Source organism: Xiphophorus maculatus, chromosome 6, assembly GCF_002775205.1.
Source record: "Xiphophorus maculatus strain JP 163 A chromosome 6, X_maculatus-5.0-male, whole genome shotgun sequence".
NCBI lineage: Eukaryota > Metazoa > Chordata > Actinopteri > Cyprinodontiformes > Poeciliidae > Xiphophorus > Xiphophorus maculatus.
The window spans coordinates 13871395-13978076 of NC_036448.1; the positions used below are offsets into that span (position 1 = coordinate 13871395).

The window sequence follows — 106682 nt, forward strand, 5'->3', positions numbered from 1 at the left end:
ACTTGGCTGAAGTGCAGACAAGTGAAATGCGTGTGGAATTAAACTGCCAGTCAAGTGTTTTTCTCACCTTGGTTTGTCTGTTTCTGTATTAGTTTTGAAGTGTCAGGTTAGGTGCTTTGTCTTCTTTTCAGTGACAATAATGTCTTGCAATGCTAGCTGGCGTCCCAATTTTACACTGAAAAGTAATGCAAAGTTGTGCATCTAATGTCAAATCTCCTGCAGGAGAGGGATGGCGCATGGTGTCTTTGAACCTGGCAACGTTTGAAAGAGAGATACGGTAAAAACAAGATTAATGTGACGCATCAATAACTCACTGAATCAATCACTCAGAGGGTAATTTTTTGATAACATAATCTTTATTCTTAAACAATCACTAACTTCATTCTGAATTTTATAATCAATGCATATTTTTTTTAATCTCACAATTCATAATGCATACATGAGTGTGTTTGAATGCAGTGAAATTATCTGCAAACAGAAAAATATTAAATCATATTCAATATTTCAAACTATTTCAATGCTTTTGTCCCCCTATCATACATCAATAAACCCACAAAAAAAGTGCTTTGCTGTTTCTAACCGCCTTACTCACTCCATTCTTTTACCAAATCGGCCCATTCTGCTGTCGGCTGACAATGTACATATCCAGTTTCATGCAGTACTTTAACTCCACACATATCTCATATACACAATATAAACGTCTGTAAAAAGATACTTATATGCTGGTCTTGCCTTTTGACTTCCAGTGTCACATTTATTATAATGTACGATTCACAGTAATGCAGTATTGCAGGAGGTGAAGTGGAAGTTGAACTAATCTACCATTAGCTCTTGTTGGTGTCAGATGTGGGCCTGGATTTCAAGTGGAAGACCCTCCAAGATCCATGATGATAATATGCCCACCACCGCTTGCTCTGTGCAGCTGAATGTGTGCTATTAACTTTACAAACCACCGACATGGCAGCCAACAGCTTCCTCGCAGATGTACAGTAGCATATATATATATATATATATATATATATATATATATATATATATATATATATATATATATATGCATATATATATAAACCCTCACTAAAATACTGAAACAAGTGTTGCATATAAGATGTTTATTTAGACATGTACTCCCCAAAGTCAAAATATATAGATATGTATTTTTAAATCTCATCTGAAACTTAAAGAAACGTTTACAGTCATGTGATGGTCATGCTTTGTATTTGTCTGTTTCTTCTTCCAGCGTTCCTAACATGACTACGTTCAGCTGTGCATCATCCACCTCCATGCCAAATCGCCCGGCTTTGTGCAATTAGAGCTGAACCTTAAGCGGCCATTGTTTTTTTTATTTTTTTTTAAGTCAGGCTCCATCACCGAAACAACTGCGAGACTTCCTGAGATAGATAAACTAAAAAAGGAGGCTAGGAATGAGCGTAGCAGCGTACACAGTATGAGGTGTACCAGTCAGATCACAGCCCTCTAAGTGTGTAGATGTATGAAAAATAAACTCTTTGTCATAATGCAACAAATGGCTCATTTCGTGTTCGGTTGCTCAATCAAACCTTCAGTTTTCACTGTGATTGAAAAGCAGTAACATAATTCTGTTAAAATATTTGCATGACAAATTGGCAATTTATTAAACAGTCAGGCACCCGTCCATCTGTATTAAAAGATCTCTAATGATTTCACAATAGACATAAAGGGAGTTCTGGAACTTAAAATTCTTGAAAGATAAGAAATTCACCACTAAGCCTGCTAAACAAAATGTTGCTTTTCTGTCACCCTAAGCAAACAAGATAAAATCTTCAGTCAGAGAAAACGTCTTGATTTGTCCAATAGCTCTTAAGCAGTATATGAAGTTATATTTTTGTGATTTGTTATAGCTAACAGCATCTCTTGATAACTGATAAGGTTTGTTACTGACCTTTCAACTTATGGATGGAGAGAAATCTAACCATTTCTCCATTTGTCCATTATGTAACACGATCATCTTTGTATGGTCGCTAGGGGTGCTGGGGCCTATTGCCAGCGGTCAATGGGCGAGAGGCGGGGTACACCCTGGACAATTAGCCAGTCCGTTGCAGGAGAAATCTACTTTGTTTAATGTTGTAAAGTTCGCACATGACTTTGCACAAACACTACCCGTCTTTCTTATCATGTTATAACTGTATAGTAAATCCCTATTCTTACATTTACCACCTTATGCAACTTTCTTTGTCAGTCACTTGTACAGACTAGTACACCAGCCACAGCAATGTGTTGTCAGTTTGCTATTACAGTCCTTTAAAAACATTCTAGATTGCCCTTTATGATATTGCTTGATGTCGTTCTGTCCTGCTACAGCAGGAAAACAGGGGAGTTCATTCCCCATGAGTCACATTGGTCTAACTTACAGTACACACCTGAGTAAATTACATCCCTCCATTTGTAACTTTCAGCCTTGACCTTTGACCTTGCATTCAAGATGCTCTAGTAAGAAAGAAAATACTCATGAATAACTGAAAAAGGTCAAGAGAACTGAACCACTATTACCCTCATAGTAACTGGGATCCCACTCAATAAAATAGTAGTGATGGTTATAATGATAATGGCTTGGGATATCGTTCACAACAACAACGCAATAAAGGATAAAAGTGCAACAATGTTTAGGAAAAAAGAATGAAAAATGAACATGTCTTAAAGCTTGTTTTTCACAACATAAAATAAAAATAACAGATATTTGAATATATGTAGAGACCACAAATCCTTTGTTTTCACAGCCTTTTTCTCAGTTTTGCATAAAATGTTGGTCAAGAATATATATATTTAAATATATATATATATATATATATATAGATATCTAAAACATTTTCACAGGCAAGAGTTCAGTTTTGTTTTTGTTGTCTTAGTTGTACAGTAATAGCTCCTTGCAGATGTCCCACGCCCTCTTTTGTTTAAAAAGAGTATGGAGGTCCAGATCTCTCAGGGGGAGCGGTGAGGTTTATTTTTTCAACTTGGCCCCTTCGCCCTGAGTCAGGATGAGGCCGACCCTCCCCTACCCCCGTCTGGAAGTCCCTGTAACTGATGCTATGTGGAGTCTTGATTGACAGCTTTCCCTCCATTCATGGTGGGAGTCCCTGAGCTCTTCCTGGAGCGGTGCTTGTCCTCTATCTCATGCAGCGACGGCTCCCGGTACATACAAACTGTGGCAGAAATGCAAACAAAAGGGAGGAAAGAAGAGGACAAAGATAGGAGGTGATCAAAAGGGGACGGCGGAGAGCAGATGGAAAAGATGGGCGTGCAGACATGGACAAGGTCAGGTGTGAGGTTGGGACAATTATACCAGGCTGAGAGGGAAAAGACAAGGGAATGAGGACACACTGTCAGCACTTTTTTTTTATCACACAGCTTGACAGGTTCTCTTGATAAGACTGATCTCCTGAGAAACACATGCAGCTGACACCACTTAGCCAAACTATGTCAAAACAGGTAACATGACCATTCTGTCTTAAAGTGATTCTTAAATTTGTTTTTATGTTTGTTTGTTTTCAGTAAAATGTTTACATGTAATATTAAGGCTACATTCTAAGATTTTTAAACTAGTAAAATTTGTTGCATTTTAAATAAGCAATGGAATAGGAGTTATAACATAATATAAACTCAGACACGTAAACATTTTTGAAACAGAAATAAGAAAAATATGATTATGCCTTATTCCTTGGTGTAACAACTCCCAGGCTCATATTGTGTTACTCTAGTATCCTGTTTGCAGTGTGAATGCAAATAGAGAAATTACCCATGAAGCTATTTTAATATTCAGGGAGAACCAATTCTCCTATAATCCCCCAAAAACCTTTAGAATAGTTCAGTCAAAAAGATGTCGTAGTTTAAGACTGAGCAAAAAAGGAGAACAAGCTAGATATTTAGAAGCTTGATTTAAACACTTCCATACCTTCAATAGGCCTGGGCACAAAGTGAGATGAGGGCTTAGTTTTCTTGACCCGATTGCCTTTCATGACTTGTCCCTCCTTTGTGAGGCCGAGGAACCATGCCCTGCCCGACTCTTGCTGCCGGTACACAGTGGACGAGTAGATCACATAGTAGTTTTCAAAAACTGACTCCTTAAACCTGCACTCTGGTGTGAACACCTCCTGCAGAATAAAAATGAATCACAAGCAAGGATGCAAAGATCAGCAATAGCACAGGAATGAAATAATTGTACATCAGCTCACTCAAAAATCTGTTTGAATCCACATCAGCATCAAGATTAAGTGCAAAAATAATTATCAGCATTTGAGATGGAATACACTTATTGAGAAATGTGTTGTTTATTTAGATCCTCTCTCACACACACATATACACACACACACCACAGAGATATATACAGAATTATGCTATTATTGGAGTGTTAGAAATGAGAAGATTTTTATCTTAAGATTTTTTTTTCTCAGCCACAAGTCAAGGGGATAGAGAAAAGGACAAAATAATGAGAGGCAACGGTGAAAATAGAAAGGACCTGATACTGGAGAAAGTGTCAGAGTGGAGCAGAACAACAGAGCAGAACACTAGATCACAATCATGACAGTGAAAGAGTGAAAGAAACAATAAATTTGACCCTCCAATCCATCAATGCTACAAGATACTGTAAACTGGGTCATTTATAAAAATTTAATTAGGGTAATGGTACCATTTCATTTAAAGTTTGCATCTAAAACTAATCCCAAACAAAATCTATATTAACTGGGCTAAGTGTTCTGATTAATGAATGCTGATGAAGTGGATCTTATGTTCTTCATCTTTAGTCTTCGTCCCTGCTCGTCCATCCCTATCAGTGCCTTCGGAACAAGCGAACGGGGCTGAATCATAAACTAACTCCAATCGGTTTTAAAGGAGGCGAAATGTGTTTGTCCATTATAGGGCGGCTGATGCACATCAGCTAGTTTAGAGGATGTTGGACCGTCTGAGTTTTGGCAGACTTTGTGCTCTGTGTGTGTGCGTGTCGGCGTGTGTGTGAGAATGTGTTTAGCCCTGAGCTGTATTTTATTTATTAATATATCCTTCAGGGCTGTGTGCCCTTTCACAGTTGTCTGTTTGACTGACAGCCCAATTCTGCTTCCTGCTGGAGGTGACTGTGCATCTGTGATCCAACTCAGGCTGGGGACAGATAAATCTGTTTACTGTCATATTATTGGGTCCAAATACAAGCCTGCACCTTTTATTCTCAAATTTAGACCAAGTTACCCTCAAAGAGATAAAAATTATTATCATTTTATATATATATATATATATATATATATATATATATATATATATATATATATATTTTTTTTTTTTTTTTTTTTTTTTTTTTAAGAATAAAAAAAACACAACCTAGGTTACAAATTCTAATCCTGTACCCTATTCTACTCAGAAAGCCCAATCAACACCGAAACCTCAGGTTAGCATTCTATAATATTATTCTGAACTAACATGACAAACTGGCTTGATACGGTAAGTGTGTTACTGCACATTAACTTTCATTTACGTACACTAGTTTCATGCTATGTTGTGTACAGTTCCTTACTCGGTGCTCAGATTGGATTTTTGATGCAATAAACCAACACAGAGCAGAAAACGATTATTAAGTGAGAAGGAAGTAATAAATGGTTTTCACATTTTGTCAATACAAATCTTAAAACCGTTGCATTCATTTATGTTTACCCTCCTGCATTATGTTTTTGTGCAACATTGGCTCCAATTAGAGCTGCAGGTTTTTTTTGTCTGTGTGTCTGCCAGCTTTTTTGTATTTGCCCATTTTTCTAGTTCAGTCAGATTGGAAGACAGCGTTTGTGAACGCACCGTCCCCCAACAAATTCTTAATTGGATTTGAGCCAGAAGACAAACGTCTATCCTATTCTAAAGTATTCTGCAACCCACATCAGGTTTACTAATACAGTATTGACCTTTATGCATATAACTCCATCGAGCTTACCATCTTCAAGTTTCTCTTCTCAAGCAGTAGGATTTGTGGAATACATAAAAGTTGCTTAATGGACAGACATCCCTACCTGAACTATAGATATCTACACCTATGCTTTAAATGTTAACTTATTTTATTCAAGGCAGTGTTTGGAACATGAACATGATGTGAAAATGTTCAAGGGGTATAAACACTTTTTCAAGGCACTGCGCTGAGAAGTGCAGTGCAAAAATGATAACCAAAGAGTTATTTGCAAATTGGCTCGCCTGGACCAAATAGTTCAAACAGCAGCAGAAGTATAAGGTTACAGCTGAAACTGCCACATAGGTGATAAATGAATCCTGCCAGAGACACGTAATTAGAAAACAAAGGTTGTATTTTTTTTTATGAAATCTCAATTTCTGCTCAGTCACACTGTTGTAAGTTCAAAATAAACCTCAGTCAGCAGATTATATCTACAAGTCTTATTTTTCAATGCGCAATGTTTTTAAAGATGAGCCAGTGTGGTCTCGTTGGCGAAAAACAGCAAAGGTGAAGATCTCAATCACATGGTTGCAAGTGTCTAAATGTCTCACTGGTCAGCAGGAGGGAGGACAAGCTCTGCAAAGACCTGGCGGTTCAGTTAATCTGGACCTGCTGCGAAATGTCGGCTGTCAACCAGCAGACATTTCGCACACCAGTGGAGCTTCAGAGGTCACATTGCGCCTGTCTGACCACACGAGTTGGAGCGTGAACATATGTGTTGAGGCTGGTAGAGGTTTGGCAGTGATGCATTACATGGCAGCAAGCTGTTGTTTCTTCTTCAGCACACACACTCATGATTAATACTACTGTAACCTTCATGATCAATCATTTGGCTTCGCAGGCAAGCTTCAGAATCACCAATAAAATGTATCCACAAGGACAACGATGATGACTGCTCATTACAGAGATAGATAGACCTATTTACTCATGGACTTAGATTGGGAATAACTAAATCAAAATATGAAGTAAAGACTCATGGCTAGATTGACAAGAAAAAGCAGAGAAGTTGAAATCATTACATGTATTTTTAATAATATATACTGTACATGCATTCTTGTTTGATCCTTTTGAGCTTGTTTTGAAATATTTGTAATCTCATGTTTAACTGTGGAGCTTTGTAACACCAACTAGTCTTACTAGCACAAACCACTAGCTATGTTTCTAACACAAATATTTACTGATTACAGAAAAGCTTACGGTTTCATATAAACCTACAATACATGTATCGTGTGAAGTATTTAACATCTAAAATGTAACAACAAATCAAAGGTGTTTTTTCTCTCAATTATGAATTTGGATGGTGGACTTATTTATTTTTCATACTGTAGACATTTTTATTGTCTTGTGACACAAGGCCGTTACACCTTGTGTCACAGGAGGGTGTCATGGTAACATTAATAAGAATAAAATCAAGATACCCTCATTATCTGAGTCTGGGTCATTGGAAATACTCTACTGACTACATACAGAATCCAGATTTGCTACTTGCTCCTTCTACTGAGTGAAGCAGCTTTCTGATTTGATATGAAGGAAATAAGCTCCAAAAGTATCTTCAGATAAAGGTTTAGAAGAGAAGGTGACTACCTCCATTTTAATATGGCACTAAATCCTTGTTATCTTTGAGGGATATAGCCCCTCTGACAATCCCAGACCTCACATTGAACTCCTGGGAATTTTATTATTTTCCTTGGCAAGATTCAGTTCAGTTTTGTGAAGACATCACTTAAACTTTATACACTAGAAACGTTATAGTTCACTTAAATCCTTCACCAACACCTTTCATTTCCATACTTAAATCTTTTGTCAATTGTGTTGTAAGTTTAAAAGTGTTTCCTTGAAAAAGAAAGAGACAAACTACGGCTACAAACCAGTCACAAAAACATAATGTAAACGGAAGGCTAGAGCGAGGGTGAGAAATACACACTAAACCAGGCATTTGGGTTCAATGACTCGATTCGGTATAGGGGACAAAAGATTGCGACTTCTGTAGCTTTCCCAATTATATTTGTTTTGAAGACAAAACTATTAAGCAGTACAGGATATAAATCACAGCTGCAGTCAAAACAACAGGCACAAACATCCGCCAGACATTTTTCTCCTACAAACAGAAGAAGGAAAAAGTGACAAGCCACGGAAAAATACAGATTACCATTCGTCACTCATGCCACATTCCCTTAATTTCCTCACTTAGTTCTGACATTATCAATTTTACTATGATTTTTTATTGAAATGTATTAGTTTATGTCAAGAAGATAGATAGATAGATAGATAGATAGATAGATAGATAGATAGATAGATAGATAGATAGATAGATAGATAGATAGATAGATAGATAGATAGATAGATAGATAGATAGATAGATAGATAGATAGATAGATAGATAGATAGATAGATAGATAGATAGATAGATAGATAGATAGATAGATAGATAGATAGATAGATAGATAGATAGATAGATAGATAGATAGATAGCAGAGGGAAATTGAGATGGAACAGTGGTTACTGCTGTGCAGTAAAGTAGGTCATATTGTGTGTTATAAATAATGGAAGCAAACTCTTTATTGTAGATGCTCAGCCCCCACGCACTTCATTGCTAAACACTCCACATAAGCATTCTCACCCAACGCAATGAGCAACAGCCCCGACATCGAGCTTTAAACTCCAAATACAGAGAAGCAAGCCACCCACTAGTTTTACTGTGTGCAACCCATTTAACTGATCAACACCAATCGCCAACTGAACTTGAAGAATCAACCACATACAAAACACTTAAAAGGACTACAACGTTGCTTGCAGTTGCAACTTAACAGCAAGCATGGACGCAATATGGGCTTTTAACATTCTCTCAATAGGAACAAACTGCAAAGAAGCAGAGAAAGCTAAATTAAAAGACAGGAGTGTGGGGAAGGGAAGGTTTCTCTTTATAATTATTTCCCTGAGGGCAAGAGAGAGTGAGGACAGCTACACATCATGGGTTTACAATAAGATAATGTGACAGTATCTATCTATCTATCTATCTATCTATCTATCTATCTATCTATCTATCTATCTATCTATCTATCTATAGATATGTAGATACAGTATATAGATATAAATATAAAACAGTGAGAAAGAAACTTTTCAAGTTTAGAAAGACAAAACAGAGGTCTTGTAATCTTAAAGAAGAGAAAGTTAACCAGAAAGTTTAAATAAGAACATATCAATATTAGGGAAAAACAGTCAAGACAGGAGCAAACATTATAGGTGGGAAATTATGATAGGTAAATTAAAGTGAATGGTGCTCATAATGTGTGAACATGGAGCGGAAAAGCTCCTCTTTACTGTGGTTTATAAGCCTTTCGGTAGTCGTTCCAAGTAACACGTTGAAATATTTCATCATTAAATAACTTAGAAACAGACAGCTTTTCACTCTAGCCTTGCATTTTAATTTAGCTTGTTTATGAGTATCCTGCGCCAGTATATGTTTTAAAAGCCCCTAAATGATCCAACCTAACTCCCACATATGCATATTCAAGCATATTTTCCCCTGCTTTGCATTTTTCAGCACTGCTCTGCATGTGCTTGGCCAGAAAGTGGATCACATGGAACTGTTACTGCAGAAATGCCCTTCCTTTTCAAAGGTCAGAAGTGTGCTCCTCTGCATAAAATATTATCAATCAGAATGTTTTTCTGAAAGCTGCTGTTTGACAATATGGTCCTTATCTGCTTCTAATTAATAATAACCTCATGACTCTGATGTGAATAATGATTTTATAAAGAAATGAACTGTTGGGGGTCATACAGCATCTCTTAGAATCAATTTGAGAAATGAAAAATCTCTCCATCTAGTTGTGATTAAACTTTCATTAGGTTATATGGGTGGGTGTTGGGGTTTTATTGTAGACACTATATTGAGGCTGTGAATTGTGGGGTTTTTTTATGAGCTTGTAGGTGTAAATGAGCTCGTCCACCTGGGTGAGTCTTTACGGCACTGGCTAAACGACCTTCTTTGTGCTTGCAACTGGCTCATACACCTGTCATGTTGTGCTGGAGTTGTGAAAGTCAAGAAATTTTGCTGTGAATAAATTACTGTACATTTATGAGACTTTGCGGTTTGAAAGATTTAAACAAAACGTGCTCTACTTCTTTCCCTTACTTTTGACTTTGAGTCTCAATAAAGCTTTTCTTGGTCAATAAATTCAGGGAGGCAACAAGATGGAAAAGAGATTTACTGTGTCCTTCAACTATTTATGAGTGGAAAAGGTTTGATGGACAGTTTGTGAATTTCGACTTTCATTCTTCATGGCTGAAAGGCATTCAGAAAACCATGACCAAGCTCCTCGGCTGAGGTCTTCAAGCAAGGCAGCCCTTTGGTCTTCTTTGCTATTGAGAAATACTTCCTTTATTTGGATAAAAAAAAAACAACACATTACAGGTTTCATTTATGTGAGCTCTGATTTTTTTCTATCCTTATAACTCTCTGCTTGCGCAGTTTATTTCTCCTCTTTCTCTACGACCAGGTCTACTCCAACTTGTTCTAATGCTACCCACACTGTTCCATATGGGCTTTATATATATTAAGCTACAATTTCAAATTTCACCTAATAATATAATACCTAACTTGGCATAGCCAATAAGAAAGATGCCAGAGAAAGCAAAGCATGTATGCTCCTCCCAGTGCTTTAAACTTGACTATCGTGCATTCCTCGCTTTAAACTTAGCGATGCAAGCTGAGGCCTCATGCCAAAACCATTAAAACTACCAGAATAAATGAAGTTGGGATTTTTTTTGCACACAGATTCTGTCATTACTGTGTTACTGTGAAGCCGAGACAAGAACAAGACTAAAGCTGCTGCTTAATGAATTCTGACATGTCTAACTTCTTTCGAAGGATGTGAAGTAGCAGAAATAATAGTACATATATTTTGCTTTAAGTTACATAAATGATGATTTTTGTCAGCTAAAAAGATTAAACAGAAATGTTTTTATTTTGTGTAGCCTAAATTTCACAATGCAATCTTGTGGACTACTGCATTTTTCAGTGACAATTTGGCTCTAGTTCCTTTCTGATGATGAGAGCAATGCATTCTGCCAACAAGTGCAGCTGTTCCAGGAAAATTGCCATAATAAAACAAAGTTTATGTAAGCAAAAAGAAAGATAAAAATTAAACAGAATGTGGTGAACGATTTTATGACTTCTATATATTATTCAGGGAACATAATTTAAAGAATAATGAGTTTTTGGAGCTGTGAACTTGGTGGTGAACTATGGATTTCATATGAACATTAATTAAATAATCTTAACCTGACGGGACTGAATTTAGACCAGTTAGCCACAAATGAGATGGAAAGGAGGACATTTGGCACCCCAGATAGTGTAAAGCTGCTAAAATGAAATAATAATTTTAATAATATTAAAAATATAATTAAGTTGTATGTACAGATGTAAAAGCACCAGTGATTTTTATGTCTTGGGATCTTTCTACTAATAAAATAAATCTATTCAAATTGGATTCCTCTGTCCTCTCACTGTAATATTTTTTTACTGTAGTAAAATATGAATTTTACACATAATTTCCAGGGGGCATCAATAAATATGGACGACGCCGTGTTTAATAATGATTGTGCAGTGTCAGAGGAATTTTGAATAGAAATGAAAGTTGAGCAATTCAATAAAGTTTGTGTTTATAGCTGCCAGTTTAGCAGCCAGTACAAGAGAAGAGAATCCTGTATAGAAAAGAAGCACAAAACGCAGCAGTAAATTAATGCAAAACATTTGCTGTACTTCTTCAAAGACAGTGGGGGAGTAGGTGTTGCAGAGTAACACAAAACCACATCTGAAAGGAGCCACTGAACTGAGCAGAGATAAAAGGCTTTGAATAAGCTCAGTATTTACAGTAATGGAATATTAAAACAGACAACGACCAGAAAACATGTGTAAGTGAATAATTACGTGTGACAGAGACAGAGAAATTTGCACAATCCAACAACCCAACTGGAGCTTACCGAGCTGTAGAGCATGCCCTCGCCATTCATGGCGATGTAAAAGCCGCTCTTCACCCCTTGGATGGCCACCACTCTCAGACCCACGGGAATAAGATTAAACAGGGCTGCAGAGCGGAGCAGATTGAAGCAGGGAGGCACAAAGAGGCAGAGACAAAGGAGACACATCAAATACAAAAGGATATAACAGAACAATTGAGTTTGAACTTAACTCTTGACTGTACAAGCCTTGATCTGTGTTTTTTGGCAATCCGTCAGCAGTGGAGAGAACAGGACACAGATAATAGGAACACCATTACACTTTGCGGTGAAGTGTTGGTGGTAAATCAGAAATCTGAAGGTATATGGTGACAGCAATGAATAGAAGGACATATACCGCACTACTGCATCTCCATCGCATTATATCTGGCTGGCTCATTTAAACACTAGAGAGAGGTTTGGATTTTAAGAGCAGTAGCCATCTCATACATGAGGTGGAACAATGTGTAAAGTAAATTATTTTCATATGAAAATTCTGTCCATATGCATCTGCATATTAAGCATTGGGTATAAATGAGCCTTCACTGGAACTGCGTCTTAACTGATTGTGTCAGTTGAGACAGATATTGAGATTTACAGCAGTGACTCAACAAAGGAAGACCAATTGCTGTCTGGTTATACAATGCATTTGCTCACAAATTAAAGGTTTAGTTTTCTTGTATTTCTCGGTGTGTGAGATAATGCCCCTGCAATGATGGACTACTTCATTTTAACCATTTTTACACAACTTTACAACATGTTTCACCAACTTTGGCAGCATCTGTTTTAACTAATTAATTTTTCTTTCATCACTGTATAGGTTGGGTTTCTATTAGGTTATTCTGACTGAGGAGCGTCACTCTGTTTCTACTTCGCACATAGTAAAAATATAGGTAGTCTATAGGAGCAGGACGATGATTGTCATTCTTTGCCTCTGTTTGTTCTCCTGACTGAGCTATGACTTTGACAGACATTGGCCTGGTGAAGGTGTGAGGCACTCTTTACCTACAGGGAACTCCATGCATAGCTGAAATGATTGCTCTGCAAGTGCCGATGGGGACTATCAGGTAAAACTGGCAGGGAAAAGCAGAGACGTGCCAACACAGGTCAGTCCTCTGAGCTGATTCAATTTCACTCAATAAATATCGACATGCTGCTTTTGCCTGCCAATGGTTTAAACCTGCCCTCGGGCCACTGCAGATCGGCCATTCATAAAAGCCTATAAATGAGTGGAGTTCAACTTTCAATTCACTTTGTCGGGCTCAAGATTTTTCCTATTTCCTCTCCTTGTAATTTCCGTAACCATTAGTTCTTCTCACAACTGACAGAGCCTGTAAAAGGTGCCATTCACAACTTATCCTGGCTTGAAAACACATAAAATATAGCATGCTGCAGAACTATTGTACTTTAGTTCTGGTCCATTGTTCTTGCACTAATTTGTCATCTAAAAACATTTATTGAATTGACAGGAGTCGGCAGTCGGCTATTGTTTAAACGTCCGGCTTTTCTATTTTCAGCCACTGATTGATTTCATTATTACAGCAGCACTGACTCCTGTAAAGAGTATCTGATGACTATCCTGAAGGTGATTCTTCTTCTTTAATACCCCCTCAGACAAAAGAGAGAGGTCTGAATGGCACGGGGAGCATTTAAGAGATTTCTCGGAATATTCTTTTATTAAAAAAAACAGGAGATAAAGCAGGTTGAAAAGCATCAGTAAAGTAAAAATCCTTGAAAACGGCAAATCTTCCCGCAGAACGGTAATCTTCTTGAAGTAAATCCTGCAGTTGGGCTGAAGAAATTTTATTTAATGTGAAGACTGCCAGCATAGCAGGAATCACTCATGAAAGGTTTAAAAGGACATCCGTCCAAATGTGAAACATGAAAAGCATTTGCTCACACCCAAAAATAAACTCCAAATCCAGATGTAGCTGCTAAATTGTTTATATTGTAGTAGTCCTGTTGCACCTGTGATTATTATATTCTATTTAATTTGACCGAGGAAAACATTTTGGATTGTGATCAATATAACAAAATTGGTTATTTTATTAAACTACACAGGGAAATGTAAGGGTCAATATAACAATGTAAATTTAACACAATATAAATACCTATTCTACGTAAAAAGCTTTTATCAATTTTAATCTGCACAAAAGCCCGAGTTCTCATTAATATCCCAACCATTAATTTCAACATCAGTTTCCCCAAAGAGAACTGTCGGAGACCAGTCCAGGACACTAATAGGTGCTGAGCTAAATTTCCAGTAGGGAGCCTGATTTTCAGCTAACAGGGGATGAAATCTTCTATTCGGTTTACAAGTAACCTTGGTGACGCCTCGAAACTTTGAGATATTAACCAAACTTAGATGTATATATAAGCAGAAGAATATATAAGAATATACTGTATAAGACGTATGTAAGCAGAAGAAATGGTGAAATTAGCCTGGACGTATGATGATTCTCATAATTTTTAAATTATGATGGTTTTTGTTATTATGTATGCAATTGATGCACTTATGAAACTGTGATGTATGAATTTAGTTGTGGTTACAGTGTTAATAATTCACAAAGTTTCCAATGCGTAGGGCTTTCTTGGCATCAATACTGACCAAGGTTAAATTATTGGTCAAGGAGTAACAGTAGGGAAATAACTTAAGGTTATACAACACATTATTTAGGGTTTTGATTTACAGCTGAACTGAGATTTGATGTTAAAAGGCTCCTGGGTGTGTTATCTTAAGAAAAAGTTTATGGCCATCAGTGCTACATGAGAGTTAAAGACTAAGACTGCAGTTATCTCATTATCAGTATCAGTATCTTTCTAGAGTCTCAGAGTGTGCAGTTAATTACTGAGCCTGATCAACTGATTAATCACTGTTCAAATTTAAACAGGGCAGTTCGTTTAATTAATCATGTTTCATTTCAGTCATTTTGGTGTACACTTTGCATGTTAGTCAGACTTCCACTAAAGCATGTAAATTTACTTTACTTATTCCAGAGTTCAAAACAAAGCAAAACACTATCAAATGAGTCACTTTTCATCATGTTTGTGCTGAGCTTCTGCCTCACAGAGCAGCCACCATGCTAGCCGCAGCAGCAATTAGCAAACACCTGGTGGAACTGCAGAGCTTTTCATACAAACTATTTCTCAGTACAACCTTCCTAAGAACATTGCTAAAAGCTTAAGGAAAAGCATTGTTGATAACGTGCTGAAGGCGGAGTGTCCAAAAGAGTAGGAGCTCGTAAAAGAGACAGAGGCCCAATTTCAAAGTGTCAAATTGTGTAGTCATATTTGTTTTAAGCTACATATATATACACCATTTTTATAACAACAGAAGGAAACAGTTACTTGATTGTGCAATAAAATGGCACTATGTGCATGTAAAGTACATAATATCGCCCCTTTAACCTAACACTACTTTAACTGCTCCATTACTTAATCTTCACTTGCAATGGATTTGATTGAGGGGTATCAGAGTAAACATGAATATTGTACCAATTATTTTCCACTACACATCTATGGGTAACTTCGTGTGGCTCCATCATATAAAAGCCCAATAAAAACCCATTAAAAACACATAGTTTGTGACTTTAATACAAAAAAACTTCCAAGAGGTATGAGTACATTTTGAAGGCTCTCTAGTCAATACATTACAAATACTTTTTGTTGGGCAAACTGGTGTAATGGCTAACAGTTTAACATCATTCTGGTGGCTAAAAAAACAAATGCACAAAAAATAGGTTATGTATAATTGGGTATCAGCTTTAGAATACAAAACTGCATTGAAAATAGTATCAATTTAAATGTACATGTCTATGTGACATGTACACTTGGAAAAAAAAAAAACAAAAAAAAAACTATCCTCCATGCACCACCAGTCGCACTCATAGTGTAAGTGAGTGAAATTGGTTGGGGGTTTATTTGTCACAACAAACGGTTTTGTGCTATTCTCAGCACAACCATCCGTTGCGGGAATACAGCAAATAATCAAAAAGTAAATTGGGTTCAGTCTGAGCTCATGTTGTGCAAAGCATGCGGACAGCACGTGCTGCCTGGAAATAAATTACCGTATTCCATCTGCCAGTGCTGAGGATGCGGCAGGTCAGAAGGTGATGTGGTTCAAGGGTAGGTGTAATCTATTATTCTAATAATCCACCCCGGCAATCAATGTTACACTGCAAAGAGCTGCATATTAAATATCCCTGCTCCATTTTCAGTATTTTTCGGTTGTGCTTTGGATTTCTCTTGCACAACCTATGACTCTCTGCTGCTCCTTCCGTGTCTTCCTTCGGACTGTGTACAAGCTCGAGGCATCTCAAATGGAGAATTATTCATTGGGCACAAATGGAGGTGGTATTTTTAGTTTGCTATGGCTGAATTATTCACCGCATTCCTCCAGCCAGGGGGCCAGTGGGACTGCTTAACTAGAGGATCGCCACGAGGTGGGGAAACCCTAAAAAATACAATAAAATCCTGCACTCCAGAACACAATACCTAAAATACCAATAAAAAAGTGCTTCACTTGCACAGACAAAATGCAATATGTCAATTTTCCTCCCTTCTTATGCTGTAATCTACTTTGTCCTGAAGACCTTCATTTGTTGTAAATAGCTTTAACTCAACCAGCATCCTCATTGTAAAATATAAGGTGACATTTGGCGGGGAAAGGTTGTTTTTTTTTTCCACTACATGACTGCTGCTATCCCACAGCTCTGGCTCCAGCTTCTTTCAAGATTGGCAGGATGTTTTAGAGAAGAAAGGTCATGATTAGTTTCCTGACTGGCTTCCGTCCAGAGTGGTAGTGTCATCATTATTGCTCTGATGACCGTTCTGTAACATCCCTGTAGCATCAGGGAATAAACATATTCCCTGATGCTACAGGGGAAAGTCTTTTCAAAGAAGCAACCAGCAGTTTGAGGTAGAAGCGTAGATGATTTCTTCTTTCTCTGTTAATTTATTTATTGCTCTGAAAAGGCATTTTCTTACATGGATCATTATGGAAATGCTTTTGCAAGACTTGGATAGAAATTCAAGGGAAAAGGAAAATGGTTTCCAAATTCTCATTTGACCATCTTAAATTATTTTCTTAAGCAACAACAGAATGTGATACTAACGCAGAACAATATTAATGTAAAATCAGAAGAAATATTTGGATTCATCTGAATGAGAATTTTGAAAAATCTCTACTTTCACGCTGTGGAAAGCATAACGTTGTCAAGAGAAAGTGAGAGTTCTTAAACCATTGAATAACCATTTGACACATTTTCTTTCCCTGTGATTGCATAACCAGATGCAGGAATGAGGGCATGCTGCGCTGTGAAGATGACTGAACAATTCCCTTCAAAACTGTCAATTTCAGAGGAGAAAATTCATTTTAGGAAGGCCCTAAACTAATTTTGGAGCACGTTAAGCTGCCTCCCATGTACCAGTTGCATAAGAGTGATGGTTAAGTGTATATAATGTGGCAAAATGTTATATAACCAGCTGACTCACGAACCGGTAAAACATTTGGAAGCAGCAGCCTCTGTAATGCTCCACTCACTGTTGTCGCTGTTCTCGTCCTTGCTGCCGTCGATGGTCCCATCCGGCTGCATCTGCAGGTAGAAGCCCTGCTGGCTGAACAGTCGCGTCACGATGCCTTTCAGCTGTGGCTCTGAAATGCACAAATTCACGCACGCACACGGGCAACACACACCGCACGCATACACAACCGCCAGAGGCAGAGCCACGGCAGCATCCCCAACAAGAACATGTCAGAACAAGAGTCGCATGATAATGGAAAACATATTACTTACAGCACTTTCACACACAAATGATAATTCTGAGCTAATTGAAATGCCAAAATCACCACAAACAAATCACAGAGGGAAATAACAGTATCATTATCTACAACGGAGTGCACAAGCTGTGGAAGACGGAGTGTTCAGATAATAGTGATTAAATCACATTTAATTTATTAACAGTTTTTTTTATTATCTCTAGACAGCACAAGCACTATCACTAGGATCCCTGGTGAAGATGTAGCCTTAAAATATGTTGTTTATGAGACTTGCTGATCCCAAGATGTCGAGCTCAAACAGCAAGATGTGCTTAGACATCCTGACCACAACACTCAATGAGCATGGCCACTAAAAAAACCTGCAGATTTGGACAGCCTTGTATATTATGGATTAAAATGTTTAAATGTCACTCTGGGTAACTATTTCCATTTTTTATTTAAAGCATAAAGTACAAATATTATTGAGTTGTGTTGATTTCATTTTATTTCCCACATTAAATAAATGTGCCTAAGTTAAAGGTTAGGTTTTACTTTCTTTCAGTGTGGAATTATATAAAAGAGGCATTTCATTATTTCAAGGCTTTTCTGCACCAGGAGTTGAAGTATTTTATTGTTTAACCTATGAAAACAAATGCATTTTCTTCTGTGAATATATCTTATAAAAATCATATTCAGTTTTGTAAAAAGACAGAGAAAGACAGGCAATCACTCCAGAATCAATCTCACCTTGACTGAATAAATTACTTAACCTCACAATCCAACCTCCACAGCTTTCACAATTGAAAAATAACTAACAGCACTAAACATTTCAGCACATACATTTCAGTCTTACCAGCTGTTGAAAGGTTTATGTCATCTGCCGCATCACTTTATGAAAATATAAATGGTTGCACAACTGGTACACTTTAACAGTAGGAGAAAATCAATGAAAATGAACTTATTTTTTTTGTAATTTATTGCAGCTAATGCAGGAAAATGGATATTTTAGACCACTTGGAGGTGTTTTCAAAATTAAATCTTGAGTAACTGTGGTTACGGAGTGAATGTCACTGATATCTAAACTTAATCCTCTAATTTTATAGGTAGATTGTTTGAAGTGAATGGACACACTGGTATTTCTTGATGTTATAAAAGCTGTTGCAGCATCTTTTTTAACATTGCAATAACCCCAAAACGACCTCTATCTTTGAGATGTAGGACTTCTGGCAAGTTGTCAGATTGCTACTCAGAGTTCTTTACACTCTTGAAGTGAGCAGGTGGAAACAAAAATTAGCTCAGGGCAACAAAAGCGTCAAGGCCCCTAGCAATGCCAGAAAAGAAACTATACAGTACAGGTGTAGAAAACGATGTTTATCCCAGAGATTCCAAGCTTGCAGTCTGTCCCCTGTTAGAAAAGCTTTTGATTTTTGTGTAAAGGTAAAACACAACCATTGTTATAAAGCAGAGATTTTAGCTCCTCACAGGGCAGTGGTGGAAAACTGTGTAGGTATTGTTGTTGTTTGTTAAAACTAATTGTCTGGAGAGTTTTTGACTTGGTTTTAAATAACAATATCCTTAAAAAATGGACAGTGATTATATACTTTGCTAATGGACATTATTAACTTTCATGAACATTATTAGCACTTTCAACTGTCTTTAGCATCATATCTTTGTGGTTAGTAAGGACCACCATCAAACTGCTCTTCCACAAAATGGTTTTCACTGGCAGGGAAGATTGGGCAACATTTTTTATGAGCACAACATAGACATTGAACTCTGCTGCTCTACCAACCAGTGAATTTTTCTTTTTGATATTTTAAATTGAAATGTCAGTTTTTTAAAAAAAATAAGCTAACGTTTAGACATTACCCACATTTGGTTTTGTCCTCCTTTTGCATCAGTTACTGCACCTGTATCGAATGGACGTGATCTGCCTGTGGTTCTGCTGAGGGGTAATAGAAGCCCAGGTTGCTTCATTAGCAGCCATATTGTTGAAAAATAACTGGGTTAGTGTCTCTCAATCTTGACAATACCCATAGATACTTTCCAAGGTTCAGGCAAGGGTGACTTTGCAGGCAAGTAAAGCACAGCAGCAGTATTGTCACTGAACCAAACATATTCCTGCTGGAAAATGAAATCAGTGTCTCCATGAAACATTTCCATAAAGCAAGCATGCAGTGCTCTAAAATTTTCTGAGAGATGGCTGTGTCTGCTGTGGACTTCAAAAATGTTGGTGACATGGCACCTCAAATCATCACTGACTGGAAACCTCACTGGACTTCAAGCAACATGGATTCTGATTAATTAAGTATTTTTTAATGAATAATATTGAACATCTTCTCACATCGATGTATTTTTTTTTTTTTTTGCAGTATCCAGACAAAAACTGTTTTGATTTGACTGCTAAAACAACATTTAAGCATACAACTGTTATCTTGCAAGTTATACATATATATTTCCCACTAGAGTTTAGTGGGCCAAAAGTCATGGTGGGCCATGCCTTGCGTTTGACATGTTATTTAGAGACTCAACCTTTGCTTTTTGAGTTAATTATGTGATTAGGGTATGACACTATAAATTCCCAATACTTAAATTTTCACAATATTTTAATTTTGGCATATTTCATTGTCTGTAAGCCATTATCATCCAGATACATGGTATAAATGCTTGAAATGTTTTAGTCCCTGTGTAATAAATGTATGTAATATATATGCTTAACTTTCTAAAATGAGTGATCAAAAAAAATTACTTTATCTTATTGAATATTAAAACGTTTTTTGATGTACCTGAAAAAGTGACGTTAGGATTGGACCAAGGAGTGCTTTAATCAAAATCTTTTTATTTTTTTATTTCTGACTGGTCTATTACTGGTTAGAGGTGACTGAGCTAAAAATCACCAGACTTCAGTTACCGGTGCATCACTGTGTAGAGTTATATTTATTTAAGGGTTGCTGAAAAGTGTGACGAGGAATCATACTTTACGTTCACATGCATCTGACGCAATGTCACAAAGTCCCTCAATGTTTGCAGTATGTGTGTATTTGCTCTAGATAGAAAATGAAGAATATAGTACGAATTACCCAGACTGTCCTCCAAGGTCACAAGAGTTGGAGGACATGCAATTAATTTCAGTCTGGTCAGACACAAAGCATCCTAAATGATTTAGCAAAAAGGAAACATTCAGAGACTTGCTTTCTTGAGAAAGAAAGATGGTTTTAGCCCTATCCTAATTCAACAGCAATAACAGATGGGATCTGCTCCAAAGCTGATTGCTCCAATAATTACAAGTGTGTGAGATTTATTCACATTGTAAAAAAAGAGGCACAAGTGAATGGAAAGGGGGAGCAAGCCGAAAGAGTTAGCCAAGTAGTGACCCAGAGCGAGAGTGAGTTCACGTCTGCTCAACTGTACATCATCCCTGACCATCAATTCCCAACTCACCTACCCCTGGGTTAGTGCCATCAATTCCTAGGACAGGCCCTTCATCATCCATCACGGGCAGGTTGAGGAGAATGAGGGTGTGTGTGTTTATGCGTGTGTGAAAGCACATGGGAGTGTGCACATCAGTAAATCACGTGTGATAACTACGCTTCCATAAATTACGGCAACAGTGCAGCCCAGAGCAATGGCTGACGGCTCATCAGTTCCAGTCATTTAGCAGAGAGCGAGTGTACTGTACACATGTGTATTGGTGTGTGTGAAGGTGTAAACAGATTCCTGAAGCTTGCGATTGTGCATGAAAAATGACTTTCAATGACAACAAAAATTTGAGATCATTGTATGAGCGTAGGGACCATTAGAACGACAATAGATTTACTTCATATCAATACAGAAAGACAAAAACATTCAGGTACACTGACAAATGGCATCATGATCATGGGATGGTGAATGATCACCTGCTCTGACATTGTATTCCACAAGAAAGAAACACATCATAGTAATGTACACCAATATACACACAATATCAACCTGTACTCCACTTACACAGTTGTAAGCAACACAAATTTACAGACACACAACGAGGGACGAGAATAAAAACGGAGTCAACACTGATTGGCGGAGAAAATGAGACTGGAAATGAAAAGAGGCAGAAAGAGAAAGAGCAACAGACAACCTGCTGGAGGATAGCTTGAGCTTGGTACAGGTGTGGGGGAAAAATGTACAAAATTAAGCTTAATTTTTTTTAAGAAAATAGCCACACAGAGGGGAAAATGAAGAAAAAGAAGAAGATAAAGAAGGCGAAAATCAGCGAGGGAGTGGGTCGTCGGCTGTCAGACAGGTGTTGAGGCCCCCAGCCCTTCCATTCCCCATTTGTTTCCTCTCACAAACACCCAATCCCTAACCACCCACCACCCCTCCCTGGCCGAGGAGGTTGTCGACATGGGCGCGAGATGGAGTGGAGACGAGGAAAACACAGCAAACACGGATGGAGGCTGAGCTACTGACCTAGCCTGCAGCCCTTATGGGACACCTGTGGAGGTTTCAAGGGTGCATCTTACGAAGGGGGGAGGGGGAATAAGAGGAAAAACAACAGTCTTTTAAACAGGCAGAATTCATCAGTTCTCCAGTGTATCTGCTATTTATGGCAATGCATCAGTGCAAATGTAAGGATAATCAAACATAAGACACACAGCATCTTTGCCTTTCCTGCCTCCCTAATCAGATCTGAGGAATTACCTACCAACAAAATGATACTGAGAAGCTTGACTAATTTGCTCTCTATGAAGTTACTAAGATTTAGGAAATTCGTGGCTCTAAAGGCACAGATATTGTTTGCTGAGGCTCCCCGGACGACATCGTATTAGTCTGTCTGGCTTTAAGCTGAGGAAGACGGGTTGACTGCATCTGTTGTCCTCTCATTCTGCCTTAAAAATTGATGTCTGTCCGCCTCATCCCTCATCAGTCTGTCTGTGGGATTCTGAGTGGACCGGGCTGTCGTTCATCACACAACAGAACTATCTGGATGAAAGGGGAGGTGGGGGGGGGACTAGGGAGCAGGAGGGAATGGGAAGAGGAGGTGTCGGTGACTTGCAAGACTAGGCTGTTATTTGTGCACCATGCAGGGTAGAACCAGAGGAATCAGACAGGGAGAAGGCTGGACCTCGAAGTTTGGTAGGGGAACAGAGGCAACGAGTACGTCGATACGGCTCTCGGAGGCAGAGGGCTATTCCTCCCTTCGCTGCAGTAAAGCTCCCTGTCTGCAATAAACATTTACCATTAAAAACATTTAATCTCAAAAGAGCCTTGGTGCACTGCGGTGCGGCTTATCTCCCCTCTGTTCCCCCAATCTGCATTAATATTGAATTAGGTCATTTAAAGCAGCTTCATCCCCCCTGTATATTCATTTTCCCTTTGTATTTGGGTTTGGAATGGGGGGGTGAGGGTGGGGTACAAGAGAGTGAGTGGGAGCCTATTAGTCTACATGTGTGAGACAACAAAACCTCAGTTTTTATTTGAAATCTATTGTGTTTAAAAGCAATTTTATTTCAAGGTAACTAATTATTCTTAATGGAGTACAGTGAATAACTAGAGGAATAACGTCACTGGAGGCAGTGGTTGCTTTACATTCAGACAGCTCCTGTGCTTCATGTACAGGACCCACAGATAACAAGAGGACCTGCAGTAAAGAAACAGGTGGATTTTTCTAACGAAAAATCAACCGTCTCAGATTAAAGCCCCTGACTGCAGTATAATGTTTCTGCTACTCAAAGAGGGGCGGGTTGCGCAGGGGGTCTGGATGGGTAGGAGGGTGGGGGGTGTTTCCCTACACACACACACACAACACACATCTGTAATAAAAAGAATTAAAAAAATAAATAAATAAATAAATTGTCCCCACTGACCTGGTCGCCGCCGAACGGGTCTTTTCTTGCCGCTACAGAAACGGACTTTGCTGAAGACCCCCAAGAAATGCCTCTCGCAGAGAGAGCGGGGGTCTTTGCTGGGGCTGGGGCGACGTTTCGAAGTGGAGACGCGGTCGCTGTTGGATTCCCTCGCCTGGCGTTTCTGCCGGATCAGGGAGCTGGCGATAGCAGCCATCTGCCCGAACCCGATCAGCAAAGAAAGAGTCTATAGTCGCCGCCCGCAGAGGTCGGGTCTGAATGCGCTCCCCTTTGCGTGGTACACGAGCACACGGGACAGAATATAGAACGTCGCTTCTGGGTCTCGGTCCGCCGAGAGTTTTTAACTAAATGTCATCCTGATCAGAGAATCCTGTGAGTCCCGCGCATCGTTTGCTTGCATGCCATGCACCGTCTTCGAGGAGACAGTTGCATGTAACTGTTCTGAGTTTCGGTCGCACCCGGGGGTGGGGGGGAAGCGTGAAATCAGCACTTACCGATCCAGGGACATAAACCATAAACCTACGGGCAGGGCCGCTGGGGGCCGAAATATGAGGCGTGAAAACATGCAACAGTGTTCGGAGGTCGGTGCAGCTGCGTTGTCATTGGAGAACCTCAGGTATTCCAGGTGAACGGCGCCGCGTCAAACGAGCGCAAATCCTCCTCTGCACAGCAGGTCCGTCCCTGACGCCTCTTTAATTATGGGTGTCCACCTAAAGCCAAGTAATGCGCGCCTCTGCGTGCGAAAAGGAGAAACAAGGTTGTCCGAACTTCCTTTGGTTGTTGTTTCACATCGTCACCTCCGCGCACATTGAACAATGAGACCGTCCGCCGCCGGTTCAGACAGGAGCCCATATGAGCCCAGTTCTCTGTTCCGTCGATGGTACCTCTAAACGCAGTCTGGAAAAAAAAAAAAAAGGAATCGGCAGCAGAGGCTTTACTCTGCAAGGATGCTGCAGCGCTGGAAATGAAGCCAGCGGGGAGCGATTTGTGTCTGAGGAGCAACAATTAGTTGAAACAAAAGTGATTTTTGTTGTAGCACACAAATAATAAAGGAGGTTGTTTTTTTTTCTCTTCCAAACGCAGTCGGTGAGTTACATCGCCGACGAGGGCTGAATGGTCCACAGTCTCCCCCTTTTCTGCCTCCCTTTCTCTCTCTCCCCCCTTTCTCTCTCTCCTCTCCCTCGCAAACTCTTTTAACGCAATCATACGTGATTGAGGTTCGTATTAGGAATGCACAGGGATTGTTTAGGGATAGATTGATTATTTCTCGATGGAAATATAGAACTAAAAAGCAGATCAAGTAGAACAAAAAGAGAAGGGTTAAATGCTGTGTGCCTTTTGCGTTAGACAAAAATGGGTTCCTCATGGAGAACATTTTTTATCTTTTATTTACAGTCTGTTAGTATAGAATTTCTGATGATGCCAGCTGCAAATCAGTTTACTAAGAGTGACACAATTACATCTAACTGTTAGGAAAGCAATTTTTGGGCTTTCACCCACATCTTCACCCCAGATCTTTTTTTATATATATATAAGAGAAAACATACATAACATACTAGTTTGGTTATAAAACTCCATGCAACAGGTTTGGGCAAACAAAAGGCATGAATGGCTAACAATGCAAAGACAAAACACATGAATGGATATGATTAAATAATAAATGACATGTATAAATGAAATGTATAAATCCAACGTATTGACATATTTAAAGATCAAAACGTTACAAACTTCGTCATGCACATTTAAACACCTCTTGGTTCAAGACCACACCACTCCTAATTGTTTCAGATATATAACAGGGTTCCTTTCAAAAGTATTCATAGCCCATATTTTCAAGTTTAGATTTACAAACATCAATGTATTTTATTTGGATCTGATAGGATTGATCAGAACACATCAGTGCAAAGTTGTGATATGGAAAGGAAAGGCTACATGGTTTTAATTTGCTCTTTTTAAATTAAAAAGATGTTTTAATTAGCGTGTTGCATAGGTACATACAATATATCCCTATAAGAAATCCAAATGTCTACAGCAGCAGCTAAGTATTAATCGGAGTCAACTTGTGCATTCTGCTCTGTTCTCCTGTGGTTACGCCTGCAGCTTCTTTCTCCTGGTATTTGCCCAGTACACTCACCCTGAAGGAGACCGGCCACAATAAATCACGGTCATAATTTTACTGTTGTAAAAACGTAGCAAGGCATCATTTTACATGCAGTTATTAATTGCAACAACAGCATACAGCTTTAAACAAATGAAAACCATCCAAAAATGAATACAAAAGCAACAAAGACTTGCTAAATGATGCCTACTTCAAGAGTGATTTACTCTAACCAACAGTTTGTCTGCTAATCTAAAATAACTATTTGATGAGAAAAACTTCTGCAGACTTTGAGGATTGTCTGTTTTTTAGTCATCTCCTCCTCGTCAATCTTCTCAATAAAACAAAACCTGTCGTGATTATAAGGTTCAGTTTCCTTTGAAAAGTCAGACCTTTGTTTTTAGGTGTCTTCATCAAGCACATAAAAGCAGCATCTTATGCTGACAGCAGTTTATGTGATGATAATAGCTCTCTATTAGACTCCCCATTGTCACATTTAATTCATTGCACTTGAATTGTGTCCTTGTGTCAATCCCACTTGAAATCTACTCTTTAGCCTTAACCGTCCTCCACCAAATACAGAGAAATACAATGAAAGTTAGAGAATTGGTCGTTCCCGTTTGCTGGGGACGCCACAAAGAATTGTGTTCATGGCACCGAAATGGTCCTGGACCCACAAAACACCTGGACTGGGCTGCTCTCATCATCTGGGACGTTGAAATGCCCACCGGATATTCCACTATGTCCTCTGAAGGGAAAACTCTTGCAAAAATACAAAAGTGAGTGGGAAGACACACATTCCCTGAACAGCTTCTGTGAGCATTAATAGTATGCACGTTTTTCAAATTGTGTCAGTGAGTGAATTTAGTGGCGCATGGTGGGCTGCCTGATATCAGACAGAATGGATCAGGAGAGCATCACAGAAGACAAGTAAGAATGCAGAAAACTCAGCTTTCAGTGTTATTCCTCAATCAACTACTGAGACAGATATGGTGGAACATTATGTTATGATTGATTCAGTTTAATATTGTAATTTTAGAAGAATACTGTGAATCAAATCAGCCAAGAAAGCAATAAAGGTGAGGTGTAGGGGTGGGTTGTAAAGCTATATTCTAATCTACAAACATCTTAGAGAGCACTTCTTCAATCCGAGATCCAAACATGAAAAAAAAAGTATGGCACAATTGCAAACCTAACCAGATATGGCACTCCATTTAAACTAGCAGGCTGGGCAAGTAAAGCTTTAATCAGGAAAAAGGCCAATAGACTAAAAGTGACTCATGAGGAGTTGCAGAGGTCTAAAGCTCAGGTGCTGCGCTACGAAAAAATGCCATGTATGGAATAGTGAAAAAAAACAATAAGAAGTCCTGCTCTAGTTGGAAAAAATGTTCTCTATAACAGAATTGAAATATTTGTGTTCAAAATGCTTTGTGTTATAGAAAAGAAACATTGAAAGTTATCCTTTGCAAGACATGGTGGTGGTGGTATGATGCAGTGAGGATTATTTATCAAGGCTTTGGAAGTTAGATGAAGCTAAATATAGGCTGATTCTGAGTGAAAATCTTCGATGGACTACATAGACATGAGACAGAGGTGAACTTTCCACTTCCAGCAGGACTACCACCTGACCAACACAGCTACAAAGGAAAAGTTTATAGCAAAACAAATTTTCATCAGAGTGTTCAGGTTAAAGTATGGAATGAAATCCAATTCAGAATTTTTGGCAAGTCTTCCAAAGTAACCTTAGGGAATAATGCATGATTTCCTGTCTGCAAACATTGTTAAGAAGCCTGCAAACATGTGCTTGAAAATAGGTTTGTATTCAAGATAGATTAAAAGCTAAACTGTCAGAGGCCATTGTTTGTTTATGAACAGACGCAAAAATTGCAGGACAAAAACGCAAGAGGTCATCAAACTTCCTGCATTCCTATGATGAAACAGCATAAAACATTTAAAGGCTTTCTCTGTGACTTTGCTTGACATTCTCTACCTAAACCAAATCTGTTCCGACAGCAAGATCAGGGAAAAAATATTTTAGATTGCTCTACATAATATTTAAAAGCCATGGGATAAGAATATGGCACTGGTTAGTCTTTTGGCTGATGTTTAGTGTGAGTGACAGGAAGGCAGTCAGATATAGACAAAGACAGACAAAGACAATGGAAAGATAAGCTCTTTCCATTCCATGACTAAAATAAATGGTCAAAATGTTTAATTAGAAACGAGCAATTGACTCAATAAGATTCAGAACAAATACTCATCATTAGGCATTGTACTATGCCTAATGATGAGAGGTAGAAATCATTATGCCACTGCGGTATTCAGAAATATATCAACACACAATATTCAGTATACAGACAGGCTGTGGTGTGACACACAAAGGGAACATCTCAGAAATGAGAGGGGTCTTGTAGAACCTGAGCGCTACAGAAGTGGACATATATCTTTGTCAGAAAAAGATAAAGTATACCCTTTCAAGAATCTGCTTAGCTTCCTCATTCCACTGCCGACAACTAGTGTTCACTTCCTGGAGAGATTTACACAACAGCAGTGAAACAGTTCTGCACACGGTTAATACATAAGGAGACATATTTTTTAAATTGGTACACTGTTTGTTTGTTTTTTACATTTAAGCTTCTGTTTCATAAGTGTGACATATAAAATTGTTAAGGTTTTGTTATTAACTAATAATTTAATCACTCCAAATCTTCTCTGTGAACATATAGACGCTACACTGCAGCACATGACTGACTGAAGTAAAACAAAGCTAAGCCTCAGCTGCGGTCCTGTCATTTAGAACCCAAATCACTTGTTTCTGTCTGCTGCCATCTTGTGGTTAAAAAAACGAACCACAGCATGATAAGAGGAGAGAAAAAAAAAGTCTACGTCCAACTTTCAAGTTTCTCACTTCTGAGTGTCCTTGAAATACCTCGCAGATTTGTTGACTCACAACAGCCGGAGCAAAATTTCATAGCGTAATGTCTACTCAACTTTCTCGCTGAGTCTGTAGGAGGCTGAAGAGCCGAAATGTGAGAGAATGAAAGCAATCCCACTGCTCAGACTGCTTGTTCAACACACTTCTAGTATCGACAAAAATCATCACATAAATGTGAGAAGTTTGTGCTATTAAAGCGTTACCCCACTGTAAAGGTGAATCAAACATTTAAACTACTGTCTGTGCAATAAACAATGAGGCAAATCATTAAAATCAGCATTTGTCCTGTGTTTAAGCATAGTTACCCAATTTAAAACCACATTAGGAGTCACCAAAGCCTGGAAACTAACCATGCAGCTACCAATCAATTCAGTCAGAAACCACTCACAAACAGTCCTATTTGTGGTGTCCACCAGAAAACTTTCTCTTTCTGCAGGGACCTTCTTGATTTTAATTTTTGAGATATTACCACCACAAAAGTCACTGTTTTTTATTGGGGTTTAATGTAAAAGACAGGCAAAAAACGTCTTATAATTGTGCCACACATTCACCCCACTTTACTTTGACAACCCTAAATAAAACCCAGAGTAAACAACTTCCTTCCTCTAGTTGGTAATAAGAGTCCACTTGTATGCAATTTCATCTCATAGAGGTCTTGTGAAAGAACACACCAGCCATATCAGGGATAAAGCTGGTCAGAAGTTTAGAGCAGGGTCAGGTTATAAAACTATATCTAAAGCCTTGAGCATCTAACAGAGCGCTGTTCCATCTGGCATCTAAAAATGAAAAGCGCATGAGGAAACTAAAAGCCTACCAAGACACAGTTGTCTACATAAACTCTAGCAAAGAGGCCAATGATAAGATAAGAGGAGCTGCAAAGATTCACAGTCCAGTTGGGAGAATATTTTTATTGAGGAAAATATTAGTTATGCACATCCTAAATATTCCTTTTGTGAAAGGCTGGTAAGAAAATGGCATTTTTAAAAGAAAGTTTAAAAAAAAAAAGAAGTCCAATTAGCAGGTCGGATTAGCTGCGGTCTTGTTTGATGAGACCACAATTAAACATTCTTTGGCCTGCACACAAAATTAATACTGCATATCATTGTAAACTCATCATCAACATGGTAAACATGGTGGCAACTGTATCATGCAGTGGGGATGATTTACTTCAGCAGGAACAGAGTTGATAGGAAGATGAAAAAACTGTGCCAACTTGAGAAGAAAACATGCTAAGTGCTACAAAAGGCTTGACCAAAGGCAGAATGACAGCAATCCTAATAATACAGCCGGAGCTTGAATGAAGTGGTCTAAATCAAAGCATATTCATGTGCATGACACAATGGTGGAGTACAGACCTGAGCCCAATAAAGAATAAATGGCAAAACTTGAAGGTTAAGGTTTATAGACAGCCTATATCCAATCTCAATGAGTTTTAGTCATTGTTACATTTATTTTTTGTTGATCTATCACATAAACCCCCAATCAAATACATTAGCATTTGTGTTTGTAACATGACAAAACATGAACAAGTCTTATGTTGATCAGCTAATAAGACAAACAGAAAAATAAATACATATCTGAATAGTAGCTACTGCATTGAAATTCTTCTAAATAGGCTACAGTCAGCAAAGTGAGATCCTCAGGTTAATGTTTGCAGAAAACAACCCAGGTGCTTGACTCGCACAATAAGGGAAAGCAGGTGCAAACATGTATGCCAACTCCAAAAGCTCATTCACAAAACCATCTTGAGGTCAGTTTTTTTTATCCTGACTGAACACATTGATGAAAAAAAAGTTTTCTCTCTTCCTTCTGCTTATTATCTACCGAAAAGGTATGCAGGGAAAGTAAATAAAGCATTGCAGAGAACAATGTATGTTAAGAGATCTTCTTCCAAACAAGCACAGCCCAACTTTACTGTTCCAATTATTTACTCAGCAGTTTCAAAATTGCTTAATAATCAAACATTTCCCCAATTATCATGACACACAGTGGGGTCAGCGGTTGAACTAGTACCAGAACAACTCCCAAGTTCAACTTCAAAAAAGAAAAGAAAAATATTTTGCTACAGTTTGCTATATCTGACTCCTTCGTGGCTATACTGGTACATCCCTCTACAAGCTATCAAAATTAAGAAATTCAGCAATATTTTAACTTCAACTCGAGACAACTGCTTTAGGAAAGCTCGTGGATTTAAGTATTGCATCCATTTCTGTCAACACCTTTGAGCTGACTGCTGAAGTTTTGATTGAGGTCACCCGGTTCAGGTAACAGTGAGCTGAGATGCAGGAGAAGGACTGCCAGGGCTTTCAGTTGGAGCCCTGCAGATCCCAGTGTGCGCGCTGCTTTTGGTCCAAACTACCTCGAAGGAATCAGCTGTGCTTAATGGAGTTTCTAATTGTCTGCCCTGAATTTCACGAATTGAGAGGTGACAAAAGGAGGCACTAGGCGAAACAATGCAGAGTTTTCCTTGTGTAAACACTGGGCCATGTTTTTTAATGCCTTTGAAAACAGGAACAGTTATGTCACAAGTGAACAACCGTAGCAATGCAGTCAGCTGCCTCTGAGATGACTAAAGGACATAAGAGTGATCTCAGGCTTTTTGCCAAACAGGTAAGCGGTGGTTGTGTACAGATATGTGTGTGTGTGCGTGTGCATGATTGCATGGCAGTTAGTGTTGATATTACTCGATGCAGTGTAGCATATTGTGTGCATTTGAAAAGTAAGTCTGGTTCAATAAGAATGTGTCATATCCAAGTTAGACCTATTATGACATGGGTTGTTTTGTTGTTTTAAGAGTCTGAATAGTAGTTACACAAAACAGATTTTCAAAGATTTTCTTTCAACTAAATGACCGATTTTTAAGTTTGGTTGATCAGTTGATCAGTTGTGACTTGTGCTCTTTAAAACCAATTCTGACGTGAAAAGTTTGAATCACTGCCCTGGAGTGCGTCTGCTATGGCGCTATCCACGGTGCTGAACCAGGCTGCTAGTTTTGGGGCCCTCTAAGGAGCGCTTTCTGGGCCCCTGAAGTTTAATAACTTGATCCCTGCATTGCCCCTTTTTTTGTTGGCTCGCTTCAGACGGAGCACTGTAAATGTACAGCCCGGCTGGGACGAAGTATCTGGAGCTCTCTGTGTCCTCTTGGTGCCGACTGGCAGAAGCCGTCTGCGGCGGGCTGCAGACTGCACACAAAACTCGGGACAAACGCGAGGAGCGCAAGGAGAAGGGAGAAGAAACGGCTCTCTCTGCTGCAGACTCGGAGGATGTTAAACACTCGAGTGTTTAATGAAATCTATCCAACCCCCCCTCCTCCTTTCCTCATTCGCATCCTCTTTCCTTTTTTTTATATCATTGTTTCTTTCTTTTTTCTTCTGCCCCCCTCTCACTCCCTTCTGCCACTCAAGAGAGAAAGCATGCAAAGCAAAGGCAGCTGTTGAAGCTATATGTTTGTCTCTCACCGTCGGTGATAGTGGTCGACTTCGATCGTTGTCCACAGAAACACTGCAGCATATGCGCTCCTTTCTGAAGGAATGGCCTCAGAATCCTCATTGATTTGGGTTGGTGGGAGCCTTTCCTCAATCCAAACAATCGGACAGCGCTATCACAACACAGAAGGGTCAGGCAGCATAGCGTTGCCAGCCAGCCAGCCTCTCTCTGTAGGCTTCGCGGCAGCCCCTCAAAACGCCAGAAGGGCACAGTCTGCGGGACAAATTACGCTAAAACGAGGCATCTTGAGTGATCCCCCCCGGCCCCCCCAACCACCACCACCCGTCTCTCTCTCTCTCTCTCTTCCCTTTCTAGTGCTAGCTCACTCTCCCACAAGTCTATCCACGGTCATTCGCGTCCTCAAACTCCTCTTCCGCCACGGCAAGGCAACGCAAGGACGTTACAATGTGCTCTCTTTTAATTGCAGCTACATCCTCTGCCTCCGCGTCTTTCCCAGCAGCGGACGTAAAAAGCAGGAACGCGAGAGGAGAAGGGAGAGACTGCGTGGAGGAGGGAGGGACGGAGGGAGGAGAGGGAGAGAGGGAGGAAAGGGAGCACACACGCCAAAGTTAAACTGCAGGGGTAAAGTGGCAGGCCGGACACCAGTGAGGTAATGCGGAGCTAAGAGTTTAGAAGAGCCGCACAGATGTTGGAACCAGTGATCCAATAGGGTTTTTTCTCTCTCTCGCTCTGTCTTTTTTTTTTTTTTCACAAATCCACTGGGAGCAAAACGCAGAGGCTACGTCAGCCGCAGTCAGATACCTTAAAGTCATCCTCATTGTTTGATAGTAGCAGAAAGTTTCTGGCTCTGTCGCTGCGTTATGAAAACGCTACCTCACTTACCTCATTACTGCCCTTCAGATTCAGTTAATCTTCACACATCACTGAATAAGTTGTGGGCCACAAAACAATAAAATCCAATCATGTATTTTGTATTAACTTTCCCCCCATGTACAAATATGATTAACAACTAACCACTTATTCAAACTAATCAGTATTTTTTTTTTCCTTCCTTCCTTCCATCAAAACAGTGTTCCCAATACTCAACCTGGTCACTCAGCTCGATATGATGCAGTCCATCCAATATATTATTAGCAAACAATCACAGAATTAATATGTGCAGAACTGCAACACTAAACTAGTAATTGGGTGTAATATTTTCCAGGCTTTATGTTTGTTGTGTATAAATACCAAAACAATTCATACTATCCAGGTATTTTAGAAAAGGCTTAATTGTTTATTAGAAAAAGAGAGTGCCGAGGTCAAGGGGAAGTTGGGACAAAACAAGAGTTTAACAGAAACATAAATTTTCTCTTTACATGTCAGAAGGCAGACTTATCCAGTATTATCACTCTTAACAAAAAGTAATAATAATGGCAATGATTATGAATGGCCTCCCATTGTGTGTTCTGCAAAATCTATTAGAAAGTGCTAAAAGTAATTAAGAGCAATGACCTAAGGCTAAAAGCTCAAGCTCTAGGATCTAGATGTGCATTTTGACCCATGATGACAAGCACTATCCTGGGTTGCATTGGTAAAATGAAGTCAATAAGCAAATTTTACCACTAGAGGGAGATGCAACATAAAATAGTTACTTCTCAGAGGCAAACGAAGGGTCTAAAATTAGACGCCAACATAAGAAATGGACACCAAAAGCAAACCCAAAACAAAACGCTGTTTCTGGACACGGGTAAGTGTCAGAGCTCAATTTCCGCAGTGTTTGTTCTAAAACTGCTGCAAATTATAGAAGTTTTCTACACTGCCTTCCTCTTGGTGGTTGTCGGGCAACACTGCACCAGGCACAAGGACAAGAAATTGCTACACAAAATACCTTTGGAAAATGCTGTAGTTGTTCATAATAAATAATGTACACTAAAGAATACGTCAGATCTGCAGTAAGCTTTAACAACAGCAGCCATGCAAATAAGAGGTCAGAGAGGAATAACGAGAAGCTGGGTGCAGCAGTGGGTAGGGAGGGGGATGTGGGGACTGGTCTGACACCCTTTGTTCAGATCCCAAACCTGTCCCACTGCAAAGCCACCACTTGCAGGCTTTAGCAGAGAACACCTCACATAGTCCAGATGCATTAAAATACAGAATCAGTTCTAAATTAGGGATCAAATATCTATTTAACTTAAGACTTTAGAGTAATCTAAACCTTTAAAGTTGTTTGAAAAATATAAAAATTTGATCTGTGGAATATTTGAAGAAAAGTTGCCATATCAGGGTTGTCTTTCTTTTTACATCCCAAATACCTAATCAGTAATGCCTAAAGTCAAGCAATGTAAGCCTAAACCTACATATAAGGGAATGATAAGAGAAAAAGATATGTTGTACAAGGACCAATTCCTCTTCTTCAGGAGCAACCTCAAATTAAGTGTACAGTGGTCAGAAAATGAGCATTGCCTTTCTCAGTATGTATTGTCATAGTTTATCTTTCTTTGTGTAAAAAGTGATGTTTTAACTGTACCTCTGCCATAAATTCCAATATATCCATTTAAAATCATATAACTGCATACAGGACAATGCATAAAAAGGCACACAACTCATTTGTCTGACCACATTTATTTCTATTTTCTAAGTGTTTTACTATTGTCTAAGTGCTAGAAAATGAGGAAGATTTAATGTTCTTAGGTCTTTCTTAGGTCAGTTAATTGTGGCCACCTTGCTAAAACACAGCTCTTTAGCATTGCCCTCTGTTTGTCTAGGGAATTGGCTCAGGGTTTTATGAGGGTTTGTCAAAAATATTGACTTTTTTGTTCTTAAGCCCCTTTGTAATTAATCTGGTGGTTTGTTTAGGGTCAATGTCCGTTTGGAAGACCCATTTGTGTAAGTTGTTTGATGTCTTGAGATTTTGCCTTAATATTTCCATATATTGTTTTTCTTCATGATGTTATTTTGTAAAGTACACCAATGTCTACTGCAATCAAACACCCAAACACCATGACGCTGCCAACTTCTGTACTTCACAGTTGGGAAGTACATTGCAATTTTTCTCATAATGGAAAAACAGTCAAGCTTAGTCATATCAGACTATAAGACAAGTCTCTGATAATGAAAGTCTCTCCACTTACAAACTGTAATCTGACACCAAATGATTTTTCAACGTATGTTAGTACCGAGTTCGTTTCAGAGCAAATAATGACAAGCTTTTCTCAGTTTCAGCAAGAATCTTCACAAGTTATTTTGCTTTGGTTCGAGGGTCGATCCACCCATTTCACATCAAAACACATAGATTTTTGGGAACTGAAATCATACATTGTATCAATATTTAACCATTAACATATTCATCTGGGCTTTCCCAAATAGTAAAAAGGCATAATAACCTTACTGTACATAAACATCGTCACTGTCGTTGTTCTGACGTTTAGCAAACAAACAATATTAGTCATCGTAAATGGCTTAAAACACAAAAACCTGCTTTAATGTCAGGCAGTGAGAAAAAAATTATTTGACTTACTATCCAGCATATGTATAAAATATCTGGTTTCAGCAATATATAACCTGTCTGCATTTGAGCAAACTCAGGTCTGTGTTAAATGACACTATGGAAAGATGCTAAACAAGCCATTAGTCATTTCACCTTCCTAAATATGTCAGCAACAAGGAGGTTAAAATGTTCACCTTGAAAGGCGACACTACCTTTGTTTGAAGCGTAATCAAAATGAATTTTGTATTGTACTGTAAAAAAAAAAGGAGAAAAAAGTAAACACCAATATAAAAGATTTATTCTGGAGCTCCAGTCCCAAGTGGTATCTATTTAGGAATGATCTTTTTTAATGATAAAATAGATGTAGTTTTCCATTGGTATGTTTTGATGCATAAATAGGGACAAGATTGTAAGCTCTTCATTTTTACTTATAGATTCCAAGCTGCTAGCTCTATCATGGACCGTGCAGCAATTTTTTTCATCTTCTGATGTCATTCATTGAAATCAAACAAAATATGCACAAGTGAGTTCATAAATGAGATATCATAGTCCAAGTAATAAACTAATAAAGTCAATAAAGAACACAGCTTACACATCTGAAGATAAAGCCCCCCTCACAATTATGGTCATATCCTCAAAACCGTTCACAATCCAGAGCAGTTGAGGTTTTTCGTTTAAAACTAAAACAATAATAAATAATATCAAACAATTTATGAGGCGTTCCAAAACCAAAATGTATGCAATTGAAACAATTAAAAAGCAAATTAAGCCTTTTTCTCACAGAGTTATAGTCCTAAATTAAAATGACAGCATATGGTGCTACCTGTAAAAAGTAATAATAATAATAATTACAAGTGTACGGATGACTCAGTTATTTGTAAGTGTTAAGAGCAAAGCTGCCTACAGTGGGGCATGCAGGATGAGAAAAACAAATCAACAGTTTCACCTAATATATAGTGCATAAGAGTACTAGAGAACACCGGCTGGATGTGCAAGCATGATTACAATGTATCCATTCAGACCACTGCACTGCAAAACAGAGACAGATGTATTCAACGCTTATTTTTTAAATTTAAGGATAAGCATATCTAACAACAATATCTTTCCCAGTATGCTGAAACATTTCACAATATCTTGCAAATGTATTCACTCCTTCACACTAGATGCAACTTTTTTTCCACATTTTGTTCTGCTCCAACCACAAACATTAATGAATGTAATCATTAATGAATTTGATCAATAAGGACAAAGCATCACATAATTGTGAAGGAAGAATTAGAAACTAAAATGATTTATGGTTTTTTGCACTGATGATTACAAATAGAAATCTGAAAAGTATGGAAAGTAAATGTCTTCATCTCCCCTCTCTCCAAGTCAATGTTTTGACTTTCTCTACGATTAAACGTGAAAGTCTTTTGGGATTTGTCTCTACCAACGTTGCACATCTAAAGAGAGATTTCTGTCTATTCTTTATTGCAAAAAAACTTAAGTTCAGTCAAATTGGATGGAGAGCTTCAGTGAAGACAAACTCTTACAATAAATACTCAATTGGATTTAGGATTTTTTTTTCTTCTTCTGCTTTTAGAATTTCCTATTTTAGAAATAAACACTATATTAACGTGAAAAAGACTGATTGCGTTTTGATACAAGTCACTGATAAACCAGCCTCGCTGTTTCCTTTGAAATTCCAATTAATCATGGCTGTACAAAGCTTTCAGAAAGGATAGTTCATAAATTAAGGATTTAGTTTTTTACTTTGTAATTATTCATGATTAGTGGTATGGCAGCATACTGTACAGCACTCAGGTCTGTCCCACACAGCTGTTGGTGGAGCATCACCTAAATGTGGCCTAAAAATAACGTATGGAGCGGATCCAGGTTGCCTTTCTATTTTTCCAGATCCAGCCTGGATTTTGAGAATTGCCGAACCAAATGTGATTGTGGATCTAATAGTCTGGCTGGAACTCTAAAATCTTTTCAGAGCTTTTAAAAGGTTTTGGTCTTTGTTTCTACCTCTGACCAGCTTCCCTCACCTGCTGAAGAAAAGCATCTTCAAGACATGATCCTGACACATCATGGGGGTGGATTCTGGGTTCATGCACAGTGCTGTTTTTCTTGTACACATAATGTTTCATGTTGATCAAAATGTCTAATTTTTGTCTCATCTGACAAAAGCACTTTCTTTCCCACGTCTTCTGTGTCCTTCGCTTGTTTTGTGTGAATTTCAAACCGGACTTCTTATGATTTTCTTTTAGCAATGGCTATCTTCTTGTCAGTTTTCCATAAAAGCCAGATTTTTGGCATGCATGACGAAGGTTTTCCTGTTATTGACTGGTATTTTCCAGTCCCTCCAGTTGGTTCTCTGAATAATCAGCCTTTGCACAGCTTGTCAGTTGACATGTCTTGGTAGGTCTACATCTGTAATGCACCCATTCAATTTTCAGATGATTGAATGTTTTATGACCTAACCCTGCTTTAAACTTGTCCACACTATTATACCAAATAATAAATGTGCACTATTATCCGAGCTGCTCAGTTTGTTCCTTGGTATTTCAAATGTTATTTAGATCAATAAGCTGCTTGTTCACTAACGGTTTCTACCAAACCTTGGAAGCCTTTATAGAGCTTCTGTATAAATACTAAAAATTACACACAAGTTTGATACCAAATTTCTTTTTTTTGCACAGCCAACAGCCCATCTTCACAGCAGTTTGAATGCTTTGTTCTTGTGACATTTACAGTAAATGAGCATGCATTTGAATTTGAATTAAAACAATGCTGATGCAACATCTCTCTTTCTCAAGTGAATGTAGAGAAAGGTAGATTAAAGAGTGAACAGGGATGCATTTGTATATAATTCCTGGACAGGCTAATCTCATTTTCTCTAGTAAATTTGTTTTTCACCCAAACTGCCCATGATATATGTTTGAATATATGGAAAATGTCATATAAAAGCCTTTTTTTTTTTTTTTACATCAAAAGGAGGTATACACTTTTGAGAACCGCTGCACTTACAAAGCGTATTTGCAGTTTTTTCCAAGTTAACATGAGATCTGTAATTCTATTTTTTAATTAATGATGCATTTTGGATGTTGAAAGTTAATTGCCTCATTGCCCCATCTAGTACTTGCTGTTCCAGAGGGATGTGTATTTATGGTAGTGTTCTCTGACTGTTCAAACTTTTGACCTGACAAAGATTCAAGCTGGATCATAACACTGTCCGTTCAATTATTTCAGCAGGATTAACTGTGCAAACTGTTCTAAGTTTCTGTTCGCAGACAGACTTTGAGGCCGTGCTTTTCATTTTTGTTTAACCTTTTCCCTTCTGACACAGGGAAAAGGTTCTCATGGGTATTTAACCTCCATTCTCAATACAAAACCTCATAACGGAAAAAAAAATCATTTAAACACAGTTATCATCACACGAAATACATACGTATTGAATTAGTAACTGGACATTCTAACCTTCCAACACAGCAGAACATTAAAAACATTATATCAGTATAAATACAGTGGCTCTGTGAAGGCCTCAGAGGTGAACAAAAGAATAATGATGACGAAGGAACAGGTCAGGGATAAAGTTGTGAAGATCTTTGAAGCAGGGTTAGTTCATAAAACAATTTCCAAAGCTTTGAACATCTTACAGATATCTGTTCAATCCATCATCTGAAAATGGAAGAAGAGTGGCACAGCCGCAAGGATACCGAGACATGGTCATCAAACTAAGCTGACAGGGACGGCGAGGAGAACGTTAATTAGAGAAGCAGCTGAGTCTTAAATTGTAATTCTGAAGGAGTTCGAGTTTTAAAAAAATCTCCTAAAGAGACAATAATTTGTTGTGAACTCCTCAAATCTCTCTTTCTGACAACAGAAATATATTGTTGAATGGTTGGTTTGGATTCATTGAAGTGTGTTTTTGTAAAGTCATTTTCAGTCAGTGTTCTTGCAGCTGTATTAAAAATATACTCAGTCTTCAAAAAAGTTAATAGAGCATTGAAGGTGTTGAAAGGTGACAAGCTAGTCAGCAATATGCCACATTAGCATTTGGAATCACTTTCAAACAATTACAAAACATGGGAGCAGAGGAACCCATAGTCCTTGAATACCTCATAGGTCAGGGGTGTCAAACTCCAGTCCTCGAGGGCCGCTGTCCTGCAACTTTTAGATGTGCCTCTGCTGCACTACACCTGAATGGAATAATTAGGTCATTAGCAAGGCTCTGGAGAACTGATCTACACAAGGAGGAGGCAATTAAGTCATTTCATTCCAGTGTTTTGTACCTGTGGCACATCTAAAAACTGCAGGACACCGGCCCTTGAGGACTGGAGTTTGACACCCCTGTCATAGGTAGTCCTTGAATACCTCAAGGACTGGAGGTTTTCAACTCCAGTCCTTGAGGGCCATTGTCCTGAAACTTTTAGATGTCTCTCTGCTTCAGCACACCTGAGTCAAATTATTGCATCATTAGCAGGACTCTGGACAACTTGACTGCCAACTGAGGAAGTAATTTAGTCATTTGATTCAGGTGTGTTGGGCCAGGGGCACAGCTGAACACGTCAGGACACTGAAGTTGAATACCGTTGTTGTAGGCTGTTGATACTTTTGTATCCTACTGACATGGATGTTTTCATTTTGACTTGATTTCACTTGCTAATTAGTTAATTAAAACAGGTTGTTTGACTTGCTGCTGGCTTCCACATGTTTGGGGACTTTTTTTGCTTACATTCTAAACTAACTAGTGACAGAAAACTAATGCCCCACTACACCTTGAACACCCCACAGTTCAACATCATCCTGTAGAAATGTTTTTCCTCAACACAAACATTGGATCTAGTCAAGGTAAGTGGAAATATTAAGGGACCTAAATACAGAGTACTGCAAGAAAGTCTGTCAAAGGGTCCTTTGAAATTAAGAACGTCACAGATGCTCTCTGACCAATATCTTTGTTTGTAAAGAAGAATTGGGTGGAAAATAACCCTTTATCCATCAAAGATAATCACAGAGCAACTTGCTGCAATAAGTAAAGCAAAAAGTGGTTCAAGCATTGGCTCAGATGGAATGAATAAAAATGCTCAGCACATCTCTCAGGCTTCAATTTGTAAAATATGTTGAATGGTGTTTGCTTGTTCTCCTCATGCATGTGTGGGTTCTCTCCTGGTACTCAGGTTTTCTCACACAGTGTAAATACATGGCTGTCAAGTCAATTGATTACTGAGTGTTCATGCATGGGTGTTTGTCCTGTGTGTCTCTGTTTATTCCGCCTCTTGCAAAATGACCACTGTAGCTGCCAGCAAATGTATAATTTTCCCTCCACTTTCCACTTATACCATATTTTGTGCTAGTCTACCACGCTGTAATACGACAATAGGTGACAAAGTTAACAGGCTACAACTATCCATGAGAAGCATTTAATATGCTATAAAGTATTGGCACATACCTGCATGACAATGCTGAACAGAGCTTAACTAAAAAGGTCACACTGTTTTGCCACACATGAATCATAACCCCACAGTCCACTCATCTAAAATGATGCAAACACTGAGAAGGAACACAAATTCTGGTTGGAGTAAGGGCTTTGTATCCCTTTGGGAATGAGACCATGAGAATAAAGTCCCAAGGTGGGTTTAAAGAAGCCTGATTACCTGTGATATAGCAATGTAAGGGGACTGGAAAGTGTACGCAAGACAAAAACACAAAGTCACCTTATCTCCAACGACGAGGTTTCACTGCAACTTTACAGAAAATCAGGGGCAAAAACAGGACAGAACAACCATAACAGATTAGCCTATTTAAACAAGGGCACTCTGCCCGTTATCTAAATATACTGTGCTGTTAATGTGTCTGATCTGTGTTTGGACCCCCATCTATTAACCGTGTAACACAACAAGGCAAATCGTTGCCGTTGTGTATGCTGTGTGACTCTACTGCAGCATCTAGATTTTTGTGTTGTTGTTTTTTTTTTCTAATGCAGCAAACTTTTAGTAGCTGCAAAACACCGTTCCTTTAGTCATTACTGGCAGAGTTGGAAAGCTTTGTCAACATCACGCGTGCTGATTGCTGAGGCCACAGAGCTGCTCTGCTCTGGGAGCAGCATACATACACACACACACACACACATCGCAGCAGTGAAAGTGGAGAGGCAGCACTTTTCACTAGATCGGCTGACAGCACTGACAGAGTATAAGAAAAAGCATGGAGACCGAGTCGTTTACAACCCAAAGCACTCTGTGGGAGGGGAAAGCAGGGATCCTCAGATTCGTGCAAAATGGTCATTTGAAAGCGGGAATGACTTCTAGCGTGCCGCGTACAACACGGGCGTTAATATGACACGGACCCGGGTAAGTGCTTCTGAGTGGACAAGGCAGTGAGCAGCAGACACCCAGCTGCAGCAGCAGCAGCAGCAGCACCGCGCTGCAGCATTCTGCTCTAACTGCCTTTGGTCTGCTCACATACATCACAGGTATTTTTTTTTTTAAATATCAATTACTGTTTAATGAATGCACCTTGTATTTTTCTGCGGGTCACTAAATAAAGTGAAACGCGAGTCCGGATTTCAAACTGAGAGCCAGCTGCTCCTGCAACCAAGACATCCAAACAAAATTTACTTTAATCATAAAAGAAAAGCTCTTTCATTCTTACCGGCGTTTTTATCACTCATGTTCCCGCGCTTTGCAGAAGTTAAACACCGCTGGCTCTCTTCTTGCTCTTCAGTCAGGGCCGCTGACGCAGGTTGGCTTGTTTCATGCGATGTTCGGCCGAACTGGACTCCTCCGGGACCCTCTGCTTGTTTCGCTGGAGTGTCACTTGATGCAGAGCGGCTCTGTGTGAACTCCTGCTTCCTTCACTGCTGCTGTTTCTGAGAGTTTCTGAGTGAGGTGGACTGAGGGCTCAGGTAAAAATGATGTAGAGGGGAGGGACTGCGTGCGTGTGTGTGAGTGTGTGTGTGTGTGTGTGTGTGATTCGTAGGTTTGCAGCGCATGCAACGTGTGCATGTTGTTACACAACAAATGGAGAGTGAAAAGTAAGAATGTATGCTATTGTATATGCATAATAATAACAAGTACTGAGAATGTTAACTTTTCCTGAACTTTTTTTTTTTTAAGCAGGGGCGCCTCTAGAAAGTTTTCAAACGGGTGGCCAGCAGGGGCCTTTCAGGGATGACAAGTTAAAAGCTTCCACACAAAGTTTTTGGAACAGCAAAAATTTGTGTTCTGATTGCTTTCATCAAAATCGCAAAAACAGCAAATATTCAGATTGATTCATTTGTACAGTTGTGTTAATATACACCGTAAAACATCTAAAGGTGCTTTAATATAAAATGAAAGTTCACTTGAGCTGAACAAGAAATTGGTCTTTGTTTAAATTCAGAAGTTAAATAAATTAATAAAACTTCCTACTGTAAAATTACCTTTCACACACTAACACATTTAGGTTGAAAATATAAAAAGTGCCATATTATGTAGAGTTTAAGAGCAGAAGTTAGTAAACATAACTGAATATGTGTGTAATTTTTTACAGAGTAATATAATAATATAATACAGTTATCAATAACATTTATTAAAAATTTTTTATATATACAAAGCCTTAATCAAAACATCACACGCCACACAATGAGTGTACATATTTTTAAATCACAAAGATATGACAATAACGGTGATGGAGAGCCACTTTTTTGTTTTGCAAGCCATGTGTGTTTTTTTTTTTTTTTTTTTTTTTTTGGGGTGACTAAATACATGTCTAAAGAGGAGCATTTTGTGGCAGTAGCCAGTTAGACAGCTGACCAGCAGTATGCAGCAACGGGTGGAGGATGGGCAGCTCTGCATTATATGTAATTTACACTCACTGTTGCCGGGGTGCAAAACAAGGGTGTAGACTCTACCTGTCAACTGCGTGTTGCCACATTTTGAATAGCAAATCCACACTTTTGAAACTTTTTCTGGATAGCTCAAATGGCATTCACCGAGTAGAAAGAACAGGACAGTGTAGTCTGAAAACATTCATTTTCACTGCCACAGCCACCTGGTGCACATCCCAAATTCTTGATGCGTTTAAAAAACTCAAGAATTGTTTTCTTGACTTCAGGAGCAGTCTAAGCTGACCTAAAGCCTTGCTTCACAACTTTACCTTTCAGTATCTTTATTACCTACTAGGCTACCAAAACAACAATGTACCAGATACCCCAGTGAGTGCAGTGAAAAGTCCCCACACTTGCTGACAACATAATTTATCAAGCATTTCTTTCTTTTTCTTTTTTTTTTATAGGAAAGACATATAATATTTTGCTGAGGGACATCAATATTTAATATGTGGATCAGATCAATAGTGTGTTCTGGGCATTTGATGCTGTATTGTTCCTGTTATTTGATTATGCTGCAGTGGAACTCAGATACATATTGTGCACTATACACACAGTGAGTGTACATTGAAAATAATTGTTCGGCACCTGTGTGATCGGTTTGTTCAAAAAGCTCTCGGGACTTGCTTGTGTTGCATAATCAAATTGTCACAGCACAGGCATACAGGATTTCTATGAGTGTGCTTTTTTTTCACATTAATTTCAAGTGCTCCTCTTGTTACACAATTACTCTTTCTTTTTCATTTGAAATTAAAAATGATGAAACTAGAAAAGTGTTGTTTTTCCCCCCGTGTTTATGTTTATAACAATCATCAAGATTGACATCTCCCTTTGACATCTGTCCAAAGAAAATCACAATCATGCACTGATCCACAAGATGTATGCAAGGTAAAACAGAAAGCAAGCGTGGTATTATCTCACAGGCCCATTGATCACTGTCTTGGAAACTGCCCCGTCAGCACACTTATGGGACGCTATGACAACAGCTAGAGTTTCCTCTGAAGGTATAAAAAGAGCGTGCTGCTGGTATAAGATGTTTCTAGACTTTGTGCTGAAATAGAAGCCTCAAGGCCAAACGGCCTTTAGCCTCACAAGTCTGTGGATGTAAGTCTTAGAACAAATGCAAGAGAGTGCTTGAGCCGGCTTTTTTATTTAATCTGCAGGGATACGATTGCATTAGGGTGAACAGATGTCTAACACGACTGACAAGTTGTTCTTATTGCAGGCATCGTGCTTCCTGTCACATGGGCAATGACGTGCCTCCCCCCTGTCTTGTTCTGAGCACAAGCTGGCGTCAGTTCGCCAGTGAATCAATGACGGGACCTGAAAGAAGACACCTCTGCGGGGTAAAATGTGAACTGCATTGATTGAAAAACAGCAAAAATAAATAAATAAAAAAAATGAAAAGGATGCTTAAAGGTCCTCCAGAGTCTGACAAAGATTAATCAGTGTCTTCTTTTCAGCTACAATATCTCTTTGATATGCATCCATGCATCCCTACTTATCTGTTCCTGTGGCCTTCCCACCTCAACCTCTCCCATGTTCGCTGTTCTCACTCCTTCTGCTCTGTTCATCCATCCAGCCTTTCCTCTCCCACATATCTGTGTCCTCCCCTTGCCCCAGACCTGCACCCACAGGATATCATCTGACTTCGCAACATGTCCTTGGTCTATACAGTGGCAAAGGCATACTGCTCTCCTTTCTTTGTACTCTGGATCTTTGCCCTGAAACTGTAACCCCCTCCTCCTCGTACCACCACCGCCTTTTTTGTGGGTTTGACTGTATAATGCTCTGTTTAGCTATGGAAATTAGATTGTATTCAAATTTGTGAGCGGGATGTGCTGTCTAATTCTGTTAAGATGAATTGCTCCTACTGGTAAATTCTTCCCCCTCCTCTGTCACTGCAGTTCTCTAAACAATTCTGTGTGGAGCGATACAGCTATGCAGATTTTGCATTGGAGTTGAGCCCTGCTCTGCAGACACTGCAGTGCAGCTTACTCACTGCAAATGCTACCTTTTTTCTTACCTATTTCTGGAGGCAGTGGGCAAGTAAGCAAGAAGTTTGTGGAAGTTGTCCAAATGCCAATAGGAGCTCCCAGTGCCATCAATACAGCCCACCTACTGGCCAAGACTGCTACCATTCTGAAAGGTGTCACAACAAACCTGCATAAGAAAAAGGATAAGGTACTATTAGGTGCTATTATATGCAAGATAGTGTGTTTTTTTTCTGTTCACCCATGGCGTAAGTTTTGCATTCATTATATTTTTTGAATGTGGCAGTAGGCTACATATGGATGAAATTTAAAAAAAACACTTGTGGGTTTGACCCGCCTCATTAAACTGCATTAATTGATTAATCTAGATTAGTCTGATACCAAGACTAATGGTCTTGGTATGGATGAAATTAAAAAATAATAATTTTTTAGAAAATTAAATTATAAATTTTTTTTATAAATTCTCCTTATCAGTTAGCTGACTATCATTTATTTCAAACAAAGAACATGTAACTGAACATGTAACTGAATTACATACTATCAAAGATTATAGATAAAAATCGAAAACATCTATTATTTAAAGGTTTATTAGATAAAGAATTCCGCAACAAAAACCACAAAATATTAACTGATACAAACATGAAAGCATAACAAGTCCAATGTTATAAGCTCTTAGTTGCACTGACAGTTGATCAACCTATGAATAAATACAACTAAATTCCACCGTTTCTGAAACGTTGAAACAAACCATAAACAAGATAACATGCAAACTAAACTTCTTAGAAAAGTTTTTGACAGGCTTGAACATTAAAAATATTCTCTAAGCTAGTTAAAGCTTAGAGAGCTTCAGCTTCTCATCAGAACCCTGCACAATGAAAGAATGAGTGCCTCGGTAGTCTGAATCTGGCTATGTCTAGCTAATGGCGAAATCTTTGCATGATCACAACCAGTCTGAGTGACCTTCATCTGTTTGGTTGCTGTTCACTTGGATGGGAAGACTTCAGCTTTATTGATGCCTCATGCAGTATTTCACTAATAACAAGGTAACAAGCCCTAATATGTTGAAGTTTTAGGACATTGTCTTTGTGACAAGAGTTGCTAATTTGACAAGAATTCAAGTCGTGATGAAGGCATTTTAACATTGACATGTTATGGTAATCATGTAATAAGTTAGTAAGGTGTATCCTGGAAGCCCTGCGAACAAAATGATGGAAAATGTATTCTTTTGAAGCCACAGTATCAAATTTATAGCAACCATTTAAATGAATTAATAAATAAAATGGATAACATGATCTAACGGGTTTAATTGAAACAAAAACAATGATTCCTAACGTTGCTAAAATAATTTGACGTATTACTGAAGTTGTAAATGTTAATCTATACCTTACTGCCATTATAATGTAGAAAACAGCAAAGACGATTTTTTTAAATACTGCTGACTTGCATGTCTACTTAGGCGAAACGTCACTGAGCGTCACAACGTAGGTTTTCAAAATAAAAGTACCCCTAGACTCATATCTATGAACTAAGGAGACTATATTGATATAAAACTGTACAGCACTGGATCAAGAGACCCGCTGCACTGAAAACCTCATGGTCATTCCACCTAATATTGATCTCTGAACTCTTCCGGAGTCAAAACATTAGTATTGTTGTTTCTAAATAAATGTGAACTTGTTTTCTTTGCATTATTTGAGGTCTCAAAGCTTTTTTGTTGTTGTTATTTTCTGCCAATAAATACTACATTTTTGCTTGGAATTTCGGAGACATGTTGTCAGTAGTTCATAGAACAAAACAATGTTTATTTTACTCAAGCATATAACTATAAAAAGGAAAAATCAGAGAAACTGATCATTTTAAGTGATCGCTTACTTTTTTTCAGAGCTGTATGGACGCTTTTTTACAAGCGTCCGTGAAGGCAGCATCAGTTCGAGTCTGACAGGGGGAGGGGCTTCTAGCAGGAGGTCACAACAATCATGGCGTGCAGAGGATTTATCACAAGATGGGGCAAAACAGAGTTCTATAGATCGCCAATTACCTTTTCCAGATGCTCAAGGTGAGCAGTGAAAGCGGCGTTCAGGTTCTGTCTGAAGAAGATTAACCCTGGCAGGAGATGTGTGTGTCTAGGTTTTCCTCTCGTCTAGTAATGTTAAGTTACCTAACCCTTCTGCCATTGTAAATGCAGCTAACTTTGTTTGGGGTAGGAAACCGGGGTTGTCAGTGTCATCGACATATATTACTATGTTATTATTATTAATTTCTGATGATGGCCAGTGTTATTCCACTGCGGTTGCTTGTTTAAGGCTGTGCTAAATGGGCTGGAGTACACACACGCTGCAACCCATTATGCAACCCACATTAAATACTTCATGTGTTTGTAAGCAGAGGGGATTTAAAATTTTGCCATTTAGTTGTTAGGTTTTCATACTGTACGTAAACGTTAAGGATGGAGTACGTGGCCGTAGGTTTGTAGAGGTTGGAAACAAAACTTGGCACAGCTGTTTCAACGAGTGCTTAGGGACTGTCAACAAACAGCAACACCTGGCTATTAACTAGACATACAACTGGCAGTTTTGTTGCCAAAATGAACATTTTCAGTGCCATCAGGACCCAATGGTTTTATTGTTGTTGTTTTTTGTTTGTTTGTTCGGTTCTGTTTTGTGTGCAGTTGATTGAAATTAGATAATTTATTTTAAGAGTAATAAAAACATAACTCACATGGCTGGTTTATTAGTTGGCCATTTTTCTTAGGTAGTAAGCTAATAGGGCATGTTGTTCAAATATTAGTTTAAGAATAGTATTACCTTATAGAGTAATGTGTGAGGTTTCTTCCACACTATGACTCTCCATTGTTTTCATGACTGAAAATATTTCCAAAAAGCCAAATTTCTCATGTTGTAAGCATAGGAAGTGTAAGGAGAATGTAGTACCTTACTTACTTACTTACAGCCAGCCGACTGTGACTTCTAACCAGCACTTCCTCTTGCATCTTATCAAGAGGATTTCAAACTACATGAATGTTATTAGGGAATAATCTTTAGCCTATTAAACACTTCACTTTTTAAATCTTCAATATGTCTTCATACCAGCCGATGCCGTATGTAAAAGGTTTTGCTTGTTTGGGGGTTTTTTGGTACAGGCTCAACCCATACCAGCAACAGAGGAGTGGGTTCCGCCGGGAAGCTAAAAGGACAGATACCAAAAAGGGAAATGTCAACCAGCAACAAACCAAAACGTCACCCCCCGAGGCTGGCCCACCGGGACCCCCACCTCCTCGCAAAGTCAAACAGCCAAGGCTCTTTAGACCACTGATGTTCACAGTAGGGGTATGCTGATGTCCGAATTATAACTAAATCTGAATATGAAGTGTAGTAAGAAAAGAAGATCCGTTTTTTATTCTCTTGAAACACAAGAGACACAGCACAGGGCAATTATAGATGACTTGGGGACATCTCCTGAATGTGCCAGGGGGAATTTGGTGTATGAAATCAGAAGACTGTTAACTTTGATTTAATGCCAACATCTGTAAATAGTTGCTAAAATAATATGTAGGACAGAAGATGGTTGGTTGGTTGACTCCTTGCCAGTTTGCAGGTTGTTCCTTTGGTGGGGCGGCCATTTTGCAGTATGAGACTCTGAAAGCAAGAGTTCAAATTGCAAAAGATGGAGAGGAGTTAGAAAAACTCGTAATGGTAAGGATTTTACAAAACTGTTTTACTCTGTCTACCATCACTTTCAACTTTTGCTAACTGTTCAAGTTAACAATCAGCTCGAGTCAGTTCCCCATCATTTTGTTAACGAGGGTTCCCAGGACATGGCGTACTGGCACGACTGGTGGAACCAACTGTCCAGCTTCCAGCGGCAGCTCCTCCTCCTGGTGTCCATGGTAGATGACTTCTGGAGAAGCCTTACAGAGGGACAGAGGACTGCTACTGGTAACTTTAACAGCAGATATATTTTGGATCTCATCGATTTTGGACGTCAGCGTGTCTCCAAAGGTTTAAAAGTCATGCAATTTCTTCTTAACATCTTCCAGGAATTATAGCTATAAACGCTGCAGTTCTATGTTGCTGGAGGATCCCGGCGATGCAAAGAACTATGATTAAGTACTTCACATCCAACCCAGCCTCCAGTGAGTATGGTTGTTTGTTGAGGAAAGCTAAAAGTAACTCAAGTACAACTGTAAGGAGTTAATGTTTTCTATGCTCTGCTGTTTGTCTTTTTATTTTATCCTACCCAGAAACACAGTGCCTTCCCATGATTCTGTCTTCCTTCAGCCACTACTCCATTATCCACATGGTGGCCAATATGTATGTCCTATGGACGTTTTCCTCCGGTATCGTCTCCCTCCTAGGCAAAGAACAGTTTCTTGCAGTCTACCTCTCAGCTGGTAAGTGGAGCAAAGGACAGAATCAATACTGGCCAAATATTAAAACAATAGAGCAGTTTTATTTTGACCTAAGATAAGATCTTAAGTCAAAATAAGATTTACTTACTTCTTATAATGTAATTTTTTGTAGTTGTACAAAATCCTGATATTACTGAGAAAAATATCCACTAATTATGTAGAAAAGGTAAGTCTGGTATTTTATTTTTTATGTTCTGACAGTTTTGTGACTCAAGTCAAAGGTTTTCATATGCATAGTCGATTTAGATTAGGCCGCATAGCTCATTCAAGATCCAATACTTTATGAACCAAACAGCAGCCTGGTCTTGCACATTTTTCATATTTTTGTCATTATTACTGTTCTAGCTACTGTGTGATGTATTCAAGCAGCAGCAATTTCCAGTCTAACCACTAGATGATACAAAAGTATAACTATTGCCCTTTAATATCCATTGTTTAAAATGTGACAATGTCCAAGGACAAAATTGGTTTTCATTTACTGTATATCTTTTTTTTTTTAATGACTGAAAGTGTGTGCTGTTTAGCTGTTCTACCATGAGAAACAAGAAGACTTCAAATGCATCATTTAAGTCAAAAAACTAATATTCATGATCATGTTATCTTCTGACTGGAACTGGAACTCTGGTCCAAGATTCTATTCCCTTTTCTCATCTTTTTAAGACATTGCAAAAATATGTTTTTGGTTTTTTTTGCAATTTCAGGCGTGATATCTACTATGGTCAGTTATGCTTGTAAAACCGCCACCGGGCGATTCTACCCATCACTTGGGGCGGTAAGAATGTTTTTAACTTAGTATTTTATTATGAACGGTGAAAAGATCGTGATCTATGACTTTGTTTTATTCACAGTCAGGTGCTGTCATGGCTGTACTCGCTGCAGTCTGTACGAAAGTACCAGAGGCCAAGCTCGGCATTATCTTCCTTCCTATGGTCACTTTCACTGCCGGAAACGTACGTTTCACAGTTTCTACTGTTATCCTATCCTCTGTGTGTCAAAGGTCTCTGGATGTTTGCTTTTTCTTACATTAAATGTGTAATGTCACTCCTACATTGTGTTTTTGCTGCAGGAAAAAGATTTAAATCTGTGCATGAACAAAGCAAACACGTGTATGAATGTGTGAATGTGTAAGTACGCATGACTGAATGCACGGCATTCAGCAGTGCCTTGTTTCGAATTTTAAATATCTGGTTTTTATTTGTTCTTAGGCTCTCAAAGCACTTGTGGCCATAGATACGGCGGGGCTCATCTTGGGATGGCGGCTGTTTGATCATGCTGCTCACCTTGGCGGAGCTCTCTTTGGAGTGTGAGTCCCTGATCCTTAACCCTCTTTTCGGCTTTCTTTTAATTTGCATCAATCAAATTTAGCTTTTTGATTGATGCAAATGTCACCGAGAAGGGAAATCTACTCCTTCTGTCTCGTTTTAACCATCCCCTGTTTTGTCTGACAGCTGGTATGTGGCGTATGGTCACAAACTAATTTGGAGAAGGAGGGAGCCTCTTGTGAAGCTGTGGCATGAGCTTCGCTCTAAGGGTGGCAAGGGCTCGAGGCCCGGCGGTGGGCCTGAGGTCAGAGGTGGTGGTGGAGGACAGAAGTAACCCTACCTAAAGATCCCTGAAGTTCTCTACCAACAGGAATTCTCTGGTCATGGAAAAGATCTGGATGTTTTCAATTTGTTGAAGTGGGTTGTTATGTTTCATGAATAAATATTAAAATATGCAAACATTTAATCTGTTCAGTTTCAACAGTGAGTTAAAGTTTGTTTTAGTGGGGCCATATTGGCATTCTAGGTGCTTCCTTCCTAAAGCATGGGTACCACAGTTTGTTTCATTCTAGTGCTTTGATATAAGTTTTAAAAAGCTCATTGCTGGGTTTAAAAAAAGAACATAGAAAAGTGTCATCTCTGATGCACAGGACTTTTTTATTGTTTGGATTTGTTTATGAACTACCAACCATAGTTCTGCCCAGTCCTGTGAAACAAATGTGATTTATATTTGTTTGCACAGATGAACGTTTTGGATCGGTTCTGCCATATTTATTATTAGAGGCCATATTCGTTCTGTGTTGTTTTAATTATGCTGCCAACAACCATCTTGTGGACAGAGAACAAAAATAATGTTTGATTTTGGGTAATCAAACTACTGTTGTACTGCAAGATTTAACTTGACCTTTTGCTACATTGTGCATACTGTCTTAGTGTCATTTGTCAGAAGTGGTATTTGCCCAGTTTTAAGACTAAGTCAGAACAACATATATGTTGCAATGTTTTGACAAGTGAAATCTTAGAATCTGAAAAGGATGGACTTTCTTTTTACCATCACAGAATGCAGACATTTTAACATAAAATGATGTCCAAGTTATAACAACCAACCAAATTGTCCTCTTTTGTAAACCTGATTTTATTTATTTTTACATTTCGCTATCTCTATTTCTACAACACAATATCTTCCTAATGTTCTGTGTGACTTGCCCCAACTAAGGATGAGCAGCAACTTTACACCTTTAGAGTAATTAAGATGACTTTAATCATTTTTAATGTAACGCTGCTATTTGCTATATGCACATATAGTTTATGGCTACAGCCTAAAATTCTTCATACTTTTGGTAATCATTTTTCTTCCCTGGATATCGTGTTTGCAAGTAGAATGATTAGGATGATAGACAGGAGGCCCACCAACTTCAAAGACTTGGAGCTCATCACCAAAGGTAAATCATAAAAATAGCGATAGAAACTTAAAAAAAGTTATTGTTCAGTAATCATAAGGAGTTTCTGATTGCTGTAACACCAATCAAGATTTGTCCATTGATTATTGAGACGGGGAATAAATCTGTGAAGCGAACTCATTAAGAATGAATAAAGTATTATTTTATTGTTTTTAACCGTTTCACAAATAGGACAGTCCTTAAATTGGCACTTACATTTTCTTCTTTGTTTCTTAGGATCTTAATACTTCTTTTCTCTATCTATAATTTAGAAATAGGTTAAAAAATAAACCATATGAATAATTTTCTGGGCCTGTATTAAATTTCATTTCTTAAAAAAACAACTAAATACCTGTATATGAATAACTCTCAGGTTTTTAAACTTACTATTCCCTTTGAATAATTGCAGCTCAGCAAGTGATTCTATCAAGAATAAATTTTTACATCTGACTAGTCTGTGTTGTCATCACTATCCTGCGATGAGAACTACCTTCGGATCACACGAGACTAAAAGCATCGGCTGAATGGCATGAGGAGCGTTAACCAATCAAACAAGTTTACCAAACTCCTCAGCAGTTTCATCTCTTACTTTAACCCAAATCATCCATTTGTAACTTCTTCATCCCCTACTCTTGTGATTGGCATAGCTTGGGAAACCAAACTGGGAAACCATGAGGTTGGAGTAGCAGAGCGGCATGAAGCCATAGATCTGCGCCAGCCGGTTCAAACAGTACGATCTCTGGAGAAGGTGCTCAGGACGATGCCACATTCCCTGATATCCACTGCTGGCATCTTTCTCAAGGTTGCGCAGGTCCACAGGCTTGACAAAGATCCCTGCAGGTCTGTGGACTGTGCCTGAATTTGAGTGTTTTCTTAAATACAGAGCAACAGCAAAGTTCACAGCTATATCGTCACAGTTTTGGGTTTCGTCAACTAAGGCGTGTACTTCTTTAGGCTGATCCTGGAACAGTTGTAGGTAGCGCTGATGGAAGAAGGCAGCACCGATCAGAACCATGGAATACCTGCAGGGAGAGCAGAACTAAGTAAGAGCAAACACAGCAAGGACCCCAAACTGAAGACAAATGCAAGGGCAACTTACATGTCTCCTCCAGCCGCTTCCGGATTCTGCAGCTCAAAGCTGCCATAACTGTAAACTCCAGCTGTTGAGACGTGTTTCCGAGGGACAAATCCAACTATTTGGTCTGGGAATTGCTTCAAGATATAGAAATGTAATGCTCAATTATATGACTAACATAGTAACACAGTTGCTTTACAATGCCTCAGTCGTAAGACTGGAAATGCTGTTTTAATTTAATAGGCAATGAATCTGATTACCTTCCACACAGAAAAAGCAAAAGTGATGTCAGGAACACTGACAAGGGTGTCATCATCCAGCATTAACACAACTAAATGGTTGAGAGAAAAAGAATCAGAAGGGATCGAAAGAGAAAAAACTCAAATACTAGGAAAAATTGACAAAAAAATAAATAAAAAGTAGAGATGCACCAATCAGCCATTCCTGTCAGATATCCAATTCCATTTTTCTTTGAGGTCTCCAATTGATCAACTCCACTTTTTTTTAATAAAGAGCTATAACATAAAATAAAATAATGTGCACCAGGTGCTTTGATAGAATTAGTAGTTTACTATCCAACCAAAAATTACTAAATATAAGAATATAATTATACATGTCTCTAACCTTCACGTTGTTTAAAATGTGCTTCAAAGTGCATCCTGTTGGTTGGTTGATTGAGTTCAAAATTTTATTATACAATAAATACAGGAAAAACTCAGGATTTTTGGTGTTTGTCTTGCCAATAATTTAATAGTTGATCAAGCAAAAATTGTCTAATTCCGGTCTCCTGTCTGCTGAATGGCACGTCTCTGCTTAAAAAAAATGAAATAAAATAAATAAATAGATAAAATCTATGAATATTTTACACATTGCAAACTGATGCAAGTTAAAAATGCACTGACCATTGGTGGCAATTTCAGAGAACGGTTGTAGCCTGTTGCGCATTTGGTTGCTCGCCTGTTCTTTAAAGACCACCGGGACTGGATGAGGACCCAGGGATTCCCACAGCTTCGCCGGAGTCTGCTCCCTGACGTTGTTCCAAACTATGATGATCATCTGAAGATGAGGCACTGCCTGGTAATGGTTCAGGAGTTTGAGTAAAATGTCGGTGCGGTTGTAGGTTTGGATGATGATGGTAAACTTCTCTTCTGGGGCATCTGCAGGTTGACCCTGAGCAGGGTTTCCCTTTGGCGGCGCTGCTCTGCGCAGGACTCCCAGGACCCCAGCAACACCTCCATGCTCCTCGGAAGGGGGCAACAGAGCCGTCAAAGCTGCTCCGATCAAGAGGATCAGCAGGAGTGGAAAAATGATACACTTTCGCCGAATTCCAAAGCAGCAACGCTGAAGCCTGCAAAGAAGAGGAGACATAAACTGAGTTTTTTTAGAAAAAACGCAATGCAGTAACTGAACGCTAAGTTTAATTTTAATTGGTGATCATGTGCGGTACACAACTTCAAACATAATTTCCTGACCCCTTTTCATCTCACAAAAGGAATTGAAACTTGGCAAAATACATTTTTCGTCCAGAGGAAACTACGTATCATTATGGGGAAAAAAAAAAAATGTCTTCAAGCAAAGAAAATTCTGATGTTTGCAATAAGGTAGATATTATACTCTGTAGATTTACGGTCTACTGTTACACTGAATTTTGCTCGTCTTATTTACTAATAAAATGGACACATTTAGTTTATGTAGAATATAGAGCAGACGAACAACACAAAGAAGTATTGATTCAAAAGCACCTTCTATGCTAAAGACAAAGCAGGGGTTTATGCAGCAGCAGCAGCTCTCTTGTTTCACTTGCACATTGCAAGTGACATTGCAGGCAACAAACCCAAAAAACGTTTAAAAATATACTTAGAATACGTTTATTTGTAACATTTAAAAAAATAAACAGCTATACATGAGCTATATTATAGAATATAGAAAATTGTTTTCCTTTGTTGTCCTGCCATTCGGAACAAGAGTCTCATGCAGTGATTTGAAAAATATTTCTCGCTATTTGTTTTCGTGACTGCTCATATTTCTCTGCTGATGCTGTGAACTTTGTCCGGTGTGTTGCAAATGTTTCTCTCTGTTGAGTTTAGTTTTTTTTTTTTCACATCTCACCAGAGAAGCTTTTCTACTCTTTTATTTATAACTCACCTCATTTTGCTTGCGTTGAAATCATCTCGTCCGGGTTACTGTGTCGCCATATTGGTTGCGTAGCTATGACGTAAGTAGCTGACAGGAAAAAGAAGAAGAAATCTGCTCCAGAGCCTGACGTGAAAAAGTGGGTTGAGCCACACATTAGAGCTGAAAGGTGATTGGAGGAAATATGTGGGAGGTTTTTTATGTAAGTATTTTTGTTTTGGTTTGTTGGATAATACCGAAAAAAGACTCAGCAGACCCAACTCTCAGCTGCACAGCTCTGTGTATTCAGACGCGCAAGTGTATTTTTGACATAAGAAACGTAAATATTAACTTAGATTTTTTTTCGGATCCAGGATTGTTTAACGAAAATAACAGAGAGGCATGCAGTTCTTTCCAGCCCTGAGGTGTCCCACAGTCCAACTCTTCAATGGTCTGGAAATCCCAGTACTTGGATTAGGTCTGTATTACGTTTAAAATGTGACAGTTAAAGTTGGAAGAGTCCAAAGAAAAATGTTTAGAATATGTTGTCATATTAAATTGTCTTTGGGTTTTTTGCGTTTTATGTTCATGTTGTCTAATTTGCTTTGAAAGACACAGCTGCAAGTTCTCTATCCTGTCACTTTCTTTTTATTATGTATGTGCATGTTATACTGCAGTTGTCCACTGGAGGCACAGAGAGCGAGTTCTTTTCTGTAGGCAGCACTGTTCTGAAGAAGAAATGGAACCTGAGAATAAAGTGAATACAGCTCTCTAATGAAAGGATCTATGGTCAATTGTGAATATGAGTACTGTAGAAGAAAACGCAACAAAAAATAACATTATTTCCGAGATAAGTTTATTTGTAATGTTCTAAATATTTATACGTTTTTTGCAAAGCCAATAAATACATTGGTCCAAAACAATTCCTCGGATCGATACTCATCCAGAATTGTGATTTTGCTCTGTGTTCTTAACAACGTTTTTGCTGAAACACTTCAGGGTGTTGGGACAAGTTCACTGTGCTAATGTCTGAATTGTATTTTGACGGAACCTTGTATTACGTTTTTGTCAAGATTATAGAATTCATAGCCCATCTACAAGTAATTGGTTCACAACTTAATTAATTTGGTGATTATTTTTAAGTGCCACAAATAAAGGAACTGAATGTATACTATAACATGCACAGTATTGTGTATACTAAGTGTAGCTTTTTGTTGGGGTCTTTTTGGTATTGGTCAGATGATTTTTTTTTCTTTTGGCTTTCTTATGCTTTTCTCTAGAATTTGCCTCATTCATTCAGCTTGACAGTCATAGAACAATACTTTTGCACCTAGACTGTAATTCCCTAAAATTAATTGTCCTTAAACTAATACTATAGTATGCCTTAGCCATTCCTTGCAAGGTTTGTGGAAAAATGTATCACATTTTGGCTCTCAAGAAATGGTCAAAGTGCTTCACCCTTAACAAAGTTGTATTGTAAAGTTGCCAGGACATGAAGCTTTCAAATATGATGTGCTTTTCCACCTGACTTGTGGCAGACCAATGGGAGAAGTCCTTGGCCCCCTCGTTTTGGATGCTGTTGTGCATCATCATCGAGAAAACTTTTTTTAAAGATTTACATTAAAAGCCTGTAAGTCAAAGACAGTAAATTCTCAATAGTACTGTATTTCTTTATTTTAAAAACATCTGAGAGATCAAATCTTCATTGAATGCCACAATGTTCTGCATCTGTTCTTCTGGTGCATGTTTGGTCTCCTCATCAGAGGTGTTTTTGTTCTTTGACTGTCAGGTACATCTCATCGAGGCGGATACTCACATGATGCCATCCTGTACGCTCTCACTGAATGTGGTATTCGCCACCTTGACACAGCAAAGCGGTATGGCTGTGAGAAGAAGCTGGGCAAAGCTATCAAAGAGAGTGGGCTGCAACGAAGTGAACTATGGCTCACTAATAAACTCTGGCCTGGGGACTATGGATACAAAGCTGCAAAAGAAGCCTGTCTGGACTCCTGCACAGCAATGGGGGTTGAATATTTTGGTATGAGCCGGGTACAATTGATATTGTAAAACAAATGTAATAGTCAATGTGTTGTCACAAAGCCTCTCTAAATACCAGCCTTCAGTAATAAGAGTTTGCTTTCTTTACTGTCTTCATCTTTTACCTTTGAATAGATTCTGATATCTTCTTGTTTGTTTTTTGTTTGCTTGTGTAATGGTTAGGTTTTCTCTTGTTTTTTTTAGATCTGTACCTGATGCATTGGCCGGAGCCATTTAAACCTGGTGGTTCTAACAGAGAGATCAGAGCTGACACATGGAAAGCTCTGGAGGACCTTTACAAAGAAGGTAGAAGGACTTGATGTAAATATTAAACTGATTTCACGGGGCGCAGCATGTTGCAAAAGCTTTCCTCGTGCTATTCATCTTTGCACCTTCCTGAGATTTTCTATCATTTGGGCTCATTTTAAACACAATTTGGAACATTTTCCGACCCAGACTAGGACCGTGTGCCGCTTCAGTGATTTTTAGGTCACATAACAGGAGCTGTTTAAGGTGTTCTATAATGAGTAACTATCCCAAAGGAAGAGTTGTCAGTCGACTGATTTCTCAAGCCTATGTATCAATCTGGATAAGTAGCCCGACCCAACCTAGTTTAACACAACAAATGTAATGCATTTATCTAATGATCTCCAGAGATTTCAACCCCACTTCTTACTCAGGTAGCTCCATCTGAATGTCCGTCAGCTTCTTTTAACTTGTTTGCACAATTGTTTTTCAATTTTAATTATGACTTTAATTACTGTACAGATGTTTCCCAATCAAAGCACAGACTCTTGTGCTTTCTTCTGTCTTCTGGAATTGTATCTGTAGAGCCAGAACACAAACCTAGATTTAGGGCAATGTGACAGCTATAATCTGACCTTGTCATTGCAGGGATTTGTCGTGCTATTGGGGTGAGTAATTTTGTGGTCCACCACCTGGAGCAGTTGAAGGAAGACTGTAGTGTTGTGCCACATGTTAACCAGGTAATTTTCCCATTCGTTCAGTTCATTTAGATTCAGGATTGGTGAACTTTTAAGATTGTTGTGCGATTCCCTGCAAAAAAAAATTTTTATTGGACTTTTCACAGATGCTTCAAAACATTGTCCTGCTTATTTAATAACTTTGCCAGGTGGAGTATCATCCTTTCCAACAGCCCAAACACCTGATGGAGTATTGTCGGAACAATGGGATAGTGTTTGAAGGCTTCAGTCCCCTGGCCAAGGGTCAAGCCCTCAGCGATCCTGTCGTGCAACAAATAGCAAAAAAGCACGGACGAACGACTGCTCAGATCTGCCTTCGCTGGAGTATTCAGGTAGTCGCATTGTCTCATTGCTGCTGTAGTTTTTGTGTCTCTGCTTGTTGTTAACCAAAGTTATATTTTCTCAAAATTATTCCCCAGAATGGAGTTGTCACTATTCCAAAGTCCATCAAAAAGAACAGGATACAGGAAAACTGCCAAGTGAGTTATGAGCCTGTTGTCTTTTGAGCCGTATTAACATCCATACACTGAGGAAAGATCTTGATCTGGTGAACTAAGGATGATATTTCTGTTAATTATAGAGTTTTACCTTCTAAATCAGTGGTTCTCAAATGGGGGTACGTGTACCCCTGGGGGTACGTGGAGGTACTGCAGGGGGTACGTGAAGCTTTTCAAAATATCTTTAAAAAATCAGTAGGCTCCTCATAATAAGTCTTGGGAAAAATTATTTTGTAAAAAGTTTGATAAAATATAAATGTGTGTTCATACACTGAATTTTATATTCAGTATTTACAGGGTATTTACAGCACTGTACCTCTTTTTTATTCCAAAAATGTTTTGCCCGTGTCAGGGGGTACTTGACTAAAATTATATTTTTAAGGGGGTACATCACTGAAAAAAGTTTGAGAACCACTGTTCTAAATGATTGGCTCTTTACCAGGCTCTAAAGTGATTTAATCAAAATGGCACAAAACAGATTTCACTTACAATAAATCACACTAAAGATTTTCTGTTTTAGGCCAGTTAGGATGTCATAATTTCAGTTTTCCAAGTTCAGAATAATGAGTAAAGTTAATATTTTAGTTTCCTTCAATTTCAAAAGTTCACATAAAACTTAAGTACTTGTCAGAACCACCTTTTAAACTGTAAATCTTAGGTCAAAAATAGAATCTTTCTGCAAACATCCCTGAAAGATTTGATCAAATTGTAGCCCATTCCTCCTGACAGAACTATTTTGAGGTATTGCCTTAAAATACACCCAGAAGCATGCCTCCATTTATTAAAAATGTTGCAGGTTAAAATCAGAACCTTACAAAGTTCTTTAAAAGGCATAGTAATCTTTGGCCTAATCTTTAAAATTTAAGTAATGAAAAGAAATGATAAATCTTTTTCTAGCATTTATTTTGCATTTCACTTTCTGCCATCTTTTACACAGGTGTTTGGGTTCCAACTTGATGAGGAAGATATGGTTGCTTTAGGAAATCTACATGATGGACGACACATAAGTTGGGATCCGACAAATGTGGATTAAAATTTACCAGGTATAACAAAAGGAAGAAAAATCCTGGTAATAACTTTGTGAGTGACAGGTGGGGAAACAGTCATTTTTTTTATGTGACTTCTTAAAGGGGCCACTGATGTGGATTTCCTTTAAGTCTTAATTTCACATGACAAACTGCATGGGAATTCAATGTGGTTAGCATACCTTTTGTAGTTTTACCTCCTTTAAAGTTTAATATTTAAAACGTGACAATTTTACTTTTTTGGGTATTATTTGAAGTCGATTATCTTCAATAATTGTTGCAGTACTTCCATCATTCAATTTAAAATAAATGTAAAAAAAAAATCTTCAAATTGTGTACATTTAGCATTGGGAATAAATTTAATGTTTTCAACCATATCAATTAATTTAATAAATAATACTCTAATATATTTGGTTACACTTATGTGCTTTAATATTTGGTACATGATCCTTTTGTAAATACCTACATCGTAATTGATGGGAATCAAAAGTGTAAGACATTTAAATAAAAATAAAAGTATGTTAAGTGTGACAGTACTGTTTCATATTTTGCAAAGTTTAGGAAATGTATGTGAGTTGTTGAACAATGGAGAAAATGATTTATGCTGTAAAAGGGTCAAATTGAATCATTGGCCTTGAATACACAACCCATACTGGATCTGAACGGAAACATCTGGAACAACTATTGGGGAAAAGAAATATTCTGGACTGTGTGGAACATTGCTACATTTCTCTTTAACTCTCAAGGACACAAAAGAATGAGAAAAGCCTTAGTTAGCAATATCATTTAATCTTTCCCCCTCAGAATCACTGTTGCACATAAGTTACATTTTGTTTTTTTTTTCAATTTCACAGGTTCTTTTTTCCTTTCTTCAAACTTCCAGTTTGAGCTCCCTCTCGTATCAAACAAACACAAAAAAAAGAAAGCAGATTGTATTATACAAAAATGCAAACCAATTTTCACACAGTGAATTCTCTTACAAAGTCATAAAATGGCGTATTAATGGCTACATCCACATTGGAGGAAGATAATTCTAGACATTCCTTAATGGAGTATAATATACATATAAAAACCTTTTTTTTTCTTGCTGAAATCAAACCTGTACCTTAATTTAAGAGATATTTTACAAGGGAGTAATAATATAAAAATCCATTTGTGAATTTCCTCAGAAAGTCTGAGAATAAAATGTGAGCCTCAAACAGCAGTAACAGAGGTCAGTGGTCAAGGGTGTGGGTGGTTGTTTTATCATCAAAAGGGTGTAGGCAGCAGTTTCACTCAAAACAAAACACACAAGATTGAAATAAACATCTTTGCCATTTACTATAAAGTAAACTTCCCTCATACAATCACTGCACAAACGCTCTGCTAAGTGAACAGGTGTTTTAGGCTCATTCAGACCTGTGGTGACCCATCAAGCAGAACAAGCTTTTTGGTAGTTTTGGCTTACTCAAACTTGGAGCTCATTGGTACGACTCTAAATTGTGATGTGTTCATTTTTTTCAGATCTAATGCTCCTTGAACAAATAATGTAAAAAGAGCATTACAGAGGAAATGAAAGCTAATCTGTCAGAAGAAACATCCTGGTTATTGTCACTGGAGCGGTAGTGGGGCGAGGGGGAGAGAAGACCCAAACCTGTTCTAAAATCTCAACACTACGACCAGGTACAGCACAATTAAAGGGGAGTAACCAAAACAAAAAAAAAAAAAAAGAAAGAAAAAAGAAATTAAAAAAATACAAAGAAAAATGAGGGTACGTTTCCTACAATACAATCTATCACACACGAAAAAACATCTCCATATAAATTTTTCCAAAGTTACAGATTTTTGTCTTCTTCGGAAGCATATTCTATAAAGAACAACTTTGTTTGAACACAAAAGATTTAAGTGAACACACATCAATGCACACAGAGGTCCTTCGTCTGGGAAAGGATAAAGTCTGTGTTGGCAACCAGTGGACAGAAAAACAAATAAAAAAACAAACAAAAAAGAACAACATTTAGCTGATTCTAAGTAGAGATCATTTAATATAAATGCTGAGCAAGTAGAGTAAGAGGTGGCACATTAATAGTGCTTTAGTATATTAATGTATGTATACATACTCATATGTATAAGTGAGCTGTGTACCTAAACAATAAATGTAGCAAGGAGCAGCCCGAGGCTTTTAAGTGTGGATGGAGAGAAAACAAAATAGCAACCCTTGTGCTGACAAATTGAAAGAGGCGCCCTACAATACCTGATGTTTATGCCTTGAACTGACTCATCAGTAATCAGGGATTTGTCCGACAGTTTATAAGCAAAAATGAGGGCTCAATACAACAACTTGACTCAGAGCAACTCTTTATCTTTTTAACCGTTCGAGCACATGAACTCATGCTAATTGTTTACAGAAGGCAGAGAGCTCCGTGTTGAGAATCAGTGGTAAACAGTTCATCTGTTAAAGAAAGAGCTATCGCAGTAGTAATGGTGGTGATGAAGACAGCACGGGATGGTAGAACCAATATTAAATTGACTTTTTGGTCAGTTGTCGTAAATGCACTTCAGGACAGTTTGGAAGAAGAAGCAGATTTGCCTCTTCAGTAACTAACACTGCTGTTCTTCAAGCTGTAAACAGGTTTTGCGAATCCATTGTTGAGCCTCAACAACAGGAAGATTTCCCAGGATTAGCAGAAAATGCAAATAGTCTAAAGAAAGGAGGACACATTTTCAGCAATGGTTCATTGCTAAAGTTTTCAGGAGATAAGCTGCACCGCCCCAAAATTGCAACAATGTAAAGCAAACAATCAAAATTAAGCAAAAAAAAAAAAAAAAACACAAGGGAAGGCAACTTCATAGAAGTTATGAGAACAAGTGACAAGATAATCCCAATGGGGAGGCCTCTGTGTGGCCAGAAGAGAAGCTCTGGTGAGGGAAATGCTTTCGATTTTTTTTTATTAGCCTTAATACAAGAAACATTTTATATTTTATTATGAGCCAGGCCTAGCTGTGCTCAGAAACGCAGGCGAAAGGTGCTGAACGTAAACCACGTCAAGGTCACACCGCAACCAAGAGAAGCACCGAATATTTCCCTTATCGAAAAAGAAATCTCATTATCAACACAACTGCAATCTCTAAAACAGAATGCTTTCATTAAATAGATACTGCTTTCAAGTATGAAATAGAAACTATGCTGTTCATAAAATAAAATAATAAAAATTATACTTTCCGAAGAAATGCATTTCTAAAAAAGCACCTGACGTGTCCATTTTGGCTGAATAACTGGTGAAATTTCTGCGTTTTCCCTCCACAGACATCTGCATCTGGCCAACCTCTCGTTACAATTTTGGGGGTGAGCGCCGAGCCACATGTTAGCTCTTTCCTATATTAAAGTCACATTAAAAAGCAAAACTTTGAGATAAGCTCCTTGAAATGTATGTGATGTGAAAGTGCTTTCTAACCTATGCACCTCTCCGTGTAACCGTTCAAACTACAAGTACGGCCCTACAGGCAGTACTCGCCCCACCCCTGTTTTGTTGGGGTGGCGGGGAATTCAGTTTAATTCTGCTTTTATGGCATTTTATCAATTTTAATAAATATACACATGTTGTCATCATCACCACCATTTATTTTTCCTGATGTATCAATTTTGAGCCTTGTTAATCAAATACCAGTACAAAAAAAAAAAAAAAAAAAAAAAAAAAAAGTAACACACAAGAAATGTTATTATATGCTCTGGTTTCCAGGCAAGGAAAGTCATAAAAAAGCTCATTCACAGAACAAAAAGAAAGAAAATCATCACGGCAGATACTGCTCATCTTCTAAATAGAATGGGTGTATGTGTGCCTGTGCATGCTTTTCAAATGAGCATCTTGTATGTGTTTGTGTATGTATGTGTGTGTGTGTACATAAGTGTGTGTTCCTATGAGCAGGAGTGGACAACACCATTCTTCTGCATCTCTGAACCAGCAACAACTGGATCAGAACACATGCTCAATGCAGCCGTCTTATTGGTCAGTGACAGCATGGACCCGCCCACTGCATTTTCTTGCAGACCGCTGGAGCCGTTGGACACTTCGCTGAATGAGAAGTGGAGAAAGAGAGCTGTATGAGCACATGTAAGAACAAAAGACAGAAATGATGCAAGGAAAAAATATGACATATTAAAAGACACCAATTTCTGACGGGGGTTTTAAGCTACATATGCATGTCAAGATGTCTTTATTTCCTTGCTGACATAACTTCACAATAAAATGATTCCTATACATAGCAGCAGAGGGAAACAATTTAATCAATTACCTAAAAAAACCAGACAGGTTGAACAGAAACTGCAGCGACTTAATAGAAGAGTGTAGAATTTGGCCATCTGATAAAAAATGTATGCCTCCTACAAAGTTGAGCTGAGGTTATACTCACCCGAGAGCCAGAGAGATTTCTTCCAGCTGGTTCTCGTGCTCTGGTTGTCCATTCTCTGCAGACTGCATTTTGTACTGTTGGACATCATGAGCTACTTGGTTTTCCTGCTATGGACATAAACAAAATAAATACGAAAACAAAAAATTCCCATCAGTAGAGGTGTCAAATAATGTAAGATTTGTCAAGCATCTGTACTTAAGTATTTATTTTTCTGTCAATTTCTTACTTTTACTCCTTATATCTTAAGACAAATATTTGTGCTTTCCACTCCCTACATTACTCTCATGGTGGGGGGAGAAAAATGATGTGAAGCCATTTTAAAATCTCCACCTCATGGACAGAAAGCTTGTCAAAGTGGTAGTTAACGCAACAGTCAGATGCCAAAAACACCAAAAACGGAAGAAAAACACATTTGTGTGTGAGAAAAACATGAATGAAGTAACATTGCAAAAAAAAAAAAAAGGAAAAGCAAATTCTGAGGCTTTCCCCATCAATGTTATTATTTAAATGATAAGACCGCTGATATGTCGGCTCATACATTTCCATGTTGTCTGCTCAACGAACGAACGATTTGTGGCAAATGCACCGTTTTATCAACCATGAGCTTCTGGCGTTCAAGAACTTGCCTTCAAATCTTCTAAAACACAAACACGTAAGCTTGTATGTTTGGTGTTATTTAACAGTAGTTATCTGTGTTGTAAGGCATTTTGTGTAACAAAAACATTTTTAGTTTTTTAGACTTAATTGAAAGTCATTTTGTATTATTGAAGGTAAAATTACTTTTTTTTTCTTACAAAATTTGTACTTTTGTACCTTTACTTAAGTAAAGGAGTTCAATCTGTCATTTTACCAGTTTTTTCATACGACTATTAGTACTTCTACTTCAGAAGAGAATGTGAATACTTTGAACACATCTGCCTGTCAACTACACTAGAAACCAGTCATACACAGATACAGAAAGTTTCATACCAAAGCCATCTCTCGGGTCCTCTTGCCAATTTCTCTCTCCACCTGGTGGAGCTCCAAGCTTAACTGCTCATTGGAGACAGCTGACACACCGGCACCCCCTACTGGCCACTTGGGCTGCGGTTGCTGTGGAACCACTGCCGCTGGGCCCTGGCTGGGTTGCACAGGCTGGACGACCAATGCGCTGGCCTCCCTCTGCAGGAGCAAAGAGTTACTGGCGGCCTGCAGCATTGAGACAAAGTAAAAAGAGTGTGGAAGCAGAAAAATGTGGGCAAAAAAAAAAAATCTGCCATAAGATATATAAATCTAAACATTTTCAAATCTTGATTTCATCAGAACTGAAAAGCTTTTCATTCTTATTTTTTTCACTTTTAAAGCACTACATTACTCTAGCTTAGCTTCAGATCCATCCTACATACCTCTATGTTGTGCATCTGAGTCTGTTGAGTGATCTGCTGATTGACCTGCTGCAGCTCAATCTTTAACTGTTCTCTATCTGGGGTTGTCATGGGAAGGCTGTGAAAATACAATGAACTGGTTTAACAATATTTCAAAGTCTCAAGCTTACTTTAAGGCACTCATAAGACTTACTAAATCACATCAAAATAACTGAAAGATCAACAGAGGTGTGGAGGGGGGGGAAACAAGGGCTCACCGCTCAAAGTGTCCCTGAGAGGAGGAGGCAGTCTGGTGGGAGGGGTATGAAGCTCCAGCCCATCCTCCATGACTTCCATATGAGTAATCTACAGCAGGAAGATGAGACAGTAAAAAACAAATACTACATGAGAACAACGTCCTCTCCCCAAGCAAATACCACATGGACAACCCAAGATGAAAATAAACATCTGACGTTAATACTGGACCCGTTTTATTTGCGATCGCTGATATACCGGCTCATAAATTAATTCAGAGACTAATTGAATTAATGTACCCAACAGACAAAATATGAAATCCATACAATAAAAATAAAAATTAATCAGTTAAGAAAAACAATTTGAGTGACTTTTAGGGCTTAGTTGGAAATCCAAATTTAAATCTTACCAGACATGGTCATGTGTTTAGAGTTGGGGTTCTGGAGAGCGGAAGCCATAGCTTGCACTGGGCCAGTGGTCTGATAGCCAGTCTTTGAAGTGCGGGAGATGGCGCCAAAGCGTGATACAGTGGGCTGGGGGCCAAAAGGTATAATAGGGTCATCATCTTTCACTTCTGTTCCCCTGCGAGGGGCCTCCAATGATGGCTCCCTCTGACCTTTATCGTCCACATTCTGACAGAAACAAAGAGGAGACAGAAAAAGAGATCATGATATCATTACATAGAGCAAAAACAAAGTCCATCAACATTAGAGCTTGAAATAAGGGTTCCTTAGTATAAACTGAATTAATGTGTCAAAAAGAAAACTTGTTCCACATTTTCCACTCCAAGCAGAAATAACTAGGAGTCACTCATCTGAACTTACCATCATCTCCATGGTACCAGGAGCCATAACGTTCTTGGGTTTGGCATCCTTTGTGTTAATATAAGAGCCAATGGTTTCGCAGGACCAGGGTGAGTATTGCCCTGTGTAGTCGGACTCTCTGCATTTCATCGTTTTGGAGCTCTCGTCGCCATACTGCACACAAGAAAACAAAGTTATTAAAAACATATTCTATACTGTCTATACTGAGCTCTCGAGCATTTTGACTCAATAAACACAAGTGCTTTTTGGAATTAAACAGCGTAATGTGAAAGTAGAAAATTTATACTGTGCTAACCTCAGGGGGGTAGTCGCTGGGGAAGGGATGTGAAAGAGTGGGGGAGGCGGCAAATGGTGGAGGAGAGATGACCTTCCTTTCTGCCAGCTGAGATAACAGTTCCTGCCGTCGTCGGTGGAGATAGTCTAGGCTGGGCTGTGAACCGCTGTATTGTGACCCCTTATGAACCAACACATACAAAAATACCACTGCTCAACTCCAGATGGTCTAAACCACTTGTATTCAAAACAAGAAATATTCACAGCTGACATACCCTGACGTAAGTCCTCATAGGTGGAGGCTGGGAACCCGGAGGATAGTAGCCATCTGGGGCATATCTGTCCCGGGAACTCGCTTCTTGGTGGTAGAGGGAGTTGGCCTGCCCTGCTGAGGGGGGCGGAACATCGAGGGGAGCAGGACTCATTTTGACAAGGGGATCTCTCTGAGACGGATAAGGCTGAGGGGGCGGAGGAGGGGCGCCGTAGGCACCGTGGTGACCTCTGTCATAGTGAGATGGGTGGGAGTAGGGAAAAGGTGGGCCAGAGTGCTGGGAGGGGTAGGGGCGGTCCGGAGCGCTGTAGCCGCTGTAAGGGTCATGGTAAGGGGGTCCTGACTCACTCGGCGGAGGGGCGTTACGGATGTATTCCCGGACATACTGTGTTGGCTGTTGGTAGGGATAACCTGGGGAAACATACAAAAAAAGTCAATAACTTATCTTAAGACCACAAAATACAGATTTTTATCATACTGGTATAGGTAAAACACACCATGCTTTCCTAATAATTTCTTCTGTAATTTACAGAGCAGTAGTTGTCAAGGTGCTTTAAAGATAAAATTCATGTGATATTCTTGAATAAGTCAAATACTTCTACAATATTAGGTAAAATATACAAAAGGAGCTAACTGTATTGTTTTATTCCCATTTTAGTTTGTTTAAAATGTAGAATCATTCTATACTACTGTGTAGCTTTTCTGGTCCATGCAGTAAATGAGAACTTGACACTCAACAAAGGCTCAGTTGTTTCTCTTTATTTTACTGTTGCTTTAAATTGACAGATTTTCTTGGGAAGAAAAACACAAACCACACATTTTTCTTTGATAAGATTGTTTGAACCCCTTTATTCCTACCTGCTGGGTACTGTGGTGGCTCATACTGAGAGGCAGGTGGGGGACGAATGTCATATACATCACGGGGTTGCGGTTGAGGATAAACTGGAGAACCCCTGGCAACCCCAGGGATATGCTTGACCCCTGTGAGGTGATCTGCTGTTATCCTGGGGTGAGCCATTCCATGAGGTGGCAGTGGTATACCGCTTTTGGGCATGGGGTCCAGGCTAAAGAAATTGAACATTTCAGCTTTACACAGCGCACCATGTTCTTCTTTGATTACAACATACCCAACAAATCTGTACATAAGTAGAAATCAGTGTAACTAAATGGTGCCGGTCAGTTTTTAGGCACTTACACATCTGGTGGCGATCCAGGAACACTTGGACTTCCTCCATCCAGCTTGGCAGGTTTAGACAGCAACTCATATGGGACTGTGTCGGTGCCGCGGGCGACTAATTGGGGCAAGTTTGGCGCGCCGCTGCCATTGGTGACTGGTGAATGCTTTCGGGTCACTGTTACATCAGGAGTAAGGCCATCGTCTGGAAACACCACTCCTGAGCGACCTGCCATGCGCTTATTCATCTTACGATACCTGGTGAACAATAAAAGGCTTTACAAAAGACCAAACAAAATGCTGTAGATATAGCGGATAAAGGTTTAACATTTTACACTCACTTCTCTAGTTCTTCCTGAGAGTGGGCAAAGGTACAGCTGGCGCCACGAGGACAGCCACCTTTCTGCTTCATGTCACGACACATGTATGTTTTATATTTGCTGTGCTGAGGAGGCTGAAGAGAACAAGACAACATAACCTTTGTGTTCATGGAACAACAAGTAAATACTTGTTGTCTGAAGACCTTTTGACATATTAAAATGGCAAAACTTTCAATGTACAAGAAAAGACATTCGCTTTTTTGGTCAAGTCTATTTAAAGCCTATTTGGAGTAAGGCTAACAGACAATCAATAAAATTAGGACAGACCAAAAGGATATTATATTTACTGAACAGCACAGATTTAATGCAGATCAGAATTCTTTTTTATTTTTAGGTTTACTTGAGACTTTAAAATATGTATTTTTTTAAAAACTGACCTGTTGAGGATCAGCTCCTTTTTTGCTGTGGTTTTGAATGAAATCAACCAGGCCATGGACCACTGTTTTCACTGCTACCAACCCCTTCTCAAGCTGCTCCCATGTTGGTGGAGGAGCATCTAAAAAATTTGACAAAGAAAAAAAAAGAGAAAGAAAATTAGAAAATTCCTGAAGTCAATATTTAGATTTAGACAAACTACACATTATTTGTACAAGTTCTCAAAGAACTTAGCTGCTGACCATAGGTGACTAATTTTCAACTTGATGGGCCCTGGCCAAAGATCAGTCACTAATTGTTCAAATAGCTACTCTCTTTAAGCACTTTCAGTTTTGTGTCTATGAGATGTTTAACATGTGCAAAGAGTTGCAAGAAGCTATTTAAAATGAAACTGAAAAAGCTGGGGAAAAAAAAGCAAGATAAGTTTAGCATGTAACAGCATGGAGCAGCTAATGGAGTATTGCACAGTTACTCAGTTTTACTCTTCTGAGATTAAACTTACATTTGTCATCAAACCCTCTACAGTTTTAGTAATGTTAACAATGCCAATCACAAGTATGGGATGCAAAATACAATAAAAAAAAAAAATCCATAACCAACTTCTCTCTGTTTCATAATAAAAAGACTAAAACATGGTCTTACGTCAAATCCCTTCCCAATTCAATTAACAGAAAAAAACAAATTTTAAATGATGTTTTTATATTTCATGTTACAGTCTTTGGAACAAAGTCAGAGCGTTTGAAACACATGACAGAATTCTGATTGATGCATCTTTCTTCATCCAACTTGCAAGTTTCTAAAAGCAAGACAGTTGACGTTTGCGTGCTTCTTACCGGGACTGGGATCGATGTTTGCCAGCAGCTCTAAGTGGGGTCGTAGTCTGTTGAGATTGGCTGGGTCCCCAGTCCTTTGCAGTGCAATTGTCAGCTCCTGCACACTTTGAGCAAAAGATGCCGGGGTCTGCAGCTGCAACGAACGAAAAGACACAGAAAATAATGGCTTGCAGAAATCTCTTAATAACTGGAGTACTGTGACTACTCGGGTCAAAACTATGAATAAAGAAAATAACTGCTTTGTCACATACCTTATCTATGATAGACTGCATATGTGACTTGTGTGACTGATCTCCATACAACAAAGAAGACCACTGGTCAGGTGCGATGCGCAACCCTCCTTCCATGGCGATCTGAACAATCTGAGAGTCATGCTCCCGCCGCAGAGCCTCGTACGTACGAAACTCCTCTTTCAGCTGCATGAGAGATGAATCTTCATCTCGTTTGGTAACCTTAAGTCACAGAAGGGGGAGAATATTTTAACGTCCTGCATGCAATACAATATTTTCTAAATAAAACACAGATTATTAGTCTTATTTCTGCATAGACCATGTTACAGATATTTTGAGTCAACTAATCCCATTAAGCAGCACTAAAGTAACTTTTGTTGACGTACCTTGAAGCAGGAAGCTCTATAAAGCAGCTGTACCACATGGCCTATGCTGGTTTTAGAGGCCTGAGGGAAGCGTGGTTCAAGCCTTTGGACTACAAAAAGAACCAACACTTTTCTGGACAAAGCAGAACCATCTTCCAAAGCGAGGAGAACCAATTTGAGGGCTTCCTCCTGCATTGCTGGTGTCGGAGAAGAGACAACGGTGATTATTTTTGAGCAACAGTGGATTGTCAAAAACTTCTGAAATTTTAATTAAAACACAAGCAGAATAATTTACTGTCTGTGTGGCGGCATCACTTGACATGTAACAGACACCTACCTGGGCCAAGAAACTGACAGCCCCGTGCACGAACAGCGGCCCACAGATTAGAGGACAGCTGCTGGGGATTCTGGTGCTGCAAGATGAGTTCGGTGACAGTTCGCTCGCCAAGAGAGCGCGCCGCTCTCATGGCTCTGACCCGTCCCTCCTCCTCCACCAGCTGGCAGTGGACCAGAGTTACCAATTTCCTCTGCATGGGTCGACTCAGCATGCTTTGGGCTGTGCTGCTCAGACCCACACCTGGAAAAATATTTCATCGTACATTTCTTATAACCTATTCGCCACTCCTAATCTCCTCATTTTAATCATGGTACACAGTGATTTTCTCCGAACATGATATACTATGTAGTACTCTTAATAGGCTAGATAAAACCCTTATCTGTCAAGTGATATTAACCTCGAAACCTGTTAAAGGGAGGTTCCCTCATTATGGCATCTTTCACAATTTCTCCTCAGCAATAATCTCACTGGTTATTTCTGGGATTCAGAACTGCTGTTTTACAAAATACTGATGAATAATTTTGTTTCATCCATATACTTCATAATAATAAGTTCTAATGCAAAAAGTCAATTTTACTTTCGTTACAGAGGGTTTTTTCTGTTCCAAGTGTGTCCAATCGTTCAATGTGCAATTATTTCTCAATCTCATGTTAAACATTAACTTGGCCGAGTTTCTAAATGTTTTTAAATAATAAACAGCACATCGAGGCTTGCATAAAAGCAACCATTACATATTTTTTAACCTGCTTAAGATATTATTTGAATAAATTATCTCTACACATTAAATACTGGGATATTCCCATATATCTATAATTAGAAGGCAAATGAGACAGAAAATTTCAAATATTTTACAGAAACACAAAACTTGACTTTTTTAGGCTCTTTGTATAATCTCATATTAAACAAAAAGGCTAACATATTGAACAAATTGTTATTTTCAGTATGAAACAGAAACATTTCAAAATTTAGATTTCTGTGTTCTACACCTGTGGAAACACGAAAGAGTTTACAATTTTGACCAAGAAATAAGTTATACTGAATGTAGGCATCAAACAATAAGTTGGGCACCTCGGGTGTTGCTGAGGGGTTTGAGGTAGAGGGCCAGCTCCTCCACACACTGTCTAGCCACCTCATAGTTCTGAGTGTCCTCTGGACTTGTAATCAAGGCAACCGGCTGAGCCTTGGGAACCTGGAAAGGAAAATAAAAGAGCAAAATTATTGTACATCTTCCAGAAACATCCTGAACCTATTTGGTCACTATGTAGAGTGTTACTGTATATGTGTTTTGCACAGAAAATGTACTTACAGAGGACAAAACTATTATTTACTGAAACATTTTAAAACAAAGAAAAAAAACCTAATTGTATGTATGTACAAGAGAAGGTTTGTATCCTTATAGTAATAGTAGAATATACTTCAGAAGCATCTAACTTATTACACCAATCCTGATTGATCTTACAATTTTGCTGTGCTGATAAGTAAACTATGCTCCAAAATCTATTTAACTTAACATACAAATATTAATGCAAGTCCAAATATAGCCAAAACGGTTACTCCAATGATTCTGGTCTACGACTGAGATCATGATGGTTTATTAAAAAATGTGATAGTAAAATTTGTAAATCTCACATTAATTGCATAAATCTGTTGAGTGTAATCCTTACTAAAGTACAACATGAAAGCTGCCTTTGTTATCATCTGAAATTATGTTTCTGAAGTCAGGTGTCCATTAATTATATACATTTTTTCATCTATTATTTTGAAGACTAATGGTAAAATGTGTTTCTTTAACACACCGCCTCTAATAAACCACTGTCGAGTTTGGGAAGAATGCAATTAATTAATAATATAATGCAATCCTCTATCCCTTAAACCCAGCAGGCTGACGAACTACTTACTGAAGGTCATTACATTTGTCTGTTACCACGGTCACAAAACATTTTCTGACCAAGCCTTGTTCCCACATCGGTGTGACATGCGAAATGAACAAGGCAGCAAGGTGGTCAGAGATTGAACCACCACTGCTGCTGCTCTGTCCAACAGGTAGTGTCAGAGTGGAGATGATGAGCAGATGTGAAGTGAGCAGAATCACAAGTAGAGCTCCTCTGCAACTACACTGTTGTCACTCCTCTGATTCCTCAATACTGAGTTAACAGCCTGAGCAAACACCAACAAGGCACTAAACCAATTTTGTTTGCTGTGTTTGAACAACCAAAGAGGAAAAACGCAAGCTCCACAAAGACATTCTTCTTTTCTTGATAGATAACTATATGGAGCAAACTGTGGTGTGTTTTTGTACATTTTGGAACATATTTAAATGTTTGTTTTAGCTGGTACAGATCTTATAATTTAAAGATAAAAGACTAGAAGTTCATATATTATAATTAACATGACCATAAGGTAAAGAGATGGTGAAGAATGAGATTATTGTTTTGTGCAGATTGTAAGAAGAAAGCCTCATTCAAAAAAAAAAAACACCCGTTAGACAGAAAAGTCAGACTGAAACAACAATTATCCGTCATCAGACAGACAGATCTTCAATGTTGAGTCATATGAACTACAATAACAGACTGTGTACTTCAATTACACATTCATCTAAATTCTAAAAAAAATAACCCAATTTATCCACAAAATATTTTCATTGACATTCGTTTTTCACAAAGCAGGACACAGCTCACCACTCAGAGTAATGTATTTAAACAAAACTCATTTGAGAAAATACTGCTTCGTCTACCAGTGCATCTGTTGATATTGGTCAAGATGGTTGTTTTTAAGTGAAAGAAGAAGAAAATAGTAAAAGCTTTAACTGCCCCGTTAAAACATTCCTTTTACGTTGCTACACAACATCAAAAGACCACAAGGAACCAGAGAGCTGGAGAAACATCCTAACCATTAAAAAGTCCAGTTTAAGGTTTTCTCAAGTCATGTAACACAAAAACTAAGGTTTGTTGAACTTGCTTCACAGAATACATTTCAGGAACATGTTTTAGCTTTACCTTAAGCAACTGCAGCTCAACTATGAATCCTAGCTTCAATGAATCCATGTAATAATGCTCATACTTGGATAAATACTATTGTGTTTTTATGTCTAGCACTGATACTGTGGGGGAGGAGGTAGGCTTAATCCATCTGTCTTCTGTGATAATTGTTTAAACATGAGAGAACTGTCACTGTTTCGGTTTCTATTTTCTTATAGTTTTAACGACTAATTTAACACAGACAGTTAAATTTTATCTGTTTTTAAAAATGAGTAGCTATAATATCTCATGGGGTAATGTCTAATTAAAATGAAAGCAAGCCAAAAATAGAAACAAACATTAAAAAACTAGACAAGAGACAGTCTTGTGTAATTTCTGGCACTAAAGTTGATTTACAGAGGCTGTAATTTGTTTTTGCTTTGTGTTCTGGTGGGAGGGAACAGATTGTTTTAATCAGTCCATTGTATGCATATCATTTTTAAAAGACAAAACAGTCACTGAGGTTAACATTTTATTATCTCTTCAGTCCCAATAATGAAAAGCATATAAGATAGACAAGAAATTTGCCTTAATAGCTCAATAGGTGACCAAATTCACCATATGAAATGATCTTTTTAAACAATGTGTTATACACAAATATTGCATTTTATGTAGTCTGACACAATATAGAAAGGGAACCTGATCATCTATTTTCCTGATTATACACGAACTAAGCAAATTTCAACAAAATTGGTTTCCTGATGTTATAGTCACACCAACTTATGGCTATATTGCCCTAACAGGTTACCATCATTCATTTTGAATCTATTTTTGCAATACTAAAACAAGACTATAGATTGCTTAAGCTTGGGAAAGTACACACACTGGATACTATTATTAAAATATAATTTATACAAGTTTTATATGGACTTCTGTCAAAGCATATTTATTAACTGAGAAGGAGAATAAGATGTACAAGGAACTTCTCTACATATGTAACTAGGGATGTTATTTAGTCAGTCTGGTATCATATGACATAGCATTAGCACACACCATCACCTAGACTGCATCTGACAAAACATTAGTTTTACGGTTGATGCACAGAGAGTTTCCATTACAGCACTACCGACGCCATCAGCTGTGCCTCAAGGAAGGAAAAAAAACACTGTGCCTCACCCTGCTAATTAAACATTGCCTCACAGAAATACAGCTTTACACATTGTCCCAGCACTTAGTAAACCAATAAAATACAGTTCATAGCTTAATGAGGTTGGTGTAACACATTAAAGGAATCCCCATGCTGTGAGCGTTGTGTAAAAGAGTATCTTAAGCTTTTCTGCAAACCCAATATTACCTTTAGGTCAACGCATTGAGAGGATCTTTGCACAAACAATATGAACTGCTGTACTTGTTTGGTAATGAATGACAATTCCAACACAGGCTCATGTCTTACCTGGCCTCCCACCAGCTGCAACAGGGCTGTGTTCACAGGTAACTGCTCGATGTCTGTGCTGATGGCCGTCTGGTCAAAGGGACAGGCCTTGCGGTGCAACTTGTTCAGGCACATCTTGCACACAGTATGTCCACAGCCCAAGCTGATGGGCCGGCGAACAGTCTCTTCAAAGGTCTGTGTGCAGATTGGGCACAGCAGAAACTCTGTCCATTGTGGCGCTTGCACAGGCATGGTTATATGTTGATGGGATGGGTGTATATATAAATGTAAGTAAGAATTAACACAAAGAAAAAAAATATAATAATTATATATATAGATATATGGAAGATTCCACTGGAATCAAGATTTGTTTTTTTCCGAACTAAATCGTTCTTAAATGTCCTCACACATTGTGGATGGTGGATCACATCTCGTGATGAATACTGTAGAAGAGAACAAAGAAAAGAAAAAAGAAAATTGTTAAGATCTTTGGTAAATTAAACAATTTAGCAAACATGTCAAAACGTTGTGACAACTCAATCAATCAACTCAACTCTTTCCAAGCCTACAAATACAAATATTGCCATGTTATGCATTTCACTGCAGGCTACTGTTTTTAATTCCCATTCATCACATAACCAAGGCTTATTGCTGCAGTTTTAGTTTGACAAAACTAAATAGTCTAAGAGCGAATGTTTTCAAGTACCTTTACTCCAAAAAGAAACTGACGTATAATGAGAACACAATATACAGTTTGTATCAAAAACTGAACACATAAATAAACTTCACAATTTATTTGTTTTTACATTGAAAAAACATGCAAGCTGAATGTCTTTATTCCAAGACAGAATATCCTTTGTTGCCGTTTATAATGGTGAAAATGTCATTGTATATCAGTTATCATTAGCTTTTGGTTGGTGGAATAAGAATTCTATTACTAATCAAATTTACAGATGTTTATTCTAACCACTAAAATGGCTAAACATCCAAAGACTTTTTGTTGAATACTTTGTAGGATTTTTTTTTTTAGCTTGTGGGTCACATAATCGGTTTTACATTTAAATTAAAGGGCATAAATTATTCTTGAAATTAAGCTTTTAGTTTGTTTTAGTTCCCTCAAGTTTAAACCAGCAGATTATTCTGGTATACATTTCAAATAGTTTATTGTTCGTGCAGATGAAATCGTTTGTTTTCACAGACAACACTTTTGAGCAATTGCTAACATCTCTGATCATGTGTATCTGAAAACTACAATCTAAACAAGTAGGTCCACGATTTTACTATCGTATACTATAGTAAAATGTAATTTTCTCTGGCGTACACAGCTCACCCATTACAAACCAAATATTAAATATAAGAAGATATGCTTAAAATGCACAACCGAAGTGAACGAGAAAAACAACAGCTGTGGGGCCTGCAAACAGGAGCCTATAACTACTATGACTATGGACAAAGGATACCGAGCTAGCCGTCAGCGAAGTCCCTAAAGCAAGATGCCAAATCTCGCCATCAGAAAGTCGTAACACTACGACTTCAATGTTGAGAGTTTGTGTAATTTATTCGATGAGCACGACACACACGGTTTTTGTGTTTTGTTGTAAATGATTCTGTGTATGTGACAAACTAAGCGATTCGTTGGCTAACTACTAGCGAAGCAGGCTATGGGAGGCTAGTTGGCTAGCTTAGCTAAAAAGTAAACGGCGTTAGTTCAAAAGCAATCGATTTACCTGTTTTAGGCATTGGTTTATTTGGCTATAACATAGTTATTATCCTCAGTGTCACTGTAGATTTCAAATTCATATTCTGTCGAGAACTCCAGTTGCTATATATACCTTTGGTCAAAAAAACGATAGGTAGCAGATGAGTGGTAGACTATCGTTTGACTTGCTGTGATATTATGTAACGCTAGCATCTGGCCCTAGCAAACAAACATTTAATGTAAATGTATTTGTTTACATAATGGGCACATATTTCAATACAATATAAAATAATATTGGAAGTTCGGGTTATTGTAATGCGTCAATCCAGTCTTAGAGATGTTTAACTGAACGCTTCTTGTAAAAAGAAACACCAAGGGGTAACAAGCTAACGAACAAATGTTAGCAACTCCTCCCTTTAGCTAAATATCTTTATGTCTGCTACTAACCATCGCTATGCGTCATTACTTGACTAAACTAACACAATAGCCATTAATGTTAGTTTCACGTGATGATAAAATGATATTTATCGTCACTACTCACTTATTCCAAATGACTTGGAAGTATTTCATCTTTCTTTACAAAACTGTTGCGATATTTTCCTGCCATGTCGACTGTGCAGCTTCGCTGCTGCCGATGTTTCGGGGAGGTGCACTGTCAACAGTCCTGCTAGCCGGTTAGAGCTAGCTGGGCCCGGACGTGTTTACGTGCGTGTGCTTGTGCGCGCGCAACCATATCTAAATAGCGCCCTCTGTTGACATTTTACGGCATGCACAACACAAAACTGAGACATGGTGGTTGGTTTTAAATTGGTTTTGTGGCGTGCGACCAGCACAGATTTATTTCCAGGCTTACCAGGGGGGCTGATATTACAGAATAGTATTCATTAGTGTACGTAGTAAAACGTTGTTAAATGAAATAAATATTTTTATTACAGAACATATTCTAGAATGTGAGATGTTAAGCAGAAAGAGGCTATAATTGAAATGTAAAAAAAAAAAAAAAAAGATGAAATGTGGACAAACAAACGAAGGTAAGTGATGTGCAGAGGATTATACAGGAAGAGACAATATCACTTTTGTTGCTTTTGTTTCGATTTGTTGGATTTTCACGTGGGATAGATAACCAATATGCAATCATTTGACACTAATCCCAGCTAACAGTCAGCCCTAAACAACCCAGCCATTGGTGTACTATAAACCAAAACATTTTTATTTTTATTTTTTTTTTGTAAATTTCAAGGCACTTCAGAAAATTAAACTTTGTGAGTCACATTTTACAATAGTGAAAAACAAAGATCTGGTCATATTTTGAGGTGGGCTGCATGTTGCACAGTTACTTTTGCCTTTCAACAAGAAGGCCGAAGTTTCAAATCTCAGCCTTGGGGTCTATTTGTATAAAATATGTGTATCGTGTGTGGGGTCTCTCTGGGTACTCTGGATTCCTCCCACTGTTAGGGTAGTTAGTGTTTCTAAACTGCCCTTAGGTATGATTGTGAGAATGCATGGTTGTCTGTGCACTGGCTCTCTGTATTGCCCTCTGACAATCTGCTCAGGGCGTATCCCGTCTGTCGCCTAGTGAATGCTAAAGACAGGCACCAGCAACAATTATTGTTAATGACAAAAAATCTGAGAAAATAAGCTCAATTGCATAAGAACAACAAAGATGTGTTCATCTGTAAAAGAATAAAGTTGTTTTGCCATGCCATGTTGAATAGAGTTGTTAAAGTGAAGAAAGGTGACACTCAGGTAGCACTAATCTGGTTTTACACTGAAAAGGAGTCGTACAAGTGTGATGTTTTCTTTGAGAGTTTTTTTTTTTTTTTGAGGAAGTCAAAATGATTTGCACTATATGCCCTACCAATGTCTGAGAAATTTTGGTGTGGTGCAGGAGATGTGCATTAGCTTAAGGTGTTGATGTTTTTCATCTTATAAATAAAACCTTTTTAGTTAATGTTACCAATACAATGTAGTTCATAATTGATAGGTAGAAGAACGCTACTTTTCAACATTCAAATAAAAATCTAAAAGCATGATTGATATTCAGTAGCCACAAGTCAACATTTTGTAAAGTCTTAGGGGTATGTATGTTTCCACATCTAAAGGTGAATAGAGAATGTCTGTAGCAAACTATAGGATTTAGATATAGACATCCTAGCATGTGAATGTGCATTGATCCAAATTAGGGGTTTTCAAAGCACTGAAGAGCTAAAACAAAAAACATCTCATGGCATGACACTGGCACTGCCATTCTTTATAAATAGAGGGTGATACTATTGGGATGAGACACCGTGCTAGTTTTCTGAAGCATTGCATTTTGTGTGAAAGTCAAGAAATTACATTTTGATCTTATCTGCAGAGCAACATCTTCCTCATGACTGTTGTGTCCAATACATAGATTTTGGCAAACATGAGATCTAATGTCTTTTTCCGTAAAGTTTTCTTTTTGCACTCTTCTATAAAGGTCATCTCTGTGGAGTGCATGGCTACAAGTTGTCCTGTCAACAGGTTCTCCTACCTGAGCTGTAGATCCCTGCTGCTTCTCCAGAGTTACAACAGACCTTTTGTCTGCTTCTGCAGGCGATGCAATCCTTTAAATAAACCACCATTTCTTGGTGGTTGGCAATTATTCCACACTCTTTCCATTTCCTGATGATGCATTAAACAGTATGTGATTCCATAACCACAAGGCTTTCAACTTCTTTACAACTTTATATTTGATGTTGACCGCAGTCCTCTTTGTTCACTGTTCACAAACAAACCTCTGAGATCTTCACATGTTTATTTCTACATAGATTAAATTGCACATACAGACCTTGCTTAAAAAGTATGTGACTTCTAAAGGCAAGTAAGTGTTGAGGAGTGAGGTAATGTTACAGATGGGCTCAATAAAGAGATGGGATCACATCAGGGATCCTCTCTGGGACCTTTTCCAGTTTGCATTGGTGATGGACATGTTGACAGATGGGGTCAGGCAGGAGGCCCCATGGAGTTTGATGTTTTCAGAGTACACTGTCATCTGTAGTTAGAGTTGGGAACAGGTGGAAGAGAGTCTGAAGAGGTGGATACTCTGGAGAGAGGAGGAATTAAAGTGAGTAGAAGCAAAACAGAATGCATGTGGATGAGCAAGAAAGAGACACGTGAAGAACAGTGAAGCTCCAAGAGAACTTCTATAAAAAATGGATGAGTTGAAGTTTCCATGAGCAACTATTCAAAGCAATGGACATGGGTGAAGAAGATAGTTCAGGCAGGGAGGAGTGGATATACACAGGTGTCAGGAATGATTTGTGACAGAAGGATAGCTGCAAGAGTTAAAGGTTTGGTTTACAAGATTGCAGTGAGATCTGCCGTGATGTATAATTTGAAGGAGATGGCACAAACAAAAACACACAGCGTAGGAAGTGACAGAGCTGGAGATGTTAAATTTTTTATTAGGAGTGATCCAAAATAGACAGGACTAGGCATAAGCACATCAGAGGGACAGCTTAAGTTGAAAGATTTGGAGACCAAGTTGAAGAGGCGAGGAGATGGCTTAGACACGTGCGGTGGAGGGATAGTGAGCATATCAAACAAAGAGTGTTTCATTCAAAACTGCAAGTGAGGATGAAAGGAGGAAGAATGCAGGTTTATAGATTTGGTAAAGACGTATATGCAGAGGAATGACATGGCAGAAGGGGTTGAGTGAGATGGAGACAAAGACAAGGTTTTTCCTCGACCATGCAGCCTTACATGCAGAATATCTTTCTTTGAATATGATTTTAATGCAAAGAGTGGAGGAGACAAGTTTGAGTCTGTTATAATATTTTAGAGCCTTGTTGCGCAATGTTTTGAATGCCTTTATATATTCTGACAGCATAATAAAACTCCACACATTATACATTGCCTTTGATTTTTAACGTGACAGCCTAGGGCGATCAGTGCCCCCTTCTGGCCAGTCTTCTCCAAAACATTCTGGATGCGCCCCTGCCTGAAACTCGAAATAGTTCAATTTCAGAAGAAAATATTGAAGAAGTGGAGTGTAAAAATCCGTTTCAACTCTGTTTTCTGCAGCAAAAAATGTTGTTTGGAAGAGAATAATAGACTGATATTCGTAATGATGCAACAAAAAGGAAATTATACAGTCGCAAAAATTAACAAATACAAAAAAACTAACAATAGAAAAAAAATCACGTAGAACAAAGTTGTTGCAAGATTATAAATACAAAGGAAACCATGAATTGTTCCTTATGGTTTCCTTTGTTGCTTTCCATATCTGAGCTCAGATCTATTGTTGTATTGTCCAGCATGATTCAGGTTGACATACTCCCCAGGCAGAGGGGACGGGATAAAATTAGACGGAGGGATGGATCAGCTGTATATAATATCCAGTAAGAATCAGCTGACACTTGTTTACACAAAGCAAAATGTGACTTGCATTCTGTCTCAGTCGCAGATTCAATCTGGAATCGGGAAACTGGCAGCATAAGGGTTTTTCTTTTTTCTTTACTTTTCCCCCTCCTTTTCATTGGGGGCATTATTGCATCGTGGGAATAACACAATGTGCACCGCGCTTACGCAACAGAGATCGTCATACGGCAGAGGGTTTGCGGGGCAAGGACGAAATTAAAGCGAGCATTTTTGAATTCCATTTTTGTTAATCCCACTGATTTTCTGAAGGGATTAGCGGACCCAGCATGATAGAGGCACCGCTGGTTCGCCTGGCACCGCTCGGATCGGGAGCTGCAGACAGTAAGTGCAACACAACCTAGGGTCCAGAAAGCACTGAGAAATCTTATTTCTTAGTGCTTTGTCCTTTTCCATTTACTGTCTCTCTTTCTTTCTTTCTTTCTTTCTTTCTTTCTTCCTTTTCCCCCTTCTTTTTCCATCTTGATCTGCTGGGGATATATTGCTGTTACTTATGCCTTTATTTTCTTTCTCTTGTTAACGCCTAAGAATGAGAAGCCGCGCTGGAATTCCCACCTGATTGTTTTGGCGCACGTTTTGTTGAGACGCACTTTAGTTTTTGATATTGCGCAAGAATTTATCCCAACTTTAGGGTGATTTTAGATGAGTGGACTGAAAAATCACTTTTACATATTTATCCAGGTACACTTTTCATTTTTGTTAATGCTTTAAATCCTGTTATAGTTATAAATGACCTATTTTGGTGTTAATATTTAGCAAAGGACGTAGCAATAAGTGATGGTTCTAAAATGCTTGACTAAAGCATAAATCATTTTCTTTTTTTAAAGTAAGCGACTCTTTTCTTTTCTTTGTTTTGAATGAATGGCACAAACAGAGAACTTATTCGGGGTTTAACACCCAGTATTCAACAAAAGAAAATAAAACATCTTATAGGCCTACTGCTTAGGATTGTAAGGTCTCAGTAGCAGACAGCAGTTGCTTATTCTCATTCTAAAGGATTATCCTGTGCCCTGCAAAGTAATCACTGGATAATGCAACGTGACTGAATCCACAATAAAGATCTCCTCCCAGGAGAGAAAGAGCAACCAGCGATGGATGTAACGGAAATGTCTCAATCATTCTTGTAACAGTTTCTAATTCTCTGCTTTTTTTTTCCTTCAGAATATTTCAGAGCATAATCCCTTTTTTGTATCGTCCAACCAATGGATGAGGCTAGATCTGCAGGTAATGTTCTTCCTAAATCCACTTGCCCTGTACCGACTGGCCTTCCCATCAACTGGGGACTCATCACTGGCCCTGTTCCAGAGCCTGATTTCGGAGCATCTTCTTTAAAGACCTCGCTGCCTCCTCACCAGAGTTCAGCCTCGCATGCGCTACAGACCAAAGTGAAGTCGTTGACTCAGAGAAGAACAAGAGGCAGGGAGAGGGAGAAGGACAGAGAGAAGCTGGACGCAGGTGAGATGCGCACAAGTGGCTCACCTGGGCAAAATTCATCTGAAGTACTCCTGAGGCAGAGGCAGAGAGCCAAAGGCCAGTTGTTTGTGCCGTCAACCTCCTGGCGATCAGGTGCTGCAAAGAACTTGAGCAGCAGTGATGAAGATGAGGAGGTAGAGGTTCAGGTTCGATTGGAGATCCACAGTCCTCCTGTGGACCTACAAACGGAGCAGGGGACAGAGGAAAGCGATGAGGAGAAGTCAGAACAAAATGAGGGCCATGTCAACTCTTATGGGCTTGAGGAAGGCACCAGTCTGGAAAGTCTTCTCTCAGATAACTCAAGTAGTAGCAAGGATGAGCTGTCGCTTCCTCCTCTGCCTGCCGTCTCCTCCTCTATTTCTACTACGTCTGCTTCCACCTCATCCTCTTCTTCAGTGAGACACTGGGCACCTCCAAAGGGCTTCTGGAGAGTAGCAAGGCCAGAAACATTGCTTCTCAATGGGGTTGACCCTCACGACATACCCCCAACATTACCCTTAAAGGACTACACCCAGATGGAGGAAGTGGAACCGGAACCTCAGTGCAAGTCCAAACCTTCCGAATCAGTCGGCAGGAATGAGGCACAAAGTGTGGCTGAAGCCACCGAAGCGTCATCAGTGTTCAAACATTCAGATAGTGTGGAATTTTATCTGGACAGATGTGAACAAAGCGAAGCAGATGTGGTGGATTCAGCCAAAGGGCTGTGCCCTTCTGACAGCTGGGAAAGCATGTCTTCTCAAAATGGAGTGCTGCATGCCGATCTGAAGCTTAGGGTGAAGGAGAGGGCCTACGCAAAGCTGAGGGAAAGACAACAAAACTGCAGAGAGGCGCGTGATCGCCACGGAGGAGAAAGCATCGACTACTATGGGGACATAACATACAGAGTTGATTATAAAGGTAAGCATCTTAACAGGAAGCAGTGTTATGTAAGGTCAGGTGGAAAAATGTGTAATCAATACTTCAAACAATCTATAAAAATACATGATGGTACCTAGATGCACTTCCCTTCTTTATCTTTCTTTGTTGATGGTTTTTTTTAAAGTAGATTGCGTCACATAAATGATCCCTAAGAGAGCTATGCAATGTCTGACTATTAAACTCGATTAAACCTCCAACAATTCATATAAATAAAAGTAACCTAAGAATCTTTTTTTTAATTTATGCTTTAGGTATTTAAATTTGATCAAAGTTTATGCAGGCTTTCTAATTAATAACTTCCTGTTTCCCATGGGAATGAATATGACATAACACAGAGCCCCACTTCTTTTAGCTGCTCTTCAATATAAAAAAAGCAAGAGAATATGCCATGCAAGAAAGTTAAAAGAGATTTGATCTTCAAAAGTTTTTTAAATTGCCTACAAGAAAAAAAGACAACTTTCCTGAACATTTTATTTGACCTTTATTTAACCATGAAAGTCCCATGGAGATTTCAAACTTATTTTTCAGGGGAGTCCTGAGCAAGCGGCAGCAAGAGTTACGCAACTTGCACAGTCACATCTATAATTTAAAAAGCTTAAAACAACTCCAACTGTGACAAACATGGCTAGATGAGAACCCCATGTTATCTTGCTACTATGCACAGTAGCACTTGTCTAAAAGTTAAGAATAGTGGTACAAAGAGTGGGATTGTGGGTTTGGCAATAGGAACAATTGGAGCTACATAATTATTTATGAGGCATGCCTGAAAAGAACCTCATGTGTCCTACCTTCACAAATGTAAATGTGTGGAGTTTGATCGCTCACTACTGGTACTTTTCGTAAAACTGAATATTATGAGACTAAGAGGTAAGTTTTTTGAACAACAAACATTATTAGCTGGTTTTAAAATAAAAGCTTAACAAGGAAATTTCTTAAACTTAGTTTTAAGCATGATAGAGAATCTGTGATGCAACCGGTGAGTTATAGGCCCCATTTTATCGTTTTTGGGAGATAGGTTTCACCCTCTTTGCCTGCTGCTGGTGCTGGACTATGGCAGGCCCAATGCTGCCAGGCAGCTGTGGCTACAATATTGTGAATAACTGAATGCAATGTAAAGCCCTTTCTAGCTTTCTGAACTAGATAAAGCATAATCCAAGTACAGGCCATTTAAAAAAAAAAAAGCATCTTAACGGGAAGCATGACGTCTTTCCACCGAATGAACATGTGAAATCAAATTAAAGATACATTTTCTCCAATTTTTTATCATACTGCTCCAGCACAAAGGGAATTTTATTGTGAAGCTTTTATACTTTTTTTTTTTTACCAAGGATGCTGCTAAGTATATTTATAGGCATGCTCATCCTTATTATACTTATACTTATTGAATTCTATATATGGGAGCAATTTATGTGTTGACATGATTTTGTTTTTGCATCATAAATCTAAACAAATCTTACAAAATATGTGGGTAAGTCCACTTTGTTTACCATCCAGCTGTTACAGTCATTCAAAGTGCCATTCACGAGCAGTTGCATGTCTGCTTAGGATGTTATGTTAAAATGTGGTTTGTAACCTGGCTGGTCCCCAGCTCTGAACAGATGTCAGATGTGCAGATGTGCATGAGGCTGTTGCTATTATTAGCAGCCAGCGCAGTGGGGGAAGTGTCCCTGTGTCGGTATCTCAGTTTGAGCGATGCTGGGTGTCTTTGTATGCTTGAGGATGAGAGATTATGTATTATCCCATGATGTTTATATATAAAAGTGTACATCTGCTGATAGGCGATGAAAAACATATAGAAGCATATTCATGAAAATACTCTTATTTCCTCCGGTGGCAAAATAGTACAGGTTTTCTGTTTAGCTGATATTAACTAAATTTAATTGTATCCAGTATATAAAAAACACAATAAATAAGCAAAAAACATATTTATTCAAAGCAGAAATGCCCCATTAGGTTTCAACAAGAATGTCTGCTTTCTTGGTTGCTGTGTGGCTCCAAGTAAGATCTACATGAGTAGTGAACCTTAATTAAGTACCCTGTGCTTTAACATGTTTCCAGAACGAAGAGTTTCAAAGGCAAGCTGTTCTAGTTTTAGAAAGCCACATTAGAAAAAATTGCTTTTTCAAAATGGTACATTTGAATTACAGCTTACTTGGTGTTCCACATCTCCTCTGACTTGTTTTTTTGTTGTTTTCTCCTACTTTATGCCAGTATCAGGGGACCATGATGTTCTGGAAAACACAGACACCACACTTCTTGCTCAGGAGCTTGAACCGTATTTGAGGTAAGCTTTGAAATTCTTTGTTTGACATTTGTTGCATGTGGTGAAATACAACCCATGTAAAATCCATCTTAATATCTACTTATAAAGTCAGTTTTGTAGAAAATGTGGATGGTCAAAGCAAGGGACCTTTAACAAGAAAAGACAACCACCAATAGTAATCGCTAAAGAAGCAGGTCTATTCGGGGGGTGCTGCATACAAGCACATTGGAAAGTTGAGGTGACAGTAAAACAAAGCCCAGTCAAGAGTTTGAGTGAGACTCAAAAGGTCTGGACTTCTTCCAGAGCCACCCTTGAGTCAGAGGACATCTCAGAAGTGACTTCTCTGGCTGGCGCTGGGTGGCTCAGTTCGAAGGGTATGCACACCATGTGCAGAGGCTATGACAATCATCTGCAAGTGTTGGTGTTCTGTGTTTTGTCAAGTCCAAAGTCACTGCAGATCCTTACCAGAATATTTTAGAGCACTCTATGTTTTTCTTCTGCTAATAAGCTTTATGAAGATGCTTATTTCTGGCAGGCTTGGTACCTGCCAACACTACAAATAGTACAGACATCTAGCTTAATGACCACGGCACTGATGTAATTTATTGTCCAGTAAACTCACCTGACCCAAACCTCATGGAGAATGTATGGGTTATTGAGAAGAGGTTGATGGGAGACACCAGGCTAAACAATGCAGAAAAGCTGAAGGCTGCTATTGAAGCAAGGCTGGTCACCTCCATACCTCACTGGGTTAATACAACAATTCATGTCAAATTAGCTTGGAACATGGACAAACTTTTCAATGGGCTTTTTGTACTAAAAATCTTTGCTCACTTGCCCATAGTATTCAAATGTTCCATGGACCTAAATCGTGTGGTTTCATTAGCTGTAAACCATAATGATATCACCCTCTGCGTAACTCATTCACGTTACACTTTAAGGACTGAATTACAACAATAAATAAAAATATTTGACTATATTCTCATAACCTTTACCAATCAGAGATCTCTTAGAATTGGCTGCTAATTTCCTGAAGGTTGTAATTGATTGGATGAAACAAGGTGACAAACTCTAATCTACTAAAACACACTGAGCTCTCATCTTGGCACTCAGGAGAGAATGAATCACACTCTGTCCATTCTAATGATAATCCACGTGGCTGATGTATCATGCTATCTTTATCACTGGGCCAGGGGATAAAGAAGTACAGACGATGAAGCACAATGCAGAGCAGCTTAGCTGTTGGGTGTGAGGATAGATGGATGGATGACGTTTCCCTTTGCTGCTTACCATCGGGGCCACGCCCCAGTCTTTTTCATCTTACATTGCATAAGACAGCTTAGGAAGATTCCACTCGATTCACTCAATGTTAAGTTAATCTTTGAAAAGTATGATGTTGAAATGTATCAGCACAGGCCGAGCTATGCACATTTCAACATTACCTCAGGTATTAGCAGTACTCAAATAAGTGCAGATCTATTTCAGTCTAATAACTCTTAAATCCATCATTCCCTTGCTGTTTTAATCTAAAGTTTTGGTACTAATTTCCGTTTTTATTTCGATCACCAGGTCACTTCTTGTAATAAGCGATGAGCTACCTTTAAGCCCAAGGCATGAGGAAGCCAAGCGTCTTCTAGAGCGAGCCAGGCTCAAGGCTCGCTCCAACCTCCTCAAAGACGACCGCCCCCGACGCTCTCAGTCTGATCAAAGATCCACAGTGTAAGTCGTTAGTTTATTGTGTTGTTTTTCCCTCTTTGCTTTCACTTATGCATGTCTCTTTGTTGTCCATCAAACTGCTCTTTGCCTGGTTTAGCGAGTTACGTAAGAGAAAGCTTTGAAACCTGACTGCCCTTTGTAATTACAAGGCTCAAACTGACAACTCTGTGAAAATATTTGCTCTTATTTTGTTTATGTAACACGGCGAGCATCACAGCACTTCAGTTATTCCCAAAATACTTTGTTGTAAGCGAGAAGCATTTAGTTAATATGGGATTATGAGTATTTGCAATATACCTTTCATTCATGAACATGATTACAACATGCAGCAGTAACTGAGGCAGAGCAGTACTTTTACACAGTCATTATATAATCTTAGATTGGATGTTTTTGATGAATTTGCAATGGGCCTGTGTTCTAATGCTGAGAACGTGAAATAACTTCTTCTGTATTGTTAATTTGTATTTTTTTATTAGGCTTAATACTAGACAACATTGGTTTACATTGACTCATCAGTGGTATAAATTTATTTGGGACTTTAATGCATTTAAACCACCCATTGTTGGTGTACATAATGACACAACGTACAACTGCAATGACTTTTAGAAACTTTTCTTAGTAAAAGAATTGAGTTTGCTCCTCTGAACTTTGGTTTAAAATTAGACATCAAAGCTTAAATGTATTCATGCAGTCCAGTGGTTTTCAAACATAGCATAGATACACCTTGAGGCTTCTCACGTTTTGTAATGTTTCAAACCAGCCATAGGGTAATTTAATGAGATTTTATGTGATATACTTTTACTGACATTTTGTAGGAAGGAGAAATTAATTCATGTATTTTTTACAAATAAAAAAATCTGAAAAGTAAGACATGCATTTCTAATCACCATTTACTCTGATCCTACCAAATCAAAGCCAGTGCAAACAATTGCCTTTAGTTTTCTGTATTCCTTTAATATGGAAAACTTGCAAAAAATCTTTTTTGAGTTTTGGATATACAAGGATTTGCGCAACCCTTTCATACAATGTAAATCTGACTATTTGAGTTTCTAAATTAAAATATTGCATGCTTAATTTACAGTTTATAGTGTTTATTTGTAAAGAACAAACAAACAAACAAATAAACAAACAAAAAATATCCACAGCTCATTTGGGAGAATTTGTTGAGAGAAAAAATGAGGCTCATACATGCCTCAAATCTGGCCTATATGGAAGAGTTGGATGAAGGAAGCCATTGCTGAAAGAAAGCCATAAAAAGTCATATCTGAAGATTGGAAGAGAGTCATGTTAAGGAGACAGGAAGCATAACAAAGGAGGGAATCTGGTCATATTGAACCAAAACTGTACTTTTTGGTCTAAATGTAAAAAGCAATTGGTATTGCCTTGAATAAACCATCCAGACCCTGATGGTGGTAGCTTCATGCTGTGGAGATCAAAAGGAATAGAGAACTTGGGCAAAGTTGATGAAAGATGAATAGAGGTAAGCATAGGTCAATTTTGAAAGAAGAAAATCAGCTAGAGGCAACGAAAGTCCAAAGACTTGAGCAGAAACTCAAATTTATGATCTGGCACTATGATACAATTATTTGGCTCAAAGCATATTAGCGTAATTGCACTAAAAGACAGTTCTACAAGTTACTGGTAACAAACGCATGCCTCATTTTCAGGTTTGAAAATAGTGTGCAAACCATGTTTCCTTTTGTTTCCATTTCACAAACAACTGTGAGGTAGTCTTCTTCTGTTTGATACTGAAAAATGTTTTCTGAATCACGTTCTTCCTGTTAATAATTTCTACTTTCATTTATCTGAAAGTAGAAAAAATGTTGCACACATTTACGTAACAATGCTAGAAATGTCATTGATAATTACATAGTTTCTATTTTATACAGGAAAAATCATCAAGTTGAACCTCCCAATCACACAACAATACAGAAAACTGTTCAAACCAAAGAAGATTCTCCATCCCAAGCCTCATCTGGTCCTCTTCTGGTTCCCACACAAAGGGACTCTTCTCCGGTGAAACAAGCAGATCGACCAAGACGGTATGGCTGTTCCCCCACACGTGTGCGCTTTGAAGATGAATCCGAGAAAGAAGCTGAGTCCCGCTATCTAGACAGAGTGAGACAGCGTGGCAGACCTGGAATGCCCAAGTCCAGGGCGAAGGAAAGTAATACAGACTCCAGCAGTAGTGGCTCAGAGAAGAGCAGAGGCCACAGGAGTATCTCTTTGCCACCTTCACAAAAGCAAGAAGATCTTTTGACAAACGATGAAACAACTGTTATTAAAGAGATCATAGTGCTGGTGAAGAAATGTGAAGCGTGTGGCTCCGTAGTCAGGGAACCTCAGCTGGTCTCCTCACCTTCTGAACTTCAGAACAGTGAGCCACAGCAGACAGCTTCCCCAGAGGACCCGCGTGGAAAATCGACTTCTGTGTCGGTGCCATCAAACAAACCAGATGCGAGCACCCGCCCTAAAGCTCCCCTTACCGTCACGTTTGCCGGAGCTTATGTGCTGGGAGAAAATAAAGAAAGCAGCACAGGGTGGAAATCTTCTGGCTTTGGGAAACTCCGAAGACGAAGCAGAAAGGGGGAAAATCGTTTGGAGTCTGGTCACGGTCCTTACGGCCCATCTTGGGCTCAGCGACGAAACTCCAATCCACGGAACAGGGTCAACTTGAGCAGAGCTGTTTCATTTGCTCCTGGGAGCCCCGTTGCCTTAGAGCCACATTTACTGGAGGCATCTGGTGGACTTAGAGAAGCATCCGCGCCATCACTGCCCATAAAGTCAGCCCTGAAGTCAAGCTCGAGAAATCGCTCATCTGCAGGTCAGTCCACAGTTCAGTTCCAGGTTTCCCCTGTTCAGGGAGGAGAAAGTGGTTCTCAATCCCCGGATTCCCCTGAAGCAAGAAGGGAATCTCCTGTGTCTACACACCAAGGGTCACCAGCAGCAAGCAGCCCAGTACCCTGCATTAGGCCCTCCACTCTTAGATACTCCCCAGCCAGAATCCCCACGGATCTGCCATCGGCTGAAATCTGGGATGCCACATCAGATGGAGCAGGTAAGTGAAGACAAGCTAACCGCTGTGCAGACATTAAAACCTGTAGTTTCTGTTGTTAATTTCAAGCAGTAAATCCAACTCTTGCATTATAAAATTGGTTAATCCTCCTATCCTCTTGTAAATGTACTATATACTGTAATACTCCATGAGAGACCTAGAATTAAAATTCGACTCTGTTTTAATTAATATTTTCAAAAGTTATACTATTTATGTTGATATTCATTTTCGATTAGGTAGAGCAGTTTTTGTTTTTGTTTTGTTTGCAAATTCATATGGATATTCTGATCAGTGTAACCATTTACTGTTATGATTAAGCAGGCGTAAGTGGAGAGACAGGTCCTGGTTCAGACTTTCGAGCTCTGCGAGGCATGGGTATGTCTCGGGCTGAGGACCTCAGAGCTGAGCTGCTGAGAGCTGAACATCTAAAAGCCGAGGCTTTGTGGGAAGAAAGCTCTGACGGCTCCAGGTTTGCACTTCATAATCTTACACGCGAATCTCCTCCTACACTAAAAATGCCACAGCAACAACTCTGCGTGGAGCTGTTCCAGAAGGAAGATTAAAACTAGAACTCTGACAAACAGCACACTTGATACTGCAGCTCAAAAGATTGCGTGAATACTTCCACAATTCTGCCCTCTATTGGAGGGAAAAATCAAGTATTCTTTTGGATATTACATGAAATCATTTGGAAAGTTAAGCACAACATGAAGGGGATAATTCATAAAGCAGTCTCCTCCATAATTTACAATTCCCTTGCATGTGGTACTTAACTGTTTTTCTGCACTGAATTCACAAAGCAGATGGCTCCAATGACATGCAGGTGCAAATATACCCATCCATAACACCAGTAATGTTTTTCTACCAATGTGAGGCCTTCATCTGATAATCTATTTTTACCAATACCGTGCAATAGACCTTGCAAGCCTAACAATAACCTCTCATCTAAGTTGTGGGGTAAAGACAGATCTTCTTTGCAGAGTTCATTTATTTATGCTGTGTTCATTTAACCTTAAAGTGTGACAACATGATCCCAGTGAGTTTATTTTATTATTATTTTCACTAGAATATTGGATGAAATCAACCTTCTATAAAGCCAGCTGCACTGCAGGTCACTATTTTCTTTTTTTTTTTCAGTTTTCTGAACAACAATTTGGAGTATATTTCTTCATATATACATCCTACATCTATGAGAATACCAAGTAATTTTTTTTTGGCTGTAGTTTACTTCAGCATACATAAGCATATATGTTCTTTCCTTTAAACGCATTTATCTCAGTGCAGAGACAGCATGCTAACAGTGAAGGAACTTCTGATCTTCTGGAGCAGATCTACATTAGGATAGTTTCAAAACTAGAAGGATATGAAACTTGTGCACATTTAGAACCTGAAAATAACTTGGTGAATTTTTGCATGTTAGTAAAAAAAAAAGAAGAAGAAAAAAAAACATTTCTCCTCTTACAGAAAATTTGATGGGAGGCCAAAACTTTTCCTGCGTCGTTTCTTTTCCTCCATCGGGCTGAATAGCGTTGGCAGACTGGTGAAGGGGGGTCGCTCCAGCAGCATGGAACAGCTCAGTCTCCCCACCATCCAACGGGCAAGCTCTGCCTCACCGAGCCCCACACGGAGACCGCAGCCTACCATTCGAATACAGAGGACACCCTCACTGCAGACCCTGCACACAGTAAGCAAGAAAAATAAACTTTATTTTATGCAAGATTTTATTTATCTCCAGGTGTCATATATTTCTGCCTGACCTCTCTTGAAATCATCAGTTACAAACTTGTTGTCTGACAATGGAAGCACAAGATTAACTCCTTCCATCAGTCATAACTTGATGCACTCACGCCACATTAAACAGAATTCAGCAAGCTCAAACTCTTATCAGTTGCAGTCACTTCTGGGATACTTGTATGTTTTTACATTTGTCATAAAGGCACTACTCCTCTGAAAACTGCTCTGTTGAGTTTTGCCACTGTACTATAAATGCGATACTTGTTACAATTCCACTTGTTTGCCACTAGGTGCTCCCACTGGCTCAGCTACGTAAAGCCTCCTCTGTTCAGAGTTTAGAGAGAAGAACAGAACGCTCAACAATACTGGGAGAAGTCCAAATACCATATGGCTTGGCACCCAGGTACAAAAAAAAAGAGAGAAAGCCAAAGAAAGTCAAAAAACAGTGAATAATATAAATATTTTTTTAAAACACATTAATGAATTTAATCTGTTTTTCTTCAGCCCTGAAAGCCCCCAGATTGAAATTCACAGAGGCCTAAGTGATGAAGATGTAATTGTCACCAGAACAGCTCATCCAATGGGCCGGGTCACACAGGCTTTCCCTGATGGGACTATCTTGTTGGAGCTCATCAAACCTCCAAGTGGCCCCTTTGGTTTTGTTATTTCAAGAGGAAAAGGTCGACCAGATACAGGTAACATTTCTTTACTTTGACATTTACTTTAAAGCATCGTGGTCAATTGAATGCCTCAGATTTACAGCGTTAGTCCCCCTAACATGGTCCGCGATGTCCACTCTCCTGCATTTAAAAGTTTTGACAACCATGATTCACATAAATGGCCAATTCACAAGCCTCTACAAAAGCTGACAGTATACTTAAAAGGCAGTTAAACTAGCTGTAGGACCACCTCCACAAATAAACACAAGAAAAATGGTATTAATCAAAACTCTCATTGTTCACTGACTGTTACCTACAGGTGTATACGTCGAGAAGGTCGGTGATGGCAGGGTGGAGGGCCTGCTGGGCGTTGGTGATGAAATCCTACAGGTTAATGGGGAGGCGGTGGCAGGACTCAGTTTGGACCAGGTGACACGCCTCATGACTCGGGAAAGCACCGCCACCCTCCGGATCTTGCCTGCCCGACGCAATCAACGCTGAACGGTGCAGGATAGACGTGGCACATAGCCATTTCCCTCTGGACGCACAGTTAGCCACTGACCATGCACTGCAAACTGACTAGAGCACAATGTGCACGTGACACAATGCATTTGGATGTAATTCTAGATGAATAGCACAACATAGAGTTAAATTCTTTTAGAGCAAATAAATCCAGCTCCACAAATATCACAGAGAACTTAAAAATGTGGATATTATTGTGTATTGTGATAGGCTCTTCTACCAACACCTTTTGTTGACAGAATTTAGATAAATAAATTCATTTCTATTTAGTTTTTTGTATTATTATTTTAGCACTGATTTACACTAAATATCATATCAAGATGCTTTACAAGAAAAGTACTTCACGTTATGTAGAGAAATGCGTGATGAAATCAATTTAATCACATGGGCAGATTTAAATTTAACTGTATACATTCCAGTTTGATCCTATTTATAATACAATGCAGTCAAATAGATTGTATAAGGCCTGCTGGCCTTATACAATGGAAATGGAAAATACTTTTCCATTTTCGAAAACCGAGATGCAAGCATGGAGTCATTAACTTTGCAGCAACAATCCCTCAAGAGAAAACGTGTAAAGACTCAACATCATTAAATCCAAGTGAATTGAAATTCAATGATCTTAATTTAACAAATAGACACATTCTCGTTCAACAGCCCTTGAATGAAAAAACATCACAACCAGAAACTATTATTTAATGTATTGGGATTACATGTGATAGAAAGCAGCAGAAACGGGGAACAGGAAGGAAAATAATGGATGGTTTTGAGCTTTCTTTCTTCTTTTTTTTTTTTTTTTTTATCACAAAACATCTTAAAAGTGTAGTGTGCAATTGTTTTCAGTTTTCTTCACGTCCATAGTTTGAATCCCATGTTGATTTTTGAAAATTAACACTAGCTTGGATGAATAGCTTATACTTGCAAAATTCTTTTAAATTCTTTAATTTAGCCCTGAACATTACTGGGCCATTTTAAAACACTTATTGCTTTTAATGCTTTTATCAGAACTTTTTCATATGTGGGATTTATATCAGGCCATTCGCTTTGGGTCATGGTCCCGCTGCAATGTGAAACTCCAAACCAAGTCTTTTGCAGCCTTCATCAGCTTTTCTTTTCAGACTGCCCTCTATCCATCTTCTAAAAAATTCAGCCTGGCCTTCCTGGGTGCCCCTCTCTCTAACGCTCTCCTTGCCATTGTTTAAGGTAAAAGTCCTTGCCCTTAATGTAATATGCAGTTATGCTATACATTTGTCATTTTCATAGTATAGTGGGATGCATTTGAGCTTGTTCAAGTTTGTTTAAATAAATCCACATCACACTTTTGAATTTTATGGGGGTTTTCTGAAAAATATTTAAAACCATGCAACATTTTCCTTTCACTAAATCCCATACATTTGAGTTTGTGGTCGTGACAGGATGAAACAGAAGTTCATAACTGATATTTAGAAAGGGCCAGTTTGATGATCGACAATGGGAATCAAATCCATTTTTCTTTTTATATGTTGCTTAGTTTGGTCACATTTAACACAGTCTGATAGATTTCTATCATTTTTTTCATATTGTGGGACAATTTATGGCACTGTTCAATACTGATCAGCAAAAAGACAAAACTAAAATCTGTAAAAAGCTAAAAAAATAAAGAAATTGTTTTACCTTTTATTAAGTACATGAGAGTCCCTGTGTGGAGCACTTTATCCCAATTGTTGCTTTTACTCCATGAACTGTGCTTACTTTCGTCCTCTTCTTTTTTGATTTATTGATTGTAAAATAAAATATTTTATTTTGCCAAACATTATGCTTCAGTGTCATACATTTCTTAATTGTGCACTTTTGCTTCACGAAGCCATTTGTTCACAAAACGTTGGCAATATTGTGGACTTAAAGTTAGAATAAAGTAAGCAAAAAATGAAGATGTCGATCAAATAATTCCAACACTCAAAAACATTCACAGGAGATGTACTTATATATTTATTTATTTTCTTAATTATTGATTGTATTTGTTTGCGTTTCAGCCAGTTTTGCTGTTTGCCTTTTGTCAACCTCACTAGCGGAGATTAGTTCACGGAAATCTGCTGTGAGGACAGGATGCGGAGTGATAGTCGTGACTGGCGTTTTCCACAGGATTGATGTAGAGACGTGACTCCACCAATCAAGTTTTCACCGCCTATATCTATCTATCTATCTATCTATCTATCTATCTATCTATCTATCTATCTATCTATCTATCTATCTATCTATCTATCTATCTATCTATCTATCTATCTATCTATCTATCTATCTATCTATCTATCTATCTATCTATCTATCTATCTATCTATCTATCTATCTATCTATCTATCTATCTATCTATCTATCTATCTATCTATCTATCTATCTATCTATCTATCTATCTATCTATCTATCTATCTATCTATCTATCTATCTATCTATGAGAAATGGTCTCGTATCCATATTACTTTTACAGATCGGGTAATTAATAATTGAACTATGGGGACAGAAGCGAGTGGAAAATCCGTTATTATGATGTACCTTCTACCATTAAGGCTTGTCCTGAATGTGCTCTGATAGCATGTCAGCAGTTGATGCTCTGCTCTATTATCTGATGCCTCCAGAGACCGATACGCTGTTATCTCCCCCAGCCATGACTGCCACCCCCACCTCCCATCCGTGGACGTCGGGGAACCGCCGGCCGCGGAGAACGGACCCTTTTCCCCCCGACAAAAAAAAAAAAAGTGGCACAGACGTTTATTTATTTATTTATTTACTAAAGTAACATTATCCAATTAAGGCATCGCTGGTTCCAGTGAAAGCAGTTGGTCCATCCTTAAGGTATACAATAGATGAATAAAGATATCCCACTCTTCTAAAGAGCTAATAAAACAACTTTTATTGCTTGATAAATGAGCTTATGGAAGAAAACCTTTTGCTCAGAATACAAAGTTCCCCAAGGCATAACCTGAGCTTTTGTTTCTTTCTTTCATTAACACCCCCCCACCCCAAAAAAAAAGAAAAAAAAAACTAAAGCACCTAAGAGCGCAGCCAGTACAGTCTGCCATATACCTCACGTTGTTACAGGCCGTTGCGCTTTGCCTGTTTGCCTTTTTTTTTTTTTTCTTTTTTTTTTTTTTTTAATGCCTTGCCCTCCACAAGACTATATAGCCCCAACGACAGCCAAATAATAATGAATCATTTCATAAATAATGGGTTTAGGAGCTTATCGGGAATGAAGAGGCCGCCGCCGTGCGCTTATCTCACTCGGCCACATTGCGGCCTGTGTTCCGCTCCCCATACAGAGAGGGAGCGCACTGGATGCGGCGGGGAATAACTTACACTTGCAGACACGCGCGCACACACACACACACACACACACACACACACACACACACACACACACACACACACACACACACACACACACACACACACACACACACACACACACAGCTCCACAACTGGTAGGGGAAAAAAAAGAAAAAAAAAAAGAAAAACCTCAGACATGGATGACCCACTCACAAAATGGCTCCACTTACACAGTAACATCAACAACACGGCTGAAACGGTAAGTGCGGAAAAACTCCCTCTCCATGTTGAACCGTCGTGGCGTCGCTCCTCATGTTGCGGTAGAAATACGGTTGGGTTTATTGTGTTGTTGTAATGAGCGACAGATTTAGTCTGTATTTTCTGGTTTTGTCCGATCGAGTTGAGACTGGGGGGGGGGAAAAACGGATGCGAGGCCTGTAGGAGAATCCCCAGAAACAATAAAAAAAACTTTAAAAAAAAAACGGCTCTATTATAATCAGTCTGTTGTTCGTTTTTCATATTTGCAGAGCTTTATTCCATTAGATTACTCCTAAAAGCACCTTACGCGGATATATACTGGGTGATAAACAGAATGCCAAAACCCTAGCGCTCCCTTGTAGAAATAATAGCATTATGGCCTTCCCAGTCAATACATAAAAAATACATCTACAAATTAATTTCCGCAGCTGCTTTTGCTAGTAAAACGACCCAATCCGAGCTACTTTGGAATATTTCAGAAGTAGCGAGAAGAAAAGGAGGAAAGATTTTATTTCGACGCAGAAATAGCCTACTGAGCTCCCGTGTAGATGGTGTCTACATTATGTATGAACGTTGATTATTTTCACCCATGAATAAAGAGCTACAATAATATACTCTTTAATATACAAAATGCGAATTACAATTGGACATATATTTTTTGGTCTCACTTAAAAAGACATTTCTCTTTGTGGGCTGCGTTATCTTGAATCGAGCATAGCGTTATAAAGTATAACCTACCAGACATTGCACACATTAAAAAAATACCTCTCGAAGCCCACATTGCTGGAACATTATTTAGCCCATTCGCGTCTGCTGAATTTAGACAGTAACGAATTTCAACATTAAAATCGAATGCTCGACCTGTACAGGCAGGTTTTGTTGTTGTTCGCAAAGGTGATTTTCGGTAAACTGACTATTTAAAAAAAACATAACAGGTTATATAAAAAATCTTTCACTTGAGAAAGATCGTCCGATAGGTCGGGTTTTTTTAAGACGGAAAAATGTATTGACCAAAAGGAAATAAAACGGCTGATTCCAACTTAAAACGTTTCTTTTTGTATTTTTTGTTTTATATTAACTCAGACATTGTCTAAACGTGGCAATTATTAATAATGTCTGGATAATTATAAAGGCTTCGTAAGACCAAAAAAAAATCACTGATCATTCAAGTGAATTCTTATTTAAGATTTCAACTAGAGCAAATGCTTGCTGTGTGGAATAACGATTATATATTAATCGAGGACACTTTCACTTAGGACATTGTGGGACTGTAAAAGCGGGTCACGGTTCAAAAATGATGGAAAAACGGGAGCAGGAGCTTTGTCCTGGAAGTCCCGACGCGGGATCCGGTCCTGGAAAGCGAGAAGACTCGGCCATCATCTCCAGACACAACGGATACAAGGAGGAAGAGAAGCCGAGGATAGAAGGGGGGGAGGAGGGTGATGCCAATGAGAGGGTGAAGGAGGAGGAGGAGGCGGACAAGAAGGAGAGGGGAGGGAGCTTCAAAGGGGCTGAGGAGACGGATGACGTTCCGCTGCAGAACTCGAGCAACGGGACCAGCATCAGCATCATCATCAACGGCGTTGCCAGGGAAACTGCCTCTCTCAACGCCCTTGACCTGAAAAGGGAAGTGCCGGTGATCGAGCTCTCCAGGAGGGACGCTATAAAAGCACTGGAGCAGAGGACGGAGAGCCATTTGGTGCCGATCACGGAACTTCGCAGACCTCCACCGCTGCCGCTGCCGCCGCCGCACCGAGACGACGCTCGAATGGTCCAGCTGAGCCCAAACGCGTTCCCTGTCCCGGCCCGGGCGATGCTCTACAATCTGGCGCAGCCTCTCGCCGCCATCAACAGGTAGGCTACCTTTGAAGTCATAAAGATGTAGACTGTTTCAAATGCGCGTTTTATCTTTTGACGTTCGGACGGAAACTTGTTAAGGCAACATGCACTTTTGCATCTGGGTGTAAAAACTTTTGATGTGACGCAGCGATGTTTTTCCTGATGAAATCCGAGATTTCTCACATTACCACATTAACCTGTGTTTGTTTTCTTTCTTTTTTTTTTTTTTTTTTTTTTTTATAGTCTTGGAGGAGAGTCAGAGCAGTACAGCATGTACCCCAGCAACAGGGTAAAGCGCCGCCCGGCGCCTTATGAGGTTGAACTCGACGAGGGTAGGCGCATTTTAGATCTTTATAAGTATGGTAAGATGCACTTCTGCTGTGTGCTCCTTCTGCCAGTACAGTCCCTTCTCCGCTCCCCCCCAAGTGTCCCTCCCTCATCTCCATTGTCATTCATCCCTTGACATGGATGTACACTGCTCCCAATCTGAGAGTTGCAGAAGATGCGTTGCAAAGGGGGGGGGGGGGAATTTAGGGTTCAATCTGTGAGAATTGCAAAATCTTACTTCACAGAACAAATTACTATACCTGTGCCTGCTTGTAATTAAAACAAACCATTCTTAGGCAAATTGGGAGTTCATTTGATTTGAAACATCCTCTCCAGTGCTGCCCACTCACTGTCATAAAGGGGAGGAGAATTGCGGGTGCTGCTGCCTCCATGCCAAGGTTTTACTGCAGAGTGGGCTGAAGGATTAAGATAGGCTGGGTGTGTTCCAAGAGCAACAATAACCAAAAAAAGACACATTTATTGGGGGTGGAATAATATGACTACCTGCAGAGAAGCTTCTCAGTGTGTCTAAATAAAATAAAATTGAAAAAAAAAATCATAAATTGCAGAATGGGATAAACACACCCTTCCAAGCACAATTTCTTGAGATTTGGCAAGGAAAATGAGTGTTTTCTTGTACCCTTAAAAATCTGTTTGTACTGAGGGTGGTTTTTACTCGATATTTAAGTTTGCTTGTTACCTGTATCTGAGCTTTGAAGTTGATCTAAATAAAAGTGAAATGAATTTCACAGTTTTAATGATGGAGTTAAACACTCCCCTATAATACACACACTTTATTTTTGCAGTATGACAGGCAGAAGCACTTTCTTCATTTATTCCTAAAATCCACAATTGAAAGTCAAATCTTTTAGATCATACTTTTACATGCAAAAAGCATGTGAGTGTATCTGGACAAAAAAGAAATCCTAGATTGCAGAAAGGAGTTAACATTCACTCCCAAAGCTTTTCAACCTCTATTTGATATTTGAGGCTGGGTATTTTGGGTGTTTTCTTTTTTTGTTGTTTTTTTAGCTACCTTCAAAGAAGTGTATCTAAATAAAATAAAAGTGATTACGGATTGCAGAACAGGGCTAAGTGATCAACCCAAACATATTTTGCTTTTGAGATTTCTGCAAGTAAAATCTTCTATAGTTAAAATTTTATGGCAGAACAAAAGATAGTGTTGCAACCAGCATATAACGGTTAGAGTTGAATATTTCAAATAAAGTTTTATGTCCCTATCTTCAGAGAAGCTGAAGAAGTGTGTGTAGACAAATGCAAATTCAATAGATTGCAGTATATAGTTAACCTCAGAAACTACCTCTATTCTTGAGGTTTGGCAAAGATAATAAAAAATTTGAAAACAGAATGCAGAGGACAGTTTCGCCATTTCTATGTGAATGCTGCATCTTTTTTGCATCCTATAAAAAAATAAATAAATAATAATTTATTTCAGGATGTGGTAAACACATCCTTCCAAATGGCAATTATTTTTGAGGTTTGTCGAGCTACAGTAAATCAAGAATTTCTTATATATAATAATCCTTGATTATATTGAGTGCAAATGTTGATTACTGCGGTTGCTTTCTACTTTTTTCTTCTTACAAATATTGTGCACCCTTTTCGCTGCTACAAATTTCACGATTTTTATAACTTTTTGCTTTTGAAGATCCACATTTTCAGTAATGTTTGAATGTCATGTTTTAGCTGCTTCACTGCTATGCTACTTTCGATTCCTTAAATCAGTATTTTTCTTTCTTTCCATCCTCTCCAACAGCTGGCCAGCCTAAGATTGTGCGTCGCATTTTCACAAACAGCCGTGAGCGTTGGCGGCAACAGAATGTAAACGGTGCGTTCGCGGAGCTTCGCAAACTCATCCCCACTCACCCTCCGGACAAGAAGCTGAGCAAAAACGAGATCCTGAGACTTGCTATGAAGTACATCAGCTTCCTCTCCAATCTCCTGGAGGACCAGGACGGAGGGCGAAATGTTGGCAACAGTACTGACGGAGACACGGGCCTGCTGGTTGGTGTTCCAACCCACGAGGGAGGCCCTCAGGGTGTGCCACATCAAGAAACCATGGTGGGCCTGGCGAGGGATGATCTTCTGGAGACAATGTCACCAGGCTCCAGCTGTGGTAGCCTACCTGATGGGGATGGGGACGGGAGTCCCGAGAGCTTCATGGAGGACCAGGACTCGCCTCCAGCTACAAGGACTCTAACAGCATCCCGCGGACCCTCACTGCATCTAGCGGCTAGAGATTTGAGGCGCAACGGACGACCATTAGATGGTTCCTCTCGACGATGATGGTGACACCGGGAGAGCACAGTTTGACATCAAAGACTGAAGAAAAGCAATTACAGATGATTTGAAACACCTCAAACACCTTTTATCTTGGAGTAATCAGTTTAGGAAGAGTTATCTCACTCGAAAGGGAAAGACAATGAATACCATGGTTAAATTTAAACTTGTAAATTGTGCATGTGCCATGTTCTTGATCTACCTTGCTTCTACGCTTTGAAAGTTCCAAAGACACCCTCTGAAATGAAACTATAAAAAAAGAATGAAAGAAAACATTTTAATTCAAACACTTGCTATTTAGAAGATGTTAAGCGTAAGGAGTACATTTTGAACTAAATCTGCAGTCGCCATTGATTGCAAAATGGTGCATAATATGGTATTGATCCACTTTGCTTGAACAGTTTTGCAGGTAAACTGGTCCAAAATGCCAAGATATAAACATAAAGACGTAAGTGGGACAAGTTTCATAGGGTAGAATAATAATAATAAAATAAATGTTTGCAAGAGGCTGTTAACACAGTGAACAGGTGGGACTCTGATGCAGTTATGTATGTATTGTAAATAGTATTATATTTCCACTGCAAAATATAATAACAGTGACTTTCTAGTCATGAGGTTTCAGATGTACCATAGTGTGTTTGTGAATGGGTTTACTATCAAAACTCTCTTTAAAGAGGCAGGACTCGAGAAGAAGGAAGAAAAGAAATTCAACTCTACATGTAACTCTATAATAAGTGAACATATAGATGGAAGTCCATCAAATGTGGTACCGCTTCTGTCACACCCGGTGATTAGAAAATCAAACCGAATATTTCAATAGTCAAACAATTACACTGTGTGTGAATAAAAACCACATGTATTTGAATTGTTGTGGAGGTACAATATAAACAGTGCTCTTAAAGTGTACAAAACAGGGGTCAGATGAAATCTTGAGATGACTCATTAAGTCCTTTTGATATGAATGTTTTAATGTTTTTTTTTTAAAACTATAATGCAAATGTAGTTTAGCAAGGTACACAAATAAGTCCCTTTGTTTCCGCATTTTACGTGTACACGTACACTCCCACCACAGCTACCCCTACCCACCACCACCACCACTTTGCAGTATTAATACCATGCGAACACCAGCAGTTTTCTGGAAGTGTTGCTCACTGTTGTTGGTTGTTCTGCTTTTGTAGCAGAATCTGGTAGCTTATCTTGGTACCTTTGGTATTTTATGAATTACAGTAAAGGGGCATTGTACGTTTGGTAATGACATATTTGTTGTATGATAGTTGTATCTATAAATATATACAATGTTAAAGGGATGGATTTTATACAAAAAACAGAATAAAATATACAGAGAAAATTTGAAGTTTTCTGTGGTGTGTCTTCATTTTAATATATTTGTGTTACAGTTTTATTCCGCTATCATTTGGGTTTAGCTCATCCAGGACCATTTTGAAAGGCAACAGTTCTACCAATTGCACCATCGTGCAGCACCGGCTCAATTGAATTCAAATGAATTCAATTCAATTCAGTTTTTTAATTTCAGTTATACTCATTTTGATTAAGTTCAACGCTTATAATCAGATTATTTCATTGCAATTCAATTCAGCTGAGTTTGTATGTCTGGTCAGATTGATTAAGTTTAGTCCTATTTGTTCAGCTCACTCAAGTTTAGTTCAACTTAATATAATTAATTTAACTCTACTTAATATAATCTAATTCTGTCAAACTGAGTTAATTTCAACTCAGTTCAACTCACTCATTTACATTTCGCCTAGTAGATTCAGTCTACTTCAGATGAATTCAGTTCAGTTCACTTTATTTCTGTTTATGGTACCTCACCTTTGTTTTGTTAATTAAGTGAAACTGAACTCAATTCACTTCAATCTTAATTAACTGAGATCAATGTAATTTATTTAATTGCAACTCACCTCATCATTTCAATTAATTTTAATTTGACTAATTACAGTTCATTCAATTCAGTTCAGTTTCTCCCCTGGCTACACATCAGTTTGGATCATTTCATAGCTCGAGAACTTATTTTTTATTCCAAATATTTTACCTTTTCTTTTTCTCACAAGGATCCTATGTCTCACTTTCTGATTCACGACAGTAAAATATAAATTACTTATCTAAAAGGGCAGGCAGTGTTATGCCATGCAATTATTTCCCGCTTCATTTGAACACAGAGCAAAGTTTAAAACCACAACCTCTTCAGAGAAACTCCCTCAGTGGGCGCTACAATCCTCACTTCCACCCCCAACAAGTGACAACTTCCTGTGGAGGTAACCATGGCTTGCTGACCTGCAGGATATCCTGCCATTGTGAAAGTGGTTTTAACAGCCTTTGCTGCACTCGTTTGCTCATTTTGTTAAAACAGATGTTCAGATCAAGTATTCACTGAACATGAATAAGATTCTTGAGCAATGGAAGATTCACTGTTGTTTCACTAACATAATTTATAAAAAAGAAAAAAAAAGATTTTTTTTTTTTTTTGCAAAAAAGCAGCTTTTTGGTGAAGTTGACTTTAACTTTGTGCGACAGGGTATACTACCAGTCCTACTACCTCAATACTGAGCACTCAGATATTTCCAAAGGCTATTATTGCTTCCAGAGAGCATCAGAGACTACCAGGTGTTTGGAGACCTCTCCTGCGCTCCGCTCTGGCTGAGCTGCAACTCCACCGAGGGGCTCTCTGGGTTAATGCCTGCCAAACGTTTACCTGCTTCAGTTTTCCTGACTCTCAGAAAAGACGCAGGCTCACAAAAGGGAAGGATAGAGGGAGCATACGAGGGACTGAAAGCAAGGGAGTGAAAGGATGTGCATGTGTGAGAGTGCCTGCTTATGTGTTTTTGTGTGTAGGTGTGGACGGGCTGGTGTGTATGTGTCCGCATTTCATGGATCTGTTGGTGCGAGCTGTGTATATGAGTGTGTATGTGTATACGTTTATCAGCTCTGTGCAGATGGGTGGCAGAGTGGCTCTTGCAGCCAAATGATTCAGTATGCTAATGAGTTGTTATCTGCGGTGCTGCAGGAACAATATACTGTCTTTCTCGCAGTGGGAATCCAGCCTGCTGGGAACAGATTACACTGCACACACCGCCAAGGTAGTTATTTATATTTTCACATCGAGTAGTTGAAAATACATAAATGTACAAACACACTTAGACGCTTGCACACGTTTATGCCTCTATGTATGTGTGTGAGGGCGTGTGTATGTGTGTGTGTCCATAAACAAACAAGCAAAAATAACATTTCAACAAACTGACACAAATGTATTGCCATCACCACAAGCAGCAGCAAGAATAAGATGGAAATTTGACAAACACTCTGGGTCCTTCCGCAGTGGATGGAGATGTCATGGGCCTTCCTCTTTAACAGGTATCATTGTTGTTTCTGTCTCTTTACATGAAAGTCTACAAATGCTGTTCCCCTAATTATGGAGAACTCTTAATTAATTCTGAATGCTTTCCTTGAGATATCCTATTAAATAGACAGTTTTTTTGTGTGTGTGACAATTCTGTCTTTGTGAGTCAGATAAATCTTTAAGGCAAAATTAACATCTTCAAGTATCATTTGATCAAAGAAATGACGCAAAATATCTCTAAACTGCACTAAACCGATTTGCATAAGGCATATTAATTTATTTCTACCAATTAACCTTTATTGCTGTCAACCCGTAGGATGTGACCACTGATGTCCGTAGTGTTTTCTGTACGTATGTATTAAAGAACACATGAAGCTCATTGGATGGTGTTCATAAATGTAGCATTCTAAATATCATTTCCTTCTTCCTAATGTTTCATATCATGGTAATTTTGTAGTAAATATGTATTCATGCCCTACAGTCCACAGGTGTGGTTAACGTCACCCTTAATGATTAGACTCCATTTGAAAACTAGAGGAAGCAGGAAGACAATAAAAACTTTTGTTTTGTTTACATTTCCATAAAACCTGGATTGGATTGACAAAATGTGAAGCAGTTATGTATGTCTAGTTTGCAGCTGGCAGGTGATTCATAAAATAAAATTGTAAATTACGTTTTCAATATTATTTTGTTTGCAAAAGATGTTATAGGTTCAAATGATCCAAAAAAGGAAAATGTTCTGTTGCATTGTCTATATACATTGATATTTTTTTAAAGTTTTATTTTAGGCCAGTGAAGACGTATATACGCACAATTTGTTTTTCATTCATCAATCGGTGGAATTTGACAAGGCTTCATCAGCAAAAAGGAAAATCCAAACTACTAAAACTTGTAGAAATTGTAGCAAAATCTTTACATTCCTGTGGTATTCAGGCATCACTGGCTTATTTTTGTATCTTTTCCTTTATATTGTCAGAAAATAGCAACATAATATTTTTCTTTAAACAATTAAAATCGATTAAAGTGGGATTTAAATTAATATTTCACAAATATAACTAGGGCTATCCTGCTGATTTAGAAGACAAGCAGTTAAAACTGCTTGACAAAACTAAATTAGAAAAAAAAAAAAAAAGAAACATGACAGCACCCATATTTTCTGGTTGCTGTCTGCTATTTGGTAGCAAAATGAAAGATAGTAATGAACCTGGAGGAACAGATACAGACACTA

At 38.7% G+C, this 106682-nt stretch overlaps 7 protein-coding genes across 15 annotated transcripts; 4 read left to right on the top strand and 3 right to left on the bottom strand.

Annotated features, from left to right (window-relative positions):
- Positions 1-1044: 1044 nt before the first annotated feature.
- LOC102236041 (fibroblast growth factor 12) lies at positions 1045-42353 on the bottom strand. 4 transcript variants are annotated; one of them, XM_005795980.2, is made up of 6 exons: positions 23561-27875; positions 22164-22211; positions 17502-17612; positions 11945-12048; positions 3929-4127; positions 1045-3179 (listed from the first exon to the last, which is right to left on the bottom strand). In XM_005795980.2, the coding sequence occupies exons 1-6, from the start codon at positions 23754-23756 to the stop codon at positions 3064-3066; spliced, it is 774 nt and encodes a 257-aa protein (XP_005796037.1). In that variant the 5' UTR covers positions 23757-27875; the 3' UTR covers positions 1045-3063. The 4 variants fall into 4 exon arrangements, with proteins under 4 accessions (XP_005796037.1, XP_023191809.1, XP_023191808.1 ...); XM_023336041.1 differs by lacking the exons at positions 22164-22211; positions 23561-27875 and adding an exon at positions 42149-42353; XM_023336040.1 differs by lacking the exons at positions 22164-22211; positions 23561-27875 and adding an exon at positions 32052-32322.
- Positions 42354-47283: 4930 nt separating this feature from the next.
- LOC102237666 (presenilins-associated rhomboid-like protein, mitochondrial) lies at positions 47284-51494 on the top strand. Its single transcript, XM_005796073.3, has 10 exons — positions 47284-47414; positions 48498-48684; positions 48946-49050; positions 49161-49293; positions 49395-49490; positions 49599-49748; positions 50468-50538; positions 50615-50716; positions 50972-51069; positions 51215-51494. The coding sequence occupies exons 1-10, from the start codon at positions 47335-47337 to the stop codon at positions 51360-51362; spliced, it is 1170 nt and encodes a 389-aa protein (XP_005796130.2). The 5' UTR covers positions 47284-47334; the 3' UTR covers positions 51363-51494.
- Positions 51495-52608: 1114 nt separating this feature from the next.
- On the bottom strand, positions 52609-55770 carry extl2 (exostosin like glycosyltransferase 2). The gene is made up of 5 exons (XM_005795983.2): positions 55688-55770; positions 54445-54890; positions 53803-53873; positions 53567-53679; positions 52609-53489 (listed from the first exon to the last, which is right to left on the bottom strand). Exons 1-5 carry the CDS (start codon positions 55690-55692, stop codon positions 53087-53089), a joined length of 1038 nt encoding a protein of 345 aa, XP_005796040.1. The 5' UTR covers positions 55693-55770; the 3' UTR covers positions 52609-53086.
- Positions 55771-55886: 116 nt separating this feature from the next.
- On the top strand, positions 55887-63031 carry LOC102237923 (glyoxal reductase-like). 2 transcript variants are annotated; one of them, XM_023336038.1, is made up of 8 exons: positions 55887-56132; positions 57444-57692; positions 57896-57997; positions 58586-58677; positions 58824-59006; positions 59094-59153; positions 60109-60214; positions 61700-63031. In XM_023336038.1, exons 1-7 carry the CDS (start codon positions 56057-56059, stop codon positions 60202-60204), a joined length of 858 nt encoding a protein of 285 aa, XP_023191806.1. In that variant the 5' UTR covers positions 55887-56056; the 3' UTR covers positions 60205-60214; positions 61700-63031. The 2 variants fall into 2 exon arrangements, with proteins under 2 accessions (XP_023191806.1, XP_014328186.1); XM_014472700.2 differs by lacking the exon at positions 61700-63031 and having other exon boundaries at positions 55888-56132; positions 60109-60727.
- Positions 60966-77994, bottom strand: rc3h1 (ring finger and CCCH-type domains 1). Of its 2 annotated transcripts, none has more exons than XM_023336034.1 (20): positions 77875-77994; positions 75656-76077; positions 72314-72434; positions 71246-71485; positions 70930-71105; positions 70565-70765; positions 70314-70446; positions 69483-69601; positions 69067-69179; positions 68747-68983; positions 68410-68615; positions 67556-67962; positions 67303-67461; positions 67008-67160; positions 66593-66815; positions 66207-66294; positions 65971-66067; positions 65555-65746; positions 64586-64692; positions 60966-64248 (listed from the first exon to the last, which is right to left on the bottom strand). In XM_023336034.1, the coding sequence occupies exons 2-20, from the start codon at positions 75884-75886 to the stop codon at positions 64092-64094; spliced, it is 3360 nt and encodes a 1119-aa protein (XP_023191802.1). In that variant the 5' UTR covers positions 75887-76077; positions 77875-77994; the 3' UTR covers positions 60966-64091. The 2 variants fall into 2 exon arrangements, with proteins under 2 accessions (XP_023191802.1, XP_023191801.1); XM_023336033.1 differs by having other exon boundaries at positions 65555-65773.
- A 3740-nt stretch (positions 77995-81734) lies between these two features.
- Positions 81735-95864, top strand: kiaa1614 (KIAA1614 ortholog). Of its 3 annotated transcripts, XM_023336032.1 has the most exons (11): positions 81735-82058; positions 82896-82958; positions 83040-84104; positions 86337-86409; positions 87958-88107; positions 89994-91162; positions 91478-91628; positions 92624-92843; positions 93184-93296; positions 93398-93588; positions 93872-95864. In XM_023336032.1, the coding sequence occupies exons 2-11, from the start codon at positions 82937-82939 to the stop codon at positions 94051-94053; spliced, it is 3336 nt and encodes a 1111-aa protein (XP_023191800.1). In that variant the 5' UTR covers positions 81735-82058; positions 82896-82936; the 3' UTR covers positions 94054-95864. The 3 variants fall into 3 exon arrangements, with proteins under 3 accessions (XP_023191800.1, XP_023191798.1, XP_023191799.1); XM_023336030.1 differs by having other exon boundaries at positions 82896-84104; XM_023336031.1 differs by having other exon boundaries at positions 82896-84104; positions 91481-91628.
- A 1636-nt stretch (positions 95865-97500) lies between these two features.
- LOC102236891 (T-cell acute lymphocytic leukemia protein 1) lies at positions 97501-103450 on the top strand. Of its 2 annotated transcripts, none has more exons than XM_023336037.1 (4): positions 97501-97633; positions 98889-99486; positions 99715-99833; positions 101576-103450. In XM_023336037.1, the coding sequence occupies exons 2-4, from the start codon at positions 98927-98929 to the stop codon at positions 102103-102105; spliced, it is 1209 nt and encodes a 402-aa protein (XP_023191805.1). In that variant the 5' UTR covers positions 97501-97633; positions 98889-98926; the 3' UTR covers positions 102106-103450. The 2 variants fall into 2 exon arrangements, with proteins under 2 accessions (XP_023191805.1, XP_014328176.1); XM_014472690.2 differs by having other exon boundaries at positions 99715-99803.
- The last annotated feature ends 3232 nt before the right edge of the window (positions 103451-106682 follow it).

Bases quoted from the DNA above. Each gene is read 5' to 3' on its own strand.
- LOC102236041 (XM_005795980.2), bottom strand. From the start codon at position 23,756: ATGGCTGCTATCGCCAGCTCCCTGATCCGGCAGAAACGCCAGGCGAGG. The intron at 22,212-23,560 runs GTCAGTGGGGAC...CCCCTTCGTAAG, and splicing joins ACCCGTTCGGCGGCGACCAG to ATGCACCCTTGAAACCTCCA. The intron at 17,613-22,163 runs GTCAGTAGCTCA...TGTGCATTTCAG, and splicing joins CCATAAGGGCTGCAGGCTAG to AGCCACAGCTGAAAGGCATC.
- LOC102236891 (XM_023336037.1), top strand. From the start codon at position 98,927: ATGATGGAAAAACGGGAGCAGGAGCTTTGTCCTGGAAGTCCCGACGCG. The intron at 99,487-99,714 runs GTAGGCTACCTT...TTTTTTTTATAG, and splicing joins CCTCTCGCCGCCATCAACAG to TCTTGGAGGAGAGTCAGAGC. The intron at 99,834-101,575 runs GTAAGATGCACT...CCTCTCCAACAG, and splicing joins TTTAGATCTTTATAAGTATG to CTGGCCAGCCTAAGATTGTG.
- LOC102237666 (XM_005796073.3), top strand. From the start codon at position 47,335: ATGGCGTGCAGAGGATTTATCACAAGATGGGGCAAAACAGAGTTCTAT. The intron at 49,294-49,394 runs GTAACTTTAACA...AACATCTTCCAG, and splicing joins GGGACAGAGGACTGCTACTG to GAATTATAGCTATAAACGCT. The intron at 51,070-51,214 runs GTGAGTCCCTGA...TTTGTCTGACAG, and splicing joins GGCGGAGCTCTCTTTGGAGT to CTGGTATGTGGCGTATGGTC.
- extl2 (XM_005795983.2), bottom strand. The intron at 53,874-54,444 runs GTCAGTGCATTT...TCAACCATTTAG, and splicing joins CTCTGAAATTGCCACCAATG to TTGTGTTAATGCTGGATGAT. The intron at 53,490-53,566 runs GTAAGTTGCCCT...CTCTCCCTGCAG, and splicing joins GAAGCGGCTGGAGGAGACAT to GTATTCCATGGTTCTGATCG.
- rc3h1 (XM_023336033.1), bottom strand. From the start codon at position 75,886: ATGCCTGTGCAAGCGCCACAATGGACAGAGTTTCTGCTGTGCCCAATC. The intron at 67,161-67,302 runs GTTAGCACAGTA...TCTTGTGTGCAG, and splicing joins CCAGCGACTACCCCCCTGAG to TATGGCGACGAGAGCTCCAA. The intron at 66,068-66,206 runs GTGAGCCCTTGT...GTATTTTCACAG, and splicing joins TCTCAGGGACACTTTGAGCG to CCTTCCCATGACAACCCCAG.
- kiaa1614 (XM_023336030.1), top strand. From the start codon at position 82,937: ATGGATGAGGCTAGATCTGCAGGTAATGTTCTTCCTAAATCCACTTGC. The intron at 84,105-86,336 runs GTAAGCATCTTA...ACTTTATGCCAG, and splicing joins ATACAGAGTTGATTATAAAG to TATCAGGGGACCATGATGTT. The intron at 91,163-91,477 runs GTAAGTGAAGAC...GTTATGATTAAG, and splicing joins TGCCACATCAGATGGAGCAG to CAGGCGTAAGTGGAGAGACA.
- LOC102237923 (XM_023336038.1), top strand. From the start codon at position 56,057: ATGCAGTTCTTTCCAGCCCTGAGGTGTCCCACAGTCCAACTCTTCAAT. The intron at 58,678-58,823 runs GTAATTTTCCCA...TAACTTTGCCAG, and splicing joins TTGTGCCACATGTTAACCAG to GTGGAGTATCATCCTTTCCA. The intron at 59,154-60,108 runs GTGAGTTATGAG...TCTTTTACACAG, and splicing joins GGATACAGGAAAACTGCCAA to GTGTTTGGGTTCCAACTTGA.